Genomic DNA, 131,321 nt, shown 5'->3' with positions numbered 1-131,321 from the left:
TGATTAAAAGCGATTGCTTAATGGAGAAGTACATTTTTTTTTGTAAATAAATCAAAAGTGTCATGTTAATTATCATCAAAAATATATTTAAAAAAATTACAAACGTATTTATTTTTATTTTAATATAGTTTCACCTAAATGGATTAAAGATTCTGATGTTCCAAAATATTGTTAAAAATAATTGTATGCACAAATCAAAATCTGACCAAACTTATTTTATTTCACAGCTCTGAAAGTGATTACAAGTTTCAAATTTTACCAGCCATCGATGGGCAAGTAACCAGGGGAATAAAATATTTCAAATAAAATAAAATATAAAATTTTTTTAATAAAAACTGTGTTTGAAACTAAAAAAAAAGACGCTAGTAAAGCATAGAATGTAAAATTCACTTGTTTGTGATATCAGGATTAAATTATGGAAATGGTATCATCTATTTTCATGATATCAGTAAAACGGTTCTACAATGATCCACGTAGTTTTTGATTGTTAAAAGATAGACAAAATTTAATGTTCAATTCTCTCGGCGTTTGTTATTGTGTTGATACCGATTATTTTATCAAGGTTTTTACAACTCATTTATTAGAGAATTGTACTGCAAACACATTTTCTTTGCTCATTAAATACAATCTTCCAGCAATTCAAACAATAATTGAAGTAAAATTGTCAAAAGCAAATCAAGTGTGCACAATGTAATCAAAATTCTTCATTGATTAAACATTTCCTACTCGAGTTATAAATTCATAGCAGCATAAATTGTTCTAGCTCTCTCAATCACAACGGTACTTGCAACAAAAGGGATTCGATTTCTTTAGTTACAATTACAGTATCAGATTTTTTTCTTCTTTTTTGTTATAACTTAAAAAAAACCACGATGTCACTGTCGTTGTGGTGATTTTATGGTGATAAATATTGTAAAAAATATAAATAAATTATATATAAAGTTTTTAGAGTTTTTTTAATAAGTAGATGATATGTAAGAATTTATGTTGATGTTTTCAATTTCGAGGTTGTTTGATGCATCCAATAATATAAAATGAATTCAAATCACTTTGAATTTGTTCATTTATTTTCAAAATGTTGTGAAATATTATTAATAATAATGAGATTCTGATATAAACCTTACCTTATATTCTTCAAGTACAAAGTAATGCCTTTAGAAAACTTGACTATTTTATAGCTTTTTTTTTTATTTTATTATATTATTTATTTTGTAAGATACAGTGTGACGTTTGGTGTGTAGGACAAAAGAAATAAAAAAATACTGCGCTGTATTCATGCTTGTAGTTTTACAAAAGACCTTCCAGGCCATTCTTAGAATATTATTTAATTTGGATGACTATGTATTTTAAAGATTTTATATGTATAAAGTTGTAACTGCTCAATCATCATCCATTTTTATAGATGACTTTCAATGATGTCAAACTCTTTGTGTCTAGTAAGTATTCACTTAATATCGCATCTTATTTGAACGAAAACTTTATCGCGGTATAGTTGCGACTACAAAATCATTATTCATTTTTAAAGATGACTTTCAGTCTTGTGAAATATAGTCACTATTTCAATTACTTTGTGTCAAAAAGTTATTTAATTTTTGTTTCCCTCTTTTCTTTTCTCGATTCGGAAAGCAGTTTTATATCAGATTCCTGTATTTTATAAATTAAACTACTTTTATGTTTGTATTATCTGTTAATCAAGATTTCAAAAAAAAATTTAAGCGGATATTTATACCATGTAATTTATTAGAATGCTTTTTTATATTTCTGATATCATCAATACAAATCTCAATAAGTCATTACTAAATAAAATTTACTAAACTGTATTTTTTATTTTATAAAAAAAATTACTTGAATAATAAAGATAAGGTCTGAAAAATATCGAAAAAATATAAATTTATTCAACAAATTCAATCCTTGATTTTCAAGAATCAATCCACGCATACAATTCACTTTAAATCATTACTAAATGAAATTTACTAAGTTATATTTTCTATTTTATAAAAATATACAATTTATCCAAAAAGGTCTCTCTAGAATTTTTAGATACATGTCACTTTGGGCTTTTCTACACTCATTTCTTGATTTTCTTGAAACATTTCGACGCGTATCCCTCTTGAATTTACATTGAAAATGGGAAGTCCCTGAATTCTTTTTGATTTGTGTTATCATTATGTTGTTCGTATTATACTTGCAATAAATAAAGAAAGGTTCTGTTTGATGATGTTGTTTGTTTTAGTAATAGTTTTAAATATTAAAAAAAATGCTAATTATCTTCAGAATAAATATTTTTTTATGTTTTCCTTAAACAAATAAACTTTGATGTTTAAAAATAACTAACTTCGAGTATTGAAATTTTGAGCAACGAGTTAATATTACTATTTTTAAAAAATATTTTATATATTTTTGACACATTATTCCTTAAAATATTTTTAAAAAAAAAAAAAGAATATGGGCTTTATTTTTTCTGTATCATTTTTGGTAATTAAGGGAGCATATAGATTGGAACGGGTTTCGAAAACAAATCAGAGTTCTGAAATTTGTAAATATTCTGATTCATAAACGATAAAATCTTATATCTACTAATAATAAAAACGCATGTATGTCTGAGCAACAGACTATCAAATTTAAAACTACGAAATTTCGCAAAAAATACTACGAAGGATTAGAATGTGTACCTTAGTTCGCATTGAAATTGAGAAAAATGTTGACGTGTTTCTTTAGTATCTTCCGAAACTATTACACAAGGATGTGACTTATGCGCATCTTAAAATTCAAAATATTGTCTTTTTTATGATATTAATCTAGTCCTCCAATCCAATTCTTTCCTCAGTATTAATAAGTTTTCAAATATATTTTACGCATAATTTTGCTGAATCATTGTTCCAATGATATTTAAACTATTTTCATTGTTTATACAAATTTTAAATTGTTTCTCTTCCATTGTGGAAAGCTACGCTCATTACCTAATAATTTTAATTTCATTTTTTATTATTTTTTCTAAGAAATTTGTAAACAAAAGCCACTAAGATAATTAGTATATAATGAAATATATTCAGTGTAATATTTTGGCCAAAACTTACCAAATAAGAGAATACCGTAACAAAATAATTATTTATTTACAGCCCTATATATTTACAACGAACAACTTGTTTTCATCTAGGTTAATATTACTTACAAAAATCAAGTAACAGTTCAATCACGAAATAGTTCTTCGATCAAATCGGTGAATAAGTCACTAAAAACTGTTAACAGGTTGTTAGCTCTAAACAGCCACTCCAGAAACTCGCCGGTCTTTATCGAGTGGACCTTAACACATAAGCCAGAATCACACGGAGCTTCTCCAAAAATCAAGAACAACCAAAAATCAAGCACACCGAATTTTAATTCGAAACCTTTCTCCCCTCTCTGTAAAAAAACTGCATTTTATTTTCATCAGTTGCCCACCTATGGTTTCTCATTGGTGAACATGAGTTCCCTATCACCTAATAGCTGCTCGGCAACGCTTCCTCAATGGTCTCAACTCGATCGAGGTAGTGTCTGTTAAAGATCCATCTTTGTGGCCGACCGCCTCTTGAGCGCATGCCAATTATAATAAATTCGTAGCTAACATCGGTTGAAGTGTACCTGGGTTTGACATTTAACGACAACGGTTGTTGGTGATTGATTGGTTATTGATGATTTAAGGAATCTCTTCGTAAGGGAAAAAAGTTTAGCATCTGGTTGTTTTGACGTTCTTCTCTCTTGAAGACATGATGGATCTATAAGAAACGACGGGCTACACATCTGTTTCCCCATAACTGGATATAGTAGCAATTGACTAGACACAATGACTCTCCTAGCGAAAATGATCTAGATCTGGAGGTAGGTATGCACTTAACTATGCGTGGGGAAACGGGAGACTTACATTTGGTCGGAATTCCAATTACCATTTGAGGGAAAGGGGGGAACGTTACACCAGTAAGCTCAAAAATTAAAGTTGGTATTCTTTTATTACTGTATTAACACGCTTTGATTTAACTAACAAGTTGCTGGATGCAAATGCGCAACACAATTTGAATGTTGTTATGTCTCCATTAAGGACGTCCATGTAGTCAATGAACAGGATAAGTGCAAAGCTACCAAATATCTAAAGCATTTTAAAGTTTAAAATTATTTGATTAATTAAAAATAAAATGAATGTCAAATTATACAAAAAGAGATTCAATTTTTAAAATGAAATAAGTATTCCCATTGAACAAGCTGGTCACCGAAAACCCCTAGCATAGAATAACAATAACAGATATGTATGACATTGTAACTCATTCTTCTCTAAAAGCTTTCTGCTGTTTGTAATCGCATTGGCCTAATCAAAAGCAGACACCGTATTATCCTTCCATACCGACTTGTTCCAGAATTTTGATCCAATGACCAAATAATCCAAAATCATTTTACATTACTCTCGTTATTAAATCATTGTGCCTTCTACTACAAGGAAACATCTGGATTTCATTAAAGAAATTAAATTTTAACATTATCATCAATTACAGGTTGATACAACACTTTTAAAGCAGCCGTCTTTTCGTTTCGCGAAATTAAAGATTTTCTTGAATCAAAATTCATTTAATATTACTTTCACATCGACCTGCATAAAACTCTTACAATCAATCCACCTGAATATTTGATAAAAAGATACTAACACTTTTTCTTTTTTTAATCTTAGCGAACTCTTATCACTCGCAAGTTCAGTCTTGTTTTTTCTACCTGGATCGGGTTGCGTCCGACCTCAAAAACATCAGCTGCCGATTCGGATTGTTGGACAAGTTCGCTTCTCTTTCCCCCTCCCTTAAGAAATCCGAAGAGGCAGATGTTCTCATCCGACCTTGGAGCCAGGTGCATGAGAGACCCAGCCTGTCGTCCTCCCTCCACGTGCCGTCTGCCAACCCCCATCTGACCATTTAAGAACGACAGCTGGCAGCACGGAATCTTACCAAGAAGCCACATTTGGCAAGATATCTTCTAATTTTACAGCGTCCACGCGAACAACAACATAGGGGAGAAATTTGGGGGTGAGGGGGATCTCAACACGCGCGTGTCGAGCGAGCTGTAAAATGTTATGGGACATCTTTCAGATCAAAATGAAAATAATGATAGTAGAAACTTTCTTTTGTTCATTAAATGAATCAATAAAATACCTCGTAGTTTTCTATGCTACTAAGTTCAATTAGTGCTATAATTTATATTGTGTACAAACCGGAACAATAAATGACAAGTCAGTAATTTAATGTATTAAAAGTTCTTTAAAAATGAAAATGTTAAATGAATAACTGCGAATAGAAACCTATGATTAGGTTTTTAAAAATAATCAGGTAAAATTTATTAAAATTAAAAAAAATGTTTGGCTAAATTTTTTTTTTGTAATTTATTATTTAATTTTAATTTTTATGGCTGTATTAAGATCAAAATTTACCGTAACATTTCGAGACCAGAATTGATTTACCTTTCGCGTTTCTTTTAAAAGGTGTATTCCATGTTAACATTTTTAAACAATTCTCCTATCCTATTTATCATACATAGAAAACATTAAAGATGTATTAGCAATGTACAGGGGAAAAAACAATTTCACACTTCCGTAACTGCCTGAGTTACGAAGCTTTGAATATCACTATTTAGACCATTTTAATTGCTTCTTCGTGGAAAATTCATCAATCAATTCGCGACGCTACTTTGAAGTGTCTGTTGATCGCAGTAAAATAATGAAATTCTACGTTTCATAACTAGTTTAGCTTCGGTGAAGAAGTCAATGGAATTTTGTGATTTAAAATATTAATCAGTTAAGATATAATTAAGATTTGCTTAATATGACTGATAGGGTCAAATTTAAATTTGTCTTTGTGTCAGAAATACATACATTGTATCAAACAACAGAAATTTTAATTTTTGTAAGTCGTTTAGAGCCTTTTTCAAAATATATATCTATTTCCTACATATTATCCATTTCTAACTATTTAGATATTAGCTATTGGGCCACGATGGACATGTTGAATCTTGAAAACAATTAAGATACGATTTAAATAGATAAAATGCGAAAAATGAATTGACTGCAATTCAGTATCATTAATTGATAAATCCAATACAAATTTCTTGCCATTTTGTCCAAATAATTATTGAATATAAAATGACAAACCAAAGAAAATATTTTCAACGATCTCTAAACTGCTTTTAAAGTACAATATTTTAAAAATGGTGCCAGAAAAGAGAAATGATGATATATTTAGATTTAAACCACACTTCGGTTCAGTATTTACAATAATATTTGCAACATTTTCAACTGAGGTATTTATATATATTTAGATTAAACAAAAAATATAATTTTGATTCCAATACTACCCAATTTTAATTAATTTTTATTCCAATACTAGATTAAATAAAAAATATAATTTTGATTCCAATACTACAAATTTCTTTAAATTCCTGCATATATACAAATTTTCAGCACGCTTTCTACATATTACAACGAACATATAAAGATTCGATATAGATTTCGATAAATATTTTTTTTCTTGATAGCAAGAATTATAAAAAAATCTCATAAATCGCAATAATAAAAAAAAGGGGGTGAATTATTTTATGATCCTATAAGTGAAGTTTTCCAATTTTCAAACTTACGTTTTTTTTTTTTTTTTTTTTTTTTTGTAAAATGCTCAAATATCATATATAAATCTGTAAATTCTATCGTCATCGTCCTCATCATCAACAAGAAAATGTGGATAAGTCATTTGTAAAAATGTCAATGAAAAAGGAAACAAATGAATCGGGGCTTTCAATATTTCTGTTATATGATTACGCAATTTCGATGTTATTACCAAAGTAAAGGAGTTGAATTGCCAAAGATGAATAAAAAAAAATTTTAATGGCCTTAATAAGTATATTAGACATGTAAACGCATTATAAAACAGATATATTATTAAACTTTGCTTACAAAAATATTCATATAAATATAATGTTGTACATAATAGGTAATACCCTTGCAAAAAAAAAAAAAACATATCTGCGCTTTTTTGCTAATTCCTTTTAGAGATATGTTACTATTTTTATGTATATAGTACATTTAATTTCAAATGCTTATCCTCTAATGAAAAAAGAAATTTAATTACAAAAAAATTTCTTTCTCAATTGTTGCAACATCCAATAAACAGTGAAGTAAAAATAAAACTTCTAATAAACGGCAAATGTGCATTAGTCAATTTCTAAGAAGCTAACTTTCGCGTTTAATTTCCATCGTAAGGGTTTCCGATTATTCCCCGAGCTGTCAGATGTCATTATACTCTATGTCACGTATGCATATAATTAATGCTTTTTTTGCGGTGGACGGAAATGAAAGTTCATCCGGTTCAAACTATATATAGGGCGGTCGGTTTGGAAATGACATGTTTTCAACCAGCCCTATTAATTCGATAGAATAACTGTAGTGTAAGCTAATTCATTCAAATCAACTAAATAATACTTTAGATGAGGAAATCTATTCTTCATGTACGGTTTTGAACATCTTGAGATTATAAATTATTAGCTCTTGCTGAAAATTTTGAACTAATAAAGGGTGTTCCACAATTAAGGCAAGATTTGGATCTGCACCATTCGTGCATTAAAGTGTCGGCAACTTTATTAAAAAAAACCATTTGACAGCTGATAGATTGGGGTTAGTAAAAATTGAGATCTATACATGGAACAAAGTGTTAACGAAAAATTTGAATTAAATAAAAAACACTGTTTTTTTCCTTAAATTGTTATATTTTTATTGAATCGTGAAGTGCATAAGATAGGATTATGTATAAACTAACACATAGGGCAAATGATCTCCACGGCTTTGCTGGCACATACGCATTCCTTTGTCGAAATTTTCCATGACCATTTTACATAAATGTAAAATGGTCATTGAATTTCTTGTTGAATTTCCTCCTTCAATGCATGCGTTCTTGTGAGCTTGTTGGCATAGATCTTTGACTTCAAATAACCCCATAAAAAGAAAACCAATGGGGTTAAATCACACGATCTTGAGGGCAATTCTCAAATTTTTGAACTGTAGCAGCTAGATTTTCATTATTTTTGAAATATTGCTCAACAGTGAAAGCGCATTGTTCTATCGTGTAATGCTCCATTTTGAATAACCCTAAACTATCATCTGTCAAATGTATTTTTAATAGGGTTTTCAACACTTAGCAGCCCGAGTGGTGGTAATTTCAAATCTTGCGTTAATTTTTGGACACTGTTTATTTTAATGATTAATCAAGATCTTTTTATCGTGATAAGAAAAAAAAATTATCAAAGTATCGAGAAAAACATGAGTAACTACTGATCTATTGGTCATCAATATACAAATTGCTCAAAAAAATTCAAATTTTACTAATTTTAAACATATTGTAACATTAGTTGAAAAAAAAAAAGAGTAGAAATAAAGTTTTGGAAAAATCAATGTACAAATAAAATGGATATAATACTGCTTTGGAAATTACAGTGGTTTAAAAGTGAAGCATTGTTATAACATTTCGGTTTTAAAAATTACTTAATTCTAATGGAGTATACATTAGAATCAAAAGTCTATAAAACGTTTATTCTACAAAAATGAAGCATCTTTGGAGATACATACAATAAACACGGCAAGATGATTAAGATTACCGACATATTTTAATCAAATCTCTGCTCAACGAAATGAAGCATTAAAGTGAATATCTAAAGATAATTAGATAAGCCATCAGATAAATTTTAATATACATGGAAAATCATGACGAGAATTTTCTGAAATAAAACCATGAGTTCGAAGTTATTATTAATATATATATTTATAATGTGTGATAGTTAAGAATAAAAAATATTATAGCATATCTAAACTATTATAAACTTTATCTTATCTGTATGAAATATTACATATAGATTAGAATATAAAGAAATGATAAAAATTTTCCTAAAATTATATACAAATTTGCATCATTTGAGAATGCAACATAAATATTACATTAAAATTTCCCAGCTACAAGTCTATACGATTGCTAGCAATTTTGTCAAATTTATAATTAAATGCTGTCTGTGAGCAAAAACCTGCTTTAAAAGCAATGAAAATGACATTTTTTCTTGTGCATTTTATCTAGCACGAACGAGAAAGAACCGCATATTTAAAAGAAACCCGCCATTTTTCCACCTGCATTGCTTCTGTTTTGAATAATATTTTGTTTCAGTTTGGATTTTATTTTTGTTCATAGTCTTCTGAGGTACAGGTGCATAATTTTTAACATTTTGCTCGCGTTTTGTTTTCTTTCCGTGCGTACGTGAGCATATTAGATAAAGCATATTATGTATGCGAAGGGAGAAAAAAAGAAAACAGTGAACATATTTTTCTCTTATTTGTGTTGTTTGGCAGTTACTATGTTTTATGCATAAAAAAGTATCATCTTTCCTTAAATCAGGGCTTTTTATTATATTTCTTTTCTTTCTTTTCTTAAATTTAGAAAACTTTTAAAGAGCAAGATTAAAAATGATTTAAAATTATATTAGAAAAACAATCGATATTTTTATTCTTCCAACATCCTTATTTTTATTAGATATATTTTTTTTTTCAAAATGCTGTTTCCCATTATTTAGATTTACCTTTAGTTAGACAGTGAATTATTGCAGGAAGAACCATTCCTGCTTCAATTTTTTCTCATGAAGTCAAAAGGTTTATAATATATGCAACGTTCGACTGCTTTTCTCTGTTCTTATTTTCATTTCTTAAAATAACAAAGTTTTTTACATCACTTCGATAAACTAGTAGGCAGAATACTTACAAATACGAACTGTTCTTGAAATTGGTTCTTAGACAAATCTTAAGATTACTATGTTTCATATGAAATTAGATAAAACTGTTTTTTTTGTTGGTTTTTTGTTGTTGTTGTTGTTGATGATGATTAGAAGAAAAAATTTGAATAATTAAATATTATTACACAGAATTCGATTTAGTTAGCTTTGATTCATAAATCCGATAAACAGAATACAAATCTCTACTAACAATAAAGAAAAATGTGTGCTTACAAATGCGCATAGTTTCAAATGTATATGATAGCGCTCTACAGGACAGATCTTTTAACCTATAGCTACCAAATATGGTAAGTGTACTTTGGAAGGTAAAAATATACAACCCTTAGTAATATACATTTTAATTAGAATTTTGATTAAGTAAAAATTTAACGAGATTTTCAGGAATTTTTCTCAATTACTACCGAAAATATAATTGCACAAAAATGATTTTTACAATATTTTTAAAGTTCAAAATTATCTTTTTAATTATATTCAGCCGTGTCGTGTAATAATTTTGCCCTGGACTTTGTCAACTTTAAAAAAATATTTTTTGTGTAATTTTGAACAATATTTTTTAAATAGTTGTATACATTTCATTGTTGTATTGAAACTCAAACCGTTTTTATTATTTCATCAAAATTTTATTGCGAGATTTTTTTCCAGTGTTCAAAGCTACTAAAGAAAGATTCTGGTTATAACTCGGCCAATCTAGATGAGGAATAAGAAAGTGAAGCTACAGTGCCATGAAAGACAACACGCAGTCAGAAAATAGATGTATTTAATAACTCCATGATGTCATGGAACTTGACTCCATTACGAAGCTTCCTTTAACACTATAAACATAACAGGTGTAAGACTATTAAAATAATACAATAATTTTGATCACAATTTGAAATAAAATATTTTGAGGAGGAAATCATGAAATACATCCAGTATTCCCGGCAAATCAGAAGGCCACCACTAGGTGACTAGTATTATAATAAGTCATATCACTGACTCTACGATCCGCCCGAAGGCACACGAATAATAAATACTAAATGACCGGACTGCCGAATTTTTATAAACCTAAGTTATTAAAAAAAAACAATTTATGAACAAAAAAGAAGAAAAAAAAAACCTTTCCAAATTTTTTTTATCTAAAACTTTGGCAATCGATAAACTGATGTGTAAAATTTTAATTCAGTTAGTTAGAGCTTTAAATTCTGAAAACAGCTCGTTTCTCATTTTATAGCATTCCATGCTTTATCTTTATACTAATGAGGTTGATTTGAATTGAAGTTTTGAAATGTACATAATGCATTTTATTGGCTTCGACCTACCAGGTGTTGGCAACTGAAAAAGTTATTGGCCAGAAAAAAATACTCTTTTTTTTTTTTTTTTTTTTTTGTATTCTAAATTTGTAGGAAGAGTTGTAAAAAAGAAACGAAAATACAGAAAAAAAATGTTTCACAAGAACATACAATGGTAAATTGAAAAGAGGAAATGAATTATATTTACATGATGGTAAATGAGTAAAGCGACAAGAATGAATTTACTTTATGAGTCAATACTTGTTAGATAATTAATTAATTAATCCTATATTTTAAACATGAAATAGTTTAATGGATTCATTCCAGGCGAATAAAAATTATATCTGAATACAAACAGAAAATTCCGAAATTAGTATTTTTCAATCAAATAAGTACAATAAAAAGTCATATAACTTAGGAAAGTGTAATTCGCGGCCGTTCTACTGAGGGATAAGAAAGAAGAATATATTGAATTAAAATATTTTTTTTTAATTTTAATCAAACTGCAAGTTTAATAAGATGTAAGTACCCTTCAGTGCAAAGAATATGGGAAAAAGTTGGGCGTTCACTTTCCCGCCGTCTGGGATAAACAACAGCAGAAAAAAAAAGCACCGGTAGAATTCTGATAACAACAACAACAAATAAATAAACCCTGCTGAAGTTAAATTAAAGACAGCTGCACGATGTGCTCTGTTTATAAATAAAAAACAATGCAGTCAGGTTTCATTTCACCCATTTCCAGAAAATGAGCTGGCAGCACGTAGCTTTATAATTACCGATCGACCTAGTAAGAATGAAAAATTAAAATGTTCGTTCATCTATCTCTACTTTTGGATTTTTACAAAACATTTTTACGACATATAAAAATTTTTGAGCTCACTATCTGGTAAGACGTCCCTCGGAACTTTAAAATGTGTATGTATTCATTTAAAAGAGATTATATATATAAATAAAAATCTAGTTTAAAAAATGTATCAGTTTTGTTATTGCATTGTATTTATATTTGTGCGGCTAATCCAATTTTTAAAATGTCCAAAATACTGAATTATTTTTTAAAAAACATTAAGAACTGTAATACGCTTTAAAATATTGCTTATAAAAAAGCAACACAAAAGCTTATTTAGCGTGTTTGTCTTTACTTAAATTCACCACGAATATGTTACATGTATCGGCTATCCCTCGCGCATAGTATGTGCTTTATGAATTAATACATATTTTTTTCAGCATTATATGAAAAAATTATGCAACGCAGAGGGTAAATAAATATATATATAATATCGAAAATAGAATAACAATAATTCATTGTATGCATCAAAGATTCTAGGTGGGTGACTTATGTCGACCGTTGTGAATTATTTAAAAAAAACAATCGAAATTGTTTAATTCGTAATTTTTACAAGCACTAATAGTTCAGTTGAACACATTTAGATTTTCTTAATTATGAATTCCCAATTCAATGTTTCATTATCTAATCTTTTGAGAAATACGATAAATCATTAGTATGATATAACAACAAAAATATATTCTGCATTTTTATGCCTGATATATAACAATCAATTGCCAAAAAAAAAAAAAAAAAACTGAATTTGCTATTTATATAATATTGGCAAAAAATCACATTAAAATTACACGGGAATTAAAAAAAAAATGCTTTTAAAAGCATCACAGTTTGCTTGGATTAAAAAAAGTGTTCATTTTTTTTTTCGAAATTACTTTAAATATATATATATAAAAAATAAAAAATAAAAAAAAAATCTTTTAAAGTGTAGAAATTAAAAATTGAAAATTTTCTCTAGAATGATAGCTTATATATAAATAGAATTGTTTTCTTTTTTCAGTTAATTGTTTCTAAACTTAACATTATAAACATATGTGATCATAATCATTTTTAAGTGATTTTATCATTATTGCGATCCGATATTTTATTAATTTTATATTATTATATCTTCCATTAATTTTAAAATTTGATTGTTAGCAATTTTTCAAGTATTAAAAAATGTTTTATGCTTCACTACCATATGGGATAATGTCAAACTTCATAATTTTTTCAAATTCCCCCATTGTTCAGTTAAAAAAATAAAGCATTTTACTTCAGTTGAATCAAATAAACGTCTCTTATTAGCAGTTTATGTTTATAATGGCACTGTATATTAGACGGTTAAAATTATTTACTGATTCTCTACTCAATTTTTTTACCAATTATTACACGCACTATAATTATTATTGTCATTTAAGAGCACTTTTCCATTTATCATTTAAGCACTAAAGAGCAACACTTGCGATATATATATTATAAATGTTTTAATCCTATAATAAGCAAATGACTGTTGCCAATTACTTTTGCAGAGTTGCAATAAATAATTGCCTTATTTATAAACCACGCGTGTGAAAAAGAAACGGAAGGTGTAGCTTAGCGGTAGAAACATTGTTTAATATACTCAACATTATCTCAATTCTACACTGCATTTTTTCGTCTTTTTTTATGCATAATTTTTTTATATTGTTCGCTTATTTTGGTATTATATTTTATTATTAATTTAATTTGTTTGTCATTTCTTACTTGCTACTATCTTTATTTTGAGGATTCCCACTTTCTTTCCAGTAGAAAAGTGGGGTTTTTTTTGTAAGTTTTAATATTTTATCTCTTCTTTATTACACGTTTGGGTAATTAATCGTTTCAATCGCTGATGCTTACATTTTTAAAAACATCATCATGAAGAAGAAGTCTCTGTGAGCGCATTTTTTGATTGATTTTGATTGATGATGATATATGATGAAAGAATGAAAAACTAATGTGATTCAAAGAAAGTAACGCCCAAAGACAGAAAAATAAATGCCATTTTACAGCTTAAAAATTTTGATATGTTCATGAAATAAACTGATATAATAGTGCAATGAAATAAGATATGTTTTGTTGATTTTTAAAATGGAGCATTGATTTTTGAGTGCGATACTATGCTTACAAACAATAAAAACACAATCTGAAATCTATTACACTTGAAAATAAAAACCAAAATCTTTTGCTTTTCTTCCCCCCCCCTCCCTCCCCCACCGAAATAAACAAGATAAATTATAATTGATGAAATGTCCATAAGTTCGAAGAAGGCAATGAAATTTTCATAACATCTCTGGCAACTCCTTAGAATCGGAATGATGTACATAAATAGGGTATGCACACATATATTCCCCGATGCTGCTGTGTCGTACACATTACTAGTGATAGTTATGCTTAGCACTTACTTCCCCAGATGTTGAAACTAACGCGAATCCAAACTAGCAATTACGGTCTTCAATACGTGTAGTAGGAACCGTTTTGCTCTCCAAGAAATTTTGCTACCGTATCGTAACAATTCAATACAGTAGGAAGTATAGGGAGAAATTATTAACAGTAGATGGACAGTGCTCACCTATTTTCGAGAGCACTTCCTGGATGATGTCAGACAAGCAATTAGCGATAAAAAAATGGATTTGTGCTCCAGTTCAAAATGCACAAGAAACCACTCGACAATGCCATTCTGAAGACAAGGGCAAGGAGGGAGGAATCTAGAGTATGGATGGCCCAAGTACTAATCTTGGACGGATGGCAGGAAGATAAAATGTGACAGAACTTTTTGTCTTTATGTCGACATTGACGATAGAAGGGGTTCCAATAATTTCTATGTCCCTTTTGCCATTTGAACCACTGACTCAAGTGGAAAGTATGAGATATTGTGAGACTATAATGGGCTGATATATAAATGATTTCAATCTATTTGAAGGAGAAAATCAGACTATTATATACAAGGTATAACTGAGGGAAATAGATAATATATCGGAAGAGAATCTTTAGAATAGGAGAAGAAAAATGTGATTTAAAAATTGAATTATGATGCTCCTATTACAGATTGCTTTTTCGATGTACAATTCAAATATAACTAATTTTTATTCTTATAACGAACGAAGTAACAGTGAAAATGTTAGTTATTCTGCGTGTATTCATGGTATATTTTTTAAAAAATACCTTTTTTCATTACCTAAAATATTTTATTTTAAGAAATACCTAAAATTATTTGCAATTTTAGTATAGGGAATTTTTCATTATAGGATGTGTTTTTTTTTTTAATCTTTCGTAACTATATGTATAAAAGTACTTATTTATCAGAATCTCGTTTTAAATATTAAATGATATTTTAAATAAATGTTGAGTTATGTTGTGGGAATGTAATTGTAGTCTCATATTCTAAAATGCCAAAATTGTATTTAAAAGATTACTCCAAGACAAAGATTTCTTGAAATTGAGTAGCATTCTGATTAAAAGATGGATAACGCTAGTAATATTTAAGGCTAATATTTAAACAGTTATAAAAAGTCATGCTTGAGGACTGGGTTGGTTTTGTATGTCATTACTTGTGTGATCATATCTAATAAAAAAATTTTAAAATAAAGAACTCACTACAAACTCAGTGAGTTTCAACTGAATCTCAAATACTTCTTAAATAAATTCTATATGCACTCATATTGCATATGATAACTCAAGGCCGAATTCTATCTATCTATAAAAGTATCTGTTTTGTAGAAAATAAACAACAAAAAAATCCGAATTTAAAAATATCCACACGCAGTCAGATGAAAGACTTCCTACATAATTTTGAAAATAATTACAATATATTTATTGTCATATATAAAAGAAAACGATTAATTTCTATATTCAATACTATCAGGGAGGAAGTAGAGGGGTACTGGAGACGTAGAAGCTGTTTTCAAGAATTCCGGTCAAGTGTCAAACCTCACTTCCTTACTCCACGCATGAAAATGGGAGGGGGGGAATCAGAATCTTTTCCCTTACCTGAAAGCAAGAGCTTGCTTGCACTATTCGCACCACCTGTTGGTTCGTTAGCACCGACAGCTGGCGATCAGCAATTTGCGAATGGTGGAGCTATTATAGCTACTTGCTCTCTTTCTTAAATCAAGCCGCCCTAAGGCCCTTTCTTCTCAAGAAAATCGGCGACTTAGCCAAGAACAGTACGGCTGCATTCATTAAATAACTCAAAACTACTTATTAAAAAGAATAACAAAGCTAAAAAATAGTAATTGGAGCACTTAGGTAATTTCACCTCTCTATTTGGTTTAATGTCACCACTCTTTGACATCCACTTCTGTTAGAGGAAAGAAAACGCAGCATTTTTTTTTTTTTTTTTTTGAGGGTGGATGTATTTTCGTATTTGTAAATTCTAATTCTAAGCGTATAAATGTAATTTTATATTGTGATCATATACAAAAGAGTACAATCAACTAAAATTTAAACCTATATCTTTGATTTCCAATATTTTAAGTCAACAGCATTCAAACGTTTTAAAATTTAGTAACCGACTTTCCATATCAATTTTTATTGCATACTTTTCTAGTACTTATATGCATAGTGTATATTCTAACCGCGGCCCAATAACTAATTTCCACGTCGTTAGGGATAGGTATATAATTACTAGAGGAAAAATACTTTAAATGACTGAGAGAACATGTTTGAATTAATAAATTTGTTTTTGAAAACATTACAAAGTCTACATTTTTATACAGTCCCTATGTTCTATCAATCATACATTAATAAAACAAATGGATACTATAACAATTTTTTAAAAAGCTTTTTGCGATTGAAACTGATTTGAGTTATTTAGCTATGAATTTCATTATTTTTAACCAATCAACGATCGCTTCGAGCAAGCACAGCCCTTTGATTAACAGTTTTCTTCTGAGGCAGCTACTGAAATAGTCTAGGATCGTCTAAAATTGTAAATTCTAACCTTCATAATTCGGTAAGTTTTAGACGCAAAAGAGTGGGGCTTTTTCAAATAAAAATATTAACTCAAAATAGTCTACTGATAAGGCCAGGTGACTGTATAAAGATTTGAACTTTGTAATTCTTTAAGTAGTATGGTTTTTGACTCAAACATAGAAAATATATTTATTTGCGTCATATATAAATTATTTTTTTTCAATTGGAAATATATACCCATCTCTAATGGTTTACAAAGCTATTTATACTCGATTAGTGAGGAGGCCTTGTCAACGTTCGCATTTGTATGGGTGAGGAAATTTGGAGAGAAGTTGCTGGTTTAGGGTCGCCCTCGTCCTCTAACCAAGTTAAAAAAATTACAATGTCGATTTTCAAATTGTTCTTCTATAACGTCAAAACGGAACATAAAGGAAAGAAATCAAATCGCATGTACTTTTGTTTATTTTTAAAGGCGACATTTGTTTTTTCACTAATAGAAAACATTTTCTTTCTTCGGCTCTAACGACAATTTTAGTCATTTTTTCGTGTCTTCGCATCAGTCTGAGTAGATGCATTCTACAGTCTGAGAATCAGTTTTAAATGATTATGCAAAAAACTGGTCAAGTCTAAAATTTGTTGAGAAGACAGTAACTTAAGACATTTTTTTATTAAATTACATGTTCAGTAGTAAATTTTGTAAGTGAATTTTCTACTAAACATGGACCCAATATTTATAATAAATACTTCGATTGAATGCTTATAAGTTTCATTTATTCTACTACTTGTAATGCTTAGTGAAGATACTTTTTTAAGCGAACCGAGAAAATTCTGAGGAAGCATATGTGGGTATTCAGGAAATTCATTTGCATATAATCCTGAAAATTATTTCCGTAGCATTTTTCCGGTGTCTTCAAGTGCAAACAGAATCGATTGATTAAGTTTTCCTTTTATTTTTCGATGGCATAAAACTTTATTGCTTTATTCGTCACATTGTTTAACTATTTTCTGAATACGCAGGGATGAAGATTTTTTCGTTCTTTCTCCACGTGAAAAATTGGTTTTATTCAAAATATGCAGTACTTTACTTTGAAATTGTAAAATTTTGACTCTAAACAAACCATTTTTTAAAAATTTTACAATGTTTTTCTTTTCATCTCCGTTTTTTTATTTTCAAGACGAATTTCCTAAAATTAAAAACTTCACATAAATGTCAAGTTATCGAATTTCTAATGAAATTCTATTCAAGAAATTTCATGTAAGGTAAGTAGGTGTATAGATGTAAATATATTCTTTTATTGGCTGGAAACAAGTACCATTAATAAGTATTTTTAAAATGTGATTATGGTACTGAAAAATTCAGAATTTTTCAGACTAATTTAGCTATTAACTAATAAAAAATAAAATTTAGTTTACATGACTTTTGAAAAAAAAAAATTATATCGCACTATGAAACACTTTTTTTTTTTTTTTTTTTTTTTTTCTATTTGAGAGGCCTTTTTCAAGACTAAAAATGTTTTGTCCGTTTTCATTATGTCTATTTCCTATCTCCGACTTCGCTGAATCGTTGCCACTGCAACAGCGGATAAACGAATTCCACGAATAATCCATAAAATGAACGAAAAAAAAAAGGGGGGGGGGCACAAATTAACACGAAAATCGTTTCGAGCAATATTTACTCTGAGTAGGGAACCTAAGCATACAGTTGTGATACACCCCTTCATCATTTTGCTTTTTTATCATCGAATTAGTTGATACCTTGCGGTTTCCTACTGTTTCCAGTAAGAATTCAAGAACACTTGAGGTATTTGTAGATTATGTGTAATTTATCATTATTGCGTCTTTGAATGATTTAATTTCAGGTTATAAATTTGAGAAGCGATAATTGGAAGTCCGCAACGGGGAACAACGATTAAAGTGTTAAACAGTACATTTTGTACTTATTGATTTACATTTTTTAAAAAGAAAATCGGTAATTTGTTTTTTTGGTGTTAAAACGACTGTTTATTATTGGTGGTTGAATTTTTTTTTCTTAATATTTTAAGTTTAACAATTGCGGGATAACGAGACTTTATTGTAAACGTTAAGAGTAGTATTCATTAGAAAATTATACAAACAAAAAACATTTTTTAAATTTTATACAGTATCTATATATATAAAACTACGTGGCACAGAAATCGGTCTTATTACGTATTATCGAATGGCAACAATCAAATGCAAACACACTATTGTATGAATGTCAGATTACTTCATTGACCACCTTTACAATTCCATTGAAATCATCTCTTCGCTTGTCTAATTAATGCAAATGCAAAATATTATCAGAAATGTCCTGGAGAAGACTCGCTGCGTCGCCAAAACATCCATTCAGTCAAAAAAAAAAATATTAAAAAAATCAAGAAATACGTTTCAAAACAAAAAGTTTAATCGAGTGTAAAAATAGTCATAACAGTCTGCAAATGGGTAATTGCTGCGACTTGCCTATGGAAATTGATGTACATAACTTCCAAAACATTTATCTTACAAAAACGTTCTCTGATTAAAGACTCAAAAAAATGACCCTTTTAATGATATCAATTTCATTTCTGTATAATTTTCCCCTTAATTTTAATATTTTTTAATTCGATTTGCTACACAATCCGTTTCGAAATTTATAATGGAATTCATGCTCATCCATCAAAACATTGAATCGCCAACTTTTGCCAATACAATTTCAATAATTCAATTGCCAATAATAGCATGCCAGACAGTACCTCCATAGTAGAATATTCACTTCCGCTTTTATGTCACATTCGTATACTTGTTAATTTGTTATAAATAGATTCAAGTGAATTCATGCTTTTTAACCACATCAAATAACAAGGTGAAACTTTAAAAAATTGCATTCCATATTATTCATTTAACAGCCTAAAAAGTCAATAATCTTCGCAGAAAAGCTGGTCTCCAAAGGCGGCTATTTCGAATATAAAACAAATAGGAAAAAAAAAATATTCATTTTAATAGGAAAATAACATATTTATCTCTGATTCTAAAGTGCTGAGTAATTTCATTCCTTTCCATCTTTTCTATAGTTTCAACATTCTTAACTTTTAATGTTCTTCAGAATACATAAAAAAACACCAATTCTTCTTAATTCTACATTTCAAAATGATTAAGTATGAACTTTCCCCCTCCTATTTCTTGTAAATGAATATCATCATTTGCTATAATTATGTTTCTAGTACTCTCTTCAGCGATTATATTCAAAAGACAAGATAATTCTAGTATCAAGTACAACCAAATAAAGATGAAAATCTGATTTTCATATAATAAAAACGGATTAGTAACAATTTGGCTCTTCAAAAATGTCAACCCATCTTTAAAATTATTTGAAGCATAGTTTCTTTCAAATTGCATTTTTATTTTTCTCGGTTTTAGGGGTGTTGTTTTTTAAATTCTGTAATAGTCTGTCATTGGTTTAGACTTTAAACATATAAAAGTACCTAGAGAGAAAATATTTAAAATAAATGGCGATAATTCGTTAAAGATATTGTCACTTTTCAGCAGTTCAAATTTCGCCTGCTTTTAATTCTAGGGTTAGCACAAAATCGTTCACTGATTACAAAATCTTGTTGCACAAAAACTATTACATTTCAAATAATATTTTTATTTTTGTAAATAGTAAATACCAGAATTCAGTTTGTAATGAACTAATTACGCTTGTTCAATGTGTTCCACCTTTGTAGCTCCGAAAATATTAAGGCCGTATTCTTAGTTCTTTCCATGTTAGTATTCAACATTTGTTTAGGAACACCACACACAGTATTTATTATATTTTATTATTTATTTCTATCTCACTCATTGGTGGAGAAAAGATTCTTTCCTCGACATAATCTCTAAACAAAAATAAATAAATAAATATTACAATAATATTAAAAGAAAGCGCAGCTCATGATAGTCCATGCTTTCTATTTCATTCGATTGGAAATTTTTTGCACAACAACGTTTAAATTCCCTGCCATTATTTTCTTAGTTCTTCTCATGTGTTATTCAACATTTGTTTAGGAACAACATGCACAGTATCTATTATTCTTTCAAAGCTTCAATCTCACGAATTCTTTCTTTGATTTATCAATTAAAGAAAAAAAAATCCATATCATTCTATCGGGAGAACGTGGAGCCTATGGTAATCTGCATTTTCTGTTCCATTGGATTAGAAATATTTCTCAGCGTTTAAATTCCCTTTGAACAGAAAGATTCTACTACAAAACGCATTGCGCCTTTCCTTCATCGACATTTTTGCGTTAAAAATTGCTTTTGATTCATTGTTTACATTTATGGACAAGTTCCCCTTTGGCAATAAAAAAAAAATTAAGAATAAGACTATGCAAAGAAATCTTGTATTTCTTACACTATAACAGATTCAACGTCTATTTATTGCTACCATTTTGTAACGAGAGAAATACTTTGTGCTTACCTTGCTCCTAATTATTAGCTAAATTCACAATTGGCAGTTACGTAATTACAATCCAAAAAGCAAACAAATAACAAAATTCTTATAACAAATTTAATAAAATAACTTGGGAATAACAACAGGAAAATCTAAAGTTATTAGTTGGCAGCTCAAAGGATGTCAACTCTCAATTTAAGAGGGATGAGAGTATAAAAATATGGAAAAGTCATTGTTTTGAAACTCATTGTTTCTAGCACATTCTTTATCTAGGCTTTTCATTTGTTATTATTTTTTGTATTTGAAGAATCCATTAATCTATTTAAATTTGAGGACACACGTTGAACTCATAAATTCCAATGCTTTTGAAGTGCTAACTAAAATCCAAAGCAACTTCATTGAAAGTAATCTGCTTTTATTGTAGCTGAAATCAAAATTCTGCTCCAAATACTAAATGAAAAGGTCCCATACTTCATTATTTCCCTCTCGATAAATGAAAGGTTCCTAATATCAGAGAACCATTAGCAAGTTCACATTTTTGTAAGGAAAGTGTTGAAAAAGCTTGATATCATTGAATACATATATTTTAAAGTTAATAGAAATTATATCTTAATCGAAGTGATCTAGCAAGAAAATGTGCGAATTAAAACACTATATTTCTTTAAAGAAGATTAAAAATTCTTTTACGTAGACCGGCTTGAGAAAATACCGTTTATAAGAAATTGCAATGAAATGTAATTTTAATAAATTTACTTCGTTTTGTTTTTTCTTGAACTATTTGACAACTAAATCTAAATTACTAAATACTGATATTGCAGTTTTGCTACAACACTTTTACTTCTAAAAATTGACAGATCTACCTATCAGATCAGATGTGCCAAAAATAGCCACAACTGTACCGAATAATACTCCTATGCGTGCATATGTTAGTGGTATTGTTATAAACTGTAAAATTCCTTTTTATGAGTCATTGAAATGCCAGCGGAAATTTGCTAATATGAAATTTGGTCCCGCAGAATTTTAAAGGCTCCGCGAATGATCATGCTGCCATCTAGTGCTCAGTTTAATTGTTAATAAAAAGTAGATTCTTCTATGATCTAGTTAGTAACTTGTGTCTAATGTTATTAATTCCTTCAATTAAAAAAATACATATTTTTTATTACTATTTTTTTAAAACATTTTTATCTTATTTTTATGTTTGAACACACTTCCAAGATATTTACTGAATTATATCTGTAGCATCGCTTTTACTGCACTAAATCTTTAGGAAAAAAACTTTTTAAAATCCTCTATTATTCATTTTACTTTGCATTTAGGACATAATGAAATTATGTTTCGGAAGCTATTCTTCTAAAAATGCAAGTGCTTGAAATATTTCAGGCCTTTTGTACCGATTTTACCTCTCTTTCTTTTTTCAACTTTTTACTTTTTGTATCCTGATATTTATGACGCTTTTTTATCTCTGCACAATTGTTTTGTATATTTTAATAAAACATGTATCTTTTGGTTTTATATTTTACCATTTGATTGGCGCAGCATAGCCAAATATGGCTCTTGCTCCAATAAACATCTACAACAACAACAACAATCTTTTTTTCAACATCCTTTAATCTACTCGATGAATACTTAAATAAGAACTAACTGATATACCTGACGTTTCTCGGGAATGAAATCCTTTCACGTATAATATTTTTAACGCAAACACTGCTTTTGTATAAATTAGTATAAAGCGCAAAATCCGTTTATCGTCTAAAATTTTATCATCTGCTTTTAATAAAAATTAGAATGTCAATTAAACCAGATGATTTTTTAAAATTACCGATAGTTAATTTTTCCATTTTTTTTATTAATAGTTGTTATATTAAGCAAATTTTGTTCACAAATAGTGAAGTAGTATTAAAAAAAAGTTCGTTTTAAGCATGGTTAAATCAGAATTTTAAAACCAATAAAAAAATTGTCAAATGGCGTATTAAAATTAAAGAGAAATTTTAAAAAATATTGGTATAATTATTAAAAATGCAAAAAAAAGAAATAAGTTTGTTAATTTATAATTAATTAAATGTTTAATTAACTTTTGTATTTTGAAAATTTCGCAGTATTCTTTCTCGTCTCTTACATAATAAGGGCGCAAAATTTGTTTGGATTCGGCCCAGTTGTTTAGGAGGAGGTGTGGAAATTACAAACATTTATAGTCCCAACGACTTTTATTTAGATGATTTATAAAGACGATATTTCATCACGTTATTCAAAATAAGTTCCGAGACTGAATATTTTCTTAATGTACGTGATTCTTTCATAAAGAGGTGTAAGAAAAATAATTAAATATTTCATTTCAAATGTAACTTTATAAAAATTAGTTAATTAAATATATTTATTTTTAACTAAATATAATTAGTTAAAATATACTTTTTTATTTTAGTATTATTACATTTATTTATATTAAAATTGTTTTACTGAGATCTTTCTGATTTCAGATCAAAATCGTCATAAGTAAATAACTTTATTAATTAATCATTAAAGCATTTAAGTTTAATCGTAAAAAAAAACCATGATGGATATATTGGAGATACAAAAAATAAGCACAGTAATAAAAAGGTGTTCACAGAAATCCAATCTATACTTTAAGATTTGATACTAAAATAATAAGGCAATTTAGCACTAAAATTAAATTTGCTAAATTACTATTTTAAATTGAATTTTTTTTTAATCGTCACATGAAGTATTGTTTTCTTATTTATTTTCTAGTTCGGTGTCGCTAGCGGATAAATATTAAAAGCTGATCTATGAAATAAATCCAAAGATGAAATATATTGTTATTCCACGAAATTCATTATGGAAGAAAGCAATTCACTAAATTATTATTATAAATAATTAATAGCCTCCAGAAGAGTTTTTGCAATAAATTATGTACCCAAAAACTCATCCACAACAGTGATGAAAGATATTCTTTAAATCAGTACAAAATGAGAAATAAATAGTTTCATAAGTTAACCATTTTTTCCTTTGCAAAGGGAAACTGTCCAGATGCTCAGGATAAATAGTACATACAAATAAATATGAATCGCAAGTTTCTTTATAAGAAAGTTTTTATAAAATAAACTGTACATTTTTCAGTAGTCTATCGAATTTATTATGTTTTTATTTCTTGTTGAAATTTTTCGATTTTAAGCAAACATAAAACAGGGACACGAGTCATTTAATTTTAGAATCCAATGCATATTTCACATGAAGAAAATGTATGTGACGTTATAACGCAACGTCAAACAAAAATACAATTTGATGATAAATGCAGCTACGATGTCATGACACTGTGCCATCACATGAATCGACTCCAATAAGTGTGAAAGCAAATTTCAGCATTTCATGTTAAATTTTTTGACATACTTCTACCATCTGGATAAGACATTCTATAGTATAAAAGTAGCAAAATGTATTTTAAAGAAAATAACTAGATATAATGATGTATATCATCATGTGCTTCTTGCATGACTTAAATTTTATAGAATCTACAGGATGATTCAAAAGTGGGTTGGACAAATTTAAAATGTTGGTCAAACATTAAGTCAAAAAATTAAACATGGGAACGCAAATGCCGATAGTTACAAAAAACTCTTTGTCAAAAAAAAAAAAAAAAGTGCACAAGACAAGGTTAATGAAATACAAATTTACAACAACACTGTCATATGAATCAAAGCCTGCAAAGTGTACATATAGGGGCCAGATCCTCAGAACACTTACATAAATTCATTGTTCATAATGAGCCCAATTTGTCATTGCCCTGTCGTAATGCTGTTCAAGAAATTCAGTTGCGCTATTACGAAATGTATTCCATTAAACTTGAACTATATCCCTTATATGTTGTATCCCTTTCTTTTACAAAATTGTCCGGCAAAGAGCTGTTATGGTGCTTGTTCTTTGCGCTTCAATCCCATGATCAATAATAAAAGTAGCTTTGAGTGTGTGTGTGTGCCCTACATATCTTTAACTTTTATGTACGGACTTTTGGAGCCTCCCGCAATTTTGAAACCCAACCTTGCATCTTAGCATTTCCCAATTATTTCAATCAAGGTTTCTTTTGTTTATCTTTAATTATAAACTTTTATCTCACAAGTTGTGTAATGAGTCTTTTTTTTTTTTTTTCTCCTTTCGATGAAAATGGAATCCTAGGTTCGTGTCAGATGATCCATAAACGGCAGGCAAGAGTAAGTTCATTTCAACCAATCAGCTACTTTTTTTAATACACGGATTACGAACAGTACTGCTGTTAGAAAAAGTAAAGATGAGCCACTGAAATCCCTCCTTAAAGTAGAAGAGCTATGCACCAGCCCACTTACGAGTAAGTGAAAATATTCAGAGTTGGATATCTAAGAGAACAGTAGCGTTCTTCATGTATTCTTATAATTTGAATCCGAGAAATGGCTTCTAAGGTATGTCACCAGTTTTCTTTCTAACTCTTTGGAAAAATAAAAACAATATGTACATTTCATACTCATATTATTTATAGACATTTGTAAAATTACCCTTCGTAATGCCTTTTTAACTTCTTAAGAGCTAGAGAGCGTCCTTAAGAACAAATTTTAAGATAGCTTTCAAAAATGATACAAACGTTTTAAACTTTTCAATGGTCATTTTGAAATTCAACTCTTTGATTTTTCTAAATATCGCTCATGGATGAATATATCAACTGATTATTAATAAAGTAAATTTGTTTTGATATAGAAGAAGATTGCCGAATTTGAACCATCTGGACTTGTTTTTTATTTGCAGTCATAGAGAAGTAATTAAAAAAAAGTTTTTTTTTGTAGCTTATTATCTTCGAAATAGAGTAATTAAGTTTTTAATAAAGACACTTCAAAAAATTGGAAAATTAAAAATTTAAAGAATTGTCTCATCATTGCATTGTAATTAGTTTCCCATTTTGAACCACTGGTATAACATATTGCACCATCAATTATTTTAAGAACAAATGAAACAATATATACATCTAAAAATTCAAAACATCGTGTATGTTACCAAGTATGGCATTTTACGCTTTAAATTAGTCCTTTAATTGTTTCCTCACATTTGATGTATGTAGCCTTAGTTATTCTTTTTGAGCCAACATTTAATATTTTTGTTTATGCCTTTTCCATTTCCAGTTGATGAGGACTACAGCAGTGATTCGAACTGCTTCTTGCTCCTTTCCAACATTTCATGATAATAATCCTATTGATTTAAAATCCAGTTTGAAGAACTTTTGGACAATAACAAAAATCACTGAATCTTACCTTTAAATTCATTTATTAAATTAATTACAGCGTATTGTAGCCAAAACAAGTCAATTCTTTAAAGATATAATTTTTTTTAATCTTCAAATAATGTACGAACCATCTGTCTTAAGAATTTATAATAAATTATTCAAGCTTAAAGGTAAACATTTTCTCTTTCATTGCAATCACGAAGCTCTTTCTCTAAAAAAAATTATTTCATATCTGAAATATTTAACAAAACTGGACGTACGATCCAGCTACGATGCGAGGGATGGTTCAAATTCGGCAGCTCTCCCCTGTGTCTCATTAATTTATGTTTAGTCATCACAAGTGTGAAAAATTACACGTAACTTTCAATGTTATAACCATATTTTATAAATGAAGACATTATATTTACTCTCACATTTTAAGCATTGACTTTGCCTTTCAGTGTGTTTAGGATTTAGAATTTCATCTTGGACTTATATGATATAGTCCCACATTTTAATTCGTTGCTGGAAATCAGAATACCGTTAACTCTATTCATCTCATTTAAATTATTGTCTTCAATATCACCACCCTGGACCTTAATATTACCAAAAACTCATTTGACAAGGCCTATAGTATTGTTCTCATCTGTAGAAAAATATGCAATTAAATCCCTTTCAAATCTAGAGATGTATACTTATATACCAGCATCCAATTTGCGTTATTTTTTGGGTGGGGATGGGGAGTTTACTTTTTATGTCACTTTTGCTTCGTAGCACACAGTACCTTACGCTTATAAAATTTGTGTTTAGCCAAATATCATTAGTTAGAAAGAGCGGTATGTCACCATGTTTTTATAAACAACTTGATTAATTTTTAATTTTATTCATTTTTTTTTTCTACTAATGAGGTAAGAGCTGTTACTCGTATGCCATTAAGCATTTGTAGCTTCCCTGGTTGTCATTGCATTGCCTGTTATAATTCACGGAATGACTTGCATTTTTCAGAGCCATTTAATGTTCACAATCACATTTTTGTTTTTAGATATTTTTAATACCAATGAACAAATAAGAGGATGACTGCGACTCCATTTCATATATTCCAAAAATTAGCGGAGAGTAAAAGTCCAACTTATTTTCGAATAATTTAGAAGGTTAATGTGATGCATTTATATACATGCATGCATGCGTTAACTCCTTAAAAGTAATGCCCGAAAGTGGTTGGTGCATCGCACAATCCTATTTTTCGAATAATAAATAAAACTTTTATCATTCATAAACTCTATAATACAATATTTTAGTTGGGATCCATAAATGTCTCAGGTGTTACAATATCGATTCTTACGACAACATTAATCAATACGACATTTTTTCAAACTAAACGTCATCCAATTAAATAGCACAGAAAACTTCATAGTTAAGAGATTAAAACAGTTTCATTAGTAAGGCAACAAAAACCATTTTGAAAAAATTCTTGGAAAAAAAATCTAATGTTTTATTAATCACATAATTTCTAATTATTTCGTGATGCACATAAATACATTCATATTTTCAAACAAAGTATTAAACAAAGCACAAATGCAATTTCGAAAATAATGAGCATTCATTACATTATTTCACTATACCATTCCGTATTTTGATTCCACAATATTTTTTAAACTACTAAGTTTCGTTCGCTTTTTGGATAAGCAGGCAGGAAGGGTAAGTTCTGGGAATTGCTATGTTCACGTTTTTCTTTGCTAATAGATGAAAGTTCAGTTTGATCAGTAAAATATTTTGAAATATACAATGTTTTTTCACTCAACCCTGCCAGTACTAGATCTGAATTTGAAATATCTATGTTAACAGTGTTCGTGAGGAATTGCAATCAGGAAGAAAAAGGGTTCAGGAAGGAAAAGGGGAAAAGTTCTTGGGAAGTAAAGAATTCTGTTATTATATCGAGCAATTCATGATATTCTTAAAATTTCCTGGTGAGGTATTTTCTGAACCAAAACCTTTACAAACATTTTTTGTTGAAAAAAACAAATGATGTATATTTTACAGTCAGCATAACATCTAAATTATCAATGTTCAGGTATATTCCTTGTTTGTCATATTAACATCTATTTATTGAATGGACTTTTAATTTTAGAAGTAACTTTTTACTTTCTAGTATAAGATGCTTATAAGAGAAAATACATTAGTCGTTCAAAAAATTCAGCTTTGAGAGTTTGATGAATTTCAAACATTGTAGAACTCCTCGAATATAAAAAACACATTTTTGGAATTATGGCTGCCTTTGGCCTGTTTCTGAGCACAATAATTCAAAAACGTATTAAATTAGACAGATGGAATTTGGTATATGGTTTGAACACCAAATTTGTAGAGTTCTTGCAGATTTTGGATGAAATCCATCGAGAGGAAATCTGTCTACCGTTGTGTGCAAATTGGATAAACTTTGGTACACAGTTTTATCGTCAGAATTAGATTTATACTCAATTTTGGACCAAATGGACAAAAATCGTTGTATATATTCGAATGTGTGAACACACTAGGGGGGAAACCCTAAAATGTATGAAGTTTATTATATGGTCTGGTAACTAACATTTAGATTTGCATCGAACTTAGGTTTCAGCTGACAGATAGTAAGGCGTAAAAATGTACATTTGGTTTTTTTAGTTATTCTATGAATTCAAAACGCATCAAACTGTGTTGATATAACTAAATGTCGGTGGAGTGCGAAGATTCACTATCACTTGTGGATTAAGCTGTGACCTTCGAGGTTTTACTACTTCCCTCCCTATCCTTCGCGAGATGTTTGGAAATGCAGACATTTGTAAGAACCGAAAAGATGATACTATATTGTCTAAGTATAGAAAGTCTAAAGTAGAACACTCCTGCTGGCTCAGTATTCTGATGATGATTAGGTGTGTGCCAAAAGGGGCGTTACACCGGTAAAAAGCTCATAATTAAAATATAAAAAAATAGAATTTAAATAGCTATCAAAAGACTGGCTATTCAAAACAAAAACAAAAAAAAATCTTTCATATGCATATGTACTAGATGCAAAAGAAACTAAAGACAGCCAAAGGAATAAATAAATACAGGAAAAAGTGAAGAAGGTCTAAATGGCTCAAGCAGAAGAACCTACATAATATTCCGCAGTAAAACATTGAAAAATAATAATTAATAAATTTTACCAAAAATAGCCAGTTTAACTTTGAAAACAGAAAAAAAAAATAAAGCAAAGAGAAATACAAAAATAAATAAATGTAAATAATTGGGGGAAAAAAAGTAAACAGGAAAAATAAATATATATACCTTGATTCAGTCGATCAGGCACAAAAAGCTAGATAAAGAGTTCTTTTTAGATTTTTTTTTTTTTTTAAATACGCACAAGATACTGCTCATTTTTAACAGTGCTTAAATTTCTCCGTGCATACTTTGAAGGATTCAGGCAATAGTAAAGTTCCCATTTAAAGTTTGCAGCTTTTAAAAAAGCACTAACACTTGAAGTACTTAGAAGAATGTAAAATTGCTTTATCACAATTTTTTTTTTTTTTTTTTTTTGTAGTACAGAGTGCGGCAAAAAAAACTCGGACAGTTATTACATCGTAGAATAGAAATTAATTGATTTCATTTTAATTTATGTTCATTTCTTTTTGTCTACTACTTCAATTATAACATATTTTATAATGCATCTTTTAGTTTACTTATTGTTTTTGGGTTTTTTTTACAATACCAAGCAAAAGATATACTATTTTAGAGTTGTTTAAGAAAGGAAAACGACAGTATGAAGTCGTTCATTTGCTTAATATGCTTCGGCAAACAGTGTCTGATGCAATTTATCGTTTCAAAGAGCTTGGCAATGATAGTCAAAGTCTAGGAAGTGAAAAAAAATGTATGGTGAACACTTTCAATAGCCGTAAGGTTATCAAAAAGCAAGTTCAATGAAATTCGAGTTTCCATGAGAAAGATCGCTTGTGAACTAGGAATCAGTGCAACGAATGGCAAAAACTGAGCTTGGACTAAAGCCTTACAAGTTCTAAAAAAGTCAGCTTTTCAATGAACAAAACAAACTCGCGCGGCTCCAAAGATGCCGAAAACTTCTGAAACGGGCCGCAAATCAGCGCTGAAAGAGATTCCTTTGCACTAATGAGGAGAACTTTAACGTCCTAAAGTTCATAACTCCTAGACTACAGGATCTAATCTGAAGACGGTCTAAGCATTCCAGCAATTGTTGAACATCGCAAAAATCCAAAAACGATCATGGTCTATGGCGGAATTTGCGCCAAATGTCAATAATGTCTCTGATATTTGTGGATGAGGGTGTTAAAATAAATAAAAAAAGTTCACCAACGGGACATTCTAGAAGCTGTTGGATTTACGTGGGCCAAAACACTTTTCGGAAATGTAAAGTGGGAGTTTCTACACGAATCCGCATCAGCTCGCATAACGAAAAAGATAGAAGAGTGGGCGCATTGGCGCCCACTCTTCTATCTTGCAAGAAATGCAAGGCGGATCTATCTTCAGGAAAATGCAAGGCGCATTTTCCTGAAGTGGTATCATCTCGTGAATAGGCACAATACTCGCCGAATTTCAATCTCATGATTACAGTGTATGGTCCATTTTGGAGTCTAAGGTTTGAACTAAACGACATAAAAATTTGGACTTTCTAAAGAAATGGCTTCGGCGGGAATGGGGTAGATTAAAGGTAAAAGACTTGCGGCCCATAGCTGAAAATTTCACTATGCGTTTGAGCCTCTGCATCACTGCAAAAGCCGGCCACTTTGAAACAAATTAATTTATTAGTACAAGTCTACTCTAATTATTATTTGTTAATTTAGTAATTTTTAATCAAGTTATATTAAAAATTGTTCGTCCGGGTTTTTCTGCAGCACCCTGTAAAATAACATATGGCTCCAAAGTCCTTTGTAGTAAAATAACATGTGAAGTTCAAAAAAACATAAAAGCTTAATTCTGACAGGAAAGAAATAGGATAAATTATTGTTTCATTTGCAAAATCCTGCTTTCATTGTAATACAGGAAATCCAAGATAGTCTGAGTTTCTAAAATCAATTGTTTATTTCATAGAATTTGGGAAAGGTTTACTAAATTTTCTCAAGTGGTGAAGAATAAGGCAATGGAAAATGTAGTGTATGTAATCAACACAAATTAATATATGCCTCTTTGAAAATATATTGAATTTTCTTTTCCAGAATTCCAATAATGTTATATACTTCCACATCAGAAGGTAAGAAGTCTTCTTTTTAGGCCAGTAAGTAAGAGGTCTTCTCTTTACCAGTAATACTGGTAAAAAGACGACCTTGTTCTTTTAAATCTGGGTTCAGTTAAGATCTATATACTATAAAAAAATCATGATATTCTTGAAATTCCAAACACGAATTTTCAAAATTTGCCTAAATGTGACGATGATATATTTGTTTCAGTTATTCTTAAGATTTCTTGCATGTGTCACCAAGCCCGGGAAGCGTTGACCAAAAAGCATCATCTTGAATAGTGGCAATAAACAAAATTTCGCTTGAGGAACATTCAGTCTTTGTTTTTTATTATTGAAATTAAAATTTTATAAATTTTTGCATTTGTCTAGTAACTACTTGAAAAAATTCTAGCTTTATGAGCATATCGCGTCTTAAATCAGATCAGACAGAATTTGAGAAAATTAGCGAATCTCTAAAGGGTAAAATCAAACATTTTTTATTTCTGAAAAAAAATCTCACAGAATATATTGTATTTTTCCGTAAAGCCTCTCGTGTAATTACAAGAAAGTAAGGATCAAGTAATAAAACAACTCATCATGACTTAAATTCATGAGTAAATTATTAAAAAAGGACAGCATACCACTGGTAAAAAGATCTTGGTCTTTTAAATCTGGGTTCAGTTAAGATCTATATTCTATAACTAAAAAAAAAAAAAAAAAACGACAATATTTGTTTTATTCTGCTAACGCTCTGGGTTAAAAATACACGCGTTTTGCTAGGAAAGAATGTTTTAAATTTCTAAACCATACTACATAAGCAGACAATCCACTCATTAAACACAAGTAATCACACAAATATCAGTATGAGCAGCACTAACCTATGATGATGATTTAATGTGCACAAGGGCCATATATACGACGAAATCGGGTCTTCAATCTACGATTATCTAATCTTGCTGTCTACTCTATCCAAGCAATTTTTTTCCCAAATCCTAGACGGGTATACAATACATAAAAAAAGGAGCAAAATCGTATTAATCTTCATTTATCAACATATATAAAACATTATTTCTTCTAGCAATAATAATAAATTAAGGGGAAGTAAAAAATTTTGAAAGGAGCAGACTAAGTCCAAACCGTAGGATGTAGCAATCGGGGGATGGGACATAAACGAAAGGTATAACAACAGCATATTCACAAGTTTTTCAATATTATTTTTTATCAACATATATAAAACATTATTTCTTCTAGCAATAATAATAAATTAAGGGGAAGTAAAAAATTTTGAAAGGAGCAGACTAAGTCCAAACCGTAGGATGTAGCAATCGGGGGATGGGACATAAACGAAAGGTATAACAACAGCATATTCACAAGTTTTTCAATATTATTTTAAAAGGGTCATATAAGATGTTATAAATTTAGCGATTCATAATACTTATCTCTAACGCTTAGGTTGACTAGTCTGTTACACTCACTTGTTAGTTCTATCACAAACTCAGCATAAAATACATTCAAGAAAAATTCAATTATGTGGTATTTCAGAAGTTTTCCGCTTCCAATAATATGCATTTTAGATGCATACGGAATTTCTTCAAATATATGACAATTTTAGAATAGGATTTGATTACATTAATTATTGATGTTCATTCATTATATTTATGATAAATAAAGTTCACAGACATTTCTGCCTCATAATCTACTGCTACCCTTATATGGCAATAAATATTTATACTTAACATTTCAATGTCCACAATTGTATTAGATCTACTGTTTTAAAGGTAAATTAAAGTAAGTTCTTTGTTCGCTAAATTCCCATTTAATATGTAGCAATTTTCAAGCTACTACCAATCGGGTAGATAAAAAAAAAATGTGGATAAAAAAGGCGTGCTCTATTATAAATCACACAAACACCCGAGTTCAGTAGCTGTCATAAACAATAAAATAATGATTATGCTTTACTTTGTCTTTTAGAAAATATTAACGATTTATATTTTAATTGCTATAAATTTATTTTTTGTGCAAAGCATTTCTCATCAATACAATTAATTAAAACATTTTTCAAAATTAAGGTATGTTTCAAATTCATCATTTTTTTTACTTCTATTTTTGTCATCTATGTGATCAATTCATCACGCATATAGCCATTCATTTATCCGTAAATATTCCTAATGCATTAAAATAATTCAATGTTAATACATTAAAGTCCCAGTTATTATTTTTTTAATTGCACAAAATTTATTCTGGGATGAATACCATTATTTTGAACTATAGTAAAATCTCAAACAGCATCCCATTCTTGAAATCTCTATGCTACATCCAACGGGAAGATGTTTGAATCTCAAAAGTAAATTTAATATGCTCAAATTTGATATGCACAACAAATCTTTTGTGCAATAGGGTCATAAGCCAGCGATTTATGACCCCCAAACCAAGGCTATCTCAAAAAAATCAGAGTGCTACTTCCGCTTTCCATTTAAAGAGAAGTATTTAAAAATAATTGAAGAGAAACTTTATGTGCCATTAATTTCCCTATTCATAACTTTTTATTGTCTTGCCATATAATTTTGTAAAAAATTTAATTGTAATTGGCAAATGAAAGGTTACAAAATGAAGATTTATGCTACACTGGCACAAAAATTATGAATTATCAAAAATGAAGCAAGAAATTTAATTGTTTGTTCTTCAAGAAAATCAAAAACAGGTAAAAGTATAAATTTAATAAGACAAATATAAAAAGATACATAGTTGTATTACTAACTAATAAGCTTTGTATAACATCTGATGCAAATATTTTTATAATCAGAACTGCACACAATACAGTATCAACTTATTTCTTAATTATCTTCTTCGGCGAATCCTTTTCATTTTTCTTAAGGGATGCTTTAGTCAGTTCAAGACATAAACTCTCCTCGAGATCGGTTTGTATATCTACAGCAGCTGGAAAAAAAATTATAAAATAATTCACATTAGTTTTACAATTTTCTTCACAAATGAAAAATAATGTACATATTTTTAAAAATTATACACATTTAAATTATCAATTAGTAAAAAAGGATGCATAACTGTACCAAGGTAAAAGTGTATATAGTGTTTTAAATAAATTATACACTTTTTGTACAATTTAGCACACTACACATAAAAATTACTTTAACATATTTTTAAGAATAATTTCTTTGCTTTACTTAGTGAACTATTGTAACACAAGAAAATTGCACCAACAGTTCTTTTATCGATTCCTTGGAGAATAAGTTTCTTTGAAAACTAACAATCGGATCACTCAGTTTCATAATAATTTTATATCTGGTTTACTCCAGATCATCTTTCAATTCTTTAAGATTTATTTACTTTTAAACTCCTGGTCTCTCTCTTTCTCCTTCGCTTTTTTTTAAAAAATCAGAAAGTAAACATTTTTAGGATAAAAGAATAACAAAAAAAGTGAACAGATTCTTAGCTTTAATTCACAATTATTAAAAATTTACATATTTGGCAAATTATAAAAGGATTGCACCAGAATTTCAAATTAAAAATTCGAAAAAAAATATCGTTTGATTGTTTATATGACTATATTGGATATTTTTTTTTATATTTTTGAATTTATATATTTGAGGAATATCTACTTTACAGAAGTGAAATGACTGGTACTGCTAAAAATGTTGTCAAGTCATCCTTAATGCTGTTTTCTTTGTCCCAAGATATTGTCACATAGATGCTATAGTATAGAACTGAATGGCACACACAAGAGGTAGAGATAAACCAATTTATTAACTGAACTCTGAACTGAGAATACAGTAACTGACAAATCTTCTGCTTTTATACAAGCAAAGAAAGTTCCAGAATACTCTTCTGGAGACAGTAAGAAAAGTCCAGAACACGTGTCTGCTAAACTAAAGAAATGTCCAGTATCTTCTGGAACATGAAATAAAGGAAAACAAAAAATCGAGGAACTAAGTATTTACATATACTATTAATCGCACTGTCTCTAGCGGGATTTGAACCCAGGTCTATTGATCATGAGACCAGTGCCATGGAGATTCGACTGTCTTTCTTCAATGTGGCAATATTTTCTCTTTTTAATGCTTTACAAATGATCATAATTTTCACATTACTGCGTGTGTAATACGTAAATCCAGTTTTTGTAGACAACTGTAATCATTCTGCATTGCCAATCATTTAGCTGAGTTGCAAAGTAAAGTTGAAAATTTTTTTTCATAGCTTGCAAAGTTTTAAAAAATTAAAAATTTTTTACAAAAATATCAATCTACATAGACAAAATTTAGATAATATGAATTGGCAGACTTTCCAATGAAGCTTCAGATTTTCAACAAAAGTTTAGTTTTTTTAAAACTGAAACTATATATTTCAGTTTTAAAAAAACTAAACTTTTGTTTTGATAAAAGCTAAATATCCTTCTATCGTCAGGAATATGTGAACTGTTTAGTTGATACAATACATCTTTCTTGGTTTATAGAAACTAAATGTTCGAAATAAAAACCATCTGGCAGCAAATTATTTGTTCATGAATATAATTGCTTTAAAAGTAACTTTAACAAATAATAATAATAATAATAAAATAAAGTATGCCAGTTGATTTAAAATGTTAACTTCTAGGAAAGTAATAATTTTTCTACTTGCAAAGAATTATTCCTAAAGATTCACTTTTCAGAAGAAATACTTCATACATGGATAAGTGAAAACAGCCTCTCCTCTGTATGTTAAGTAAAGATGTGTAAATAAAAATACTTTAATTTTTTTTTCTCTTAGAAAAAAATAATGAAAAACCCAGTTCCTACTCAGTTTGTAGTTCTACCATCTGAATTGAATGTGCTCCACTGATGCTAATGAATAAAACTTTGATCCAAATTTGAGAAAGATGATTTGGTAATTTTTTGGAATTTTCAAAATTATACCAGAATTATATTCTACAAAATTAGGCAGAGAATTACTATCCGATTCATTGATTTATCTTGGCTTTGGGATATCTAATTTTTTAAAAAAAATGTTTCACCATTTTCTCTAGCCAAGATTTTTGAAATGCATTTTATAGTAGCTGTTGGCCCTCATCCATCTGTTGTTGGAAGAGGATATTATCAGGCTGACTTCTCAGTATTTCTGGATCAAAATTTTGCAGTTTTACAGAAAATGAAACAAGAGTTTCATCATAAAAATATATCTTGTCTTAAGTCTGCAATTGATTAAATTTATATAAGATAAGTCTCAAATACAGCTCTACTTTAAATTTGATCCATTTCTTAAATACAAAATTTTAAACATGATACATTATTATGCGAAGGATCAAAACAGAACAATGTATTTCAACAATGATTCGAATTTCAAAACCTCTTTCCAGTTTGATAAACGCATGAAATCTTAGTTATATTAATGATGAAAAAAATACATTATTAAATCTCACATCTTATGTAAAAATTAACTCATGAAAAGATAGACAATTTACAAGAACAGATAAAAAAAATAGATATCTATACAATAAGAGTAGCACTACATCAATTATAGGGTAAAAAAAGTAACGTAAGAGTTAAAATACTCACCATCAATACTCAAAATAGGTAAGTTGCATAGATTCTCATATAAACGCATGAATGGGTACTTTGAATCAAACTTCATGTTATACCAGTAGTTCACTAAGTAAGAAATACAGAAAAATCAGTAAGAAATTTTGAAAACAAGAAAGAAGAGACCTTTATTCATTGGCAATTTAAAACACTGAAAGAGTGATAATTTCATATCTAGTTAATAGTTATCTAGGTTATCAACTTGAATCTTGTGTCAAGATTCTAAAATTTCTGAAAAACATTTCATGAAGATTGAATGTAAAGTTTTTAACAAAAAAGAAAAGTTGCAAATACTGCAAACAAGTATATAAAACCCAAGAAATATGCTTATGAAAAAAAAAAAAAAAAAAAAAAAGTAGACAAACACAAGAGGCAATATTATTTCTGAAGTATACGAAACGAAATGGGAAAATATTACAGAAATAAAATATTCTAATAAAACAGTTTATCATATCTTCAGTTTCCTTTTTCAAAAATTAATTAGATTCCTATCATAAATCACTAAAAACATTTCAGATAATTCAAAACAATTGAACTATCAAATAATTTAGAAGATTCTACATTAGGTATTTACTTTATTTTCAGAATTCTAAGTCTTTAAAAGCAATATCACCTCTTCTGGTTGATCCAATAAATTACATCTGAAATACAAAAAAAGCTACTGATATTTTTATATAGAAGACTAATTAGGTTGATATTAATTTATATATTTGATTGGCACCATGGAATGATACCTAAATTGAACTCAATACTTTTGCTACCTTTTAAAATTAAAAACTATAATATCCTGAAAGAAATCTTGCTAGTTATCGAGTACACTGATTTTCTGTAAGACCTAAGAAATGTGCATAGCAATTACTAAGGGATCTGAAATTTTTTTTATTTCCTACAAGTTAAGTAAAATTTTAATACAATAAAGGCACTCGTATCGTTTCAATGGACATTGTCACAGAATTTTTATCTCTTGCATACAATGTCAAACTAACCACTAGGGACAATCATGAAAACCTCTCCAAGAGGCAAAAGTCCATTCGTCGTAATTGAAACCTATTCCTATCGTTTTTTATTTTAAGTCTTCCAATTAAGAAAAGGGAAAAGAAAGAAGAAAAAAAAATACATCCAAAAAACAATATAAAAAATTACATCCCTCTATCCCAGTGTAAAAGAAAGGGAAAAAAATTTGCCTTTTTACTAAGGATTTCTCTTGCGAGGATTTTGAATAGCTATGGAATAAACTTTAAACACATAGTAAGAAACTATTTTCCCACCAGCCAAAGCCTTGTAATTCTTGAACTATGTTCAAGCGAGCCTTTTCTGAATTTAGACCAGTTTATAGAAATACTGCTTTAATATAACAATGGAAAAATGGCAAGAAAGTTGGACAACATTTGAATGGTAAAGGAACACAAATTACCAAAATCATTAAAAAAAAAACAATAGGATTTTTAAAGTGTAGGAAAATTTTTAATTTTTCGGTGCCAAACAAGTATGCCAGGAAAAGTTGACATAGAAAAAAACTGTTTTAAAAATGCTTGAAGGATGAAAAATCCTTTCAGTGGACAAATGCAAATGAATTTAATGCAAATGAAGGCAATTTAAGGCAAATGAATTTGAAGATGCTTTTAGAAACAAAAGTTTTTTTCTAGCAATGGATGGCTTAACTGATTTTCGACTTCGAAATAATATCAAGTATAAATAACTTTGCAGCGAAGCGTCATATGTCGCAGAAACTGAAAAAAAAATATGATATTATTGTTTATTTTTTAACAATTTCCAATGAGTTGTTTAGAGATTTACATTTCCCATTAAAAAAAGTTTGCAAATAATAACAATACCCAGAAAAATTTTTTTTAAAAATCCAAACGTAATTGCATGTTTCCCAAAAAACTTTAGAAAGTTTATGAGTAAAGTATTTTTTCGTTAGACAATTTTTAAAATTAATTGCATCAGAAATAAGAATGCTTGTTATGAAAACATTTCTACACAATTACTTTTATTGGAGAGGAGGGTGGTCTTTATAGAGCAATATTGCTGCACTTCATCTGCATATAATTTATCGAATAATATTTTCAAATCTGTAGTAAGCTTTGTTACTACTAATCTGTTAACCTGCCCAAAACTGAAAGCTTTATATATTTTTAATATAAGCTTCAAAATACAACTTATATATTATTAAATCTAAGTTGCAAGACATAATTAATAAATTAAAACAACTGTTCTGTGCAATGACCAAAGAGAAGCATTCATTTTTCTTAATTAAAATTAAACAGAATTCTGATAGTTTGTAATGACAGAAATGCCTCTATCCTGCTAAATCATGGAAATCAGATCCGTCAAATTAAAAGAGCAACAATACAGGGTGATCAAAAACTCTCCCGATATATCAGCCCCTAACAGCCTAACCTCCAAATCAATCGAAAGGAAATATCAAATATTGTACTTTGAAGATATGTGATCGAGGTTGTGACGACTTAAAACAATAGAGCTATCATGGGAACACTGGAAAAATTACGAATGCGCAACTTTTTTCCTGTGCAGATTGATCAGAGCATTCAAAAACTCTAAAAAGCTTTTGAATGATACACGTTTGAGAAAAACTGCTGGTGTAAAACATTTGCAAAGATCATTGTATAGGAAAAATGACAACAAAATGCATTGACATACTTTGCATCATTCAAGAAATTCGACAATAAAAACACCAATCCCAGAACACCATGTGCAAAGCATAGTTTGTGAAAAGCCTTTAATAAACAGTGTGGGAATATTGTTTCTTACAAACAAGTCAAACGTGTCAACTAAATGATACATATAGAAAAATAACGAGGCGTACTGATAAAGCTGTTTTATCTGAGAAAAGAAAATGGTGAAGAAGAAATGAGAGTTCATAGATGAAATCATAAGCCAAAACGAAACTCATACTCCTTAAAAACTGAACGTTATTTGGAAGGGGGAAAAAATGAAGAAAATGGATGGGCATGTGATAGACTACAATCCCAACGATCATCTGTTTTAGTTAAAATTGCTGCAGAAAATGTATAATACGATTACTGTAGGCTCATTGCATACTGCAAGAAGTACTGCCCGTAATTTGAATACACAGTCTTCAAACTTCTACGCTCTGTTCTGCCAAAGCTTCTTTATCAAATTCAACGCATCCAGATGCTGCAACCTAGACACGAGAAATCGTATGCCGACTGAGCAATTTTTTCTTTATCAGATGTGATAAAGATGACAGGTGGCAGTTGGGGATATCATGGACGAATGAAGTATATTTCTTTTTAACTGGGAACGTCAATTCCAGAAACTGCACTTATTGGGGTGACAAAAATTCTTCTTCAAAATTAAGTGGCACCAGTGCCTTGCCACGAAGCTAAAGTAACTCGGTGGTCGCAATCGCATTCATTCTCAGTTCACACTTTTTCGAAAGGGTTACTTCCACTACTAAGAAACGTGCTCCATCACAAAAGCTCGGTATACAACAATGTCGCAGAAATACGTAATTCTGGAATTGAAGAAGCGGTGTTGCCGTTCGAAAATTTCGATTTTTTTTACTGTAACTATAACCTTGAGTTTTATTATTTTAAATCATCATAATTTCAAGTGCTTTAAATAGCAATTCCTGAAATTTCCTTTTGATTGGTTGCGTAAATAAGCAGCTAAGGATTGATATATAAGGAAAGGGTTTTCCTTCTTCTCTTTTTTTTTTTCTAATGACCATCCTGTATATGAGTTACGTTTTAGCACTATATTTACCAATGCACAACTAATAAGAAATCTCAGACTTATTATACCCATGCTAGTTGTTTCTTTCTTGATAAATACACCTGAAAAATAAAATGTCAAAATTAAGGTCACAAACAAAATCTGTGAAAACTGGTGAACTATTCACTGGTACAGAGATTTTTTTTTTATGGGAAAAAGAATACAGCAACATAATATGAAAAAGATTTTAATTGTGAACTAATAAACAAGGTATATCAAAAAAGGGTTAAATCTTGAAGCAGAGTTAAAGCATTCATCTCAGGAAAGGTCTGTCTAATATGGAGTGTGATAACCATGCACTGCTATACAAGCCTCACAAAAGAGCTTTCATATTATTTATGAGGGTGTTAATAAATATTTGTGGTAACAAAACCCATTCTTCCAAAACCTCCCACACATGTTCAATAGGATTGCAATCCAGAGACTTCGAGGGAAATCCAATAGGCGAATATCCTCTTCTCCAATAAAAGCATCCATAATCTGAGATCTGTATGGTCGCGCCTTATCGTCCATAAAAATTCCTTACATACCGATCTGCGGTCGAAAACGTGTAATACTGTTACGTTTACCAAACATTACACCGCCCCAGACAAGAATTCCTTTGCCACCAAATCTGTCGATTTCTTTTACGTAATAGGAATGATAGCGAGCTCCCTGTTCTCTCCAGATGAAGATGCGGCGAAAATCACTGTGTGGTGAATCTCGACTCATCGCTCAAAAGAACACGCCCCCCATTCTTGTTATGTCCAAGACTTCGGCTCCGAACAACCGGAATTATCTGTTGGTTGCAGTCACACCGGGCATAAAGGGCCTTCTCTGCTAGATGTCTATATACTTTATTTACTTGGAAATTCTTCCTTACACAGCAGCAAGGTCACGAGCAAGCTGAGGGACCGTTGTCAGTCTATGTTGTCGTGCGCTTAATGTCAAGAAGTGATCCTGTACAGGTGTCGTTGGTCTTGACAGTCTTGGCCAGCCTTCCTAGTGAGAGTACCACTTGTTTGGAATTGATTCCAAAGCATGGATACCACGTGTAACCATCGAGCCACCTCCGCTTGAGATTGATTGGCTTCAAACCTGCCAAAGCTCTCCATCTCACGTAATCATCTGAATATTCTCAACCAGCAATATTCACCTAACTGCAGGCAAAAATTCCAGACGCTTAAACGATCTAATTCTAATAATTCTACAAATTCTTTTTCTAAACAAAAGATTGGAAATTGTTACCCGTTCTTCAAAATATATAAAATACTAATTCTATCAATTTCACTGGTAGCAATTTAGAATTATTTTGAAAAATATGTTTGTGACCTTAATTTTGGACATGAGTGTATTTTAGAGATGTGTGTGAGAGGTGAGTGGCAATTCTGTTTTTAATCAGCAGACAATAAGACGCAGAAAGATAGACTTGCGCGTTTCAACTATCTAATAAAAAAATAAAAAATGGAAGAAGTGAACTCAAGTTATCACTTCTCTGCTTTGATATTTTAGTATTAAATACTACGAAGCATCAGCGACGGTTGATGCGTCCTCCTTATTAACTACATTAATTTAATTACGACATTAAATTTGACTATTATTTAATTTTTTTATAAGTGGAACGCAATTCACTGATAAAAAAGGCTAAGAAAATACGAAAAACAGAAAACTGGAAATGGGTTAAAATATGGAAACTTTTACTGTCGATGTAGTATATACAGGGTGCGTAGTCAGAAACTGCTGCAAAAATTAAATACTTTTAAGTACATTAGTCCCAAAAATTAAGCACGTTTGTAAAGTATGCATATGTAAACTATGTACTTTTTAAGCATAGTATACTGTTTTATTATATACTGTTTTCTGTTTTATAATAATGCATAGTTTTTATTGAAAAAAATTATTAAAAATTAATTTTAAATGCTTGTTTTTTAAATTTTAATACTAATTTCTGTATTTGCACAACATCTTCTATTGTAAAATCATGCCTTTTTAGATTTGATAAAAGCATAAAAATGATCATAAAAACGTGAAAAAAGAAACAAACTTAATACCAAAAAAATTAAGTCAACATTTATATGATTAACAATAAAAATCTGTGAGCTTTTTTAACATTTTTTAAAATTAAAATACTAGATAAATACAACATTTCTGAAAATGTCGATAGTGATGTAGAAGCTCAGCACGATCACAAATTTTGTATTTAATTTTTATATAAGCAACAACAATTTAGATCCAAAATGGCTGGGTTGGAAAGAGTAAATTTCAATTTCTTCCTGGACTGACTCATTCTATTAAGTGATTTTATTTGCAATCTTATAAAGCTAAGCATTCCTATGAATATCACCATACGACTGGCAAAACTGCCATGGAATTGATGATTGAACAATGCCATGTTCTAAATAAGTTTTTTAAAAGAAAATAATAGAGGTGTTCACAAATGATCAGATTAAAAAGAAATCGTCTTATCGCCTCTTATTTCTAAAGTGTAGTAAAAGTCTTTTTTTTTTTTTTTTTTTTTTTTTTCAGTTTAACGCTCCTAAAATTTAATGAAAACCTGCTTTTTAACCTATAAGAAAATATTCTTACTTTAAAAAATTACAGAAGAAACGTTATATATATATATATATATATATATTACGAAGAAGTGAAAATGCTTTAACAAGTCCTAGTTTTCATAAATAACGGAAAGAAATTAACAAAGTAAAAAAAAAAAAAAAAAAAATCAGCTCTGTAGTTAGAAGCAAAGCGGAAATAAATCAGCCAGAGCGTCTTCCCAAAACTTTCTCGCATATTGCCAGGGAATGCCTTGTGTGTCATTGGCGTACAATAGTTACTGAATATTAACATTATACAGGGTGTTTATAAAGTCCCGGACCCATTTTGATGTTTAATAACTCATAAAATAATAAAGATATAAACACACTTATAGCATTTATTGATGGAATAACTCATATATTTTCCTTTTCAGGTTTGAATATTTTTACTTTTGTAAATATCGTCTGCGCGTGTGGTTAATTTCAGATAATTTCATTTTCCAGTCTAAATATCTGTACTTTTCTAAATATTGTCTGCTTATTAATTGCATTTTCTCTCTTTTGTTTTTGGAAACTATTGCAATGTTATGTTTACTTTTGATGTGTTTGTTCTATGTAGTACTTTTGTATGTGATGTTTTATTCGAGCGGATATTAAGGAGAATGCATACACCACAAGAGAAAGCACAAATTTTATGGGGGTTCATAGAAATTAAATCGATAGTGCAAGCACAGAGAAATTTCAGAAGAATTTACCAAAAAGTTCCTCCATCCAAAAACAGCATCTTGCGTTGGAAAAAGAATTTTCTAGAAATTGGAAGTATCGAAGATAAGAAACGTTCCAGACGTCCTTGCACAAGTGATTTTGATGTTGAGCGTGTCAGAGAGACATTTTTACACAATCCTAGAATATGAGATCAGCGGCAACAGGATATGCCAATTTCGACGGTGTACAAGGTTATTAAGAAAAAATTAAGACTGCATGCATACAAAGTTCAAATTGTTCAAGTTTTGGAACCGAACGATAGGCCTAGGAGGATGGCCTTTGCAACAGATATACTAAGGAAGATAGAAGATACTGCTGATTTTCTGAAGAGCATAATGTTCTCCGATGAAGCATCCTTTCATGTTTCTGGCATTGTTAATCGCCATAATGTGCGCAAATGGCTCTGTGGATGCCGACATGTTTGCCGCTACCTGGCATGAAATTGACTATCGACTTGATATTCTCCGTGCGACGAAGGGGGCAAACGTGGAAGTTCATTGACAAGGGTCATGAAACTTTTTGAGTCTATTTAACAATTTATGTTATTAATTTAAATCTATCTTTACTATTTTATGAGTTATTAAACATCAAAATGGGTCCGGGACTTTATAAACACCCTGTATTTTTACTGATTCTATATATCGTGTGATCGTTTGCAAGTGTTTTTGGATTCATCTCTGACAGGCGGTTGAAAGTATCCTAAAAGCGAATTTGGGTTTTAGACAATTTCTTCCCAATTGATTAAAACAAAAATAGTGAGTCAAAATTACACTTGCTGTCACAAAATTACATACCAAATTTGATATATTTAAATCATTAAATTTTTTAACTATCGCGTTTACATATTTCTAAAAGAACAGTTGGATTTGGGTCAAAATTTGGCAGATGTTTATACAATAGATATTAAATCTGCGTATCAAAAGCTCTCTTCGTTTTTTATTATTATTATTATTCGATTTAGTTCTCTTCGTTTTGTAATTACCCTGCTAACTTATATTCGAACAGCCGGACAGGTAAACAGATTTCCTCTGAACTGACGTTCCTTAAAATTTGATCGAAATTTGCAAGTTTGATGTGAAGACCATATACCAAATTTCATCCCTCTAGCTCAAAGTGTTTTTATGCTATCTTTGTCAAAGACAGACATTTTTCAAAAATGTGTTTTTGAATTCAAGGAGGTATGAAACGTGGAGATTCATTAAAATCTCGAGTACCAATTTTTTGACGATTGCAATATTTTCTCTAAATTTTGTATACGGGAAAGTAAAAATGCCAATTGAAGCATTTTTAAAAAAGTTTTCTTGAAACCAGCTCGAGACAATATATCGCATTACTTCAAAATTTAACAGATGAAGAATTTTATTCAATGAACATGCTATAAAATTTTTTACAGATTAAATAAAAGCAAATAAAGCATCCCCCCCCCTTTTATTACAATTTTAGCAGCTGCGGAATAATATGATTCAACGACTTGAAGAAACAATATCATTTTGAATTTCATTATAATAAAAATCTTTGCTATAAACTGTGTCCAAAACTAATTTCTCAGAAATTATTTTTTTAAAAATTACATTCAACCAAACAAAACTTTTATTTTTCACTATTTATTTATTTATAACCTTTATTTATTTATATTATTTTTAACCTTTAAAAACGTGATAAAATAATTTTCATGCGATAATATACTTTGAAGTTATGATGAAAACACATTAAAATTCTGTTTTTTAATTGAACTTCGAATTAAAAGTTTGAGAAATCCGTTCTTAGTCAGTCTCTAATACCCAAAAAATAATTTCACAAATTTCATGCACATAACTTCAATGGCTTTATGCTGGGCGTTGTTCAGGGCAAGACTTTATATATAAAGAAAGATTTTCATTGGGGAAAAATTTCTATAAAAGTTATAAAAAGAAAAAAGAATCATTATAAAATGATAGAATCTAAATCTTGAAAAAAAAATTGTACCCCCTCTCCTTTTTTTATTTCTTTAAAAAAATATTTAAGTAACAGGTCCAACAGTTTCTTTTTTTCTTAACCAAAACAAATTTGGTAAGATTAGTCCAACAAATAAAAATCTTGAAATGGATGGGGACATACAAAAAATATTGCGAAAGATATCACGATCATTGAAAATTTAAGATTTCAAGTTAAAATTCCATCATACTGGATTTTACGTAATCGACTAACGTAATTTCATACCGCAATTAAATACAATTCAATATAGTACCGCTGAATACCTGTAGTAGATCGTTCAAACAATTGCTCCAAAACGAAACACTAATGAGAATAATCATTGAATATGTTAGTGTTTTTTAAAGCAGTTTTTTCCATGTTCGATAGAATCGTTTTGGCGCATCCAATTCATCCTGCTATTTTCATATTTTCGGTTGATCGAACCATATCATATATTCTTCTTTAACAACACATAAAACTTTAAATATCTACTTACCAGGCGTGACTTAAATAAATTCTTCAACATCTAAAGCATTAAAAATTGAAATTGGAATGTTTTTCGATTCGCAATAAGTATAACATGGTACGCATTTCGTACTGCCCCTTCCATATAACTATTCCAGTATTTTAATAAATGACAATGCACATTATGGAAGAAAAAGGGAACAAAAAAAAAAAAAAATCAGTAAGCGTTATCTTAAGATGTGCTAGAACCTTTGGGATACTTCTTCGAATTCTTCCCCTTTGTTTGTTTCCTTTTTTGATACATACGGTAAACAAGTCTTCGCAACCATAATTTCGAATTATCATTATTTTATCTTGTGGGGAAACAAAACAAAACAAAAGCACTTTTTAAGGACCTTTTCTGAAAATTAAGCACTTTTATGGTGCTTAAAAATGGTTTTCAAATATAAGGCCTTTTTAAGCACTTTTCATGACGCTACGCACCCTGATATAAATAATGCAAAACCATTATTGCAATGGTATAATGGTATAAAGTACTTATAAAAGCCACCACCACTTATAAATGGTTGCATTACCATTTAAGTTATTTCTGCATTTTGAACATAACTTTTCCAACGACGAAAAAGATTGCATGAATAAAATATAAGAGAAGTAGCATGAAAAACATTTTGGATGCGAATGAGTTTTAATTTCAAAATTTTCATCACGCAAGAAAACTTGGAATTCCGATTCTCTATTTTAAACTTGGAATTTGATAGAATCATTTTGAAGAATTGCAAAGCGTACAACTATTTTAAAGTTGACTGCTTTAGAAGAAAAATTCTTTCAAGTTAAAGAAATAGATTTTATTTTTAAGTTTCAAGATTGAATTATTTTCTGAATTAAAAGTGTTGACATTATTTTAATAAACATTCTATTCTATCTCATGGTTTAATTTCTTAAGTATGCCAAGTATTTACGCTCCTTAAGTAAGTCAACGAGAGCTATCAAACGTATAAATTTACCTTCAATAATATCAAGTATCAAAACTGACATTATATTTAAGGTTTATTTTATACATAAAACTTACAAAAACTGTTGCTTCAAATGTAAGATTAAAGATAAAAAAGATGTATTTCACCCCATGTTCGCCTTTGCTAGTGTATTTCTCAGAGTTACTGATTATTTCACCTTCGAAAAAAAACAAAAAAAAACAATCTTATAAAAAAAAATTTAATGTGTCTAATCGAGCATCCCCGATCTTAGCGATTACAAAACCCAACATCTGCAGAATTAGATCATAGTGACTTAGAAGTTGATTGGAAGATGCATTTTATAAGATATCACTGGAGTTGTCATAAGTCAAGGAAGTTGCATTAGTAATTCCACTTTGAATTTCAGAATATTTTTCTTTAAATCTGATTAGTTTTTAGATTTTTATTTGGGGGGGAGGGCATAATAATAATTATTTCAGGAAACTTTTTTCCTTTAATATTTTTAAAATATTCAATACCTAATTCAAGCAAAAAATGTTTATCATTAGCTTTTCTTAAATTTCCTTTACGTTTAATAAGAATAAGTTTGTTTTCTTATTGTTTTAATTTTTCCTATCTTGCAAAATTCCGTTATATGAAAATTGGATTGATCGAAAAGTGAATATTCGTGCTTTTAAAAAAAAAATGATTGACAAAAACTTTGTAGCAAATTTTCAATGGCTACTTCTTTTTCAGAAAATTGATCGTTTCAATGCATAATTAAATTTTGCAACTTCACTTGCATGCATTCTCATCCATAACTCCCATACCCTTTCACTCACTTCAACAAACTTTAATACGTTGAGCCTCACGTTAGTCCCAGGATACTGATAGTGAACTTCCCATCAAGGCGACGTCAATGTCTAGGGATTGATAGTGGATTTTTTGTTTGGGCGACATCGATTATGTGAGACCGGCACTGTCAAGAGTTAATAAATTAATTGCAATTAAAAAAGGATTGACGCCATAATTTTATTGGAGTTAATTGAAGCATTCTAAGCAAAGATGTGGCTGATATTTCCACATATTATAGTAAGTAACGACCAGTTTTGTGGATTTTCTCGCTAACGTGTTTGTGCTATAATATTCAACGCAATATTTTTGAGCTTTATGCGCCTTTCTTCATTTCTTTTGAAAACTGTGAACAGTTCTCCATGTATTAGCACAGGTTGGAATTTCCTTGTGTGAATGCCGTGTAAGAACATCTGCCAATTTTTTCTGCATGTTGTGATATTTTTCTTGCCGTTACAGTTTAGAACATATGCAATGCATTTTAACGGAAGCATTCAAAAAATGGTCGATTACTAACTTTCTATACTATTTTATTTTTCTCCTCAATGGATTGTTTCAAGTACTCATTTTATCAGAGTTTAGTTTAGTTAAGTCATGTTAACGTCCCATTTAAAGCAACAATAGGGCTATTTTGGGACGGACTTCGTTATTCTGAACCAAAGGTAAGATGACGAGAACGACACCTGAGATGTTACCCCCTCTCCAAACTTCCACAACACACTAGCGGAAGGACGTTCGGCCCCGACGAATTTAGCGTGCACCAGACCTGCTTACACGGCGGTTCTTCGGTGAAATCGGGTCTCGAACCTGAAGCCCTGAAGTTTTCGAAGCCGAAACCTCACCACCAGGTTATCGTGGCCCTTCATTTTATCAGAAATCAGCAGCAGTTTTTCCCTTATTATAATCAACCCTTATTATAGCAGTTTTTCCCTTATTATCAATTCTTACCTTTTTTGGTTTACAACAAACTCCTTTTTGTTGTTATATTCTCCTTTTTGTTAGCATGTTTCGTAGAAGCAACCAAAACATATCTCTTGTCTTTCCATTTCAAGATTGTAATTCTCTGACTATTTTCTAGAGCAACAACTTATCCGCGATTTGGCTTCGCTGTCTCAACTTTATGTGGATTACCTTTGTGATTTGACCAAAATATATGAGGTTTTTGGCAAAATCCACATTGGTGTAATAATTTTTGTGCATAAAGTATGGCATTTATCAAACATATCATCACATAAATTTATTTCAAAATTTGTTGTGTGGTATTTTCTTTATCCAATGATTTGCCGATGTAAATGCGACACTTAAAAAAGTTTAACTATTACTGTAGCACGATTTAAATATCTTTATCCCGTCTCTTTTGTCAATATATGGTCAAAATCTCGTCAATGCATATTTCAACCGGATTATGTTAAATTTTTTTTTTTTTTATTCAATTCGTCTACGATAAATTCCACCCTTTAAGAGACAAATGGAAGCATTATATTTTGCACTGTCAGTGAAAAGAAAGATTTTCAGCAGAATTTCAAACCGGTATCTACTCATTACTTTCCGCAGGAATATTTGAGTAAACAACGGATCCTGGGATCAAAATATATACATAGATAGAAGTTTTACCAATCTCATCGACAAAATCAGTCCAAATAATCGCATTATTTCGTCCTCCTTATGAAAACATGTATCCATTTTCCTACAAGTCTGAAAGTGATTCTTGTTTGTGTGGCATACATTTTTGTTTGATCACTTATGTATTCAAATATTTCATTTCTGACTAAGAGTTTTGCATATTCTCATTAGATAGTTTGCAACCATGGACACTCGTGAAGGATACAGTATTGGGTTGGTTGCCTCGAGGATCAAAACATTAATTAGAAATACTGGTTCTGATATTCTTCAGTGAATTATTAGATGCAGTATCAGAATCGAAGATGACAATCGTATAACACGCCGACGTTTATGTGGTACAGATAGCTCACTGGATGATCGATCTACTTGTTTTCTCAACATTTTTGATATCCTGGAGAGCAAATTTTTTGAAAATTCTCTCTGTTGAAATTGACTTTTACACTTCTGCAGCTTTTCTCACAGTTTGTCACTTGAAGAGCAAAAGCAGCTGGAAAGTAGTGCAATGAAAAAACAGGGTTCTTAGTAACTGGATATAATTATATAAAAAAAAGACATATTTGCATTCTTTGCAAATAAACTGTGGCTTTGAAGAATACATAAAAAAATTATGAACTGTAGCACGAAATTGTCAAAAGTAGAAAGATTTATTTAAATATTCAACGCAAAATGAAAAAGAAAAAGCATATTCAGATCACTTCGAGATATATTCTACAATATAAGTATTCAAAATTTTATGAATAAGTATTGTTTATAGGTTATTACAATTCCATTAATTCCTATTTAGAATTTATAAAAGTCTACATTTACATGATAACAACATAAGAAATTAAAATAATATGTTGTGGTATAAAAAGAATGAAAATTAAACTAACCCATTAATTGTAACGACCCTCATTTGGAGATTTCTGAATTTTATATATACCACTCGGCGCCAAAAGTAAATGTGGTACGCCTGACAGTTCAGTTTCATTCTATCATTACGAAGTGATAAAACGTATCTCTGACATGCCGACAAATGATGGCGACCTTAGCGACGAAAGGAATCTTCTAGAAGACTCCAGATGGTCTGAACATTATATCACTGAGACCAGTTTTTCCTTGAAGCTTGGAGAAAGTTCTGGAACTTTCCCAAGATTACGCCACTTCCTGTGGGAAGTCTATAAAAAAAAGCAAGCACTCAAGACCGGGGGAATTGGAGGATTAGACAGCAAGCAAGCTGCTGAATTAGCGATTAAATGCGTTGCGTTATTACGATTGATTGGTGATATTTGTAGAAAAATTTTGTAACACTATATATACCAGAGTATTGTGTTTAGCAGAAAATGTGTATTCTGCGCTTCATTTCTTTACAACAAGCTAACAAATTTGAAATTCGTGTGTAAGTTGAATGAAACAGAACTCATATTTGAGGAATTTATATATGGTTTGATTTTCATATTATAATGAAATACCGTACATGCAGGGTATCCTGAAACAGACTGACGATTTTCAAAAATGCATAATAGGGAAACGGTTAAAGTAATAATAATAATAATCTGGTAGCAAATTCATGTTACAGACCCTAAAATTTTCATCCTTAGTTCGAAAACTAGGTTTTAGTTCAAAAAGTTGTCGATAAATGGCACTGCAGACAGTAAATATGTAAATAAAGAAATAATTGAAAATCCCATCAACTTTTCCGAAATCTTTTAATAAAATAAAATCACAGTACAATATTTTCGAAATGTCCACCATCAACCGCAATCATATATCATAATAGGACAAATTGTTAGACATTTTTTTGAAAGTAGAAAGAAAGAAAGAAAAAAAAAAGGGGGGGGGGTAGGGGGTTCAATTAAAAACCAATTGGAGACAACTGCCCATACAGTCACATTTTGAGAATAGAGTGATTATTGAACATACACATGCGGGTTTTCAGTTCCAAATATTTGCCAATTTTGCTTATTGACGTTTTCATCGAGTTAGAAATGTCCATCATCTGAAAACTATAGAGTTCGTATCAATATTGCCACCATCAATCCTGTCAACAAATCATTCGCAAAACTGATCCTTTTTTCTAAGGCTGCGGTAGGAAGCGGTTGCCGTGCTTGAATTTTGTACGGGAAAAAAGCTAAGCACTCACGCATTATCTTATGCGTCGCCGATTTGCTCACTTGAAATGCGGCTGCAGTTTTTAGGATTGATTTTTTAGGGGTGTGTGCGATTGTTTCCCCAACGGTCTGTACATTTGTTTCTATAAAAGCCGAACGGTGTCGTCCACTTTCTCATCCGCAACACACTGAAAGCTTCAACATGTTGTAGTAATACTCTTCCCCAATCTATGGAATTCCAATACAAGAAAAATCCTTTCCTCCAATGAATACGTCATTTTCAAATTTTCCTACAGAATCTGCTGTTCAGTTTTCTACTACTCGCTCAATCACAGAACATTCCTGTTAAACTCGAAATAGTAACTCCTGAGTTTGCGTATTTTAATGATTTGCACGCGGAAAAAAACGATAAAAGGGACCTGCAGAGCCATCTAAGGCTAACTTTTCGAACTAAAACCAAACCTACGATAGGAAAAATTTACGCCCTGTTACATGAATTTGCTGCAAAAATTGTTTTTTTAACCTTAATCGTTTTTTTGTTATGCATTTTTAGAAGTAGTCAGTCTATTTCAGGACATCTAGTAAATATGTAATTTAAGGTTAACGTAACGAACTTACCTAGTCTTTTTTTTAATTAAAATGATTTTATTGATTATTTTATAACGATACCCTATTCAGATTTTCAAAACAAAACACAGTTTGAAAATAATTATATAGTTACACAAATTTTGGGCATATACATAAATTACTCGGCCAAAAACTAAAAAATCGCAGTTAATATGTTAAGATACTGACATGATCATTTTATATTAATCTAACCAAAGTGGAAATATCATCATCAAGAATATTATAATCATCAGCAAACAGTCACAGAGATACTTTATTAAACAGCGGAGTATTTAAAACATGAACAAGGCTAATAATAGATTTATAAACACCATGCGTCTTCCCTACACTTAAAAAATCTTTTATAATCTTTCTGATAAATTTTAAATCTTAAAAGAGATTCATATATTTTTGCAGTTTGTCATCATATTGTAGGGTTTTAACACATTGCATTCTTTATGCTATCACTTAATTCATCTAAAACTTTTTCAACAACTTTATTATCTACTTATAAAAAATGGTTTTCAGCATAATCTGAAGTCTCAAACAAATCTGCATGTTCAAAAATATCCTTATATACATTTAACACTAAAATGAAATTGGTGCTGGTAAAGAATACTTTATATATAAACACTAAATGGTAATAGGATTAAAGTTATTGTGAAGGTTATACATAAAATACATACCTTTTGCCAGTAATGTTACATTTGAAACAGCAAAGATTTACAATCACAACAGGCTTTGTAAATCTTTATGTATAAATTTAAGTATTAAATATAAACTTTGATAGCTGATATTACTGAAGGTAAATTTATATATTTTATAGAAGATTCATCTATACTTAACCCTTATCGTGGCAAAATTGCTCTTTTGAAGAAAAGCAAAAAAAAAAAAAAAAAAAAAAAAAAAAAATGTATATAGGTATGTATATATAAAAATGCGTAAGAACAAACATTTAGGCATGTGTATTTTATAATCAACATACATATTTAGGGGTACAAACATAAAAACAAAACAAAACTTACCTTAGATAAACCTGAGTGGCACATCTTGACAGTTATTTTTCACAACTGATTTAAAATTATGACAGATAAACTACTATTTTTATTTTTGAAGCATAAATAAACGTCTAGAAATGTCATGTGTTTAATAAAACTAAGTTAAAAATTATTTTATAGTGGTAGTATATTTTTATAAAGTTGTATGTATGGTATACTATACAAAATGAACATAAGGGTTAAGGAATTAAAATACAAGATCATACCTTTCAACATTACTTACGAAGTCATTAATAGCATTTCTTGCAGATGTATAATATTTAATGTAGTATCAACAAATTATTGAAGAATAGGCATTTCTAAAGAATTAATTAAAATAAATATTTTCAAACATTATTCATAATTATTAAACAGGTATTTATTATTACCTAAATTATACAAATGAAATATAAATCACATAACACGATTTTATTGGTCAAATTACTTGACAGACATTTACAATTCTTTTTCATTAAATAGTCATAGTAAAATTTTCATTAAATAGTTAAATCATCGTTGCTGAGTTTAACATCATAAAAAAAAATTCATATATACATTTTTACTATCAGCAGTGGCTCCAGAGTTTTTGTATTCATGCTGAAGCAAGATTCCATTTCATTTTTCTAACTATACTGAAAATTCTTTCACTATCAACAATGCTGTAAACAATAATTCGGGAAGAGGATATTTTCGATGCTTTCTTAATTTTAAGTATATATCCATTTTTTGAAGCTTTCCTTAGTTTTTTTACTATATATCTAACTCCGTATACTTTCTACCTAATACCTAATTTCCATAGCAACTACAGAAATTCCGTTGCTGTTGAAGGGAATACGAGATGGAATATAATTCAGCTTTAGCATTTGTTTATTTAAATAATGTCGATCTTTTTACACTTCAGAAAATAATTCAATCTTGAAGTGTTAAAATGAAACCCATTTCTGTAATCTGAAAGAATTTTTCTCTTAAAACAACCAAATTCAAAATAGTTCTATGCCATGCTATTCTTGAAACTGACAGAAAACAAATTTAACGTTTAAAATAGTTTTATTCCTGAAATTGATAGAAAATAGAAATTCTAAGCCTAATTTTAACAAATTTCATAGAGCAAGAAAAACTCACTCATACTCAAGATGTTTTTAATGTCTTATCTTCCATTTTAAAGACAAAATATGCTGTAATCGTGTCTGTCATTGGAAAATTTATGTTCATAATGGAATAAAAAATAATCAAATTTAAATCGTACAAAAAAAATCAGTCAAAGCTAGCAAATTAGAAGAAAATCAGATCCTTGTAAGAGTAATGCAATTTTTAAATACAACTTTTATGAGAATCAATATTAATAAAACCTCTAAACTTTATATATCCTAGTAGACAGAGAAAGAACGAATAAAATTTACTGGTGAAAGAAAATGAGACTGAATAAACAATGTCACTTCGAGGAATTTAGTCATATAGTCAAAATAAATCTTAGTCCTTATAAATATTCGGAAATTTTTCAAAGTCAAAGAGAAAGATAAAAATAATTATCTCATGGTCTTAGGAACGGTTGAGAGGGAAGTGGGGAAATTTTCTGCCCTTCCATCGTCCAAGTCCAAGTCAGTTGATATGAAAGTATACTAGCTTTGGTGTTTTATTTCTACTGCTATGGCAGAAGGATTAACATGATTGTTAAAATTTAGTTTGATTCTAAATGGCTGTCTTAACAAAAATCAATCTGCATTAACTTATTAACTTATAAATATTAAATAAGTTGTATGGTATTTTCCTATTAAAAATAACTAATAAGAAAAATAAAAATAACTAAATAAACTAAATAAAAAATAAAATAAGAAAATGCTTAGCAATAAATTAGGATCCAAATATTTTACATGATTAACCAATATTAAACATTCTATTTGTGATAATTTCATTGTTTAACTTTTCAAAAGGATGATTGGTTATCAGATAGATGTCTTTTACACAAATCACAAACTGAAATACAAATGTACATGACCCACACATTTTTTAATCGTATAAAATAAATTCATTAAAGTGAATATGCAAAATTTTGTTATTTCCCATAATTCTGATTTCTAAATTTTAAAACTAGCAATGATAATTCAGAAAAAAATAAAGTAAAATTTACCTGCAATGCAAAATTCTGATTGACGAACTTCATGATACCACAGAGCTGGTATAAACAAACATTGACCAGGTTCCAATTCCACGCAAAATGATTTTGTTTTACAATACAGTAATAACTTCTTCGGAGTTTCAGGTTTTTTATCGCTAGATATCCATTTTATCTGTATGAACCATTATTAAACATATACAAAATCAAACACAAAAAGCAATTACTCAATATAATTTTCATATAACTTAACTAATGTTAATATTAAGTAACAAGTTTAATCAAACAGAACACATGTCAAAAATTTTTAGCTTGATAAATCATTATACATGCTATACATTACTAAAAATGTTTATTTTTTTTTTATATAGGTACTAAATAAATATAAAGTATAAATTTTTAAAAAAACATTCAGGCATTTGCAGAAAAATGTTCCACTATATGAACATAAATTAAAATACTCCTATGTTTTTATGGGATATAATTAAAATGTAAAATATTCTGAATTTAAACATTTGTTGCAAATACTATTGTGGACCATTTGATAAAACTTAGAAAAAATGACATGCCACATTTTAATGCAAAAGATGGGCAGTATATGTCAAGCACATTTTATTCATTTCCTTGTTGTAGGAAGATGGGGCATTTAAAAAAATAAGCAAAGCAATTAAATTGTCGATTAGAGAAAGGAAACGACCTTACACCAGAGTATTTGCAGTGGCAATGCCACTTAAACTGTTATATGCTCTTCCTTCAGATGTTCGCCAAATTCCAACACAAACTGCACACCACTGGATTCTTATAGACAAAAGCAGCCTTTGAATAGTAGCCATCATATATGAAGTGAAAAGGGTCCCATATAAAAATATCTAAACCATTACATTTTTGCGATTTAACATGTTATAATTACTATTTTAAATATAATTATTAATTCAATGCTACACAGTGTACATCAAATGTACACAGAAAAATTCAAAGCTCTAAAACACAATTCAAAATAAGTTTGCATTTTTTAAAGTGTTACAGTTTTGAGCTTTTAGAGGCCAAATTTCATTTCATCACCCTTCTCAGCAAAGAATCAGCACCTCATCGAATTCAAATAAAGATAATTGATATCTTTATTTGAATTTGATGGTGCAATTTAAATTTGATGGTGAAATTTACTAAAGCATATCTTAATCTTATAATTATTGCTCAGCTATAAAAAGTGTCTGGAATTATTACATATATAACAAAAAATAATTACTAACAATGGAATTTTCATACTGCCACCTATTATTAACATGACCCATAAACTTCAGTTTCATGGAAGTGTTATTCCCATAGTTGAGTTAATTTACATGAACTGAAACATCATATCACAGCTGCTATTCAAACCAGAACTCTTTGAACGTTTGTAAATGCATGAGAAATCTAGTATATTTATTATATCTACTGCACACAAACAGCTTTTGTATTTCAATTACAAAAAATTATATTATTGATATATCTTCTAGTTTTTGTTTCACATAATTTTGCAATGTGTCCAGTAATTATCAGCTATTTTGTATCGAAAAACACTCAAAAATACAAATGGAAATTTCACTGTTTGCATTTTAGGAATCGACACTGCACATAAAAACAATATAAATAAAATTACTACCTCTTCGTTCAAATCCTTCATTTTCCACTGCTTATCTTCGTAGTACCATTGATATTTCTTATATTTTTCTGTAAGAATAATAAGATTATTCCTTAACATTTTAAATCAAATTTTAGAAAAATGTAAATATAAATTTTGTAATATAAATATGGTAAAGAAAGATTCTAAAAAGATTGATCTCTAAAGAAACAATATGTGAAAAAAGTAGTAATGAAACAATAATTTTTTGTTTTGAGTTCCGTAAGAAAATATACCTAAGAAAGTCGCATCAGTTTTAAATACGATCATTTAAACAAGGAAATTTCATTTATTTTTAAAGTTTTACTATGCAATTGCCATATTTAAAGAGTTGCTACTATTTAATAAAAGTGTTTACTAATTTATTAAAACTATTTATTGCTTGTTTATTAATAATGTATTACTTATTACTATTATTCATTAAATTTATCCTTCAACTTTGATAAATAATTTTATACATAAATTTTGTTAATAAATAAAAAATAAAAATGTATCGCTACATATGTAAATCATATGCTATATGACAATATTGAAATATTTTCATTGTTCAGCCCAAGTCAGCAAATGTCTTTTTTTTTTCTTTTTTTTTTTTGACAAAAACAAAGTCAACTATTATAAGACAATATTTTTTAACAACAAAGATCTGATACCTTTTTCAACTATTTTTAAAATTAACAAATTACCAGTTTATTTAGATGGATATATCTTTTCTGAAAATGCCAATTTTGATGTAGAAACATAACATGACCAAACATTTTGTATTTGATCACAATACTTAATTTTATTTATAGCCTCATAAAACTGAGAACTAAAGCCTCCGGGAATGATTACCATCACAAGACTGGCAAAACTGCTACGAAATTGATAATAGAATAATGCGCTGCTCTAAATCTCTTTTACTTAATTTTTTAATAAAAAAGAATAGCAGCGTTCAGAAATAGCCAGACTATAAAAAAATTAATACTTCTAACTTCTGATGTTTAATAAACTTTTTTTAACCTATAACTTTCCAAAAATTAAATTAAAAAACTGCTTTTTAAAATATATGCAAAAAAAAATAATCTTACTTTAACTTTTAAAGAATTACAGAAAAACATGATCATATATTTTACACAGAAATAAAAATGTTTTAATAAGTTCTAGTTTTCATAAATAATAAAAAAAGATACATGAAGCTATATATAAAAAAAAATGCCAGCTTTGTACTTAGAACCAAAACGAAAATAAAAAATGCTAATTGAAGCATTTTTTAAAGTATTTTTTGAAACCAGCGCGAGACAATATAATGCACTGCTGCAAAATTTAACAAAACTCATCAAATGAAAAATCTTCATTTGATTAAACTGACTTAAAATGTTCAAATCAAACCAAGAAAGCATTTTTCTTCTTTCATCACGACATTAACAGCGGTAAAATAAGATGAGTCAATGATTCGAAGATGCGATGTTATTTTGAATTTCATTATAATAAATATTACATACAAGCTGTGTCCAAAACTAATTTTCAGAAATTACTAAAACTAAAGAAAATGCATTCATTCTTTTATATAAAACAAAGTTGGTATAGTTAAAAAGCTACTTTTAAAATCTTTAAAAAAGTGTAAAAATAATTTTTGAGCGATAATATGCTTTGATGTTACGAAGAAAACATGTTCGAATTCTCTTTTTATTTTTTAATTAACTTTCTAATTAAATCTTGAAAACTCCATTTTTCGCTGCGTCTAATATTCTAGAAGTAACTTCCCAAATTTCATACTCCTAACTTCAATGGTTTATGCTGCGTGTCCCTCTGTCAATCAGGACAAATCTTTATCAATTACAGAAGATTTCTTTAGGCCAAAACATTCTATAAGATATATAAAAGGGGGGGGGGGGGAAGAAAACCGTTATAAAATTAAAGAATTTTGAACCTTAAAAAATAAATTTTGGAAAAAACTTTTTTTTTATTTCTTAAAAAATTTTAAGTATCAGATCTAGTAGGTTTATTTTATTTTTATTTTTTTCCCCTTTGTAAAAACTGAAATTTCGGGAGATTGGTCCAACAAATAATTTTTCTAAAGGATGAAGACATTAAAAAAAACTATCACGATCATCGAAATATATGGATTCAAATTAAAATCTCATTATACTAGATTTTACGCGATAGGCAAACGTAATTACATACTACAATTAATTACAATTCAATATACAGTGCACCTCAAAAATATATAACATTCGATTTTTTAAAAAAAAATAAATACAGGGTGCGTAATAAGAAATTGCTGCAAAAAGTAAGTACTTTTAAGAATTTTTAAGTACCTTTGGACATGTAGGCATATATAAACTTGAGTATTTTCTAAGCATAAAATATTTTCGGTTTTATAATAATGCATAATTTTTATTAAAATTTTTTTTAATAATTTTAAATGTGCATTCTTTAAATTTTAATATTTATTTCTATATTTGCATATTGCCTCCTGTTGCCAAACAAATGTCTTTTTGATTTTGATAAAAATAAAAAATGATCACAAAAATGAAAAAACTATCAATATCAAAAAATTAAGACAATTTTTGCAAAATTAACAATAAGGATATGTGATTTTTTCATTGTTTCTTAATATAACAAATTACCAGTTTATTTACATGGATACCTCAGTTCTGAAAATACCATTGATGTAGAAGCATAGCATGACCAACAACTTATATTTGATTTTTATACATGCAATAAAGAAAAAGATTTTGATATAGATGGGAAAGAAAGTGCAGATTTCCTCCAGCATTAAGTCGATATATTTAGAAATTCTGGTTGCAGTTTTATAAAGCTAAGAATTAAGCATTCCGGAAGGGCTACCATCATAAGACTGGCAAAACTGCTATAAAATTGACGATAGAACAAAGTCATATTCTAAATCGTTTTTTTTAATAGAAAAGAATAGCAGTATTCATTAATGGCCAGATTATAAAAAAAAAAATGTCTTATCGCTTCTTATTTTTGAAGTTTAGTGAAGGCTTTTTTTTTTTAAACATTTAGTATTCCAAAAAATTTAACAAAAACTTGCTTTTTAATTTATGTAAAAAAAAAAAAAAAAAAAATCTTACTTTAGCTTTAAAATTATTGTAGAAAAATTACATGATACATTTTGCGAAGAAATGAAAATGTTTTAACAACTTCTAGTTTCTATAAATGACGGGAAAAATTTGAGAAGTTAAAAAAAAAAAAAAATGTAGTTAGAAGCAAAATGAAAATAAAAACTGGTAGTTAAAGCTTTTTTTTTTTTTTTTTGAGGCTAGCACAAAACAATCGCATATCGCTTTGCACCAAAACTTAACACAACTCATCAAATGAAGAGTCGAATTCAATGAACCGCTTTAAAAACTTTTAAGTTTAAATTGAAGCAAAGAAAGCCTCCCCCCCCCCCCATCACGATGTTAAGAAATACAAAATAATGTGACTCAACGATTCGAAGAAGCAATAATATTGTTTTTAATTTCATTGTAATAAAAATGATTGTTAGATATTATGTCCAAACCTAATTTTTCAAAAATTACTAGAACTACAAGGAGGGGATGCATTCATTCTAAGAAAATTTGTATAATTTAAAAGCTATTTTTTAAATCTTTCAAATGTTGTAAAAAAAAATTTTTTTTTAGCAGTTATGCTTTGATGTTGCAGTGACAGCAAATTAAAATTGTTTTTATTTTTAAATTAAACTTCTGATTAAAATTTTCAAATATCCGTTTTTAGTGGACGTCTAACACCCAAAAATTAACTTTCTAAATTTCACACTTCTAATATAAGTGATTTATGTTGCGCATTGCTCTGTCAATCAGGACAAACTTTTATATGTAAAGAGAGATTTCATTGGGGAAAAAAATTCTCTAAGTGTTATAGAAAGAAAAGGGGGAAAAAACACCGGAAAAATCGTCATAAAATGATAGAATCCAAACCCTGAAGAATAGAATTTCTGAGAATTCTTTTATTTCCTTAAAAATTTTAAATTCAGAACAGGCATTTTTCTTGTTTGTTTTTCTTAGTAAAAACTAAAATTTAGAGAGCACACATCACTATCTGAAGAATTCTATATTACATAAAAAAATCGCATAGAAGAAAGGCATACCGAAATAGAAAATGTCTTATGGTATTTACATAATTCTAATGATTTTAAAAATGAAAATGAAAAAGAAGAAAAGAGACTAACCAATTCAAATCTTATTAAGTTAGAGTAAAGTTTCTTTAAAATTTTTTTCCCACAAACCTATCCACATTCAGAATTCGGTTCAATTATCGAAGATTATGATGTCACTACTGTCGATAGTGAAAAGGAAGGGTCTCTTGAACAAAAATTAGAATTAGTGATAAATAAAAAAAAATCAACGAACCAAAATACAATACAGAAATCATCTATATCCAAAACCATCCGACGAGAAATCGATTTATTTGAAGATGAGGGATTTAGAGGTAAATATTTGGAAAAAGTATATCGCGCATTGCTAACAGTACCACCAGCTAGCGTAGATGCCGAAAGAGCGTTTTCGACAGCTGGTAATTTTTACACAAAATTACTTTTCAGGCTTAATGACAGTACAATTGATGTATTATGTTTTGTTTTATCAAATTTCAAAAATTTGTAATAGTACCACAGACTGAATATTTACACTTTTTTTGTGATTTAAATAAATAAGATACTTCTTTACTTTTATGTGATTATATATTGTTATAATTTATAAGTTATGCATTATTTTTTGTGATATTTACACTCTCTAACAAAACTGGTAAATAAAAAAAAGAAACACCTGTGTTTGCTTTCTTTTTCCAAAATTTCTAATACCGGTATTAAGATCTAACAAATACCGAATACCGGTATTGAAATTTTGGTCCGGTATTGCAATCCCTACACAGTACGTTTTGCGTACTGCCCCTTCCGGATAATTACCTCAGTATTTTAATAAATGGCAATGAACATTGTTGAAGAAAAAGGCAGGCCGAAAAAAGAGAAACACTTATTACACGTTTTCTTAATATGTGTTGGAACCCCTGGATCTATTCCACTCTCGATCCCTTATCCGAATTTTTCCAATTTCTTGGTTTTCTTTCTTGAAACTTTTGATAAACAAGCCTTTATGACTATGCTTTCGAACTATCGTATTTCATGTATAGGGAAACAAAATGTTGTCTTTGAACTTCTTGAGAAAATTAAACACTTTTTAAGGACCTTATTTCAAAATTAAGCACTTTTAAGATGCTTAAAAACGGTTTTCAAATTTAAGCCCTTTTTATGATGCTACGAACCCTGAAATAAAAAATGAAGCAGTAATCACGAAAAAAAAATAATTAGTATATGGAATATTAACATAAGTTCATTACATTACAGAAATATAATTCTTTTATAATAGATTGTTTATAAAAAATAAAATTCAAAATAAGCTGTCGCTAAAATATATATACACTGAAAAGGATCGCTTTTATTTCTACTGTATCAAACAATTTGCATATTCTGTGTTCTGTACAGGTGACGCAACAACTTCGAAATATAAAATCACTGTTCTTTCTTCAATTCTCGAATAGCTGAAAAATTCATCGCAGCATTCAAATCGCTGCTGCTGATATAGCTAAATAGAAAGCTCAAAATGTTAAAGTTTCCGATATTGCTAACCAAATGAAGCGTAGAAGATATTGCCGCATTGAAAAGAATCAGTCGACTCTTCATGGCCGAATGGTCATAGAACTGATCTCACAATCAAGGGATTGTGAGTTCGAACCCGCGATTCACAGTTTGTGTAAATAATTATTTAATTGATTCTATGTTTCTCTTTATTTCATGTTCCAGAAGATTCTGGACATTTCTTTAATTTACCAGACAAGTGTTCTGGACTTTTCTTACTGTCTCCAGAAAAGTATTCTGGAACTTTCCCTGCTAGTATAAAAGCAGAAGATTTGTCAGTCACAGAGTTCAGTTAATCAATTGGTTTAGCTCTACTTCTTGTGTGTGTCACTGAGTTCCACACTCAAGTACCTACGTGACTATATGAAATTTTATCGTAAGGTAACAACGTGATTCCAAAAGAAGCGCGTTCAGGTCGAACAAGAAAAACATCTCAGCGGCACGACAAAAAGATTTTGCGGGCACTTTCAAAGGAAAAGTTTACTCGTGAAATTACGAGGACTTTAGTGCTTCCAATTTCAAGAACTAATATTCACCGTCGCATACAGGTAAGAAAATTTCATAAATATCGTAAAATGCTTCGAACACCTATGCTGAAATTGTACCAGAAAGGCAAGCTTTCTTTGGGCTAAAAAATACATGCACTGAACGGATGAATGAATATTTTTTTCAGGGACGAAAAAAATTGTGTTTACATCGTGCATACTGGGCATACTATTGGCATAATCTAGGACCAGAACGTAGCGAATTCTTTAGTCGACAACAAGGAGGGAGTTCTCTCATGGTATGGGGGCATTCTGTTTCAATGGAACAACAGTTATTGATTTAATCAATGGTCAGCAGTGCTCTGAAGTTTATCAAAATATCCCCAAAAGCAATGTACTTCCAATTGGAAACTTTTTAGAAGAGGAAAACAGGAAATTCCAACAGGAGAATGCGTCGATTCACACCTCCCACTCAACAACAGATTGGTTTAAGCAGAATCAAGTGATTGTTATAGACTGGCCGGCCGTCGGACCTGAATCCCATGAAAAACTTTTGGGGAACACTAGCACAAGATGTGTATGCCCATGGGCATCAGTTTTCGACTATTCTGAAATTAAAGCAACAAGTAGAGCAGAGACGGTTCTTTACAACTGCATTCTGACCAAATTCTAGTTCAAAGCATGTCTGATAGGATTTTCAAGATAATTCAAAGCAATGGATCCAAAATATGAATTCAAATACAAAATATTCGAAAAGTCCACATATTTTTAGGACAACTTATTTTTATTTAAATTTATTTATTTGTACAAATTTTGTAAAAGTTATATTTTTTTTTGTTGTAATAAACTTACGTTATGATACCATATGCTAAACTTTCCCCCCCCCCCCGTGATTACTGCTTCATTTTTTTGAACTGTTATTTGAAAGAAACGCTTATCCATAAACTTTTGAGATGCACTGTAGTACAGTAAAATCCCTTTAGTAGATCATTCAAAGGATTGCTCCAAACGACTTATTAATGAGAATGATGATCGAATGTGTAAGGTGCTATAAAGAGCACTAATTGCTTTTAGAGCAGCTTTTCTTCATATTCGATATATCTCTTTGGTGGACCAAATTCATTCTGCTGTGTATTCTTATTTTCCGTAGATTGGACCAATCTACATATTCTTCTTTAACACATAAATGGTTAAACATATACTTACTAAGCATAAAAGAAATTCTTCAAGAAATAAAACACTAAAAATTAAAGTTCGGACGTTTTTCGAATCCAACAAGTATGGCACAGTACGTATTTCATGCTGCAACTTCCGGATAACTGTATGCCAATATTTCAATAAACGATTAGGGTTTGTCGGTTTTCAAACCCGGTTTTTAAAAGTAAATTTGTCAAATTCGAAAACCGGTTTTCCAGAAAGCCTGAATATTCCTCGTCTTCAATAAAAGAATAAAATAAAATAAAATAATAATTTTTAAAAAACTGAATTTTATCGGCTGAGACAGATTCATCTAGCTGCTGAAGGCTTAGGATGATGAGATGCGAATTTTTTAACAAGTGAATAAGTTTGAAATTATTATATGCTTTAGAAGAACGAATTCAAGAAAGAAGACAAGTAGAATTTACCAACTCTTTTGCTGTATTTTCAAAATCCACAAAACATTTCTAGTTCAGCGAAGAAATCTAGTGTACTTTCTTTAGCTTCAAAAACCGAAATTAAGTTACCTGGAAACCGATTCTGATGAAGAGCAAACCGAAGATACTATATCAGAGTAATGTTTTTTTAAAAGAAGCCATATAAAAATCAATTCTTAAGTTTCTTGAAGACTCTGAAGAAAAACTTATAAATCTAAAGACACTGAAAGCTGAATTTTCATTATTTGCGGCAACGAACAAAAGAACAAAAAACTTAGATTTGTTATTTGATGCCCTGAAAACTATAAAACCAAGCTCAATAGCTAGTGAACGATCATTTTCAATTGCAGGCAATATTATGTCCAAAATAAGAAAAAGACTTAGCTACCGTTCAGTGAATATTTTATGTTTTTTTCTTAATCCTATTCTCTTAGGAGAAATTAAAATTAGTGAAAATAATATGAATATTATTTGAAATTTTTTTTTTGCGTTTCCGTTATTTTGTGTAAGTAATATGTATATGTAATCCTTAATTTTTTTTCTTCATGTTTTCACTTTGATATTGATTTTGTTTTTTGTTATTTTATATAAATTAAATAAAATATTTTTACCTATTCTATTTTTTTGACAAAAATTTGACAACCGGCTAAAACCGGTTTTTTGGAAATATTGAATTTGAAAACCGGTTTTTGTATAAACCCTATAAACGAAAATGCACATTTTTGGAAAAAGAGGGAACGAGAAAAAACTCATTAAAAGCGTTACCTCAGTGTGTGTTAGAACCCCTGGATCAATTTCACCTTGGTTCTTTCTCGGAATTCTTCTCTTTTTATTGGTTTTCTTTCTTCATACATCCAGTAAACAGATCTTTACGACCATATGCTTTCGAATTATCGTATTCAATATGTGAGGAAACAAAATAAAACAAAAATCTTTTTTCGCACTTCTCGATAAAATTAAGCACTTTCCATTACACTACACACCCTGTGGAAACCTATGGTTTCTAGATAAAATTTCTTCATACTGAATTTTACGCAACTAATAAACTAACGGAATTATACACAGTAATGAATTGCAATTCAATATAATACAGTACAATTCCTTTAATAGAGTGCTTTAAAACGACATATTAACAAGAACAATGATCGAGTGTGTAATGGATTAAAGAGGCTTCTTTATAAGTGTTTTAAAGCAGCTCCTCCCATGTTCGTATAACTCTTTGGAGCACCAAATTCATTCTGCTGTATTCTTATTTTCCGTTTACCGGACAAATCTGCATATTTATCTTTAACATCACATAAAAAAGGGTAAACATACATTCATCACGCATAACTAAAACAAATATTATTAAAACACCGTTTCTGAATTCCAATGAAATTCGAACGTTTTTCGGGTCGCAACAAGTGTGACATAGTCCGCATTTTCGGATAGCCTTCCCAGTTTTTCAATAAACAATAATTCCATATTGTTGAAGAAAGAAAGAGAGTGTGTTTGTGTGTGTGTGTGGGGGGGGATATTAAGTGTTAATATATGTTGGCATTCCTGGATTCCTTTCTCAATTCTTACCTTTTGTTGGTTTTCTTTCTTATTACATCCGATAAACAAACTTTTACGACCATACTTTTGATTTGTCCTATGCAATATATGGGGAGCAAAATAAGAACTTTTCTTTGCACTTTTCAATTGCTTACCAATGGTTTTCAACTTTAAGCATTTTCATGGCACTATGCACCCTGGTATATCAAATTTAACTATGCTACACCAAACAAATAGTAAAAAAAGAAAATATATTAAAAATCGCTAAAAATCACAGAATATTCCCCAGAATAACTAAAATATGAAAGAAGAGAAAAAAAAATGTCATAAGTAAATGACTGTCCATAAGTGCACAAAAACCAGTTTCCAAAAAAATCATAATATATTTAAAAAATTATATAAAGAAAATACGTTCACACAAGTAAATAGTATATATTTAAATATAGTAAAAAAAAATAATCAAATTTTCCATTTAAAAATCAAAGACTGTCCAAGAAAAAAACACAGAAATAATAATGTTTCTTTCAAGTTAATAGTTTTAAAACTTCATTTAGACCTTTGCAGGTTGCTGCATTATAAGATAATCATAGTTTTATAAGATGTACATTTCCGTTACTGAATCATTAAAAAAACAAATTCCAGAATTTTAAAACGACAAAAATTATTAAGTCATTTCATTCGATTACAAATGATTAAGAATTTTAACTACAGATGTGATATATATGTCCTATTAACAGCTAAAGGATTAAGGGAATCTTTAAGGTTTATAAGGAATTAACAATGTAAATCATAAAATCCACAGCTTCTTTAATACTAAACGGTTAATGAACCAATCCTGTGACATTTGCTATTACAAATTTAGAATAATCATTATATGAATTATCAACAGACATGGATTTAGGCTATGAACTGACAGAAATTAAGGGTTCTAATCTAATATACAGTTAACATATTCATTATACCGATATCACTGTTTACACTGATGTTCTGAAGCAATAACAAATTAGCAGCAAAATAAGGTTAAGTGGAGGAAAAGGGCATGACATTATCTTTACGCTCTTTCATATTTCACTTCTAGTGCCTTAAACGAGCTATTGTTTTGTTCACAAGGTGCCTAAGTACCATGTTTCCTAAATTTGGTGTCACTGGACAACTACACAACCTTATTTCATCGTCGCTACGTCACTGCAAGAAACGTGGTTAATTAAGCTAACCAACTCCATACACATACTTCAATTTGACACATACTAAAAGCAATACGTTTTCTTCTCTACTACTTTTCGGCTACTTGAAAATGAAAATTCTTTCTGAATAACATTAACAGTGGTATTTAGATATGTTGAAACTTTTCACTATACACAAGATCGAAAGTTATGATAACGTGGACCTGCACATTGGTCAACATTTCCTACCAGATGAACTGGTTGAGGTGATCCGATTCCGTGACCTTCTAGTTCGCTAGATTTCACCCGCTCAAATTTTTCTTCACACACGTCAGATTCTTATCATAAAACTACTTGTCCTGATGTATAAAAACTTCAGAGGCGAATCACTGTTGTTTATTCATTCCATATCTACTCGAATGTTTTAAAAGCATAGAATGAAAGGGAGTATCACTTAGCTGTATTACAAGCCACCAAGAGATCTTATATTGAAATCTATTAACTTTTGAAACTATGCTTCAAGTTAATGATTACATTTTATTGCTACTATTTCTAGATTTTAAAAAAAAATCAATTTGTAAAGTGTCCGACAATTCTCGATCACCTTGCGTATCAAACACCCTTCATTATTGATCTCTATTGACATACAAATACAAAAGTTCATCTTTCTCAAATGCAGATAAGATCTCTCAAATACAAATTTATTAGATTTTAAAGTAAAAAGTGATAAGCGCTTTTGAACTAAATAAACAATCCAAGTTTTCTAGATATTTTTATGGAAGACTAGCTGGTACCCGGTACGTTGCTACTGTAGAAGAAATAATTTTGGAAATATCGTTTGAAATTTAAAATACCTGTCTTGTTTAACTAGTAATGATAGAAAGAATGATATAAAGTTTCTTGTTGACAGTGAATACATTCACTGAAATTTTATGATAAATAAAGGAGAAGTACAATTTTTTTCTTTTTACTTTATTATTCAAGTGCTTTTTTTTTTTAATTTTGTCTTCCTGTTTTTAGCAAAAACAAATTTCTCGGCTGTCCGACTCGTAAGCATCCAGCATACAACTGACCATGTGAAAAACATGGATTTTCTAGGTTCAATCCGCATATTCGAAGTGACTGACATTGCGCCTTGTTGATGGCCAATCAACACGATATACGCTTGTATAACTGAAATATCGTTTATCGATTGACTGAATAGATAGAAAAAATACTGTTCACACTGGAAAATTCCCATGATATACAATTTAACTTGATCGGCATCGACAGTATTAATTCTATTTTGTATGTATGAGACAAACTCTACATAATATGTGCGGTTTGTCACAGACAAAATATTGTGCACACTGAATGACAACATCTTGTGTCATTAATAAGAAGAAAAAAGTTAGCGCTTGCATTAAATATTTTCGATTCCATTTCACTCATTTGATTGGCATCAATCATAATAGTTTTATTTCGTTTGATATATGGAAGATTAATTCCGAATGACATGTGCCGTTTGCCGGTTAATGTTTGTCAATTGTTAATTTTAAAATATAACCTTTGCGGAAGGGCAAGCAATAAATTGACCTAGATTCATCGCGATCGATTGGACGAGACGACAGCGCATAAGGTACGAACAAACAAAAATTCCTTTTAATATATTAGATATAAATATGATAACTGTATTATGCCTATAACCTTCGCGGAGGGGCAAGCAATAAGTTGACCAAGTTTCATCGCAGTCGGTTGAACGGGAAGACAGCGCATAAAGAACGAACAAACAAAAATACATTTTTATATATTCGATATTTACAAATATTTTTAGATACATACAGATATATACTTTTAGACATATACATATATTTTTAAGAAAGAATGATAGAATCTAATCTGATGTCAATAAATGAAAATTGTGTTTTATTTTCAAAAAAATAGTTTTATCAAAATTATAAAAGTGAAATACGTACTATATGGCATCCAACACGAAGCAACTGGAGGATAAAGATCGAATTTCTTCGTTCCAACGATTACATAATAGAGATTCTCATAATGATCCTTATGCACTAAAAACAAAACATATAAACATATTAGATCAATTAAAAATATATTAATATCAATTAAGTATGAAGGATCTAAGAAAGGAATATATTAATATAATACAATAAATATTATTGTAATATTATAATGTTCAATAAATTGTTATTTCTCAAAAATACTTCAATTACTTTAAATCCATTTACAAAGAAAGAAATCGCAATCGTGACACAAAATTTTCTTTCAGAAAATGTCATTAATTATAATTGATTGTAAACTGTAAATTCAAACTATTCTAACATTAAATTTTCTTGAATTTTATGAAATTCCGAAATGCTTTCAAAAAAATTCAAGGAAAAAAATTTTTTTTTCCGGTTAGAAATAAAACACAAAATTTTACATAGATCTCAACAAAAATATATTATTCTTGGATTCATTGAATCTTACTAAGCAAAAAGATCAAACAAATGCATAAACTAAGTAAACCATTTCTTATAGAGGATGATCATAAAAATAACAAAATAACGGAGAGTTCGATTGTAAAAAAGAGAAAAGCAGTTCGGTCAAATGTAACCAACTTCGGTCAAAATACTATAACCATCAAAAGAGTTCGGTTTAGTTTCAGTTAAGTTTAAAAAATAGTTTAGTTCTAATTTTCTTGCAACGCATGCAGAAAATATTCCAGATTGTTGCAAGGGAATATTAAGTTTTTCTAAAACTGGACGAATTTTGTAAGAAACATCCTCTTTGTCGACGGCCGTCAAATGCAGATATCTTTTTATGTCACAGTATCGTTTCCTGGACATAGTTCTATTCACTAAGGTTGTGCCTGTGTCCAGAGTATTTTCCCAACACATCTTTTTTCACGTGGTAATATGTGATATTCACTATAAAAAAAGATGCCTACAAACTTTTTGATTCCACTTTCACTGCTATCACAAGACTGATCTTTCTTCTGCACTGCAAACAATTCGTCTCCGTAACTGTATGTGATATCATATCATTAATCATTATGTGAAAAAGTTCAATATGACTTTTTCCTGCTATCTTATACACAATGTTTGATGATCTTGAGAAGAAAGAGAACACAGTGAAAGCGAAAATTCTGGTTCACATCCCCCCCCCCCCGTTATTTAGGTGGTATTGGATCAAATTTAGTTTCTTCACACATATTTGACAAAACCTTGACAGTTCCACCAGTATCTCGAATTTCAGGATCACCACATGTTTCCACCATATTGCAACTTGCAATAGAATCGTCCAGTTAGAAATTTTCTAGCCATTTTACAACAACAAAAATGATCAAACAAATTCACAACTGTAAAATAAAGAAGCAACTGAACCAATGGAAAGATTTAAAAAAAAAAAAGTTCAAATGATACATTGTTCTCTGAATTCAAGGAATGCACTCTAGAAGTATGAAAGATTTGAAAAAAAAAAAAGATGGATATCATACAATTGTTCAATTTATTGGACAGTTAGAAAACGTGTGAAATGCCAGTAATATTTATTTTTTTCACTGATAGTTTTAATCTTTTGAACAAACCTGATGATATACTAAAAAACTGAATATGTTTTTTGAGATGAATTTAAAGCAATTTTTTAATTTTCTCTTTCATTTTTCCTCAATAATTTATTAAATTTAGTCTGCTCATAATTATGTCTTTTCTTATGTAATTTTAATTTCCTTTATTTTATTCACATTTAAATCAATTGTTCTATAAATAGGACGGCGGTCCAATATGGGTTAAATATTCTATACATTGTTCTTAGAATAACTGCTTTCCATTCATTAGATTTATGTCATATGTAGATTATGTCAATACTGCTCAATTATGTGTAGTTCCCAGGCACCTAGACAGAGTGGCCAGCATTTTTTGCTCTTTGAATTTCCCTGACATTTCCAAGTTTTTTAAGAAATTTCCTGCCATTTTTTGAGATGCTTCTAATATCTTCAGAACGATGTTGCTTTATTTTATTCCCTTTAATTCTTCCCTTCTTAACTTTATTTGAAAAATTGTTCTACTCTTTTAACTAAAATCAATGTAAAATAAAATTTAATGCTCGGAAAAAAAAAAAAAACATTTTCACTTATTGAATTTCAGATAAGTTTCAGTCCTGTAAAACCCTTCACTTTCTTTGAAAATATATTAATCAACACAAGAAGATACATGCCCATCCAGACTGACTTTTAGCTAACCAGTCAGAACTGTTTGTCAAATTTACTCACGAAAAATACAGCACAAAAATATATGCACATTGGCAGAGTGCTGTAGAATGAAATGATTTGTTTCCTTGAAGTGGGATCTTACCTATTCCTACTATTTACCAACAAACCAATCAGAACTCAACAACAATTTTACTAACAGAAAAAAAAAATAATTTACAAATATAAAATGAAATCTCTACATCGAAATAAGAAAATTCTTCAATGAAATCAAAATTGCATTGACTTTTAGATCACCACCTATAATAATAAAAAAGAAAAATTTAAAATCGCCTGCATGCTGGTTTGTAAAATAGAGAAAAAAAAGTGGAAAATTGGTCCTTATTAATTTTTTTCCCTTTATTACAAGAAAATGTTTACAAATGTTTAGAGAAAATGAAGACAAATTTTTAAGAGGTATAAATTTCAAAAAATATAGTATGAATGAATTTTGTAAATTTCTGTGGCAAACAGTTTCATATATATTAAACCATATAAAAAAAATGCTGCAATTCCCTTTTTTACAAAATTTTTGAAATAATTATAAGACTTGTGTGCCAAACAAATTAATTTCTCGTGTTTAATATTATTATTAAATTATAGAGCAGTTTGTTGAATGCATGAGGAATTTTAAACGGACACAAAATAAAAAAAGAAAATATTAGCAAAAACGTCCATTTCATGTCTTTTTTTAGCATCCATTCATATGAATTATTAATAAGTGTTCATAATCTTTAAAAATGAACAAAAACAAATGCTCTGCAGAAATAATAGCAATAACGTCCGATACTTCATGATTCAACAAAAATATTTCTGAGAAGAGGGGGGAAAATAATTATTGTAAAATACTTATTTAATTAAAATAAATTGTTTAGGAATTTTAATAATGGGTCGATATTTTACAACCAGTTTTGAATATTAATACCCAAAATTCATACTTTCGCTCTTGTAACACGTGGTGTAATGGATTTGACGTTTGAAGGAAGGAAAGGGGGGGGGATAGCTCCATATATATATATATATATATATATATATATATATATATATATATATATATATATATATATATATATATATATATATATATTATTTAAAAAGAGACACATTAAAACTTAAAATCATAACAGTAACAAGAGATGAGCTTTAGTTAAGTTGACTTTTCCCACAGTACTACGCAAAACCATTTTCGCTAATTATGTCGATAACTTATCGTTCGGGAAAAAAAGAAGTTATATATAAAACTTTTTATATATAATATGTCTAATATATATTTATAGATACATGCAATAAATTAGATATAATGGTTAATCTTTCTCTTCCACAGTCTGTTTTAGAATATCTGTAAAAATTTGAATTTAATAAGTTGCCAACGATGTTTCATTTTACTTATGAAAAAATACCAGCGTATGATTTATCATGTTCGATAAAAATTACCAATTTATAAAAAAATTCCAGTTTTATAATAAATTCCCCTGCCTTTTCCAAACCTCCTGGAATTCTTTGACAATTCTCGGTTTTCCTGTTTGGCTGACCACTCTGCTAGATCTAAAATTTTACAATCATTTTCGCACGGAAGTTCTTCTTTGACATATTAAAATTTTTTTTTAATTTACATTTGATTAATCCTACGTTACAATACTGGCAAAATGGAAGAGGCCTACGGTCTTAGAAAATCCTGACCCAAAGTGTTACAATTACATTGATCCAGGTACACTGGACATATTTACCAGGATTGAAAAAGGCCACCTTAAACATATCTGAGGAGATCATATAGTGCTGTGGAAGATCGAACATTTGATTCAGCATTTTGATATTACAGTGGAGATTTCTTTCGGATATTTTTTTTATTCCTCGCCATTAGGATTAGTTTCTTTGATAGTAATCACTGAAGTATTTCCTCATCTGTATTAACAAAACAACTAACTCATTAGCCATTCTTTCAAAACTGGCCATTTATAATTATTGCTGAACTAAAGACTACAAAAAGCCAATACCTATTAAGGAAATAAAGAAATATCTGAATAAATATATTCATCTTATATAACCCAGACAATCCAAAGGGGAAAAAAAAATAGAATTTTTGCATACAACTGTACATACTTAGTAAATAGAATAAAAGCAAAAATTACTTGAAGAAACAGATCGATTATCTCCTATCCAAATATTCACTGCTTCAGGTTCGTTACCTGAAAATAATGAGAAAAAAAAGTATGTGATAAAAATGCAGAAACTTTATATTCTTATTTAGATACTCGTATAAAAGTATATAACCAAAAAACAAATTATAATTTGATTTTACAATGCTTCAAATATGTAAAAACCAAGTCAAAAGAAACTGATTTTGAGGCAGAACTCAAAAAGTATTTTATTTTCATAAAGAAACAATTTTAAACTTTCTGAATAAAAAGCAAATGCAATATACACTCATTATTAGAAAAAAGAGCAAATCTTTTATAATCATAATACTTATATAAAAAAATTTCAATGACAATTTTGAAAACCAAAATAAATGAAAGAAGGATCATGTTTATGAAAGGCACTTTTTAATACATCCCAGCAATGAATCCAGTAAGAATGCAGTTATTCAGCAGGAAAACGAAAATAACAATATAATATTAAAAAATTATATAATATAAAAATTCATTATCCAATCTTTTAATTATAAGCAATTAAATCAAAGGATATAAAACAAAGTTTTAGAATTTTAGATCAAATAAAATAATGTAAAATGACATTTTTTTATTTAAAACTTTTAAAAATAAAACCACAAGGAAAGCAATTTAAGGTCAAATAATAGACTGGCTGACTAAAAGTCCGTTTCATTACGAAAATAATTCCAATTAAATGCAATGCACTGAGGAGTTCAAAAATAAAATAATTATTTATCAATATTAAAAGGTATGAGTACTAAAACAGAAGATACTAAACTACATGTAGCAGATCATTTAGACAACTTAATTACACATACAAATATTAATATAACTTTAAAATACTTATCATTTGCTTGTTATATATATATATAACAGCTATGATACAAAATGCACATAAATTTCATCACTGACTAAATAAAAAATCTTAAGTGATAAACTTAAAATGAAACCCAATCTTGCATATATTTAAAAATTTATTTTGATAGTAAAATGTATGAAGAAAAAAACAGAACTTCAACAGAATAAATCAGAAATTCAACAATTGACAGTACATAATTAAACTTTTTTTATAAGTTTATTCATACAGCTGTAATAACCTAAAACTGGATGATGGCTACGTTTTTATTTTTAATTTTGATATTCTCAATCGACCCAGATCTTATTAAGAAGTACGAGAATTCTGAGTGGAAAAAAGAAAGCAAGAATAGTTGCTGGGATTACAGAGAAAATATCCCAAACATAATGAAACGTAATTAGGATTATTAACTAAATCATTCTAAGTAAATATACAGATGGCCTTTATCACTTATAATAATTTAATGTAGCATTCTGCATTATCTCTTTTATGTCACTATTTTCTCTGAATCTCAGTACGCCAACATTTTCAAAGTTGATGCTGACTAATTTTAGTTTTTCTAACGAAATTAACTTTGACGAAAATGAACCTGTACTTCCAAAAATGTGAAAAAGAGAGGACACCTGATATATAATACTCAATAACAGCATTTAAATGCAAATGAAGCAGAATGACTGTTTATACACGTTTTTAATGGGCGTGACACAAGTGAACTATTCAGGATAGGAAGACACAATATTGCTTTATTTCGGAGTGAGGAGGCCATTACCTAGAACTAAAAATGTAAATACTTCTTAACATTGAAATACCAGTGACCTAGAGGTTAGAGCAGGCAAAACCTTTTAGATTCTTTTATATGGAGGTAACCTAAGAATCTCAGTATTATCTCAATTACAAGCACTACCCACTGAAAACAATGAATATTTAGTTTCCTTTCGCATTTGCTCTTCACTAAACAGTGGAAAAAGGAAAGGTGGTCAGTTCAAATGAGAAAAAACATTTTCAAGTCTTCATCTGAGTAACAGGCCACAGAACTTCTGTAGAAGAGGGTAAGTGAATTTACAGTAATTTTTACTTTTCCAATTTTAGTATTATTACTAACAAAAGCAAGTATGATCATTTTATCTTTACTCTCCAAAAGTTTCAGGAGATATTCTGGACATTTCTTTGCTGTCAAATTCTTTAGACAGGTGACAGTTAACATCCGCATTTCCTAATTCATATTTTCAAATGTAGTCTGTAAACGTCCTATTGTGCTTTACTTACAGCAACTTTACCCTTCTTTATAACTGCAATGTATGAGGTTTACTCTAAGCTGCTTATTGGGAGATATTTGACAAAACTCGACCAAAAACAGCAGTTTTGTAATTTTTTGAGAAAACCGTGACTTTTAAAAGTCCGGATCTCAGTAATTTTTTTAAGCTATAGTTTGTTTTGGACACAAACAGAAACAAATTAGTCGAAATTGCAATTTAACCCTTTGACTACCAACTGTTTAAAATCTTTCTCTGCAATCGCGTAGAAAATGAAGATAATAGCTTCTGTATTAGATAAATATTCATATATTTTTCATATGTTTTTAAACCCCCATGGCTAGGACATGATGGCCAAATACACCCTCCCTCCCCGCCAAAAAAACTACTTTTACTAAGAGCTATGTTCAGTGAAGTCAAGCGAGAAGACCTTTGTAAACTGAAGTGAATTCTGGTTACGAACGTCCTCTTGTCAATAAAGAATTGAGAGTCCGGACGTGGTGCTGTGTTTTCTGAGTTTTTTTTTTTTTTTTTTTTTTTTTTTTTTGTAATATTGCAGTAACACTGGTAACAAATGGCGCAGTAACACTGCGGAGCTTGTAGTAAATAGCGAATCGTACCTCTTTCCTTATGCACAAGAAACCAAAGCATTGGGTGTTATTTGGAAATCTAAAGAGGACTGTTTTGCATTCAAAGTGTCGAGTGAGGATTTCGGTGTTACAAAACGTCAAGTTTTATCAACCATAGCTAGTATTTTTGATCCACTCGATATTTTAGATCCAATGGTTACAAGAGCAAAAATATTTTTGCAGCGGTTATGGTTACTGGAATTAAACTAAACTTATCCTCTCCCTATAAGGGAAAAGGACGAATGGTTACGATTTTCATCAGCTCTTCAATTTATCAACGGTATTAGAGTTGACAGGTGTATACTACATTCAAACCCAGATTTGATTGAAATACATGGCTTTGCGGATGCTAACGAAGTCATTTATGGAGCAGCGATTTACTGCAAATCGCATTCAAAGACTGGTGAAGTGTCTGTAAAATTAGTAACTAGTAAGTCCACAGTGTCACCATTAAAACGCCTGACTATTCCGAAACTGGAGCTGTGTGCGGTAGTTCTGCTTTCCAAATTAATAGTTCGTGCAATTTCTGCCCTCAAATAGCACTTATTTGTGGTCCGATTCCATGATTGTGTTTTGTTGGTTGCAAAAAGAACCTTGTCACTTAAAAACTTTTGTGGCAAACCAAATTGCAACAATACAGGCATCAATCACGGTGAACCAATGGAGACGTATCTTTCCACAATAACTCAGCTGACTTGATCTCCAGAGGCGTGGATCCAGACAAGCTGTCTGAAAATTCTTTACGGTGGAATGGTCCTGAGTTCCTGACCGGTAGAGACTATCCAGAGGGAAATTCCAGCAGCAGTCTTTATAAATGACTTTTCAGATGAACACTATTGACAGCAACTCTAATTGTTTCACTGTGTTTAATAATGTAGCTTGTAATTTTGCTCCTAATTTAATTAATTTAAGTAATAACTATCGTAGAATAATCCGCATTTTAAGTTATATTTTATAAGAAATTGTACAAATAAGATCGAAAAGAAAAAAGATTTCTAGACTCTGGTGAGTTAAAAGATGCTGAAGTGTTTATACTAAAATTGGTGCAAAGTGAGTCCTTTGCGAAAGATATCAATTCCCTTGAGAAAAAGGGTGAGGTAAGTAAGGAGAGTCAATTAAAAAATTTGAATCCATTTTTGGACTGGTCTTATACGAGTTGGTGGAAGACTGGGTATTAGTTAGTTATGTACTGATAAAAAATACCCAATTGTATTGTATTCAAAAAGTAAAATAACTAGTATGATATTGCAGTATTATCACAAGATAAATTTGCATCTTGGACCTCAATCCTTATTATTTCATGTGCGTCAAAAGTACTGGCCTTTAAATGGTCGAACAAATTGTAGAGAAGTCGTACATAAATGTGTAACTTGTTTTAAAGTAAAACCAGTAGTATGTGAACAGTTAATGGGATCTCTTCCCAAACAAAGAATTACAGCTAATTACTCCTTTAACTGTAATGGAGTAGATTTTATAGGTCCATTTCTGATTAAGTAAAACAATCAATGTAAAGGAAATTATCAAAAAGTTTACGTTTCTCTTTTTTTATATGCTTTGAAACGAAATGCATTAATTTAGAACTTGTTACTGAATTATCGTCCCAAGCATTTCTTGCTGCTTTGATGCGATTTTTCGCTAGAAGAGGAAAATGCTTTAAATTATTTTCAGATAATGCTACTAACTTTGTTGGGAGCCATAAAGAGTTAAGGCGTTTACACAAAATGGTAAAAAGCCCAGACGACATTTTATCTGGTTATCTCAGTAGTGAAAGTATTGGGCAATTCTCCCAAAAGTGAACCATACCTTCAAAAAAAAAAAAAAAAGTTTATAGATTAGTCAAACACACAGTCTGAGCTATTTAATTCATGCATTTTTTTTTTTTAAACAGTTTGTTTTTATATGTTCATGGAGGTCAAAAATAGCGCTTACAATATTGAAAAATTTTTGAATTCATACATGTACATAATGTCTGTAAACAAATATTCTACACTTTTATTCAATTTTTGGCTTTTCAAAGTAGCTACAGGTATATTTTTATTTAGTTTAAAAAGGAAATTACTTTCATTTTAATTTTTTCAAATTGTAGTTCATGATTTTAGATATATCTTAAAGGATGTCCCGTGCATCACATTAAAACTGCTATAAGTTTTACTAGCAGTACTAATTTTTTTTTCAGACAGAAATAATTTCTAATCTACTTTGTACTTTTAAGAAAAAAAAATATATATATATATTATTAAGATAAATTCATGTTAATAATTTTTCAAAATATAAGCATTTTAAATTTGTCCCGTGCATCACACATCCTTATCCTGTGCATTGTCCATGTAAAAATAAGTGTTTAAAAACGGGGGAAAATAAAAGACATTCAGAAATTTTATTAATGTTTTTTAACTGAGCTATCAACAAACTATTTAAGCTGATTTTAAAAGGTTAGTGAGATGTATATATCCCGTTGGTAGTCAAAGGGTTAAACTTTCAAGTCCAAAATTTTCTGCGGTTAATTCACATTTTTTCCCAGTAAAACCTACCATCCAAGAGATTTTAAAAAACGCACAGAAAAGGTTTTAGAAAAATTTCAGGTGTATCCGAAACAGATGGCATGCTATCGCGCGTCGAGGTCGGAAACTTGGATTTTAAGAGTACAGATTAACAACCTATCAAAAAACATCACACTACTCCAAATTAGCAGTCAACAAGGAAAAAAAAATTTTAATTGCATTTATGATTCAACTACGAAGTTTAAATCTGAAATGATTTCATTTTAAAAGCTTTTATTTATTTGAAAATATATAAATTACTAAGTAATATACTATTATTTTATAATATTCAGATAATATGAAATGAACATAATCTGATATTTTCAACAAGAGATAATTTCAAAACAAACAGAAGCATAACAATAAGTGTCCTTAAAATTGAACAACAGTAGTTCTGTCGAGTAATAATTTTTTAGATTTAAACTAAAATTTTAAAATATTTATACTTTATGCTATAACAACAAACTATTAATTTTTAGAAATGCTTTTTTTAAAAAAATTCAAAAACCTTCAATGAAAGTAAAGATATATATTTACCAAATGCTTCAGTCGCCCATGTTATATGAGTATCAATATCACAAGTTAGTGGAGAAAATTCCTCAATCAAGTTATTATTTTGCTTTTGCAAATAAAAAACTTGATCTAAAGGGGGATGTCCAAGCTCATCAAGAAATGTTGTAAATTCCATTTCTCTTTCTTCAGGTAGCATAAACAAATCATTTACAACAGCATCTGCTAGGCCGTTTGGTGTTACAGCAACAGTCACTTTCTCTTTTCCCATCTTCTCTCTGAATTATAAAAAAATGAATTTGGGACAGATTAAATTTTAGAAGAAACTGGCAAAGAAATTTTGCATACAGCAACAACATTTAAGCACATATTTTATTCAAACAAATTCATTATTCTTATTGCTGATCTTTGGCTTTAAATTTATCATCAAAAAAGTTTTGTTGAGAAGCAAAAACCAAGCAGAGCATATATAGATACATAAAAATAAGTTAATTCCGAAAGTTTAGAATATTATATATATATATATATATATATATATATATTACTATGATGGCATTAGTGCAATGTCATAATGAATTTAGACTATATAAGTGGAAACATTTAGATTGCAGAAAATTTGATCTTACAGTTCTCAAATTACTTTTTAATCTCAAGCAATTTTCTTGTGCAAAATCATAAGTTATACATAAATGCTATTACCATAATAGTATTGCTTATCATATTATAAGGAATAATAGATTTCTATGTTGTTCGAGGAGAGATGGCAGTTAATGGAATGATTATCAGACAATTAATCGAACAAAAGAGTTAAGTAAAAGCAATATTAAAAAAACTCATTAACTTTGGGAAATGAATCAAAATATTGACATACAAATGGCATTAATTATGAAAAAGCAAATTAATGCTCACAGGTCTTCATACCAATAAATAAAATTTTCTCATTTTTTAAAATACATTTATGAAACAATTTCACCTTTAATCGAAAAAAGAAACATGAAGCAATCTTATTGGAAATTATAAGAAACAGAGCAAACGTAAGTAACTGATACTTTTAGAAAGTTCTTAATGGAATGCAGTTTTAGGACTAATGGAATCTATTCCTATTACATGAAAATAAATATAACCCTGCATGCCATCAACATTTAAGTGCACATAGTCTAATGCATCATCGTGCCTTCATTCCTTGTTCAGGATAAGCAATGAAGTCTAGAATAAAACTGACAAGACATTTGTGCGAGAGAATTGGCACTTTTGTGACAAGAAATGGAAAAAGATGTCGAAGTCAGCAAATTCGAAAGTTTTAAAAAATTATTTTCATTAGAGCAATAAACAGCAAAATTTAGTAAAAAGATATTTCATAGATGAAAAAAGGTATTCTCCAAATTTCTAGATTCAATTGTAGGAAATTTAGTCATTCCTATTTTGATGATGATTAGGTGTGTGCCAAAAGTGGCGTTACACCGGTAAAAGCTCATAAATAAAATTTTAAAAAAATAGAATTTCAATAGTTATTAAAGGACTAGCTATTCAATTTTTTTTCTTTTTTTCATAATTTTGTGTACTAGAAGTTAAAAACAGCCAAAGGAGAGAGAGAGAAAAAGAGTAAGCATAAAAAGAAAAAGTGGAGCGGTGTAAATAGCCCAAGCAGAAGAGTCTACATAATATTACAACAGCATCACTGGAACATAATTTGTAAATAATAAAATTTACCGAAAATAGACAATTTAAATTTTAAATAAAAATTAAATAAAAAAAATTATATAAATAAACAAAAAAAAGTGAACAATATAAATAAACAAATAAAAAAATAAGTAAATGAAAAACATAAACAACAGAAAAATAAATATATACAATTGCTCAGTCTAAGGTAGAGTCCATGAATCAGGAACAAAAGCCCTGATAGAGTTCTTTTTGCATTTTTTTCCTTGTACTCACTAGATACTATCCACTTTTAACAGTGCTTGACAAACCAGGATAAATTATTGTTCAATTTCAAAAATTCTATTTTTATTATGATAAAGGAAATCCAAAATATTTTCAGCTTCTAAAGTCAATTTATTGTTTAATAGAATTTGGGAAATATTTAGTTGAGGTTTAATAAGTTTTCTCAAATTATGAATAGGCCAATGGAAAATATAGTGTGGAATGTTATCATAATCATAACCACATCTACAACTACAATTTCTCAAACTGAATCTTTTAAGATAATGCGGGCGAAGTCCATGGTTTGTAGTTAATTGGGCTAAATATTTATTGTCAATACATCTATTTCTTTTCACCTGAGAAAAGATACTGAAAGTAAAGCGGCCTTTTTCATTATTTTCTCATCTTAATTGCCATTCATCGATGAGAATTTTACGAAGACGAGTTTTGATTGTTCTTTCAGATTCTCCAAGGTGATAGTCAATAATGGGGTCAATTCACGGTCACGTGTCAGGTAACCTTTATTTTTTAAAACAGAAATCACTGAGGTGAAAAAAGTATAACATGATATTATGAAAATAGTCAATTTCAGTTTAAATACAATAAACTATAGACATTTCATTTTTAACAATAGAAAAGTTGTCTGATATAAATTCACTTTGAATCCATCACAAATCTGCAAATGTTATTGGAAAACTAGTAATAATGCTTTCTGGAGCCATCCATTTTGCTCTTTTGTTATTAGACATGATTACCCAGCAATAACTGAATAACATGAATTACTAAAAGATAAAGAAAACTTTAAGGTTCATAATAAAAAAGTAAAACCTCATAATGCATTTTATTAGAATGCCAAAAACTAAAAATCAAATGCAAAAATTATTTGACGTTAATTAATGTTTTTATACTTAACTAATTTATATATTTAATTAAATGACATGTGTTTTCAAAACTAATATATATATATATATATATATATATATATATATATATATATATATATAGCATTCAATTTATCAAATTAAGAGCACTTTTAATAAAATACATCAATTATATATATATCAGGGGTGTTTGTGGGACCCCAAAAAATCCCCTGAAACTTTTACGGACTTACTACCAACATTTTGGAGTTTCGAGAAGGGGGGGGGGGGAGAAATGAAAAATTACGATTATGAAGTATTGAATGACCTAATTATAAAAGTTCAATGAATTGCTTTTTTTGCAAAATTAATAACCATTAATTTTGCAAAATTAAGACCTTTGAACCCAGGTCACGTGATCGCACATCTGGTCGAACGAAGTCTCTCCCTTTTTTTTCTGCCGCGCCTACTTGCCGAAAAGAATCCAGAAGAGAATGTCCGAGAACCGGGGGAATGAGTCATAACTCGCAATAAGGAAAGAACAAAAAAGAAGTTTTTTCCCCCTTTTCACGCATTATCACTGTCTTTGGAGAAAGAAAGGAAAAGTTTTCACCACACACACTGACCTTGCGTTTTCTGCTTTCAAAGCAAACAAAATTACCCAGATCAAAATAAATAATTCATTATTATTCCTACTTCCTTTTGAACGACGATCCCCGGAATTTCCGGGTATCGAAGTTCAAAATCCCCGGAATTCCGGGGTTTCCCCGGAGCACAAACACCCCTGATATATTATAACAGTCAACAAGAAAATTCAATTTTCAGTAGTTAGTAAAGATTTCACTTATTAAATAAATCTTTAAGAAATTTATTCACTTCCATCTAAGTTTAGCATTATAGAAGTTATTTTTGCAGCAGGAGTTTGTTTACTTACATTAATTAAATTTAGATAAGATTTTTTAGAAAGTGCAATGTAATATTCATGTAAACATTTTAAAACCTTCTAAGCATATTCAAAATTATCAGAAATTTCATTAAATGTGAATAAAGTGAATTAGAAATGCTCTCACGATTTTGTTTGATTGTTTTTGTTGGCAAATCGCTTACCAAATTCTTTTTTCCGAAGAATTTTTCCAAAAAATTACTGCAACATTTGCGATTACTGGAATTCCATTTACGATTTAATAAATGAACACACACTGAATGAATTCTTCAAAATGATCGAAGCATATCACCGCCTTCGAAGGCTTGAAAAAATCTATACCAAAGGTACCAACCCTAGGCAGGATTGTTGAAAGGAAAATAAGAAAACATTTTATCATGACTGTCACTCTTGTGTTTCGCATTAAAGCATCCATCAGCACACCAGTATTTCCTTTTTTAACACATAATAAGAGGAAAGAAAATGACTAAAAAATTATAACTTCAACTGTAAACAAAAAAATCCGCTTCATATTCGGCGGAGAACGTTAATGGCAGACTAATCGACGAAAGCGGTGCGGATGAAACTTAAATGCCATGCGCGGAAATGAAAATGAAATATTACCATCTAGTAATGAAATATTACCATCTACCAGATTTTTAACATCTACTGAATTATTTTTGGGATTGAACATTTGAAGAGCCTTTAAAACACTGTCTGTGAATAGATGATAATGCAAATACGGTTTATTATGGTTTTTCCAATTTAAAGCTTGTCATATATCAAAAAGTTCTGCTTGAAAAACTGAACAGTGATTTTCAAGCCTGTACTGAAATTCTTCAATTTTATCTTCGCCCTCAAATTTTATATATAGTCTATTTCGCTTTTCATCCTTTAATCGAAATTAGAGGTTTATATTTTCGATGACCATGTAGCCTACCAAGAGGCAAGAAAATACCCTCAATATTATTTCTTCTTGTACTGGCCTATAATTTTTTTTTTCGGAATTTTTATTTTCACCATATTTTGATCCTCATTTCAGACTACACATTGCCGTTCCATATAACTCAATATTTCATAAACGTGCATTTTCCAAATACAATCTTTTATAAATTAATTGCAGCACTCCAACAAGAACTGCATAGTAAATAAATTACGATAAACATTAGCAAATTAATTGCCAGCCAACTTCAAACGCCAAGAATTAAATGACATCTGAGTCGACTTCATATTATATGCTTATTGCATTCACTACCGAGTTAATTTATGATTGCAATTTCATATCATTTCTTACACTTTCATCTCTTTTTTTTATTTCAGTATCCACGTTCTGAAGGATATAACTATTAAACCAGCCAAATACAAAGAATTTTTTGTCATACTTTCACTTTAGGACTTAAAGTTAGACAATTAAAATGTTATTGATGGATACAACATCATGGATACAACAGCATATTGGTAATCAAAATCAATTTGCGAAAGGAGAACATTCTTTTATCTCAAGAAATAACTATCAGATTTTAGTGAAATTAGGTATAAATACAGATTGATATAATACAAAAAGAAATACCCGACAAAAGTTATGATTCACATGCATGATCAAGCATGATGGTCATTAAAGCAGGAATGAATACAAGATGGAGACGTTATAAGATGGAACAAAAAAAAAAAAAAGAGCGATGATAAGGGATAAGATCCCCTCTTGCTAATACGCAGCTTTCTGAAAGAGAATATATGCTGGAAATTAGGAACTTATGGGTCTCAGGCAGTCGTTCCAGTAGCAGTGCTTTCAAACATTGGACAGTTCTGAAAAAGAAAAAGTGAGCAACGATCCCCCTTCCAAGAATGTCTCAGATATGCTCGATAGGAGTAAGATCCAATGAGTCGACTAATGCATACGGTGAAAATCCTCACTTTTCAGCAATAAGCTGACAAGATGTGGCACATGTGTTTCCTTAAAAATGAAATCAGGAACGACAGCATACCTAAATAAGAAGAACAAAGGACTCCAAGATCTCAACTCCCATATCTAACAACAGAGACCCAGCTTCTACTAAAGACATGACAGTATGCACACTCATCCAAAGGGATGTCTGCCCAAATCATCAAGCCTCCGATGCCATATAAGTCTTTTTCTTGGATGCTGGTGAACAGACAGAAGATTACCAATTCCCTTCACATGAACTTACTCGTACGTTGAGAATAAGTGGTTATGTTGAATTTGAACTCTCAGTAAATAAAACGATTTCTCATACATCCCAGATCCAATTTCGATGCACTTTCCAACAAATTAAATGTATTTTTCTTTTCTCCCATGCATCTATATGCTATCAATTACAGGGATAAGATCTTGATCTGGATGTGAGACCATCTGTTTGTCTTTTCAGGAATACAATTAGTTGTGATAACAATTTAAAGAGCGACGATAATCCATATAGGTCTCAACTGATTGACTAATTTCTGGGAAGAAGATATTCAGCATATGTACCAGACAGCCAGAGGTTAACAGAGTATGCCTGGGAAGATGATTGCAGCTCGTCTGCCGTCTCCTAGAACTATCAAGACTTAAGAACAGCACTATCCAACGAGCGGAAACGATTGCTATAAAGATTTATGAACTGCCTAATCTTCAACATGGATTCATGTAGCGAAATCTGTATAACAGCAAGAGAGGTCCTAGGAACACTTTTTTTTTTTCCCCGTTCCATTTTGTAATGCCTGTTTTACATTTTCCTGTGTTGATGACCAGCACATATGATTCTGCGAATGGACCTTAATTCTAATATGAATTTTTTGTATTATTAACTCATATGCAAACTTCATTTCATTAAAATCTGCCTGGTTCTTTCTGGGGATAATGGAATCAAGTTAAAATCTTTTTAATATTATATAAGTCCATTAGGAATAAATGTCTTAGTCCATAATTAATCTTCGATACTTTCAATTTTAACAAAATTAATATTCAAAAATATTACAAATCATTGCGTCTAATGCAGTACAAAACTCATCTAATTTAAGTGCACCAAAAAAAAATCTGAAAAATTATTGAAAGATAGCTAAAAACAATTGTCTTAGTCTTTATCAATGGGATCTGATAAGGCTGAAATTATAAAATTCACAAGGTTGAGATATAAAATGTACCATGAATCATTCATTTCTTAGCCAAGTTTCTTTATTAATTTATATTGTGGGGTAAGCCTACATAAATGAGAAATATACCTTGGTGGTAGCCAATACAAAATATGGATTGTCTTACAAATATTCAACATAAATAGACAAGTGTTAATTTTTTTCAAGACAAAAACACTAGATGGAAACTTTAAATTTTGACAGGTGTATTTGTCTTTCCTCCAAGTTGATATTGTTACAAACCTGTAATTTTGCTTCCCAGCGCAAATAGTATCATCATAAGAAATACCGTTTTACAGTCATCCGTATTGGATGCTGCTGGATGTCGAGCCAGTGATCCCAGAGCTTGGCGATCATTTGGCGACAAAATGGACAATACTCGAAACTTCGAGAATTTTGTCGATCCGTCCATTAGGAACCGAGATACGCCTGATTGGTCTAGAAGCTTCTAGCCCCGCCTTCCGAGAACTATAAAAGGCCGGCACTCTCAAGCTGTGGTGAATTGTGTGAGTAGTCGGAGTCGCCGACAAGTAACGAGCCTTCCACAGAATAGCGAAGCAACGGCGAATTACCAGCGTTGTCTGGAGCGAGTATTGAACTGCTGTGTGCCGAATCCTATTGTCTACTGTGGAGGCAGCGTCGTATATTGTGTGCAGCCAGTTGTGAGAAGTAATGAGCCGACAGCTACAGCGACAAGTTCAGCCGTTGGAGAGACCGTAGAGTGAAGCTCCGAGGAACCCCTCTCCTGCTGGATTCTGTCTGGCCGCTTCGTGTGCTGTGGATGATTACTACTTGTGGGCTACTGTCATCTGTAGTGTGCTACTGTGTGCTGTCCTGTGTTTGTCTCTGCTGTAAATATTTGTTTACTCGTGTCTTCGTGTAAACAAACGTCGTCGTTGTGTTCAACTGAAGCTTGCTGATTGTGTGTTCTCTTCACCATACACCCACTATCAAAAAGAACCCGACGGCAGAGGTGGAAAAATCCGTAACAATATATAGCCCATTGTCATAATACGGTACAGTCAGTTCAAACAGAATTATAAGTCGCATCTAATGTTAAAGAAAATATATATTTCTTAATGTCTTGGTTAAATACCAATAAAAATACCAAATTACCAAAAAACTCTTCATGTAAAATTTGTTCTTTAAAATAAAAGATTACTGAACTTTTAGAGCCAGTTTCAGTTATCATATAAAATTAGAAAATATCCAATAGACAGAAAGTAGTAAATGTTTTATGAAAAAATTTAAAGGATAAAAATTTTTATCCCTTCTTTAAATCAGTTACAATAAGTATCTAAAATTAGGCTACTTTTGAAAAGTTTCATTAATTTTTTTTTATAGAATTTAATAAAATTGCTATTTTTAGCATAAAATTTCAGGAAAAGGAGAGGCAGAGTAGATTAAAATAGTTTTTTTTTAAATAGAAAAGCAAAATAAATAAATAAAATATAAAAAAATAAAATAAAAAAGGTCCTTTTTAAAAAGTGAATTCTAAACCTTAATGTTAAAAGTAAAGTAAGAAATTATCTTTGAATGAAACAAATAAAAAGAACCTCTATTTCATCAGGTTTCAAAAATAACTCTTTAACCAGTTTGCATATACCATGTCCCCAAAATTTGTCTCAACTAGTTTAACCAAATGGCATACAAACATAAATTATTTTCTCCTTTCCTTTTTTGGTTTGATTTGGTATTTTTAACTCTTCTAAAGATATTATTTATCTTCAATTTTCAATAGATGGCAAAACATGTTTCTTAAAATAAAGAATATCCATATTTTCTTATTATATTAAATATGGCGTTTATTTGTACATAGCAAAACATATGATATTTTTACCAACATTTCTGGCACAAAAAAACTTCCCAATTAAGTGGCTAAGTATATATATATATATGCTAAGGGCAAAAGGTGGTCCAATATTGTATTGAGGGAGTGTTCATAATAATAGAAAGTATATTCAGATATTCAGTGCATATACTTCCTATTGAAAAAAATAAAAAATAAACGAGTTCAAGAATTACACTTTATGTACTTCATATCTTTTCATACTTCTTAAGTCCCTCATTCTAGATAACAGAAAAGTGAACATTTTGTCTAAATTAAAAAAAAAAAAAAAAAAATGCTAAATATGACTAACAGGATCAAGATATTATAAATATTCAGACTTTTTGGAAGTGTATTTCTTGACTCAAATAACATAATTATTCATATCATTGAAAGTACTTTTCCAATTGGAAGCGCATGCCTATAATGATAAATAATTTAAATATTTGGCCACAATCAGATTGAAGACTCTGTATATTGCAATCAAAATAGATATAGCAATATTCTTACAACTAATAAAAATTTCTCAGTCCTTTTTCAAATAATGAAAACATATTATCCTACTTCAAAACACAAAAAAATGAATAAACTCTCTAATTGAAATATTTTATTAATCAAGCCAAGTTGAGATAAGACTTAATTAAAAACATAACATTTAGCTCATTTGTATATTTTAATAACTAAGACACCAAAGTAGCACATGACTTTTTTAAAAAAAGGGTTTTTTTTTTTCACAATCATAATTATACATATAAAATACAAGCAGAGGAATAAGTCTCAAGAATCCTTCCATACAAATTAAACTCTAAGCATTTGTAGCAAGCAACTAAACAGCAAATATGGTTATAAATATTACCAAATAATCATAAATATCATCAAATAATCATTTTTTTTAATACCAGAATTCAAAAGAATTATTTGTCTATACATGTCTGATATAATTAAATAAAAATTTTCATATCTGAATACCATCAATCAGCATTAAATATCTAAGCCCCTCCGAAAAAAAAAAACAGCATTCGTAAGAGAAAATTATAGTATAAATTCATAATCATCGTTAAATGTGTTAATCCTTCTTATACAGAATATGGTTAAAACGTTACTTACCATGAAATTAAGAAAGAATTTTATATTATATATATATATGTAATGATATTTTAAACTCTTAATTTCAATTTAATTAATTTCCAATCTTTTATCTTAATTTAGCCCATAGTAAATTCATTCTCTTATTTCGTGATCCAATTCCACTTTCTCTACTTAATTAATTTAAGAGAAACTTTATAAAATTGCTGAATCGGCTAAACGCCAACACTTTCAAAGCTCAGCGTGAACTGTCCAGGAAGCCCATTCTTTCTAAAAGATCCCTGTGTTTCCTTTATACAGGTGATTGACATGCGTCAGGAATCCCTATCAGAATCTTAATAATATATTAGCACTGTAAAAAAATATTTTCCCTATCCATATCTCATGTTATATAAGACGAGGGATAATTTATTTCTCTCTTCTTCCCCACTTCCGCTTTTTGTGCCGCGCTGCAATGTCCACGTCTTTGCTTGTAAATAACTAAGTTTTCCCGATGGATTAAAAAGAACTTTAAAAATTATAAAGTCTATTCACTGCTGGTCGCACCTGCATTCTGCTTAACATAAAATAATGATTATATATATATATATATATATATTGTGAAGCAGAAGGCAGTTTCGAAAACAGAGGAGAGGATTTTGAATTTTTAAGTTCGCATTTACTGCATCGAGGGAGGCATGGTTTATGTGCAAGTGGCGTGGACAAGGCACAACCGCTACAAGCACTACTACTACACATCCGCAGCGCGTTACAAGAGCAGAAGAGGGGAAAGAGAGAAAAATTAATTATCCCTAGTCTTATATACCATATTTTGATAGGGAAAATATTTTTCACAGTGCTTATATACTATTAAAATTCTGATAGGGATTTCTAAAGCATGTCAATCACAAACAAGGGAAGAACAGGAATCTTCAAGAAGAATTTGTTTAGTCAGCTTCACTCAAAATGTGGGAACGTGTCGGTTTTTAGCCGATTCAGCAATTTTACAAAGCTTCTGTTGAATTAATTAAGATAGAAAAAGTGGAATGGGATCAGGAAATAAGAGAATATTTTAGAATGAAGTTAATATGGTCCAAATTGAGCTCAACATTAAGAAATTAATTGTTTAAATTAGATTCTAAAATATCATTGCATACATAGATACAGGGTGTTGCCGAATTCACCCGCCAAATTCAAAGAGGCGACAGTGGATATCAAGAGTATAAAAAAAAATCACTAAACAACATAATATCCCAAATGATATTCAGTAGGTAAAAATCGCAAAAATATAGGAAATTGTTGGAAGCTGTAAAAAATTAACAAAGAAATAACAAATAATGTTTCAACTATGAATTCTTTTTAAGTGTAAGTACATTCTTAAAAGATATTTTTTTAAAATGTAGGTAACATGTCGATTTGATGATATAGGGGGTCGTGAATTTCTGAAAACGAAAAGGTAGATTATTACCCTTATCTGCAAAAATATTAAAACTTCAAGAAAATAACAGCTTGAAAATGTGAGAAATGTAGTTTAAAAACTGAAGAGTTTTTCAGATATTTAAGAAAAAAGTAAAATGGGCACGAGAAAACATAGCTGCAACAAGGTACAGATGTTTGCAAAAGGTGTAGAAAAATTCGAAAGATAAATTCAGAGGGGTGATAGAAGGCATTAAAGAGATGAAAAATTACCATAAAACATAGGTAAATTACCATAAACAGGTGACGTTTATGCGATTGAAAATCGCAAAAATAGACGCCGAGAAAACAATGAGCCTAGCAAGAGAATGGCCCTATGAATGCGAGGATTAGGAATAAGGTAAATAAAAGCAGCGAGCAAGTATTCATTAATCAGCCTTGCAGAATTGATGGTCGTTAAACTTCATTCGCAAACAACGTCCTAAATTTCACGAATGACGAATATGCATTTAACTTACGGCCGAGCAGATGCACGACCTTGGCAGATGGCAATGGACGCCTAACACAAAGTATGTACTAAGAGTAATTAATATCCAATGAGGCGTTGTCCGTACCATACCACGTTTGCAAACATCGATCGACGGCTGCGGGAAACAGGATCCTTCAAAATAACGATGATAAATGCAGGACAAGAATATAGTGTGCGCACACCTGACACAGAAAACAGTTTCGCAGCGCTTTGCCGATATCCCATCAAAAAGATCAGTTGCAGCTGAACTGGTTCTTTTTTACAGGAAACGATGAAGTTATGAGTACTGAAAACATGCACCCCTTCCACTAGCAGAAAGTCGAACTCCTATGCGATGATGATTACCAAGTCAGGTGGAGCTCGCACACTGGATGCTTGATGCCACACAGCAAGATGCACACTTTTCTGCGATTTTTATTCTCAGACGAAGCCTGCTTTACGAGAGGAGGAGTCTTCAACACGCACAATGCGCATGGGCACTTTTGAAAATCGTTGTTTTTTTAAATTTGTATGCTTATAGAAAATGTTATATTTCACTAAATACAAACTCTTACATATCATTTTAAAGATAATTTAATGCTGATTTCAATAGAAAAATTCAAATATTTACAATACAAAAATAGTTATTCTTATTTTAATCTGAATAACAAGCACTGTGATGAAGTGGATTGTAATGGGGGGGGATTCATGTGATGTAAAAGTCACATGTCATGAACTTATGCGCATGGCATTTAAGTTTTCATCCGCAACGATTTTGTTGATGAGTCTGCCATTAACATTCTCCACCAAGTATGAAGCGGATTTTTTGTTCACATTTGAAGTTATAATTTTGGGTCATTTTCTTTCCTCTTTTTATATGTTAAAAGATGAAATACTGGTGAGCTGTTGGATGCTCTAATGCGAAACACAAGAGTGATTGTCTTGATAAAATGTGTGTGTGTGTTGTTTTTTTTTTTTTTTTTTTTTTTTAGTTTCCTTTCAACAATCCTGACTTGGGTTATTTACTTTGAATTAGAAGGTTTTACGCCTTCTTCTAAGTCGGTGATATGCTCCGATCATTTTGAAGAATTACTTCAGTGTATGTCCGTTTACTAAATATAAGAAATTGAAATTCAAAGCTGTCCCAGTAATTTTTTAGAAAACCCTACGAAATAAAAAAGAAATCGGAAAGCGATTTGCCATAAAAAAAAAAAAAAAAAAAAAAATGGGGACAATCAAACAAAATCTTGAGTGCATTTCTAATTTATTGACATTTGATGAAATTTCTGATAATTTTGAATATGCTTGAAAGGTTTTTAAATGTTTACATGAATATTGTATTACATTTTACCTGCAAAATCTTATCTAAATTTAATTGATGTAAGTAAACAAACTCCTGTTGCAAAAAAAAAAAAAAAAAAAAAAAAAAAAAATTATCATTCCTAATTTAAAATTAACAACTGATATAATGCTACACTTGGGTGGAAATGAATAAATTTCTTAAAAATTTATTTAATAAGTGAATCCTTTACTAACTATTGAAAATCCGATTTTCTTATTGACTGTTATCAACATTTATAATTGATGCTAATTTGATAAATTGAATGCTATATATAAGAAATATATGTAAGTTTTGAAAATACATGTCATTTAGTTAAGTATATAAATGCAAGAGAATTGATTACTAAGCAAAATTATTTGAATTCTAATTTCAGTGGAATGTACTCTGCTTCTTCCCAGACTATTACTTTTTCTGAAATAAGCGACAAGATCAGCAATTTGCAAAATGAGCTGCAAAAACTTCAGGATTCTGTGAGAATGAAAGAGATTATTTCCAGAGAATATTGTTGATGACATTAAAGTCATTAGCTGATGATATAAAGCCATCAGCCATAATACTGTGGTAGCATATCTGACAAGGAACTTTTTATTAAAAGACATCTCATGTACGTATTAGAACCGAATGATGTTGTGATGGCAGATAAAGGTTTCCAAATTGAAAAAGAACTACAAATAATAGGATATAAATTGAAATATCCTACATTTTTAAAGGACTATTCAGTTTAATATTACTGAAAGAATTGATAACTCCAAGATATCCAGTGTAGGAGTTACAGTAAAAAGTGCTATTTCAAGAATTAAAATGTACAAATATTTTGCAGCGGCTCTCCCTTACACATGTTTATATAATGTCAATTCAGTATTTTTTTTATTACTTGCATATTGTGTAGCTTTCAAAGACCATTAATTAACATCAAATAATTTTTGTATTTGACTTTTAGTTTTTTTTGGTATTATAATAAATATGCATTATAAGGTTTTAGTTTTTTATTATGAATTGTAAAGTTTTCTTTGTCTTTTAATAATTCATATTATTTAGTTATTGCTAGGTAATCATGTCTAATAACAAAAGAGCAATATGGATTGCTCCAGAAAGCATTATTACTAGTTATCCAAATACATTTGCTGCTTTGTTGGTGATTCAAGGTGAATTTAATGTTAAAAATGAAATATCATTAGTTTCTTGTATTTAAACTGAAATTGATTATTATCAATAATATCATGCTATACCATTGTGCTCTTCAGTGATTTTTGCTTTAAAAAATAAAGGTCTTTTCATTGAAAATCAATTTCCATATCAGCATTTATTATATATTTTTTATTTCCAATTTCACTGCTACATGAATGTTTCACTCGTTTTTTTTTTTTTTTTTTTTTAACATATCGATTTTGAATCATAAAACTCTGTAAAAGCATAAAAGTGTTTTTTCAAACTCCTCTTTATATCCTATTTAACTTGTATATCATGACCTAATTCTTGTTTATTAAATTTACTCTATTGTATGTTTTTTTTTTTTGCAATATTTATTTAATGCAGTTTTTATCAATGTAACTTTAGCATTTTAAAATACATTTCAGAAATGTTCTACTTTAAAAGTATATTGCTCAACATTATATTTTTACTGGCAATTTGAAAAAAAAAAAAAAAAAACTGTTGTTTAGTATCTAGGATGTTTCTGTTGAATAAAACTGATTTCATCATTTATTTTGACATTCTTGTCATGCTATGTTTATATTCATTGTATCTAGAAAAACAAATGTTGATAAAAAGTTTGAGTTTTTTTAATAGGCGAGTACATTGAAACATCTATTTTATCATATTTTTTCAAATAATTATCATATGTATTTTATCTTTTTTTTTTTGTAAGTGTAAATAAAAATTATGAAGGTATCATTTTGTTTGTTAAATTAAAATGAAATAAAAATAAATGAAATAAAATTCATAAGTTGAATAGATTAAAAAATGTATCTATACCTTTTATATTTCATAATTTGAAATTATAAACATAATTAATTCAATATATACAAATTTGAGTTTCATGTTCTTTCCTCTGAGCAAACTAAAGACATCCAAGTCTCAATTTTAATAAAAATCATTGCATGAGTAAAAAAGTAATAATTTTACTAGAAAACCTTCAAAATCTTAACTTATCTAAGATTAATAATTACTTTAAAAAATATATATTCATAAAATTCCGCATTAAATAACATTTAAATAATATGAAAAAATGTAATTTTTCAAAAACACTGCCATAGCCACTTGTCAAAATGTATCTGTTGGACAAAGGAAAAAAAAAAGGATAAACCAAAGTAATTAAAAAGCGATATTAATTAATTATGCAAAAATAATTATTATATTGAAAATACTAATTAAAATTTTAATATAAGAAATAAAATTACATTACTATGAAAATGTGGAGAAAATAATTCAAAATATAAATTTCTTTTTAAAAAAATCAAAAGTTTTTAATAATTATTCGGCTAGAGAAACGTTTCACTTCAATGCTTTCAGCAACGTTATCGGCAGACATCCCGACATGCGCAGAACGGTTGAAAATTGAACAGAAGCGGTTTGTTTGGTACCTGTCACATGATCGTGAATTGACCCCATTTCTAACTTTCCTGACAAATCACTGTTCTTGTTCTGGGAACCAATCAAATGTTAATAACTGCAAGTTATTATCAGAAGTTTTGTTAAACTTTTTAATATGCAATTGGAATTTCTGTAAATATTTCTAATATTTAATCAAGAAGCAATAATATCAAATAAAAGAATAGATTAGACACCTAGAAAGAGAACTAAGATGACTGTGTTACAAGAATGTGGTTTTTCATATGCTGATATTGCAAGACAGATGGGTGATTCAGTGACTACATCTGGAGTCATAAAATTTTGTATACAATATCAGGAGACAAATTCAATAAAAACACAAAGAAGGAAATGGGTGAAAAAGCTGCACCACATCTGTTAATGACAGAATAAAAAAACTGTCTCCAAGATAGAAGAATGTCATAAGCGACCATTAAAAGTCAAATGAATGATGCTGGCATTTCTGTCAGTTCAAGAACAATCAGGAGAAGATTATTACATGTTGGACTAAGAGGTAGAATTCTACGAAAAAAAATCCTTATTTCAATTTACAATAGAGTATAAAAAGATTACAGTGGGCAAAGGAATGCATTGATTGGACAGATTATCAGTATTCACAAGTTATACAGAGTGATGAAAAAAGATATTGTTACTCGGTAGTGAAGATGTAGAATAAGCGAAGAGCTACACCCTGACTGCATTCAGGCAACTATGAAGAACTCAGTTAGTGCTATGATTTGGTCATGCATGTCAGCAGACAGTATTGGTGTCCTTCATGTTATCGAGGAGACGTTAAATGCAAGAAAATACATTGACACTGTTCTAGAACCAAAATTTACACCTTCCATCAGTGATCTCTTTCCCAACAACACATCATTTATTTTTCAGCAGGATTAAAATATTGAAAGCGTGGTTTAGTACAAAAAGCATTGAATTGTTATCATGGCCAGGAAACAGTCCTGGCCTCAAAATTATTGAGAACTTATGACACCATTTGAAAACCCTTGTACATTTGAAGTGTTCATCAAATTAAAGAGAATTTATTGAGGCTATAATTGTTTCCTGGCATCAAGCAATAATGAAAGAAGAGCTTAAAACTCTCATCAACTCAATGAAACATCAGTGTGAAGTTGTAATAAAAAAATAAAGGTTACCCTACTAAGTACTGATAACTCACTGCAGTCATCAGCATCTAATGTATCTGGATAATTATTGCCACTTAACTTCTTTTGTATTGTAAATATTTGAACTTTGCTTTTTGTATGGAAATAAGCATTAAATTCTCTTTAAAATGATATATAAGAGTTTGCATTTTGTGAAACGTAACATTTTCTATAAGCGTACAAAGTTAGAAAACAAACATATTCAAAAGTGTCCACAATTTTGGTCACCACTGTATATGCAATAAAAAAATTTTATTAGGCTTTCGATTGACTACAAACAACTACTCTCCTTCTATGTTCTTTTTTAATAAATTATGACAGATGCATTATGAACCTGAGACCAGAAATCATTATATTCCTATGTTATATATAATGTGTATATATTAACTTCTAATAATTCTGCATTCTAAAAATAATCTACTAATCACTCGAACTCTGGTTTCACTATAGCTTTAACTTCCGAGTGTGTGAGTTGTAGTTTTCTTGTGGAATTAAAATGCTGTGTCTCTTAAAAAACTTTTAAATTTTAATCTGCTTAAATTTTTAAAACAGATATTTATAGAAATTTTCAAACACAGTAATATCTTTTAGAACAAATTTTATAAATTTGGTTTACCCAGCATTTTAACGATTACTTTTAACAAAACTAACAGGACTTTTCAATAACAATATCAAATACTTGTTTATAGAGATATTCAAAACAGCAATTATTAAAATCATATCAAATAGAATTTGATTTCCCCACATTATAAGATGTATTCTTTATAATCCGGCAAAACACCATAATAGCTCTAAAGTTTAAAATACATCTTGTGCTAGATTTCAAAATATATAAATGCTATGTAATTGTAGCTATGAAAATCAAATAACATGTGATTAAGTAACTATCAATTTTTCAACATAAAATATTTCACAATTCAAAATTTTTCCAAAAGAAAATATTTCCACTTTTTAAATGTCAAAATATTTAAATCAATAGATTTCAGAAAATATTTCACTTTATACTTGCAGACAGATTGTATACACATTTCTCTTTCATATCATTCATTTTTATGAATTATTAGGAGAACTGCAGAAGTGGGATCAGGCTATAAACAGAATGACAAGCAGGGTCACTGGAATCAAATTTTGATTTTTTTTTTCATGACACAGTAATAATCAATAACTTTTTATTCTATTAATCTGAAACTTTATACACATGCTTAAAATAAGTTCTTCTTTGACTTATACATCAATTTTTAGCCAAATTATTGACAAAAAAATTTAATTAGATCTTATATTAAAGTTTCAATTTTTTTAAATAATTATAGTATAAAAATATTTTTTTACTGAAAGTTTTATAAAAAGCCTGTGTAACTTACAAATTGAACACTTTTCTGCAAGAACTACAAATTATAAATTTTGACCAATTTTTAAGTTCAAAATCCTGTGTGAAAATATCAGTTTTTAAGATTTTGAACAACATACATTTTATATCCTTCTAATTTTCTAACTTTCTAATTTTTTTGAAATTATATGAAAATATGGTAAATAATCTAATTATATATGAGTATCATATAGTTAAATTTTCAAATTTCAGAATTATTTCAATTGTAAGTTTGACAGTTGGGAAAAGATGTTTTTTCACTTTCATGGATAATTGTTAAAAGTCCCAAGACACCTTAAAGTAAATTCACGGTCATGGGTTAAGCAGCTTGACAGTGACTTATCATATTGTTAAAAAAGATCAATTCTATTTTGAAGTTTGGTTTCAGATCATGTCCACAGATAGAACGACAATTGTCCATAAAGTGGAAAAAACTTCTGGAAATGTAATTAAGATATTTTCAGTGAGATTATTTTAGATAGGTAGTGAGGGATTTCATTCATACCTTAATTTTATATTTTAGGAAAAGGAAGAGGTCCCACTGTGTAAAGAAAATCGTATGCTTCTTTCTGGAGTTCTTATGTCTATTAATCCATTCTTTTTCCTTCATACTCCTGTTTTGGGGCCTGAAGGTGAACTTTTATGCAAAGAAAACCAATGACATTTGGTAATGGGGGGGGGATGTCTCTTTCTTGGAATGTACTTTTCTTTGCTTTGTAAACTTAACATCTTTTAATACAGTTTGGGCCACAACAACTTGAAATCAATATCTTTTCTTCCAATTTTTCAATAGCTAACTTTGATACGTTCCGATTGATCAAATCCACATATTAATTGTGTATAATCCCTAAGTTTTTTTGATTAAAATCTTTGTATGAAAGTGATATTCCTACTTAGAACTAAATGCAAAAAGCTAATACATGCTGAACAAGATCCTTTTAAACTTCAAATCCTACTTTTTTTCTTTGCATTTTGAGCAAAACTTCAACTGTATTGATGTTTACAAGAACATATTACAACAAAAATGCAAAAGAATGAGACTTAAACACTTTTCATATTTAGTACAATCAAAATATGATAAACAAATGGAAGTGAAACAAAACACAAAACATACGTATATCTATTGACATACAAAAATATATTAAAAAATAAGTATATTAATAAAACGTTAAAAACATATTAAATCCAAAAAGAAGAAATTTACAATATAAATAAATTAAAAATACTTTTGCTTTTGGAGAATATTTCTAAGGAGTAATAAAGTGTAATCTGACAGAATATTTTTGTTCATGAATATCATAAATGATATACTTTTTTAACTTTATCATACTCTCCTTTAGAATTTAATAAAGTTACAGTTTTATAATAAAACTAAATAGCCTTTATGTTCCATGCAGTATGAGATATATCTATATGTATCACCAACTATTGTTTTTAAATATGCTCATTCATTTAAATCTTAATAGTGAATAATTTTTGAAGACCCAAAAAAACAAAGTTTTCCTGAATTAAAAAAAGTGAATGAATGAAAAGAAGATGAAAAAAGGAAATTAAATCGATTATGTCGGCTTAAAATAGATTCTTTTTAATAGATCAGTTTTTAATACATTAATAATATATTCAGTATTATTTACAAGTACATAATGACATATTTTTGTTATCCAAGATGTTACTAACTACAAGTAGCCTTACATAAGTTTCAAATAGATGACACAAAAGTTACTAAGTAAAACAATAATAAATTTTGCTTACAAAGAAATTTTTAACCGTAATTCTTAACGAATAACAATAAATCATGATAACAGAGCTTTCAGAACTGTTTTGTTTACAATCTATCTTCAATGTTCATATAATATCTTATATAAGAAATCATAATTATATACGACTAGCTTTAATATAATTTGTTACAATGATAATTGAAATAATAGGATTATACTAGATATTTTGTTAAAGTCTAGGAAGCAATGATTAAAAAAAAAAAAGTACCTTAAATACTTTGATTCATTCCATAATCCTACAGCTGGAAAAGGTGGTTCCTTATAGTGTATAACAAAAGGCAAATTTAAGTACACATATTCATTAAGAAAGTCAACAGGCGATGGAGGTTCTAGGAGGCATGGAATATATTCTGGCAGATCCTCTAAGAAAATAATTACAATCATTTCAAACATTCATTATACAAAACACATATTGGAAATAAGACAAAAATAAAAAAGCATAAAACATTTATCAAATAAAAAATATAAAATGATGAATCTGTGTTGAAATCTATGAGTCAACACTCAGCTGAGATTGTGAACTTATTTGTTGACTGACAATCCCCAAATCAGCAGCAGATGAATATAAACAGGCCCAAAGAGAAAGAATAACAGAAACTTCACCAACTTGAACTGTCAGAAATCTTAGCTACACAAGGGTCATCAGAAAATATCAAAAACTGTGTTCAATTACTGAAGATAACACCCAAGCTAATTCTGTCCAAACTTCCACATGATGCTAAATTAGCTTTGCCCCAGAGTAAAATGAGGGGAATGAGAATAACAAATAACTTCAAAGTTAATTTAAAATATTATAACACTTCATCAAAAATTCCAGAAAATAAATTGAAATTTGAATTTCAGATTTTTTGTTACTTTTCTCTTTTCTAATCTAGTAATCTAGTTTTCCCAAGGCATTTAATCAAGAAGAAAGACATTTTCACACACAAAATATAATGATAATCGCATATTATCTATAAATTCATGTTGGCATTAAACTTTGTCAGTACTATTGGTTACGATCTTATAGATTAAATCATTAAAATTTAGTCTGTTATCTGTATTAATAATAAATATCTAAGTCGTTTATACTTGCTTTTGAATTTTCTAAAAGTCAAATCTTTCCCCTCTTTCAACCAACAAATTTTTTTCCCAGTATATATATATATTGAATATATTTAAAAATATACAATAACAGGAATATAAAACAAATAAATAACAGGAATTAAAAACAACAAACAGGACAACAAATAATACAAATACCAGGAATTTAAAACTGGAATATATTTAAAAACATATAATTTAGATTTCAAAACTCTACATAACTAAAACTTATTTTATATACACAAGCAGAAAACAAATTTCAATACAAGGGGAAAATTGCTTACAAATAGAACTATTTCCATCAGCCTGCTTGATGCATCAAGATTTCAACATAACTATTTGCATTATGAGACAAATATGCAATAAATTATTGCATGTATCATACTTGATATAAACTGTAAGAAGGGGCCATTCTCCTGAATATTGGTTAAAGGTATATGAAATGCCTGCCTCAGAAATAACATATGCAAACAGTCAGAAAGTAAATAATTTTAAATAAGATAAAATTGTTGGAATGTGTTATATAAGAGGAAGAATTTTCATTTTGCCACATCATACTAAAAATTAGCTGAGATGTCGCAACTATGTAAACTGTTGTCAATGATCACCATAGGAGAACAGTAGTATAATAAAGGGGCTTGGTTGATAGAGTAACTAGTAAGAAAGGAGATTAATAAAAACCAGTAGATGGCTGGGCGATCAAATACAAATAATTATAGGTTCAGGAATCTTACTGCAGACTGCTATAAAGATTTTTGAACTATGACATCTATTCCAGATGATCTAGAAAATGTGAAAAGTATCTTCAGTTATACTATGAAAGAGCTGGCTAGTGATCTGAATATAATATAGCTATGTTGATGGACAAGATCTGTTTATCTCAGCAATAGTTTTTCATTGGTAAAAAGGCCCCACAAAAAGTTTTTGCCGAATACTTTCTAATATAGAAAAAGCAAATCAACTCCAAGTATTATGATTTCTGGTTTCATTATGAATGACAGCAGCATCTTCATTTTTAAATCCATGATACAAAATGTACATTGATATATTAGATTACTACTGCAAGATATTAAAGCACATTTTATGAACAGAGAATCAGGCAACTTCCACCACAAAAGTGTTTAAACCTATTAAACACTTTTATGGATTACAACTGCAATCATGTTCCAACATTATCATGGATGCCACCACTATCAGATTTATCACCAATTGAGGATGAGTGAGGCATAATTGGGATGTATTTTCATTTTCCTCATTTATTTCACAATGATTATAGCTGAGTTTTACTGAAAAAGAACAACTAAGGATTGGTGTCCTATAGAATGATTTCTAATATTTGTTCAATCATATGAACAATTTCATGACCTGCATAAAATAATGTAACATCTGCAAGGCTGTCAAAGAAAAAATTCAGTAATATTTTATAAATTACAGCTCTTGTAATTTCTCACCAAATCTCTTAGAATTTTATTTACTTTATACTTCACTGCAATAAATATATTGAGTTTTCAAAGACCCAGTGCAATTCCTCCCTGGTGTTGGATTTTTTCTCCCCTCCTCTGCAAGTGCAAGTTCATTGTGCAGATATGGTATATTCAAAATGCCATACAGAATGGATGATAAATCTTCAGTAATGTTCATTAAATTTCAAAATTAATGAAAGAATATAACAATGATAGTTTGTTATGAATTGTTTTGAAATATCCGAGAATCATTTTAAATTATATGAAATTCTTCACATAAACTATACTAAGCGTTTTACTTGGCATAAGTTTACACATTAATAGAACTTTTATGTCTTTTTACTTAAAACAACTTTAATAAGAAATTGATGATTCATAAACATTTAGCAATAATAGTTTTGTTGCTTAGTTATTGGACAGAATCTAAAATGAGTTCATATTATTCATATATAACAAGTTGTGTAGAGAAAACTGCTGCAGAAATTAAGTACTTTTTAAGCAGCTTAGCCAAAAAAAAACAAGAAAAAAAGCACTGTTTCACATGTATCCATATGTGAATTTGCATTTTTATAAGCAAAGGATGTTTTCTATTTTGTAATAATGTACAGTTTTTATTTTTAAAAAAAGATTTTAATTTTAAATGTGTACTCTTTAAATTTTAATATTTATTTCTGTATTTGTACAACATCTGCTATTGTAAAACAAATTATGTCTTTTTGGTTTTGACAAAAACATAAAAATTGTTAAAAAGAAAGCAAAAAAAAAATTATCAATACCAAAAAATTAAATTAATTTTCATAAGATTAACAATAACAATCTCTGATCTCTTTCAATATTTCTTAAAATTAACAAATCATTTAGATAGATACATCATTTCTGAAAATGATGATTTTTTATTTGATTTTTATATATGCAATTGCAAATAAGATTCAACATGGCTGGGATGAAAAGTAAATTTCCTCCTGTATTAATTTATTATATTTAGTGATTTTATATACAGTCTTATAAAACTAAGAACTAAAACATTCCAGAATGGCCATCATCATAAAATGGCAAAACTGCAATGAAATTGAGGATAGAACAAAGCTACATATATTCTAAATGCATTTTTATGTCATTTTTTTTAAATAGAAAAGAATATCGATTTCTATCCTCAACATAACAAGAGTGTGTAGACACCACAAGTTGTAGAGGACATTCTGAAAAGAGTGGAAGATCATCCGGATATTAGCATGCAAGAGGTTTCCTGTGTCATAAATATGTCCTACTCAATTGTTTGGCAAATATTACAGGAAAAAAAATTACACTCCTACCATGTACAGAAAGTGCAAGCCCTGATACCTGCAGATTATGCACCATATGTCAAGTTTGCATGTTGGTTTTTGCAACAGCTAGCAGCTCTGTTGTTGTTGTTTCTTATGGCACTTACCATGGTTGTTACGAAGACAGCGATTTTTAGTCGGTGGGGGAGTGTCATTTTTTTAGTAATGCCAACTAGGGCCAAGAGTACAACTTTGCTACTCATGCATCACTCATTCGCTTGCACAACCCCTTTATACAGGAGGGCACATTCACACATCTACAGATAGAATAACGGAAGAACAACCATGCCCAAACCGGGACTTGAACCCAGGATGCCCAGATCACGGGGAAGACGCCCTACACCTATGCCAGGACGCCGGCTATAGCAGTTCTACCTAGTTTTAGTGCACATGTGTTATTCATAGATGAATGCACCCTTAATTGGAAGACATAATACACACAACCTTCATATACGGACATCAACAAATCCATACAACACATGTCCTCATGAGTATTAAAAACGTTTTAGTGTAAATGTTTAGTCAGGAATTACAGGTGACCATTTGATCGGCCCATACTTTCCGACATTTTCACCCTTTATTAGGGAACAACTTTTTAAATTTTTTATGAAATCAGCTTTCAATAAACTTTTAAAAAGTTGGCAACAATATTTCTCTTCTTTTGATAACCACAAATGCAAATTTTTTTTGCAGATTAGAGAAAAAATATAGATTTGTATAAGGAACACAATTTTTTTATATATTTGATAAATGTTGTATTAGCCACATTTAGTGATCAGTTTGTACTTAAAAATTTAGACTTTTTACAATTAAAATATAATACTTTTTTTTTTCATTTGGTAATTTGATATAACGGAAAAACATGAATTTAATTGAATCAACCAGCTACAAATTGAAAAGTGTATACATTATGAAATAAAGGCACAAGTAAAAACCCTATTTTGTTGTCAATCCAAAGAAAACAATTTTTCAATCTTAGTTTTAGCATTGGTAAAAGTATGCAACTGAATTTTTTGATGAATGAGTTTGGATTTAAACATAGCATTAAAAACATTATTACAGAAAATGTATTAAAAAATACAATAAAAATTTTAAAAAGTAAAAATAAATAATAATAATAGGAATAGAATAAGTAATAATAAAAGTAATAAAAATAAGCAGTAATAAAGTAAAAATTTACAAAAATGAAATTTATATCATGAAAAGGCATTTGGGGGGGGGGAGGACTTAAATAATGCAAAAATCATTTTTTAAGATATTTTTCATCAAATTTTATTGCTTACTCATAGCAATTACCCATCTAGTCACAAGTAAGCTTATTTTCGTGCTTGATTAAGTTTTTTATTTACTTATTTCTTGACCAGGGTTTATAATGAGAAAAGGATGCAAAATTAAGGACTTTTTAAGCCCCTTAGTGAAAAAAATTAAACACATTCATATAGCCATGAATACAAAACCCCATGCAATTCCTAAGCATAGGATTTTTTATAATAGTTTTTATAGAAAAATATTTTTTAATTTTAAATATTTATTTTTTAATTTTTGACAAGAAACAACTTTTCATATTTTAATCAAAATATTCTAATATGATCTGGCGATTTCTAAAAATGATTATAACATTGTTTAAAGTTTGAATCGAGCCTTGTCACTTATTGAGATTGGCAGTATTACCTTTAAGTAATAATTCATACTAAGAATATGAATTATGAGCAAATTTAATTGAATCAGTATATGTTACAAACATAAAGAAGATTTAAATAATCGGCAAACTGGACATACATTGGGAGAAAAAATGGGTGAATGTATGGGTTTTGTACAAGACGGGGAAGGGGATTTCTATCATCCCCTAAGACAAATACATATAGGTATCAATTGCACAAAATATTATAATCAATCATTTAATAAATATGTTAATCTATCAATATTAAATAATGCTGATAGATTTTGATCAATATAATTTACTAACTAAATTTTTCAGAGTTTAAAAATATATATAAATAACTTTTATATCCTAATAGTTAGATGTCCTTATGTGTACAATTGCAAAAAAAAAAATTACACGTAAAAAGTAACTGGCTATCTTTTTTCCTTAATTTTAAAATCCCCAACTCAAATTTTAAAATTAAAATGACAAAAATTTGACAGCATTACCTGGTATTGATAGCTTTATTTGATAGAACTAACACATATAGTTTTTATTTTGTCATTATTTTTATCAAAACTAGATTATATAAATATTTATGAGAATAGAAATAATAAATATAAAAAAACAAAGCAGTAGAGAAACACTGTTATTATTACACCTGACTTTACAGCTTTTTAAAATTTCTCATAGCCAATTTCAGATTCTACCTCTAGTAAAAGTTTGTTTCTGTTATGTGTCGTTGAATATTGTTACATTTTGTCAAGAATAAAAACTAAAACTTTCTTTCATTGGTTAGTTGTTACAGTTTTTCAATTTCACTATCCATGCCAGAAATTTCTTTTCCTAAGTACCTTTTTATGTTTATTCCAAAAGTCAAACATATAGTACAATACATTTTATTCGTAGAAATTAAAAGAAAAATATTTTAAATGAAAAACATTTTTCAAAAATGCAGATGTATTTGTAAAAAATGTTGCATGCTTGAATTTATGTTGAGCAGAACTGTTAAAATACTTTTTTTTTTTTTTTTTTTTTTTTTGCAAATCTACAGCTTATGTAAAAAGGCTTATAGATTATGCTTACTCTGCCAAAATAAATGTGAAGTAACAAACAGCAACACAAACCGCAGAAAGGTTTCAGGAATTGCTGAAACCCCTTGAAAGACTGTGGGTCAACAGAAATCACTTTGATCTTATTTTTATATCACAATGCTAATAGTGTAAAAGACATGATTTGAAGATTTCCTTCAGCAAATATATTATTTTGATTTTCATTACAATAAGAAAAAAATTACTCCTATAAATTGTGGTTGTTGTTACTTATTGCACTTTACAAGCCCACTGACTGATCTGTCAGCGATTTAAGTCGAGCGAGCGTCTTTCGTTTTTTCAGTAGCACCAACTAGGGCCAAGAGTACGACTTGGCTACTTCATGTGTCGTATTCGCTTACATAACCCCTTTTTACAAGGCACATTCACACACCTCACAGATAGAACACAGAAGAAAAACAACCATGCTCGAACTGGGACGCCTAGATCACGGGGAAGATGAGCTACTCCTATGCCAGGACGCTGGCACTGTTATAAATAGTGTCCAAAACTAATTAAAAAATTTTTAAATCTAAAAAAAAAGCATTCATTCAAACAAAATGTTATTGTTAAAAAGCTTTTTGTTTAATCTTCAAGAAAGTAAAAATAATATTTGGACGATAATATTTTTTAATTATAGTGGAAACATGTTAAAATTGTTAATTACGGTGTTAATTTTTCAATCAAACTTCTAATTAAAAATTTTTCAAATCAGTGATTCTCTAATACCCAAGAATTAACTACCCACTACATTTCAAGTTCTTAACTTCAGTTATTTAGGCTGAGTATTGCTCTGTCAGTCAGTGTTAATTATAGACAAAGAGATTTCACTGGGAAACTAAAAGCATTGTGTAAAAGTTACAAAAAAAAAAAAAAAAAAACCGATAAAATTTGAAAAAATAAAGGTTTCTTAAAACTTTGTCCTTTAAATTTTAATTATCAGACCAAGCAGAATTTTAAAAAAATAACATATGGCAATATTGGTTCAATAAATGCTAATTTTTAAAAGAATAGTTAATGGTTATATTAAAAATGTAAGCTACAAAAAAAATCCCTATTATTCAAAATTTACGGTTTCAAATTAAAATTTCCTCACACTAGATTTTAAGCAATCGACTAACATAATTACATATCGCTTTAAATATCAATTCAATATCTTATAGCAAAATCTTTCGTATGTCGTTCAAGATATCATCCCAAAACTACATATTAACAAGAAATATGTTTGAACGTGTAACAAGCTGAAGAGGCTCCAGAGTAATTAGAATAAAAGCAGCTAAATATCATATGTATCTTCCATTGGTGTATTTAGAGCAATTTCTCCATGTTTGATTCATCCATTTTTTTGCGTACCAAATGCATCTTATTTTATTCTAATTTTTGTCGATCGAAGCCAATCTGCATATTCTTTAGGAATGCATAAAAGATTTTTTCAAGAACCCATAAAGGCTTAAACAAAAAGTTTACATGCATTAAAATAAATACTTCCAATCTAGAAAATTAAAGATCAAAGAAATTCGAACATACTTTCAAGTTACAACAAGTTTGCCCATTTTTTCGTATTTCACCCCTTTATATTCATCATTTCAATATATATTGGTGCCTACTGTTGAAGAATAGAGGGAGTAGGAAAAAAGTGCAGTAAGCATTATCTTATGCCGAAACTTCTGAAACCTTTCCTCGAATTCTTCCCTTTCTTCGTTTTTTTTCTTCTTGATACGTCCCATAAACAAGAATTTATGACTGAGCTTTCCATTTATTGTATTTAACATATATAGAAATAAAACAAAAAAAAATCTTTACACTTCTTGAAAAAAATTAAGCACTTTTAAATTGCTTTAAAATGATTTTCAAATTTAAACACTTTTCATGACGCTATGCACCTTACTGACTTTTTTTATACATTATATTTCGAGTTTAATAGAGTTTAAGAGAATATGATAAGCCCTCTCCAGAGCATTTCTAATAGCATTTTACAACTCCATCAATTAGCAAAAGAGGAAAAACAAAAAGTGCAGCAGTAAAACCATTTCATGACACAGCTCGAAATATTTATAGTACAATTTGTTTACATTTGACTGTTACTATTTGGAAATAAATAATAGTAATTTCTGTGTCCCACAGATCAGTTTTTATATATAAAATGATATTCCTAATATACTTTTATGTTATCTTTTAAGCAGTTGTTTCTCCAAATTTCTCACTACTCAAAGTTTTATACTGTTTTCAATTAAAATATTACTTAATATTTCATAAAACTTAGTTTCAATATAAATCTACAATCTCAGAAATATCCAGATTTTGTTATAAAAAATAATCCAAATTGGAGCTATATATAAAGTAAATCTATTCTAAATGATATTTTATTACTTCTTACTAAGTTACTTAATATTTCATAAAAGATGAAGACAAAGATTTTTTTATCAACTTTGGAATTCTTTTAAAATCAAAAAGTAGATTAAACTCTAAAGATAAAATATAAAAAAATAAAGATACTTAAATGCAAAGTCTTACCATCATTTAGTAATGGGGTAAATGCAATAAATTTTCTTATTTAAAAATCAAACTTAGTTTCAATATAAATTTTTAATCACAGAAATATTGAGATTTTGTTATAAAAAATATGCCACTTTTGAGCAATATATAAAGTAAATCTACTCTAAATGACATTTTATTACTTCTTACTAAGTTTTTATAATTAATAGCGAATCTTTATTTTAATATATTTTACACTTAAAATAAAGTTTTGCTTTGAAAACTAAATACATAATGGAAATGGTACAAGATCCACAGGTCAAACCATCAGTGTCAATAATATGGAAAAATTTTGATAACAGCTTTTGGATCACAATAGAAAGAAACTATTGATTCGATCTGTCCAATCCAGTTAAATTTCAAGATCTGTCCTCACCTTAATAATCAAGCAAGAGACATTCTTTGTATTATTCAAACATGAACAACAATTAGAAATAATATTTTGGATATCCAGAAAAAATTTCATTAATTCCTATAAAAGTGTATGATCAATTAACCATAATGTCTTTGAATGTACTATGCAATCGACCTTATCATTCATTGCAGCATTGTTATTACTCCAAAGAATTAACAGCAGAATGTAGTTCCAACAATCTTTTCAAGTGTGCAAATAAAAGCAATTAGAAGTATGAACTTGAAATGAAAAGAAAATTATATCATAAGCCTTACAAAAAATTAAGAAAAGTTTTTTTTAAAAAAAAGAAATTCTTGCAAAAATTTCATAACTGCAACTACTGAATTAATGAACATGAAAACTCAGTAGCTAAGTTGTTTTGTTTGGTTAATACTGTTTTATGGTGTAGTGTTATTAATCATGTTTAAAAATATTAAGACTTTTCCTTCATAAAATAAAAGTAAATTTTAAGGATTATGTAACTTATACACTATAAATAACATTTTTCTTATACCTTACTAAAATTTGAAGTTTTTATAATAATTTTTATTTTACATATGAAATCGAAGTATATTTTAGTTTGATGCATATGCTTGTAAATACAGTTAATGAATTGTCAGGTTTGCAAACAAGAAAGTATTATAAAAAATTAAAGCTCTTTTAACAGTTAACAAAAAATTGATTTTGAAATAAAAACAGAACAAATATATTACTGATATACTGAATTAACCGGTACGATATGAAGCTTAAAAGAACAATAACACACAAAAGTAAAATTAATACATACCGCAATACTCTACAAGGAATTCCTCCAGATGTGCATGCACGCGTTCCATTTTTTTTTTTTTTTTCGCTTATTATTAGAAACTTCTTATTAAAAGCATGAAGACATATAACTTAAAATAGATTTAGAAAATTCAGAATACGAAAATACCTCCTTTCGCTTTAGCTCAAGTCTACAATATCTCAGTGTTGCCAATCATAGTTTACGAAATATGTTTATACCACTGCATTTTCCATTTTCATCCTATTGAGGAAGTTTGACGAATTTTTATTCTGTAACCATTGCAAAATTTAAAAAAAATCATCACATATTTTTAAAATACAAAATATTAATGATGAATATTACTCATGTTAAGAGGTGGTTCAAATAATCGACGTGAATATTCCGGCAATTTTTCGATTACAGCTCTTGAATCTTGAATCACGATGGAAAGTAACTATCGATTTGACCCGTAGAGCTGATAGTATCTCAACTCTATGATTCGACCTGCCCAATTCGGCCGAATTTTAAAAAACAAAAATCCATTGATGGGTACTAGGGATGACGAATATTTTACGAGCGGTTATTACGTAACCAATATCAAAAAGTCACAAATACCAGTGATCAATACTTTTCAAAAAGGGAAGTGATTCAAATCCTTGATACGATCTTACTGGTGGTATTTCAATTATAGGTCTTGGATCACGATAGAAAGTAACAATCGATACTATCTGTCCTATGGAAGCTCTCGAACAAGAGTTCAATCATGCATAGAAAAGTCCCTTACCCACTAATGCATTTTCCAAGAATTGACCTCCTACAAACAGTTGTGGCGGGAGGAGGGATCTATTCATCACAAGCAGAGAGTTTCCTATTTCTATCTCCCTATCCCATCGCATGATAACGACTATCGATTGAAGCTATACGCGGTTTGTTTCATTGTACGAAAACAAGTTTTCTTTCGCACTCAAGTCACCACAGAAAAATATTTATTCTGAGAAAAAACTCTATCTAAAAAAGAGGATTAATATCTTTCTTTAACCCATCCAGAGCCGACTGTCTAGCTTAAGAATGTTCTTAAAACGGCCTCAGTCAAAATAAAGGTTGAATACAATTTACAAGATAAGAAATTGGTAGAACGTTCGTAAACCGGCCTGGTATGTTTTTGCTTTCCCCTGACCATTCACAACAGGGGGTAAATTTTATGAGTCAGAATGAGAAGCTGACGGGTTACGAGGCTTTGCGGCTGGATTGGTAGAGTGTAGAGCTTAGTTTTGCAGGTCTTAAGTTCGAGGCTCGAAGCCGACAGATTTTTTAAAATATTTTTCTTTCTTTTTTTTAAAAAAAAATATTTTATCCAGTTTTCTCCATCATTCCTAGAGATAAATTGAATAAATACAAATCATCTACGTCAAAAATAGAATTTGATATCAAAATATTTCTATATTTATTCAAAATTTTACCAGTTAACTTCACGCACATGCGCAGAATTCATTCGTATTCTTAGCATCGTTCTTTTAGACCAGATTGACACCGTATTTAAAATTTTACTGTACAGTCGTGATGAGATTCTTAGACACTTCAGAAGTTGACAGGTTACGAGACTTGGCGGCTGGATTGGTAGAGTGCAGCGCTTAGTTTTGAAAGTCTTCATTTCGAGGCTCGAAGCCGACAAATATTTTTATGTATTTTTCTTTTTTTTTTTAATTTATTTTATCCAGTTTTCTCCGTCATTCCTAGAGATAAATTGAATAAATCCAAATCATCTACGTCGAAAATAGAATTTAATATCAAAATATTTCTATATTTATTCTAAATTTTATGAGTCAAATTCACGCACATGCGCAGAATTCATTCGTATTTTTAGCATTGTACTTTTAGACCAGATTGACACCGTATTTAAAATTTTACTGGACAGTCGTAATGAGATTCTTAGACACTTCAGAAGCTCTCAGGTTACGAGGCTTGGTTTCTGTTACAGAAGAGTGTAGAGCTTGGTTTTGCAGGTCTTCAGTTCGAGGCTCGGTTTCTATGGCGTTAGAGTGTAGCTCTTAGTTTTGCAGGTCTTCAGTTCGAGGCTCGAAGCTGACAGATATTTTTAAATATTTTTCTTTCTTTTTTTTTAAATTTATTTTATCCAGTTTTCTCTATCATTGCTAGAGATAAATTGAATAATTTCAAATCATCTACGTCAAAAATAGAATTTAATATCAAAATATTTCTATATTTATTCGAAATTTTACGAGTCAAGTTCACGCACATGCACAGAATTCATTCGTATTCTTAGCATTGTGCTTATAGACCAGATTGACACCTATTTAAAATTTTACTGGACAGTCGTAATGAGATACTTTGACAATTCAGAAGCTGACAGGTTACGAGGCTTGGTGGCTGGATTGGTAGAGTGTAGCGCTTAGTTTTGCAGGTTTTCAGTTCGAGGCTCGAAGCCGACAAATATTTTTATATATATTTTTTTTTAATTTACTTTAGCCAGTTTTCTCCATTATTACTAGAGATTAATTGAATTATTCCAAATCATCTACGTCAAAAATAGAATTTAATATCAAAATATTTCTTTATTTATTCTAAATTTTATAAGTCAAATTCACGCACATGCGCAGATTCATTCGTATTCTTAGCATTGTGCTTTTAGACCAGATTGACACCGTATTTAAAATTTTACTGGACAGTCGTAATGAGATTCTTAGACACTTCAGAAGCTCTCACCTTACGAGGCTTGGTGGCTGGGGCGGTAGAGTGTAGCGCTTAGTATAGCAGGTCTTCAGTTCGAGGCTCGAAGCCGACAGATATTTTTAAACATTTTTCTTTCTTTTTTTTTTACAAAATTACTTTATCCAGTTTTCTCTATCATTGCTAGAGATAAATTGAATAATTCCAAATCATCTACGTCAAAAATAGAATTTAATATCAAAATATTTCTATATTTATTCGCAATTTTACGAGCGAAGTTCACGCACATGCGCGGAATTCATTCGTATTCTTAGCATTGTGCATTTACACCAGATTGACACCGTATTTAAAATTTTACTGGACAGTCGTAATGAGATTCTTAGACACTTCAGAAGCTCTCAGGTTACGAAGCTTGGTGGTTGGGGCGGTAGAGTGTAGCGCTTAGTTTTGCAGGTCTTCAGTTCGAGGCTCGAAGCCGACAGATATTTTTAAATATTTTTCTTTCTTTTTTTTTTAATTTTTTTTATCCATATTTCTCCATCATTGCTAGAGATAAATTGAATAATTCCATATCATCTACGTCAAAAATAGAATTTAATATCAAAATATTTCTATATTTATTCGAAATTTTACGAGCCAAGCTCACGCACATGCGCAGAATTCATTCGTATTCTTAGCATTGTGCTTTTAGACCAGAGTGACAGCGTATTTAAAATTTTACTGGACAGTCGAAATGAGATTCTTAGACACTTCAGAAGCTCTCAGGTTACGAGGCTTTGTTTCTTTGGCGGTAGAGAGTAGCGCTTAGTTTTGCAGGTCTTCAGTTCGAGGCTCGAAGCTGACAGATATTTTTAAATATTTTTCTTTCTTTTTTTTAAAAAAATTTACTTTATCCAGTTTTCTCTATCATTGCTAGAGATAAATTGAATAATTTCAATTCATCTACGTCGAAAATAGAATTTAATATCAAAATATTTCTATATTTATTCTAAATTTTATGAGTCAAATTCACGCACATGCGCAGAATTCATTCGTATTCATAGCATTGTACTTTTAGACCAGATTGACACCTATTTAAAATTTTACTGGACAGTCGTAATGAGATACTTAGACACTTCAGAAGCTGACAGGTTACGAGGCTTGGTGGCTGGATCGGTAGAGTGTAGCGCTTAGTTTTGCAGGTTTTCAGTTCGAGGCTCGAAGCCGACAAATATTTATATATATATTTTTTTTTAATTTACTTTAGCCAGTTTTCTCCATTATTACTAGAGATTAATTGAATTATTCCAAATCATCTACGTCAAAAATAGAATTTAATATCAAAATATTTCTTTATTTATTCTAAATTTTATGAGTCAAATTCACGCACATGCGCAGAATTCATTCGTATTCTTAGCATTGTGCTTTTAGACCATATTGACACCTATTTAAAATTTTACTGGACAGTCGTAATGAGATTCTTAGACACTTCAGAAGCTCTCACATTGTGAGGCTTGGTGGCTGGGGCGGTAGAGTGTAGCGCTTAGTATAGCAGGTCTTCAGTTCGAGGCTCGAAGCCGACAGATATTTTTAAACATTTTTCTTTCTTTTTTTAAAAAAAAAATTACTTTATCCAGTTTTCTCTATCATTGCTAGAGATAAATTGAATAATTTCAAATCATCTACGTCGAAAATAGAATTTAATATCAAAATATTTCTATATTTATTCTAAATTTTATGAGTCAAATTCACGCACATGCGCAGAATTCATTCGTATTCTTAGCATTGAGCTTTTAGACCAGATTGACACCGTATTTAAAATTTTACTGGACAGTCGTAATGAGATTCTTAGACACTTCAGAAGCTCTCACCTTACGAGGCTTGGTGGCTGGGGCGGTAGAGTGTAGCGCTTAGTATAGCAGGTCTTCAGTTCGAGGCTCGAAGCCGACAGATATTTTTAAACATTTTTCTTTCTTTTTTTTTTAAAAAATTACTTTATCCAGTTTTCTCTATCATTGCTAGAGATAAATTGAATAATTCCAAATCATCTACGTCAAAAATAGAATTTAATATCAAAATATTTCTATATTTATTCGCAATTTTACGAGCGAAGTTCACGCACATGCGCGGAATTCATTCGTATTCTTAGCATTGTGCATTTACACCAGATTGACACCGTATTTAAAATTTTACTGGACAGTCGTAATGAGATTCTTAGACACTTCAGAAGCTCTCAGGTTACGAAGCTTGGTGGTTGGGGCGGTAGAGTGTAGCGCTTAGTTTTGCAGGTCTTCAGTTCGAGGCTCGAAGCCGACAGATATTTTTAAATATTTTTCTTTCTTTTTTTTTAAAAAAATTATTTTATCCAGTTTTCTCTATCATTGCTAGAGATAAATTGAATAATTCCAAATCATCTACGTCAAAAATAGAATTTAATATCAAAATATTTCTATATTTATTCAAAATTTTACAAGCGAAGTTCACGCACATGCGCGGAATTCATTCGTATTCTTAGCATTGTGCATTTAGACCAGATTGACACCGTATTTAAAATTTTACTGGACAGTCGTAATGAGATTCTTAGACACTTCAGAAGCTCTCAGGTTACGAGGCTTGGTGGCTGGGGCGATAGAGTGTAGCGCTTAGTTTTGCAGGTTTTCAGTTCGAGTCTCGAAACCGACAGACATTTTTAAATATTTTTGTTTCTTTATTTTAAAATTTATTTTATTCAGTTTTCTCCATCATTGCTAGAGATAAATTGAATAATTCCATATCATCTACGTCAAAAATAGAATTTAATATCAAAATATTTCTATATTTATTCGAAATTTTACGAGCGAAGTTCACGCACATGCGCTGAATTCATTCGTATTCTAAGCATTGTGCTTTTAGACCAGATTGATACAGTATTTAAAATTTTACTGGACAGTCGTAATGAGATTCTTAGACACTTCAGAAGCTCTCATGTTACAAGGCTTGGTGGTTGGGTCGGTAGAGTGTAACGCATAGTTTTGCAGGTCTTCAGTTCGTGTCTCGAAACCGACAGACATTTTTAAATATTTTTGTTTCTTTTTTTTTAAATTTTTTTTATCCATATTTCTCCATCATTGCTAGAGATAAATTGAATAATTCCATATCATCTACGTCAAAAATAGAATTTAATATCAAAATATTTCTATATTTATTCGAAATTTTACGAGCCAAGCTCACGCACATGCACAGAATTCATTCGTATTCTTAGCATTGTGCTTTTAGACCAGAGTGACACCGTATTTAAAATTTTACTGGACAGTCGAAATGAGATTCTTAGACACTTCAGAAGCTCTCAGGTTACGAGGCTTGGTTTCTGTGGCGGTAGAGAGTAGCGCTTAGTTTTGCAGGTCTTCAGTTCGAGGCTCGAAGCTGACAGATATTTTTAAATATTTTTCTTTCTTTTTTTAAAAAAATTTTACTTTATCCAGTTTTCTCTATCATTGCTAGAGATAAATTGAATAATTTCAATTCATCTACGTCGAAAATAGAATTTAATATCAAAATATTTCTATATTTATTCTAAATTTTATGAGTCAAATTCACGCACATGCGCAGAATTCATTCGTATTCATAGCATTGTGCTTTTAGACCAGATTGACACCTATTTAAAATTTTACTGGACAGTCGTAATGAGATACTTAGACACTTCAGAAGCTGACAGGTTACGAGGCTTGGTGGCTGGATCGGTAGAGTGTAGCGCTTAGTTTTGCAGGTTTTCAGTTCGAGGCTCGAAGCCGACAAATATTTATATATATATTTTTTTTTAATTTACTTTAGCCAGTTTTCTCCATTATTACTAGAGATTAATTGAATTATTCCAAATCATCTACGTCAAAATAGAATTTAATATCAAAATATTTCTTTATTTATTCTAAATTTTATGAGTCAAATTCACGCACATGCGCAGAATTCATTCGTATTCTTAGCATTGTGCTTTTAGACCAGATTGACACCTATTTAAAATTTTACTGGACAGTCGTAATGAGATACTTAGACACTTCAGAAGCTGACAGGTTACGAGGCTTGGTGGCTGGATCGGTAGAGTGTAGCGCTTAGTTTTGCAGGTTTTCAGTTCGAGGCTCGAAGCCGACAAATATTTATATATATATTTTTTTTTAATTTACTTTAGCCAGTTTTCTCCATTATTACTAGAGATTAATTGAATTATTCCAAATCATCTACGTCAAAAATAGAATTTAATATCAAAATATTTCTTTATTTATTCTAAATTTTATGAGTCAAATTCACGCACATGCGCAGAATTCATTCGTATTCTTAGCATTGTGCTTTTAGACCATATTGACACCTATTTAAAATTTTACTGGACAGTCGTAATGAGATTCTTAGACACTTCAGAAGCTCTCACATTGTGAGGCTTGGTGGCTGGGGCGGTAGAGTGTAGCGCTTAGTATAGCAGGTCTTCAGTTCGAGGCTCGAAGCCGACAGATATTTTTAAACATTTTTCTTTCTTTTTTTAAAAAAAAAATTACTTTATCCAGTTTTCTCTATCATTGCTAGAGATAAATTGAATAATTTCAAATCATCTACGTCGAAAATAGAATTTAATATCAAAATATTTCTATATTTATTCTAAATTTTATGAGTCAAATTCACGCACATGCGCAGAATTCATTCGTATTCTTAGCATTGAGCTTTTAGACCAGATTGACACCGTATTTAAAATTTTACTGGACAGTCGTAATGAGATTCTTAGACACTTCAGAAGCTCTCACCTTACGAGGCTTGGTGGCTGGGGCGGTAGAGTGTAGCGCTTAGTATAGCAGGTCTTCAGTTCGAGGCTCGAAGCCGACAGATATTTTTAAACATTTTTCTTTCTTTTTTTTTAAAAAAATTACTTTATCCAGTTTTCTCTATCATTGCTAGAGATAAATTGAATAATTCCAAATCATCTACGTCAAAAATAGAATTTAATATCAAAATATTTCTATATTTATTCGCAATTTTACGAGCGAAGTTCACGCACATGCGCGGAATTCATTCGTATTCTTAGCATTGTGCATTTACACCAGATTGACACCGTATTTAAAATTTTACTGGACAGTCGTAATGAGATTCTTAGACACTTCAGAAGCTCTCAGGTTACGAAGCTTGGTGGTTGGGGCGGTAGAGTGTAGCGCTTAGTTTTGCAGGTCTTCAGTTCGAGGCTCGAAGCCGACAGATATTTTTAAATATTTTTCTTTCTTTTTTTTTAAAAAAATTATTTTATCCAGTTTTCTCTATCATTGCTAGAGATAAATTGAATAATTCCAAATCATCTACGTCAAAAATAGAATTTAATATCAAAATATTTCTATATTTATTCAACATTTTACAAGCGAAGTTCACGCACATGCGCGGAATTCATTCGTATTCTTAGCATTGTGCATTTAGACCAGATTGACACCGTATTTAAAATTTTACTGGACAGTCGTAATGAGATTCTTAGACACTTCAGAAGCTCTCAGGTTACGAGGCTTGGTGGCTGGGGCGATAGAGTGTAGCGCTTAGTTTTGCAGGTTTTCAGTTCGAGTCTCGAAACCGACAGACATTTTTAAATATTTTTGTTTCTTTATTTTAAAATTTATTTTATTCAGTTTTCTCCATCATTGCTAGAGATAAATTGAATAATTCCATATCATCTACGTCAAAAATAGAATTTAATATCAAAATATTTCTATATTTATTCGAAATTTTACGAGCGAAGTTCACGCACATGCGCTGAATTCATTCGTATTCTAAGCATTGTGCTTTTAGACCAGATTGATACAGTATTTAAAATTTTACTGGACAGTCGTAATGAGATTCTTAGACACTTCAGAAGCTCTCATGTTACAAGGCTTGGTGGTTGGGTCGGTAGAGTGTAACGCATAGTTTTGCAGGTCTTCAGTTCGTGTCTCGAAACCGACAGACATTTTTAAATATTTTTGTTTCTTTTTTTTAAATTTTTTTTATCCATATTTCTCCATCATTGCTAGAGATAAATTGAATAATTCCATATCATCTACGTCAAAAATAGAATTTAATATCAAAATATTTCTATATTTATTCGAAATTTTACGAGCCAAGCTCACGCACATGCACAGAATTCATTCGTATTCTTAGCATTGTGCTTTTAGACCAGAGTGACACCGTATTTAAAATTTTACTGGACAGTCGAAATGAGATTCTTAGACACTTCAGAAGCTCTCAGGTTACGAGGCTTGGTTTCTGTGGCGGTAGAGAGTAGCGCTTAGTTTTGCAGGTCTTCAGTTCGAGGCTCGAAGCTGACAGATATTTTTAAATATTTTTCTTTCTTTTTTTAAAAAAATTTTACTTTATCCAGTTTTCTCTATCATTGCTAGAGATAAATTGAATAATTTCAAATCATCTACGTCGAAAATAGAATTTAATATCAAAATATTTCTATATTTATTCTAAATTTTATGAGTCAAATTCACGCACATGCGCAGAATTCATTCGTATTCTTAGCATTGAGCTTTTAGACCAGATTGACACCGTATTTAAAATTTTACTGGACAGTCGTAATGAGATTCTTAGACACTTCAGAAGCTCTCACCTTACGAGGCTTGGTGGCTGGGGCGGTAGAGTGTAGCGCTTAGTATAGCAGGTCTTCAGTTCGAGGCTCGAAGCCGACAGATATTTTTAAACATTTTTCTTTCTTTTTTTTTTAAAAAATTACTTTATCCAGTTTTCTCTATCATTGCTAGAGATAAATTGAATAATTCCAAATCATCTACGTCAAAAATAGAATTTAATATCAAAATATTTCTATATTTATTCGCAATTTTACGAGCGAAGTTCACGCACATGCGCGGAATTCATTCGTATTCTTAGCATTGTGCATTTACACCAGATTGACACCGTATTTAAAATTTTACTGGACAGTCGTAATGAGATTCTTAGACACTTCAGAAGCTCTCAGGTTACGAAGCTTGGTGGTTGGGGCGGTAGAGTGTAGCGCTTAGTTTTGCAGGTCTTCAGTTCGAGGCTCGAAGCCGACAGATATTTTTAAATATTTTTCTTTCTTTTTTTTTAAAAAAATTATTTTATCCAGTTTTCTCTATCATTGCTAGAGATAAATTGAATAATTCCAAATCATCTACGTCAAAAATAGAATTTAATATCAAAATATTTCTATATTTATTCAAAATTTTACAAGCGAAGTTCACGCACATGCGCGGAATTCATTCGTATTCTTAGCATTGTGCATTTAGACCAGATTGACACCGTATTTAAAATTTTACTGGACAGTCGTAATGAGATTCTTAGACACTTCAGAAGCTCTCAGGTTACGAGGCTTGGTGGCTGGGGCGATAGAGTGTAGCGCTTAGTTTTGCAGGTTTTCAGTTCGAGTCTCGAAACCGACAGACATTTTTAAATATTTTTGTTTCTTTATTTTAAAATTTATTTTATTCAGTTTTCTCCATCATTGCTAGAGATAAATTGAATAATTCCATATCATCTACGTCAAAAATAGAATTTAATATCAAAATATTTCTATATTTATTCGAAATTTTACGAGCGAAGTTCACGCACATGCGCTGAATTCATTCGTATTCTAAGCATTGTGCTTTTAGACCAGATTGATACAGTATTTAAAATTTTACTGGACAGTCGTAATGAGATTCTTAGACACTTCAGAAGCTCTCATGTTACAAGGCTTGGTGGTTGGGTCGGTAGAGTGTAACGCATAGTTTTGCAGGTCTTCAGTTCGTGTCTCGAAACCGACAGACATTTTTAAATATTTTTGTTTCTTTTTTTTAAATTTTTTTTATCCATATTTCTCCATCATTGCTAGAGATAAATTGAATAATTCCATATCATCTACGTCAAAAATAGAATTTAATATCAAAATATTTCTATATTTATTCGAAATTTTACGAGCCAATCTCACGCACATGCACAGAATTCATTCGTATTCTTAGCATTGTGCTTTTAGACCAGAGTGACACCGTATTTAAAATTTTACTGGACAGTCGAAATGAGATTCTTAGACACTTCAGAAGCTCTCAGGTTACGAGGCTTGGTTTCTGTGGCGGTAGAGAGTAGCGCTTAGTTTTGCAGGTCTTCAGTTCGAGGCTCGAAGCTGACAGATATTTTTAAATATTTTTCTTTCTTTTTTTAAAAAAATTTTACTTTATCCAGTTTTCTCTATCATTGCTAGAGATAAATTGAATAATTTCAATTCATCTACGTCGAAAATAGAATTTAATATCAAAATATTTCTATATTTATTCTAAATTTTATGAGTCAAATTCACGCACATGCGCAGAATTCATTCGTATTCATAGCATTGTGCTTTTAGACCAGATTGACACCTATTTAAAATTTTACTGGACAGTCGTAATGAGATACTTAGACACTTCAGAAGCTGACAGGTTACGAGGCTTGGTGGCTGGATCGGTAGAGTGTAGCGCTTAGTTTTGCAGGTTTTCAGTTCGAGGCTCGAAGCCGACAAATATTTATATATATATATTTTTTTAATTTACTTTAGCCAGTTTTCTCCATTATTACTAGAGATTAATTGAATTATTCCAAATCATCTACGTCAAAAATAGAATTTAATATCAAAATATTTCTTTATTTATTCTAAATTTTATGAGTCAAATTCACGCACATGCGCAGAATTCATTCGTATTCTTAGCATTGTGCTTTTAGACCATATTGACACCTATTTAAAATTTTACTGGACAGTCGTAATGAGATTATTAGACACTTCAGAAGCTCTCACCTTACGAGGCTTGGTGGCTGTGGCGGTAGTGTGTAGCGCTTAGTATAGCAGGTCTTCAGTTCGAGGCTCGAAGCCGACAGATATTTTTAAACATTTTTCTTTCTTTTTTTTTAAAAAAATTATTTTATCCAGTTTTCTCTATCATTGCTAGAGATAAATTGAATAATTCCAAATCATCTACGTCAAAAATAGAATTTAATATCAAAATATTTCTATATTTATTCGAAATTTTACGAGCGAAGTTCACGCACATGCGCGGAATTCATTCGTATTCTTAGCATTGTGCATTTAGACCAGATTGACACCGTATTTAAAATTTTACTGGACAGTCGTAATGAGATTCTTAGACACTTCAGAAGCTCTCAGGTTACGAGGCTTGGTGGCTGGGGCGATAGAGTGTAGCGCTTAGTTTTGTAGGTTTTCAGTTCGAGTCTCGAAACCGACAGACATTTTTAAATATTTTTGTTTCTTTATTTTAAAATTTATTTTATTCAGTTTTCTCCATCATTGCTAGAGATAAATTGAATAATTCCATATCATCTACGTCAAAAATAGAATTTAATATCAAAATATTTCTATATTTATTCGAAATTTTACGAGCGAAGTTCACGCACATGCGCTGAATTCATTCGTATTCTAAGCATTGTGCTTTTAGACCAGATTGATACAGTATTTAAAATTTTACTGGACAGTCGTAATGAGATTCTTAGACACTTCAGAAGCTCTCATGTTACAAGGCTTGGTGGTTGGGTCGGTAGAGTGTAACGCATAGTTTTGCAGGTCTTCAGTTCGTGTCTCGAAACCGACAGACATTTTTAAATATTTTTGTTTCTTTTTTTTAAATTTTTTTTATCCATATTTCTCCATCATTGCTAGAGATAAATTGAATAATTCCATATCATCTACGTCAAAAATAGAATTTAATATCAAAATATTTCTATATTTATTCGAAATTTTACGAGCCAAGCTCACGCACATGCGCAGAATTCATTCGTATTCTTAGCATTGTGCTTTTAGACCAGAGTGACACCGTATTTAAAATTTTACTGGACAGTCGAAATGAGATTCTTAGACACTTCAGAAGCTCTCAGGTTACGAGGCTTGGTTTCTTTGGCGGTAGAGAGTAGCGCTTAGTTTTGCAGGTCTTCAGTTCGAGGCTCGAAGCTGACAGATATTTTTAAATATTTTTCTTTCTTTTTTTAAAAAAAATTTACTTTATCCAGTTTTCTCTATCATTGCTAGAGATAAATTGAATAATTTCAATTCATCTACGTCGAAAATAGAATTTAATATCAAAATATTTCTATATTTATTCTAAATTTTATGAGTCAAATTCACGCACATGCGCAGAATTCATTCGTATTCATAGCATTGTACTTTTAGACCAGATTGACACCTATTTAAAATTTTACTGGACAGTCGTAATGAGATACTTAGACACTTCAGAAGCTGACAGGTTACGAGGCTTGGTGGCTGGATCGGTAGAGTGTAGCGCTTAGTTTTGCAGGTTTTCAGTTCGAGGCTCGAAGCCGACAAATATTTATATATATATATATTTTTTTAATTTACTTTAGCCAGTTTTCTCCATTATTACCAGAGATTAATTGAATTATTCCAAATCATCTACGTCAAAAATAGAATTTAATATCAAAATATTTCTTTATTTATTCTAAATTTTATGAGTCAAATTCACGCACATGCGCAGAATTCATTCGTATTCTTAGCATTGTGCTTCTAGACCAGATTGACACCTATTTAAAATTTTACTGGACAGTCGTAATGAGATACTTAGACACTTCAGAAGCTGACAGGTTACGAGGCTTGGTGGCTGGATCGGTAGAGTGTAGCTCTTAGTTTTGCAGGTTTTCAGTTCGAGCCTCGAAGCCGACAAATATTTTTATATATATTTTTTTTAAATTTACTTTAGCCAGTTTTCTCCATTATTACTAGAGATTAATTGAATTATTCCAAATCATCTACGTCAAAAATAGAATTTAATATCAAAATATTTCTATATTTATTCTAAATTTTATGAGTCAAATTCACGCACATGCGCAAAATTCATTCGTATTCTTAGCATTGTGCTTTTAGACCAGATTGACACCGTATTTAAAATTTTACTGGACAGTCGTAATGAGATTCTTAGACACTTCAGAAGCTTTCAGGTTACGAGGCTTGGTTTCTGTGGTGCTAGAGTGTAGCGCTTAGCTTTGCAGGTATTCAGTTCGAGGCTCGAAGCCGACAAATATCTTTCTTTCTTTTTTTTTAAATTTAATTTTTCCAGTTTTCTCCATCATTGCTAGAGATAAATTGAATAATTCCAAATCATCTACGTCAAAAATAGAATTTAATATCAAAATATTTCTATATTTATTCGAAATTTTACGAGCCAAGTTCACGCACATGCGCGGAATTCATTCGTTTTCTCAGCATTGTGCTTTTAGACCAGATTGACACCGTATTTAAAATTTTACTGGACAGTCGTAACGAGATTCTTAGACACTTCAGAAGCTCTCAGGTTACGGGGCATGGTTTCTGTGGCGGTAGGGTGTAGCGCTTTGTTTTGCAGGTCTTCAGTTCGAGGCTCAGTTACTGTGGCGGTAGAGTGTAGCTATTAGTTTTGCAGGTCTTCAGTTCGAGGCTCGAAGACGACAGATATTTTTTAAATATTTTTCTTTCTTTTTTTTAAAATTTATTTTATCCAGTTTTCTCCATCATTATTAGAGATAAATTGAATAATTCCGTATCATCTACGTCAAAAATAGAATTTAATGTCAAAATATTTTTATATTTATTCGAAATTTTACGAGCCAAACTCACGCACATGCGCAGAATTCATTCGTATTCTCAGCATTGTGCTTTTAGACCAGATTGACACCGTATTTAAAATTTAACTGGACAGTCGTAATGAGATTCTTAGACACTTCAGAAGCTCTCAGGTTACGAGGCTTGATTTCTGTGGCGGTAGAGTGTAACGCTTAGTTTTGCAGGTCTTCAGTTCGAGGCTCGAAGCTGACAGATATTTTTAAATATTTTTCTTTCTTTTTTTTTTAAAAAAAAATTATTTTATCCAGTTTTCTCCATCATTGCTAGAGATAAATTGAATAATTCCAAATCATCTACGTCAAAAATAGAATTGAATATCAAAATATTTCTATATTTATTCAAAATTTTACGAGCCAAGTTCACGCACTTGCGCAGAATTAATTCGTCTTCTTAGCATTGTGCTTTTAGACCAGATTGACACCGTATTTAAAATTTTACTGGACAGTCGTAATGAGATTTTTAGACACATCAGAAGCTGACAGGTTGCGAGGCTTTGCGGCTGGGTCGGTAGTGTGTAGATCTTTGTTTTGCAGGTTTTCAGTTCGAGTCTCGAAACCGACAGACATTTTTAAATATTTTTGTTTCTTTTTTTTTAAATTTATTTTATCCACTTTTCTCCATCATTGCTAGAGATAAATTGAATAATTCCATATCATCTACGTCAAAAATAGAATTTAATGTCAAAATATTTTTATATTTACTCGAAATTTTACGAGCCAAGCTCACGCACATGCGCAGAATTCATTCGTATTTTTAGCATTGTGCTTTTAGACCAGATTGACTCCTATTTAAAATTTTACTGGACAGTCGTAATGAGATAATTAGACACTTCAGAAGCTGACAGGTTACGAGGTTTGGTGGCTGGATCGGTAGAGTGTAGCGCTTGGTTTTGCAGGTTTTCAGTTCGAGGCTCGAAGCCGACAAATATTTTTATATATATTTTTTAAAAAATTTTAAATTTTAGCAGTTATGATGAATTATTCCATATCATATATATATAAAACTCTATTTTAATTTCAAAATATTTCTATATTTAATCGGAATTTCTAGAGTCAAGTTCGCGCACATGCGCAGAATCTACTCGTATTCTTAGCATTGTGCTGTTAAAACCAGATTTACTCAGTACTTAAAACTTATTGCCGAGTCGTAATGAGGATCCTAGAACCTTAAGACGCTCTCGAGGCACGAGACTTGGTGGCTAGATCGGCAGGATGTGGCGTTGTATTTTTCTGGTCTTCTGTTCTAATCTCGAGAGCGACAAAAAATTTTGTAATTTTTCTTTTTTTTAAATAATTTTTATCTATATTTCTCAATTATTCATGCAGTTGTGATGAATTATTCCAAATCATATATTTCAAAACTATATTTAATTTCACAATATTTCTATATTTAATCGGAATTTTAAGTGTCAAGTTCACGCAAATGCGCAGAATCTACTCGTATTCTTAGCATTATACTTTTAAAACCAGATTTACACTGTACTTAAAACTTATTGCCGAGTCGTAATGACATTTTTAGACCCTTCAGACGCTCTCGAGGTACGAGTCTTGGTGGCTAGATCGGCAGGATATGGCGTTGTATTTTTCTGGTCTTCTGTTCAAATCTCGAGAGCGATAAATAATTTTGTAATTTTTCTCTTTTTTTTTAAATAAATTTTATCTATATTTTTCCATTAATCATAGAGTTACTATGAATCAATCCAAATCATATATTTCAAAACAATATTTTAATTTCAAAATATTTCTATGTTTAATCGGAATTTGAAGAGTCAAGTTCGCGCACATGCGCAGAATCTACTCGTATTCTTAGCATTGTGCTTTTAATACCAGATTTAGTCTGTACTTAAAACTTATTGCCGAGTCGTAATGAGGATCCTAGAACCTTAAGACGCTCTCGAGGTACGAGACTTGGTGGCAAGATCGGCAGGATGTGCAATTCTATTTTTCTGGTCTTCTGTTCGAATCTCGAGAGCGACAAATAATTTTTCTTTTTTTCTAATAAATTTTACCTATATTTCTCAATTATTCATGCAGTTATGATGAATTATTCCAAATCATATTTTTCAAAACAATATTTAATTTCAAAATATTTCAATATTTAATCGGAATTTTAAGAGTCAAGTTCACGCACATGCGCAGAATCTACTCGTATTCTTAGCATTGTGCTTTTAAAACCAGATTTACTCTGTACTTGAAACTTATTGCCGAGTCGTAATGAGATTTTTAGACCCTTCAGATGCTCTCGAGGTACGAGACTTAGTGGCTAGATCGGCAGGATGTGCCTTTGTATTTTTCTGGTCTTCTGTTCGAATCTCGATAGCGACAAATAATTTTGTAATTTTTCTTTTTTTTTAATACATTTTATCTATATTTCTCAATTATTCATGCAGTTATGATGAATTATTCTAAATCATATATTTCAAAACTCTATTTTAATTTTAAAATATTTCTATATTTAATCACAATTTCTAGAGTCAAGTTCGCGCACATGCGCAGAATCTACTCGTATTCTTAGCATTGTGCTTTTAAAACCAGATTTACACTGTAATTAAAACTTTTTGAAGAGTCGTAATGAAGATCACAGAACCTTAAGACGCTTTCGAGGTACGAGACTTGGTGGCTAGATCGGCAGGATGTGGCGTTGTATTTTTCTGGTCTTCGGTTCGAATCTCGAGAGCGACAAATAATTTTGTAATTTTTCTTTTTTTTAAATAAATTTTATCTATATTTCTCAATTATTCATGCAGTTATGATGAATTATTCCATATCATATATATATAAAACTCTATTTTAATTTCAAAATATTTCTATATTTAATCGCAATTTCTAGAGTCAAGTTCGCGCACATGCGAAGAATCTACTCGTATTCTTAGCATTGTGCTTTTAAAACCAGTTTACACTGTAATTAAAACTTTTTGCCGAGTCGTAATGAGGATCCCAGAACCTTAAGACGCTTTCGAGGTACGAGACTTGGTGGCTAGATCGGCAGGATGTGGCGTTGTATTTTGCTGGTCTTCTGTTCGAATCTCGAGAGCGACAAATAATTTTGTAATTTTTCTTTTTTTTTAATAATTTTTATCTATATTTCTCAATTATTCATGCAGTTATGTTGAATTATTCCAAATCATATATTTCAAAACTATATTTAATTTCACTACTTGTATTCTTAGCATTGTGCTTTTAAAACCATATTTACACTGTAATTAAAACTTTTTGCAGAGTCGTAATGACATTTTTAGACCCTTCAGACGCTCCCGAGGTACGAGACTTGGTGGCTAGATCGGCAGGATGTGGCGTTGTATTTTTCTGGTCTTCTGTTCTAATCTCGAGAGCGACAAATAATTTTGTAATTTTTCTTTTTTTTTAATAATTTTTATCTATATTTCTCAATTATTCATGCAGTTGTGATGAATTATTCCAAATCATATATTTCAAAACTATATTTAATTTCACAATATTTCTATATTTAATCGGAATTTTAAGTGTCAAGTTCACGCACATGCGCAGAATCTACTCGTATTCTTAGCATTATACTTTTAAAACCAGATTTACACTGTACTTAAAACTTATTGCCGAGTCGTAATGACATTTTTAGACCCTTCAGACGCTCTCGAGGTACGAGTCTTGGTGGCTAGATCGGCAGGATATGGCGTTGTATTTTTCTGGTCTTCTGTTCAAATCTCGAGAGCGATAAATAATTTTGTAATTTTTCTCTTTTTTTTTAAATAAATTTTATCTATATTTTTCCATTAATCATAGAGTTACTATGAATCAATCCAAATCATATATTTCAAAACAATATTTTAATTTCAAAATATTTCTATGTTTAATCGGAATTTGAAGAGTCAAGTTCGCGCACATGCGCAGAATCTACTCGTATTCTTAGCATTGTGCTTTTAAAACCAGATTTAGTCTGTACTTGAAACTTATTGCCGAGTCGTAATGAGATTTTTAGACCCTTCAGACGCTCTCGAGGTATGAGCCTTGGTGGCTAGATCGGCAGGATGTTCTATTGTATTTTTCTGGTCTTCTGTTCGAATCTCGAGAGCGACAAGTAATTTTGTAATTTTTCTTTTTTTTTAAATAAATTTTATCTATATTTCTCAATTATTCATGCAGTTATGATGAATTATTCCAAATCATATATTTCAAAACTCTATTTTAATTTAAAAATATTTCTATATTTAATCGGAATTTCTAGAGTCAAGTTCGCGCACATGCGCAGAATCTACTCGTATTCTTAGCATTGTGCTGTTAAACCAGATTTACTCAGTACTTAAAACTTATTGCCGAGTCGTAATGAGGATCCTAGAACCTTAAGACGCTCTCGAGGCACGAGACTTGGTGGCTAGATCGGCAGGATGAGGCCTTGTGTTTTTCTGGTCTTCTGTTCAAATATCGAGAGCGATGAATAATTTTGTAATTTTTCTTTTTTTTTAAAATAAATTTTACCTATATTTCTCAATTATTCATGCAGTTATGATGAATTATTCCAAATCATATATTTCAAAATTATATTTAATTTCAAAATATTTCTATATTTAATCGGAATTTTAAGTGTCAAGTTCACGCACATGCGCAGAATCTACTCGTATTCTTAGCATTGTGCTTTTAAAACCAGATTTACACTGTACTTAAAACTTATTGCCGAGTCGTAATGAGGTTCTTAAACCCTTCAGACGCTCTCGAGTTACGAGACTTGGTGGCTAGATCGGCAGGATGAGGCGTTGTATTTTTCTGGTCTTCTGTTCAAATATCGAGAGCGATGAATAATTTTGTAATTTTTCTTTTTTTTTTTAAATAAAATTTATCTATATTTTTCCATTAATCATAGAGTTAGTATGAATCAATCCAAATCATATATTTCAAAACAATATTTTAATTTCAAAATATTTCTATGTTTAATCGGAATTTCAAGAGTCAAGTTCGCGCACATGCGCAGAATCTACTCGTATTCTTAGCATTGTGCTGTTAAAACCAGATTTACTCAGTACTTAAAACTTATTGCCGAGTCGTAATGAGGATCCTAGAACCTTAAGACGCTCTCGAGGCACGAGACTTGGTGGCTAGATCGGCAGGATGTGCCATTGTATTTTTCTGGTCTTCTGTTCCAATCTCGAAAGCGACAAATAATTTTGTAATTTTTCTTTTTTTGTAATAAATTTTACCTATATTTCTCAATTATTCATGCAGTTATGATGAATTATTCCAAATCATATATTTCAAAATTATATTTAATTTTAAAATATTTCTATATTTAATCACAATTTCTAGAGTCAAGTTCGCGCACATGCGCAGAATCTACTCGTATTCTTAGCATTGTGCTTTTAAAACCAGATTTACACTGTAATTAAAACTTTTTGAAGAGTCGTAATGAGGATCACAGAACCTTAAGACGCTTTCGAGGTACGAGACTTGGTGGCTAGATCGGCAGGATGTGGCGTTGTATTTTGCTGGTCTTCTGTTCGAATCTCGAGAGCGACAAATAATTTTGTAATTTTTCTTTTTTTTAAATAAATTTTATCTATATTTCTCAATTATTCATGCAGTTATGATGAATTATTCCATATCATATATATATAAAACTCTATTTTAATTTCAAAATATTTCTATATTTAATCGCAATTTCTAGAGTCAAGTTCGCGCACATGCGCAGAATCTACTCGTATTCTTAGCATTGTGCTTTTAAAACCAGATTTACACTGTAATTAAAACTTTTTGCCGAGTCGTAATGAGGATCCCAGAACCTTAAGACGCTTTCGAGATACGAGACTTGGTGGCTAGATCGGCAGGATGTGGCGTTGTATTTTGCTGGTCTTCTGTTCGAATCTCGAGAGCGACAAATAATTTTGTAATTTTTCTTTTTTTTTTAATAATTTTTATCTATATTTCTCAATTATTCATGCAGTTATGATGAATTATTCCAAATCATATATTTCAAAACTATATTTAATTTCACTACTTGTATTCTACTTGTATTCTTAGCATTGTGCTTTTAAAACCAGATTTACACTGTAATTAAAACTTTTTGCAGAGTCGTAATGACATTTTTAGACCCTTCAGACGCTCTCGAGGTACGAGACTTGGTGGCTAGATCGGCAGGATATGGCGTTGTATTTTTCTGGTCTTCTGTTCAAATCTCGAGAGCGATAAATAATTTTGTAATTTTTCTCTTTTTTTTTAAAAATAAATTTTATCTATATTTTCCCATTAATCATAGAGTTACTATGAATCAATCCAAATCATATATTTCAAAACAATATTTTAATTTCAAAATATTTCTATGTTTAATCGGAATTTGAAGAGTCAAGTTCGCGCACATGCGCAGAATCTACTCGTATTCTTAGCATTGTGCTTTTAAAACCAGATTTACACTGTAATTAAAACTTTTTGAAGAGTCGTAATGAGGATCACAGAACCTTAAGACGCTTTCGAGGTACGAGACTTGGTGGCTAGATCGGCAGGATGTGGCGTTGTATTTTTCTGGTCTTCTGTTCCAATCTCGAAAGCGACAAATAATTTTGTAATTTTTCTTTTTTTGAAATAAATTTAATCTTTATTTCTCAATTATTCATGCAGTTATGATGAATTATTCCAAATCATATATTTC

The 131,321-nt window shown here is 29.9% G+C and overlaps 1 protein-coding gene across 1 annotated transcript; it reads right to left on the bottom strand.

Annotated features, from left to right (window-relative positions):
- Positions 1 to 34,385: 34,385 nt before the first annotated feature.
- Positions 34,386 to 110,651, bottom strand: LOC129961088 (bifunctional peptidase and (3S)-lysyl hydroxylase Jmjd7-like). Its single transcript, XM_056074910.1, has 9 exons — positions 110,477 to 110,651; positions 100,368 to 100,521; positions 80,298 to 80,548; positions 74,462 to 74,518; positions 70,060 to 70,155; positions 57,628 to 57,695; positions 56,001 to 56,160; positions 37,230 to 37,322; positions 34,386 to 34,620 (listed from the first exon to the last, which is right to left on the bottom strand). The coding sequence occupies exons 1-9, from the start codon at positions 110,523 to 110,525 to the stop codon at positions 34,511 to 34,513; spliced, it is 1,038 nt and encodes a 345-aa protein (XP_055930885.1). The 5' UTR covers positions 110,526 to 110,651; the 3' UTR covers positions 34,386 to 34,510.
- Positions 110,652 to 131,321: the final 20,670 nt, after the last annotated feature.

The sequence above is a fragment of the Argiope bruennichi genome, chromosome X2 (genome assembly GCF_947563725.1).
Source record: "Argiope bruennichi chromosome X2, qqArgBrue1.1, whole genome shotgun sequence".
Taxonomy (NCBI): Eukaryota; Metazoa; Arthropoda; class Arachnida; order Araneae; family Araneidae; genus Argiope; species Argiope bruennichi.
The sequence above is the reverse complement of the archived record's forward strand: the minus strand, read 5'-3'. Positions and strand labels throughout refer to the sequence as shown.

Bases quoted from the DNA above. Each gene is read 5' to 3' on its own strand.
- LOC129961088 (XM_056074910.1), bottom strand. From the start codon at position 110,525: ATGGAACGCGTGCATGCACATCTGGAGGAATTCCTTGTAGAGTATTGC. The intron at 70,156-74,461 runs GTAATTTTTGCT...TTTTGTTTTTAG, and splicing joins TAATCGATCTGTTTCTTCAA to TGCATAAGGATCATTATGAG. The intron at 34,621-37,229 runs GTGAGTATTTTA...TTTTTTTTCCAG, and splicing joins ACCTATTTTGAGTATTGATG to CTGCTGTAGATATACAAACC.